The sequence below is a fragment of the Diplodia seriata genome (genome assembly GCF_021436955.1).
Source record: "Diplodia seriata strain FDS-637 chromosome Unknown scaffold_11, whole genome shotgun sequence".
Lineage (NCBI taxonomy): Eukaryota > Fungi > Ascomycota > Dothideomycetes > Botryosphaeriales > Botryosphaeriaceae > Diplodia > Diplodia seriata.
This window is the reverse complement of record NW_027117318.1, coordinates 784,568-896,334: the sequence shown is the minus strand read 5'-3', so window position 1 is coordinate 896,334 and position 111,767 is coordinate 784,568. Positions and strand designations below refer to the sequence as shown.

The 111,767-nt window shown below is 58.0% G+C and overlaps 26 protein-coding genes and 1 non-coding gene across 27 annotated transcripts; 19 read left to right on the top strand and 8 right to left on the bottom strand.

Moving 5' to 3' along the window:
* Positions 1-1,707: 1,707 nt before the first annotated feature.
* Positions 1,708-4,901, top strand: SLS55_009986 (uncharacterized protein; the record flags this gene model as incomplete). The annotated part of the gene is made up of 3 exons (XM_066781379.1): positions 1,708-2,148; positions 2,203-2,807; positions 2,861-4,901. 3 exons carry the CDS (start codon positions 1,708-1,710, stop codon positions 4,899-4,901), a joined length of 3,087 nt encoding a protein of 1,028 aa, XP_066628381.1.
* Positions 4,902-7,782: 2,881 nt separating this feature from the next.
* On the top strand, positions 7,783-8,777 carry SLS55_009985 (uncharacterized protein; the record flags this gene model as incomplete). The annotated part of the gene is made up of 2 exons (XM_066781378.1): positions 7,783-8,020; positions 8,074-8,777. The coding sequence occupies 2 exons, from the start codon at positions 7,783-7,785 to the stop codon at positions 8,775-8,777; spliced, it is 942 nt and encodes a 313-aa protein (XP_066628380.1).
* A 1,260-nt stretch (positions 8,778-10,037) lies between these two features.
* SLS55_009984 (uncharacterized protein) lies at positions 10,038-12,242 on the bottom strand (the record flags this gene model as incomplete). The annotated part of the gene is made up of 1 exon (XM_066781377.1): positions 10,038-12,242. One exon carries the CDS (start codon positions 12,240-12,242, stop codon positions 10,038-10,040), a length of 2,205 nt encoding a protein of 734 aa, XP_066628379.1.
* A 541-nt stretch (positions 12,243-12,783) lies between these two features.
* Positions 12,784-14,178, top strand: SLS55_009983 (uncharacterized protein; the record flags this gene model as incomplete). Its single annotated transcript, XM_066781376.1, has 2 exons — positions 12,784-13,345; positions 13,421-14,178. The coding sequence occupies 2 exons, from the start codon at positions 12,784-12,786 to the stop codon at positions 14,176-14,178; spliced, it is 1,320 nt and encodes a 439-aa protein (XP_066628378.1).
* A 2,308-nt stretch (positions 14,179-16,486) lies between these two features.
* Positions 16,487-18,299, bottom strand: SLS55_009982 (uncharacterized protein; the record flags this gene model as incomplete). Its single annotated transcript, XM_066781375.1, has 2 exons — positions 16,487-17,502; positions 18,296-18,299. 2 exons carry the CDS (start codon positions 18,297-18,299, stop codon positions 16,487-16,489), a joined length of 1,020 nt encoding a protein of 339 aa, XP_066628377.1.
* A 732-nt stretch (positions 18,300-19,031) lies between these two features.
* SLS55_009981 (uncharacterized protein) lies at positions 19,032-21,489 on the bottom strand (the record flags this gene model as incomplete). The annotated part of the gene is made up of 2 exons (XM_066781374.1): positions 19,032-21,110; positions 21,166-21,489. 2 exons carry the CDS (start codon positions 21,487-21,489, stop codon positions 19,032-19,034), a joined length of 2,403 nt encoding a protein of 800 aa, XP_066628376.1.
* Positions 21,490-22,530: 1,041 nt separating this feature from the next.
* On the bottom strand, positions 22,531-24,058 carry SLS55_009980 (uncharacterized protein; the record flags this gene model as incomplete). The annotated part of the gene is made up of 2 exons (XM_066781373.1): positions 22,531-23,898; positions 23,957-24,058. The coding sequence occupies 2 exons, from the start codon at positions 24,056-24,058 to the stop codon at positions 22,531-22,533; spliced, it is 1,470 nt and encodes a 489-aa protein (XP_066628375.1).
* Positions 24,059-25,863: 1,805 nt separating this feature from the next.
* Positions 25,864-27,915, bottom strand: SLS55_009979 (uncharacterized protein; the record flags this gene model as incomplete). Its single annotated transcript, XM_066781372.1, has 3 exons — positions 25,864-27,684; positions 27,736-27,833; positions 27,888-27,915. The coding sequence occupies 3 exons, from the start codon at positions 27,913-27,915 to the stop codon at positions 25,864-25,866; spliced, it is 1,947 nt and encodes a 648-aa protein (XP_066628374.1).
* Positions 27,916-29,982: 2,067 nt separating this feature from the next.
* On the top strand, positions 29,983-30,781 carry SLS55_009978 (uncharacterized protein; the record flags this gene model as incomplete). The annotated part of the gene is made up of 2 exons (XM_066781371.1): positions 29,983-30,285; positions 30,356-30,781. The coding sequence occupies 2 exons, from the start codon at positions 29,983-29,985 to the stop codon at positions 30,779-30,781; spliced, it is 729 nt and encodes a 242-aa protein (XP_066628373.1).
* A 1,997-nt stretch (positions 30,782-32,778) lies between these two features.
* On the top strand, positions 32,779-33,891 carry SLS55_009977 (uncharacterized protein; the record flags this gene model as incomplete). The annotated part of the gene is given in 2 exon segments (XM_066781370.1): positions 32,779-32,787; positions 32,800-33,891. 2 exon segments carry the CDS (start codon positions 32,779-32,781, stop codon positions 33,889-33,891), a joined length of 1,101 nt encoding a protein of 366 aa, XP_066628372.1.
* Positions 33,892-36,777: 2,886 nt separating this feature from the next.
* On the top strand, positions 36,778-38,734 carry SLS55_009976 (uncharacterized protein; the record flags this gene model as incomplete). Its single annotated transcript, XM_066781369.1, has 2 exons — positions 36,778-37,405; positions 37,467-38,734. The coding sequence occupies 2 exons, from the start codon at positions 36,778-36,780 to the stop codon at positions 38,732-38,734; spliced, it is 1,896 nt and encodes a 631-aa protein (XP_066628371.1).
* A 1,820-nt stretch (positions 38,735-40,554) lies between these two features.
* Positions 40,555-42,058, top strand: SLS55_009975 (uncharacterized protein; the record flags this gene model as incomplete). The annotated part of the gene is made up of 2 exons (XM_066781368.1): positions 40,555-41,140; positions 41,202-42,058. The coding sequence occupies 2 exons, from the start codon at positions 40,555-40,557 to the stop codon at positions 42,056-42,058; spliced, it is 1,443 nt and encodes a 480-aa protein (XP_066628370.1).
* A 1,523-nt stretch (positions 42,059-43,581) lies between these two features.
* Positions 43,582-45,466, top strand: SLS55_009974 (uncharacterized protein; the record flags this gene model as incomplete). Its single annotated transcript, XM_066781367.1, has 2 exons — positions 43,582-44,996; positions 45,175-45,466. 2 exons carry the CDS (start codon positions 43,582-43,584, stop codon positions 45,464-45,466), a joined length of 1,707 nt encoding a protein of 568 aa, XP_066628369.1.
* Positions 45,467-46,173: 707 nt separating this feature from the next.
* On the top strand, positions 46,174-49,350 carry SLS55_009973 (uncharacterized protein; the record flags this gene model as incomplete). Its single annotated transcript, XM_066781366.1, has 2 exons — positions 46,174-46,179; positions 46,786-49,350. 2 exons carry the CDS (start codon positions 46,174-46,176, stop codon positions 49,348-49,350), a joined length of 2,571 nt encoding a protein of 856 aa, XP_066628368.1.
* Positions 49,351-50,334: 984 nt separating this feature from the next.
* Positions 50,335-53,869, top strand: SLS55_009972 (uncharacterized protein; the record flags this gene model as incomplete). The annotated part of the gene is made up of 3 exons (XM_066781365.1): positions 50,335-50,342; positions 50,401-50,407; positions 50,483-53,869. The coding sequence occupies 3 exons, from the start codon at positions 50,335-50,337 to the stop codon at positions 53,867-53,869; spliced, it is 3,402 nt and encodes a 1,133-aa protein (XP_066628367.1).
* Positions 53,870-56,481: 2,612 nt separating this feature from the next.
* Positions 56,482-58,258, top strand: SLS55_009971 (uncharacterized protein; the record flags this gene model as incomplete). Its single annotated transcript, XM_066781364.1, has 2 exons — positions 56,482-56,527; positions 56,580-58,258. The coding sequence occupies 2 exons, from the start codon at positions 56,482-56,484 to the stop codon at positions 58,256-58,258; spliced, it is 1,725 nt and encodes a 574-aa protein (XP_066628366.1).
* A 4,722-nt stretch (positions 58,259-62,980) lies between these two features.
* SLS55_009970 (uncharacterized protein) lies at positions 62,981-64,963 on the top strand (the record flags this gene model as incomplete). The annotated part of the gene is made up of 5 exons (XM_066781363.1): positions 62,981-63,004; positions 63,051-63,394; positions 63,458-63,706; positions 63,778-64,758; positions 64,834-64,963. 5 exons carry the CDS (start codon positions 62,981-62,983, stop codon positions 64,961-64,963), a joined length of 1,728 nt encoding a protein of 575 aa, XP_066628365.1.
* A 2,528-nt stretch (positions 64,964-67,491) lies between these two features.
* SLS55_009969 (uncharacterized protein) lies at positions 67,492-68,139 on the top strand (the record flags this gene model as incomplete). Its single annotated transcript, XM_066781362.1, has 1 exon — positions 67,492-68,139. One exon carries the CDS (start codon positions 67,492-67,494, stop codon positions 68,137-68,139), a length of 648 nt encoding a protein of 215 aa, XP_066628364.1.
* Positions 68,140-70,108: 1,969 nt separating this feature from the next.
* rmt3 (Ribosomal protein arginine N-methyltransferase rmt3) lies at positions 70,109-71,974 on the top strand (the record flags this gene model as incomplete). The annotated part of the gene is made up of 4 exons (XM_066781361.1): positions 70,109-70,316; positions 70,469-70,879; positions 70,930-71,487; positions 71,541-71,974. 4 exons carry the CDS (start codon positions 70,109-70,111, stop codon positions 71,972-71,974), a joined length of 1,611 nt encoding a protein of 536 aa, XP_066628363.1.
* Positions 71,975-72,413: 439 nt separating this feature from the next.
* RAV1 (regulator of (H+)-ATPase in vacuolar membrane) lies at positions 72,414-76,891 on the top strand (the record flags this gene model as incomplete). The annotated part of the gene is made up of 5 exons (XM_066781360.1): positions 72,414-72,494; positions 72,551-72,739; positions 72,798-75,125; positions 75,177-75,632; positions 75,686-76,891. The coding sequence occupies 5 exons, from the start codon at positions 72,414-72,416 to the stop codon at positions 76,889-76,891; spliced, it is 4,260 nt and encodes a 1,419-aa protein (XP_066628362.1).
* Positions 76,892-82,168: 5,277 nt separating this feature from the next.
* Positions 82,169-83,630, top strand: SLS55_009966 (uncharacterized protein; the record flags this gene model as incomplete). The annotated part of the gene is made up of 7 exons (XM_066781359.1): positions 82,169-82,318; positions 82,368-82,484; positions 82,531-82,721; positions 82,777-82,890; positions 82,959-83,039; positions 83,091-83,158; positions 83,215-83,630. 7 exons carry the CDS (start codon positions 82,169-82,171, stop codon positions 83,628-83,630), a joined length of 1,137 nt encoding a protein of 378 aa, XP_066628361.1.
* Positions 83,631-90,759: 7,129 nt separating this feature from the next.
* Positions 90,760-92,857, top strand: SLS55_009965 (uncharacterized protein; the record flags this gene model as incomplete). Its single annotated transcript, XM_066781358.1, has 4 exons — positions 90,760-90,936; positions 91,286-92,010; positions 92,121-92,406; positions 92,462-92,857. The coding sequence occupies 4 exons, from the start codon at positions 90,760-90,762 to the stop codon at positions 92,855-92,857; spliced, it is 1,584 nt and encodes a 527-aa protein (XP_066628360.1).
* A 286-nt stretch (positions 92,858-93,143) lies between these two features.
* Positions 93,144-94,472, bottom strand: SLS55_009964 (uncharacterized protein; the record flags this gene model as incomplete). Its single annotated transcript, XM_066781357.1, has 4 exons — positions 93,144-93,385; positions 93,522-93,555; positions 93,862-94,204; positions 94,285-94,472. 4 exons carry the CDS (start codon positions 94,470-94,472, stop codon positions 93,144-93,146), a joined length of 807 nt encoding a protein of 268 aa, XP_066628359.1.
* A 471-nt stretch (positions 94,473-94,943) lies between these two features.
* On the top strand, positions 94,944-96,337 carry SLS55_009963 (uncharacterized protein; the record flags this gene model as incomplete). The annotated part of the gene is made up of 2 exons (XM_066781356.1): positions 94,944-95,021; positions 95,105-96,337. The coding sequence occupies 2 exons, from the start codon at positions 94,944-94,946 to the stop codon at positions 96,335-96,337; spliced, it is 1,311 nt and encodes a 436-aa protein (XP_066628358.1).
* A 2,955-nt stretch (positions 96,338-99,292) lies between these two features.
* Positions 99,293-99,375, bottom strand: SLS55_009962. Its single transcript has one exon. It is a non-coding gene; the product is annotated as a tRNA-Gln (tRNA).
* A 2,070-nt stretch (positions 99,376-101,445) lies between these two features.
* SLS55_009961 (uncharacterized protein) lies at positions 101,446-103,247 on the bottom strand (the record flags this gene model as incomplete). The annotated part of the gene is made up of 4 exons (XM_066781355.1): positions 101,446-102,470; positions 102,533-102,554; positions 102,627-102,974; positions 103,023-103,247. 4 exons carry the CDS (start codon positions 103,245-103,247, stop codon positions 101,446-101,448), a joined length of 1,620 nt encoding a protein of 539 aa, XP_066628357.1.
* A 1,628-nt stretch (positions 103,248-104,875) lies between these two features.
* On the top strand, positions 104,876-105,460 carry SLS55_009960 (uncharacterized protein; the record flags this gene model as incomplete). The annotated part of the gene is made up of 2 exons (XM_066781354.1): positions 104,876-105,152; positions 105,210-105,460. 2 exons carry the CDS (start codon positions 104,876-104,878, stop codon positions 105,458-105,460), a joined length of 528 nt encoding a protein of 175 aa, XP_066628356.1.
* Between the last annotated feature and the right edge of the window lie 6,307 nt (positions 105,461-111,767).

The following is a 111,767-nucleotide window of genomic DNA, read 5'->3' as shown; positions in this document are numbered from 1 at the left end:
ACAGCCGTCGATGGAGGCGGCGGACATGGTATGTAGGCCTGGGCCACGCGGCTCTTTGAGGGGGATGTTCTACGCTACGTCTGGTCCTGACGGGCTAACGGCGCGGACGTGTGGGGTGCAGCGCGCCCATGCGTTCGAGGGAAGAGGGTGATGAGCTCCGGCGGAGAGTGTTAGCTCGACAAGGGCGCCTTGTCGGCCTGTTCGTTCTCTTTAGCGTGTCTCAGGTTGGAAGTTGGTTTGTTTGTTTATGCATCGAGATTGTGGATGGGATGGTTCCCTTCATGTTCGCAGACATGGCAGAGCTTGCGCCGGCTCGACTGTTGGCTGTTCGTCGCATGTGAAGACAGATGGGGGGATCTGCTCCTGCATCGATCATTTGACGCAATACCTGGTGGTGAGAATCAGTGATGGAGGGCAGAGGGGATCGTGGAGAACGGTTCACCAGCCATCACAGTCGCCGTCTCCTGACTCGACAGCGACGTTCATGTCAGCCCTGTGCCGGCAGTCGATGATGCTGTGCTGTAGGCGGGTGCGTGCGCTAATGCCACGTCAAGTTCGCTCCCCACTCGGTCGCGCATACCCCACATCAGAGTGGAATCAGCAGCCAACGTTGAGGCAGCTCGCGGTGCTCTAGCCCGTTCTTCGATTACGTAGGAGGAGCGCCAAGCAGCCGTGCTTCTAGAAGGCAGGCTGGGCGGCTGGGGAGATCTGGCGCGAACGTGTAGTGGCACAAGTGGGATGATGGACGTTCGGGTGGAGACAGGCCGAGGGCGCAACGATCAGCAGGCGGGAAGCACGATACGATCTGCGTTCTAACGTCCAGATGGAACATTCGCTGCAGAGTTTGCGCGTCGGCGCTCACCGCAGGTTGCACGCATGAAGCGGCACGGCGCTCGAGTTCACGCAGGCACCCGGCGCGCATGCGGCATTGGGCTGCAGAGGATGACGAAAGGGCGGCAATCGATAAAGCGGACTGGCCAGCGGGCGGCGGCCCTGCATTTGACGGGAAATGAGACGGCCAGGAGGTCGAAATAGAGGCGCCAGGGGTTCGTCCTCGCGTGAGCAGGTGAATAACGGCGCCCGGACGTGTCAAGCGCAGCGAGACGCCCTCACCGCTCCGTCACGCTGGGCTGCTAGCCCGCGGCTAGGCAGCGCAGGGCAAAAGCACAACAGAGGCGCCGCTGGCTCGCAGCCCGCGCGCGAAAAGTCATCGCGCGCTGGACCAATCAGCGCTGTGGGGGGCAGCGCGCATGCCTGGCGGCGATCCCGGCTGCGTCTACCGCCAGAGCGACTCCTGAACCACCAGGTGATAAGCTACCGCGAGCTCCCTGCTGCCCTCCACCACGGTTTGCCCGTGTCTCTCCCCGCCATCGGTCCTAGCAGCTGCCATAGCCTTAGGCCCTGACCCGCCATTGACCCTCGTGCGCCGCCGCCAGAGCTGCCCTCCCCGATCCCCGACCTCTCGCGTCTGGCACACCTCCGCCCCACTCGCTCTGTCTGAAACAGCGTCCGACGCACTGCTCTCGCCGCGTCGTCTTATGCCTGTCGCGCGCCAAACCGAGGCCGCCTCCCGCCCGCCCGCCGCCGCCCAGAGCGCCTAACTTGATCACGATCCCCGTCCCCGACATCATCTTCCACCCAGCCTGCTGCACGCCTCACCAACACTGCACGCCGTGGTCGCCTACGGCTGGACTCACTACCCTCACCATGGCGCTCGACGAAGCTACCTCGCCGACCGCCGACTCTCCCGTCACCGACTTCCAGAACTCGCGCAAGCACGATGGCAGCAAGCCCCTGCCCACCGACTCCATGGTCACCGTGCCCCTGTCGCCCACCGACGGCGAGAGCCCGCCCGTCCCCAGCCTGGACGCCGCCCTCGCCTCCAAGCCTGAGATCACCGTCAACAAGACGCGCGACAGCAAGGCCCCCAGCTTGAACGAAGTCATGGAGAAGGTGTCCGAGGACGAGAAGAAATCCGCAAATGATACCCCGGAGGACGGCGCAGTGAAGACGCCTGGGAGCAGGCCCTCTACCATCGGCCGTCGCTCCCGCAGGAGCAGCTCCGGCTCCGCTGATTCGGAAAAGGTCGATTGGGAGCAGCTTGACAAGAAAGAAGAGCAGATTGAGCAGGATTCACGCTCCGACGAGGTTGGCTTCTCTCCCACCTGCCCCGGCACGCATCGATGCTAACCTCAGGCGCAGAGCACCGCACTCCTCCTCGCCAGGCTCGAGCAGGAAAACCAAGCCATCGCCACCGACCCCAAGTCGGCTGCCTCGAAAGCCCGCTCGCGGAGCCAGTCGCGGCCACCGTCGATGAACCAGCTGAAGAAGCTGGTCGAGGACCAGAACAACTCCGAGAGCGTTCGCTTTTCCCTCCTCCCCTCGCCGCCGCCCATGACGGAGCTCGAGTTCTGGGCCGCCCTTGTGCGCGACTACACGGGCACCGCCCAGCGCCTGCCCACCTTGACCTCGAACAAGATCCGCGCCGGTATCCCCGCCCCTCTGCGTGGCGTGACGTGGGTCAGCATGGCTGGCGCGCGCGACCGCGGCATCGAGGAGCAGTATGAGCGCCTGTGCAACGAGACCAGCCCCTACGAGAACATGATCGGCAAGGACATCGGCAGGAGCTTCCCCGGCGTCGAGATGTTCAGGGACCCCGAGGGCGAAGGCCAGAAGATGCTTGGCCGCGTTCTCAAGTGCTTCAGTCTGTACGACGACAAGATCGGATACTGCCAGGGTCTCGGCTTCCTCGTGGGTCCCCTGCTCATGCAGATGGGGGACAAGGAGGCCTTCTGCGTGCTGGTTCGGTAAGTACACCATTGTTCGCAGCATATGGATGCAGCGTACTGACTGCGCACAGCCTCATGGAAGACTACGACCTCCGCTCCTGCTTCTTGCCCGATCTCTCCGGCCTGCACCTCCGCATCTACCAGTTCCGCCGCTTGATGATGCAGCACATCCCCGAACTCTACGCCCACCTCGAGACCATGAACATCGAAGCCGCGTACCTCTCGCAATGGTTCCTGTCGTTCTTCGCCGTGACGTGCCCTCTCCCGATGCTGTTCCGCATCTACGACGTCATTTTCGCCGAGGGGGCCTCGGAGACCATCATGCGTGTTGCGCTCGCCATCATGCGCAAGAACGAGTCGCGTCTGCTGGCCTTCACCGAGTTTGAGGATGTCATCCAGCTGCTTTTGTCGCGCTCCCTCTGGGATCCCTACGGCTGCAACCAGCAGTCGGCCGACGACCTTGTCAACGACTTCTGCAGCTTCACCAGCGTCGTCACGCGCGAGCACCTCCAAGCCCTCGAGTCCAGCTTCAGGGCCGAATCCAGCGACGAGACGGTCTCCAGGGGCTTCTTCCCCGAAGTGCAGAACGCGGCGCAGCGGTTCCTTGGCCGCATCTGGGGCCCCGACAAGAGGAACACGACGGCGACGCTCAGCCCGCCTGCGGACAAGCCGTCGAGGCCGGTCAGCTTCATGAAGCGCACCGCTTCCAAGCAGAGCATCGCTTCGACGCTCAACTCGGTCGAGGCCGCGTCGGACAGCACAGGTAGAAGCCACAACAGCACGGCCACGGCCATGACCGAGCTCACTAATCGTGAATCGACAGCCGACGCCATGTCGGTCAAGTCCATGAAGACAGGCAACGTGAGGAATACGATGATGTCGCACCACGACCGTGATCTGCACAGCCAAATCGAGGACCTCCTGACCGCCCTGAGCGAGATGCAGCGCGAGCACGCCAACCTGGCCGCCCAGCTGCAGAAGGAGCGCGAGGACCGCCGGGAAGACCACCGCGTCGTCCGCGGCCTCGTCGAGCGGGTCAAGCAGGACAAGGGCATCACCACGACGACCAAAGCGCAGCGCCGCCGCACCTCGCCGCTCAACAGCATCGACGACCTCAAGAACAAGCGCATGTCGACGCCGCCTTCGTTGACGTCGAATGAAGACTTCCAGGGCCTCGTCGAGAAGATCGAAACCCGCTTCCCGGCCAAGGCGCAGCACAGCCGCAACTCGTCCGTCTTCGAGACCAAGCAATACCTCCGCGAATCGCTCGCGCGTTCCAAGGAGCAGCTCCACCTCGAGACGACGCGGTCGCAGTCGCTATCCCGGCAGCTCCTGGACGCCGAAACCGAGACGTCATCGCTCCGCAACCAGCTGGATGAAACCCGCCAACGCCTGCAGGCGTCGATGATCGAAAAGCAGCGCTTCGAGCGGCACATCCAGGAGCTCAAGCTGGAGAACCAGAAGGCGCGCAAGGCGTCGACGTGGTCGGGGTCGGAATCGGACGTGCCCAGCCTCACGCGGTCCGACACGGCCGACTCGATATCGTCGTCCAACTCGAACAAGGGGCTGCGCGAGTTCAAGCTCGGGCGCAGCAACACGATGCGCACGCCGCAGAAGACGCGCAACAGCTTCGGCCGCATCGCGCCCACGCCGTGCAACACGTCGGCGTCGGCGCCCGTGCCGTCGCAGCGCAGCTCGACCCCCCATACCACGTCGGCCTCGCCCATGTTCGCCAAGCGCAGCTCGTCGCTGAGCGCCCACGCCGCCCTCACCTCGTCGCCCCAGCCCGACCCCGCCAGCGACGACGCCCTGCTGCTCGAGCTCGTCAACGCCAAGACGGCCGAGGCCGTCGCCCGCCAGGAGCTCGAGGAGCTGCGCGCCCGCTTCGAGAGCATGCGCAAGATGCTGGGCGTCGCCACGCCGAGCGCGTCGAGCGGTACTTCCAGCGGCCTCACGCCGCAGAAGTCGGCCACCTCCGACGGCGGCTTCTTCACCTCGTCGTCCAAGCCGCCCGGCAGCTCGCACAGCACGGCGAGCACCAATGGCGGCGGCGGCGGCTTCTGGGGCTGGGGAAAGAGGAGTGTGAGTACGACGGCCGCTGAGGCCAAGTAAAAAAAGGGGTGGGTGTACACGCCGAAATTATACATACAAACGTGAAACAACGACGACGGAAAAAACAAAGGCGCCAGCTCGTCTTTTACGAAAAAAGAAGAAGGGGATTGTACACTACTGCTACTACTTTGCATCATGCGGCACACATACACACACACACACACCCACGACGATTCGATCGAGATATAATCGAGGCTATATGGCTTGTTGCTCCGGCTGGGCAAGGACCGACCGGACCACACACGTTACATACATATACATACCACGACACGTAAAGGACACAGCTGAGTGGTTTGTTGATGATGACTGTTTTTTTCTTCCTGTTTCTCTTGCTATCGTCTCGTTTTCTATGGCGGCGGCGGCTTTTTAGCACTGTTTTCTTGTCATGAAGCGTTGCAACATTTTGCATTGCGACACACACAATGTCTTTTGACTTCGAGGAAAGGGTTGCTTTTTACTAGGTGTTATGGTAACATTCTGGGAAGGTGTTTGCTACTGCTGCTGCTCCCCTTTTCCGCTTCGGATGGGACAGGAGAGAGATGTTTTTTTTTTTCCGTTTTCCCTTTTTTTCCTTTTTCGTTTCAAGACCAATTAACCAGCATCGAGCTACTGCTGCGCATGGCGGATATGAGATATGGAAAGGGGGGGAGGGATATAGAAGGGGGAAGTGGCGAAGTGGGTGCTAGCTTTTGCAAGGAGCTAGCTGTCAGCCAGTTCGGCTATGAAATGGTGGTGGTTGCTGGGTTTCTTATGCACCGAAAGCTGGCTTGACGTGGCTGGACGGATGATGGAGCAGAGAGGAAAAAGGAGAAGAAGAAGAAGAAGAAGAAGGAGTGCTGAAATGGAGGGTCGTCGTTGCTGGTGGCTGACTGGATGAAGCAAGCAAGCAAGCAAGCATGGCAGCTGGCAGTTAATTATCGGAGATACCAAAATTCGAGATGTGAATGGCTTTTTCTCTTTCTACTCTTCAATTTGTTGGAGCTTAGGGTACTGCACTGCGCTGTGATCTTGAGGGCTGTTGATGGGCGTAGTGGGGAATTGGTAGAGAGAGCATGTGTGATTAGTTACTGAGCCTTGCCGTGTGATGTCTGAGATGGTCCTTAAGCGTGCGCCGGACGGCTGAAGCTTATGAAAGACGCTTTCCGCTTGGAGCTGCTAGCGATGGTTACGAACGTTATCAACGAGAGCCCGAGGCAGCCGAAGCATGGAGACTGGAAGAGCCCTCAGGGAGTCCTGCGAAAACCGTTGCTCTTGTCACCGCGCGTAGAAGTCCAACTTCATCGCTTCCGCATCACAGCAAGATAGCGCAGTCTTAGACCAGCAAGCAGCCACCGTTGTTTCCAGCTTCGTTCCCCATCTTCCATGTCAAAAGGTCTGTAGAAACAGCTTCGGCGGCCACATGATCCACGGCTTCATGGGCAGCGGCCAGTCGAAAAAATGCACCAGGGCGGGCCTCGTCCAGCGCCTTGTCCGTGTCCCAGTACTCGTCCTCGCTGCCCAGGTACACATGGTTTTGTCGTCGGCGCGGAACTCGCCCGACAGCAGGGCGAAAGCCGCGGTAGGGGCAGCACGAGGGCGGCGTCGGGGTAAGTAGCGCTCGTTCAGCAGCCCCATGTCGAAGCGGCGGCGGCGCATTCCCTCGGACGTGAAGGCGGGAGGAAACTCGCGCGTGGTTCGCGACGTCCTCGAAGGCGCTTGGTTGATGTCGCACCGGTGCAAATGGGCTCTTGACGTCACCGATGAGCGGGGAGAGAAGAGGCGCGACGCGATGGGACGCGGGGAGACGCGCCGAGTCGCGTTAAACTTTTGCTTTTTCGCGTGGCGCAAGGCTGAGTCGGTGGGGAAGCGGGCGGGAGAGAGCTGAACCACTGGCGGAGGATCAGCCTCGCGTCTGATTCACGACCCTCTTGTTCAAACATCACTTCTCCACACACACACACACTCTCTCTTTCTTCCCTTCAGCAGTGCTTCCCGAGAACACGAGGCAATCCCCAGCGGATGACGACGACAATTCTCCAAAACAAGCCCGTTGCAGTCGACACCTTTCAGCCTCGTCTGACCGAATCGCCTTATACCCCGCGCGCGCGTGCGCTGGCAGACGGTTAGACGGCGGAGCGGCTCCACAGCGTAAGGTGTGGCGCCATTCGTTCTCCGATCCATAGCTCGCGAATGCGACGTAGGCTTTGGTATGCCTCTGGCGCAGTGCGTGCATTGAGCTCAGCTGCACGTGGCTGCGAGTTGAGGGACCATTTGGTGCCGTGATTGGCAAGGCTAAGCGCCGACGCTTCGCGTTGCCACGCAAATGCGCTGAAACTACTTTTTGAATTTCAGCTGTTCCCTGCATGTAGGCGGCACTACCCGCTCATGCGCGGGCAGATCTTCGGTGCGTATAAAGACTGACTGTGGCTCCTTGATGTCTACACAATGTGAGAGCACCTCCTACTTTGCTCGTTCAGCTCGGCGATCCGAAATATAAAAGGTAAGGCATCTCAGACGGAATTTGGTACTTGCCTTTCAGTACATCATGGAGGCTCACATTTCATACAGGGGTGGTGCTGCCAGCCTTCAACAAGGAGCAAGTCACAACGCGCTTCGTCTTCTACCCTCGGTAAGACTCCAGTTTCTTTGCCATTACACAACATGCTCATTACATTCAGCCCTCGCGAAACCGGCACCTCACTGCGGCGCGATCACACTCAGTTCCGCGCAAACCCAAGAAGTTCGCTTGTCCGTACAGACAGAGATACCCGACTTACGCAACGCGAGTTCCATCCTGTCTTCATGCCTTCTCATCTGTCGCTCGTGTGAAGTATTGCGAATGTTCCTTTGGCACTCTCTTCTATCACTAACACCTGGTAGGGAGCATCTCTTTAGATCTCATATGGAGCTCTATACGTGCTTGAGATGCCACACCGCCTTCAAGACTCAGGCCTTCTATGAGGAGCATGCCAGGTCCCCGGAACAATGCGGTCAAGTTCAGCAACGCGTCATCGAAACCTTCGGTCAAGACGTCGAGAAAGGGTTGAAGAAACGGTCCACTAGGGGGACATCCGAAGAGAACAAGTGGGCGGAAGTATATCAGGTCATCTTCCCTGATGAAGAGGATGTGCCATCGCCTTGTACGTTCTCCCCTTGATACCATGTCTTACGTCATGCTGCCACTCACTCGTAGCCTTTTGCAAAGACCACGATGAAGTACCTCTGGCAGAGTTCCGCGCTTACACCCATGAAAATTCTCGACGGGTACTGTTGGAGGAGCTTCGCGCCGCCAGTACTGAGAGTTCTCTTCTCTCCGGTGTCCCGGAACCCCTGAAAGAAGAGATGGTGCGCATCTTTTGCCAATGCAACGACAAGATGATTCAGCGTTTCCAGCAAAGCCAGCAGCTTGAAGCATCTTTGGACGAGACGGCTGTGCCTCAGCCACGGACGGTCGATGATTCAACCAACGCTTCCTCTGTCAACACTCCGAATACCAACAGCAGCATTGACAGCACTGAGGCGCAATTTTGGGCTTCCTTGGTGGACGGGAATGTTGGACCTACTCTTCCACCGATTAAAGAACCCATGGACCCTTCCCAGAATGCACTGAGTGGTGCCAACAACAATCAGCTCGATGTGCCTATCAGCGACGCTACCTGGACGGACTTCAATGTCGGCCTTCAGCAACCTTCTACCCAGGGCTGGGAAGCTGGCTGGGGATCTACTGGACCCACAACTTGGAACTTCACTCAGCCAGAAGGCGCGCCGCAGATGCAATACCAACCATCTGTCAACGATACTACGGTTTACGGACAGAATTGGGATCAACAACCATGGCCCCCCACTGCTGATGCCCAGATGTTTTCCGGAAATATGTACCAGGGGCCTCTTCCATGAATCCCAACGCGATCGACTCAACTTAAGGTCTCATTTGAATACATTTGGTCGGGCGTCTTGGTATAATTTCTGGGAATGAAAAGAGAAGGGATTGCTTTTGGCCGGCGTTTCACCGTATCTGTTTTCGAGGCGCCTCGTGTGGCCTGATGCCGCGGGCGGTGACATATATATCCCTGACAAGAGCGTAACAAAAGATTCGAAGCTCCACACGGTTAGGCAAAGAGCGTAATCTAGATGAATGGATGATCTCCTTCATAAATATTTCGTCATCGACAAGTGTTAACGAGATGAGAGAAGGTAGTTCACATACAAAGCGAGAAGCTGCTGAACAACGACGAAGAGGTGCGGGGGTTGTACCACCCCAGCTCTTTGTTGAGCTCGAAGTCTGTCCAATCTAACAAAAGTTGTTGATGCTCTGAAGTAGCGATTTTATGCGCATACACGATATCCACTTCATTCTGCTCACTGACCATTTTGCAAGCACCCCTAACGTAGAGCCGCGTGCCACTCTTTGAATCTTTCACTCACTGTCAATCGCCCTTTCATCCCCACAGCGCGGAAACCCGTACCAGCCAACCGCTATGTGGGCTTATGACGTCCTTCACAATACATGCTGATGGCGAGGAGACTAATTGGACGGTATTTTTAGCGTCGTAATAGATGCAGTCGATCAATTGGCCCAGACCGACCACACAGACGAGCCGTCGCATGAGGACCCGCGTCTGGACCACATTGGCATTACTCAGCTCGCTTAGCCTCCCGATTCAAAGCTTCTTCGAACGTGTCGATTAAGCTTAACTCTTCGCCAAAGGAGTATTGGCGCCGCCGACGAAGACATACCCCAGAATTAATCGGCGTAGAAGAGCGGGCTTACGTTATTCGTTTCGCGCACGACTAGAAGACCTCGCTACGGAAACAGAAGCCTCCTGTCGGTGATTTAATTTAGTTCACAGCGCAGTCGGCCACAGCTCACGGCGGCGAATTCTTTGGCACTTCACGAAGGCGTATGCGGGGTCACTAGAAACAATGGGTTTAGTGGCAAAGCCTTTCTTGAATTTTATATCCTAGCCTCTCGTGATTCAGCAGGCCTATGTGCCATTAATAGAATCCTCATAGTCGCATGCAAGCTATCCTACGATACCTGCGACCCGGGAAGCTTGTGAATGAACCGCGCCCATTTAATTAGAATCGTTCTCTGACTTTATACCCTTCCAGCAGGAAGTTTCAGAGTTCGTACCACGATGAGCCACATGTAGTAGCTTAGTTGATGCCCAAAGTTTCTGCCATGGCAATCAGGTCGTCCACCGTTCTCTTGGACCTCTGCCAGAGACCATGGTGACGAGCGCCGTTCATGACGATCTCTCCGTGCCACAGCTCGTTGAACTGTTCCACGATCTCTGTCCACGTCATGGCCCTGAATCTCGTCGTTGCAACAGCCTCCTCGAAAGACTGCCTATCATCTCCGACACCAGCGAACATGTTAGCGACCCCTTCTGGATTCTTGCGAATCATGGAGATGAGAAGGCGCTCAACCGGAGACAGGCCGCCGCCATTCGGGAGGATGACATCGACGTCCTCAGGCAGCGGCATGCGCATCACCTCCCCCAACGATCTAGCTTCGACTGCGGAATAGCGGTCGTCAAACTCCACACCCATCGTGCAGAGGGTGTCCGAAATCCAACGGTTGAACTCGCGAATGGTCCTACCATCGCTCCAGTCAATTTTCTCCCTCGCGTCGGCGTCAAGCAAGATCGGGTGAATGATCTTCTTGACACGGCTGGCGCCGAGTAGCATCTTCGGGATACCGCCGATCTTGGTGAGATTTCTGACCGCGGTGATGAGGTCCTTGCGGTTGAGAGTCGGGAGAATATCCGGATGGCAAACCTCTTGCAGCCACACCTTCTGGGCAATCCGATCCACGGCATCCGCGTACGCCGCGCCGCCGTTGCCCTCCCTCAGCTCCTCGCCGCCATCATCATCGTGATCTTCCTCATCTCGGCCAACAACATCCCACTCGTCTCCATCCAATCCCTCCAGACCGATGTCATTCCTCTCCTTGGCCTTGCCCCTCGCAACCAGGTACGCCGAATGCCCCTGCTCCCTCATCTTCGCCAAATACTCACGAGGCATGTCGTCGACAAAGTACAGCACCAGTCCAGCCATCTGGTCCTGCACCGCCGTCTCACCCGCCTCCACCGTCCCACCATCAACACCGGCGCCACCCTGGCCACCCCCATTGCACACGCGCACCTGCTGCCACCTCTCGCCCCTTACGAAGATCGGCGGCGGATGCAGCAGCGCGAAGCCGTCCCTGCCGCACACCTCGTGCGCGTGCAGCATGGGGCCGCGCAGCGCGGCGACGGCGCTCTCCTGCGCGGCGAAGAAGTCGTCGTTGGCGTTGTGGTTGCGGCGGTCGCGTTGGCGGAAGGCGTGCTCGTCGCGCAGGACGGCGGCGGCGAGGGCGCGCAGGCGCGCGCGCTCGGCCGCGTGCCACGCGTCGGCGACCTCGACGCTGCGGTCGGGAAAGGCGAAGGTGAAGAGGTCGCTGGCGAGGGCGGCGACGTTGTCGTCGTACTGCGGGGAGGCGGCGGGAGTACTGGTCGTCGTCGGCAGGGGCAGCGTGATGGCGGCCAGGTCGGACTTGTTGGCGAGGCGCGGCGTCCACGGGCCGCCGGCGTTGCCGCTGGGGAGGAGGGTGAGGTCGGCCGGGGCGGGGAGGGCGGCGAGGTCGGCGAAGTGGTCCGCGTGTGCGAGGGTTGCGGCGCGGAGCGCGGCCAGGGCGGCGCCGGGGTCTTGCGCGTTGTAGAGCAGCTTGAAGTCCTTCGAGTTCGTGGCGACGGCGGAGGGGGTGCGGGCTTTGAGCGAGGCGAAAAACTCGTCTTTGATGCGCACGAGGTCTTCGGCCGTGATCTTGCCGTGCGGGTCGTTGTCGTCGTCGTCAGGCTCGTTGGCGGCGCTGGCGTCGGGGCTTGACTTGTCAGATGTAGGGTCAGCCTTCTTGGTGTCGCTGAAGTCCGCGCAACGCTTTTTGGACGAGTCAGTGATGTCGTTGGAGTCAGCGCGGTCCTTGTGAGACGTATTGTCATCGTCGCCAGCGCTGGCGGTATGCTTTTCGGATGACTCCATATCGCTGCTAGGGTTAGCGCCGTCCTTGTCAGACGTGAGGTTGTTGTCACCGCCGGCGCTTGCACCGTGCTCTTCGAACCAATGTAGAATGTCGCTGAGGACGGCGCTGTATCTGCGAGACCAAATGCTGTTGTCACCACTGACGCGGGCGCAGCGCTTGTTGGGCGACTTCATACTGCCGCTGGGGGTTGCGTTGTTCTCGTCAGACGTGAGGTTGTTGTCACCACAAGCGCTGGCGCAGCGCTCGTTGGACGACTCCATGGCGTCGCTAGGGTTGTCGGCGCAGTGCTTGCCAGAGTTCATACCGTCGCTGGCTTCGGCACCGTGAATTTCAGACATAGTGTTAGCTATGCTTGAGGTTGGGCGCGGTGCGAGGTAGAAAGCGTGTGCGTGGTGTTGAAAAGATGGTGAGGGAGGACGGGCGGTAGGAGATCTTGTAGGTAGGAAATTGGAAAATTTGGAAGAGCGCGAAATGGGAGTGACCGATACGGAAGGCAGTACACCTACTGCGACGCGTCTAGCTCGCATCTGGGGACACTAGCGAGAACTGGGTTTGATGGCAAGGTGAGGAGCAGTGGCCTCGCTGGAGCCCAGGTGAGCTTCACTTCCGGTTGTCCTGACTTCGACATGCCGCTCATTCACCGCAGTAGCTGACGCGTTTCAGAGCTTGCAACCGCAGCTGAGACCTTCATAGCGCACAGGCGCAGGCGTTGCGTTGAAGTGTTTCCCTCCGCGTTCTCCTCCAGACCTGGGCCACACCACACACGCGCTGGTTTTTTTGCGTCACCCCACCGCACCCAAAGCGTTTCCAGCGAAGAGCCATACAAGCCTTTCTTTGATCAACGCTATCGCGACCATCTTCACCTGCTAAACCAGCACAATGTCGAGCCAGAGCGCCAACGCGACTGACGCGACCACTCCGGCCAGCCCAACCAACGCGGCCAGCCCGACCCACGCAACCAACCCAGACTCGGAGCGCCAGCTGCAAAACAGCAACTTCGACTTCCAGACCCTCTACGACGTCATGGATCTCCAGCCAGAAGACCGAGCCGTCTTCGACACGTTCCGCGAGGTACTGTACGACAAGCTCCTCCGAGCATCCAACGGCGATGAAAGCCCTTCCAACACCTCGTCCGCCCGCCTCGCGAACCCATCTTCCGTTGAAAACGTCTACGATGACATCAGCTTCACGAACGGCGCCATCTCATACGAGTTCGAGGACATGACGAACGAGAACGAGAACGAGAACGAGAACCAGCCCAGCCAGGTCGACGACGGGAACGACGGCAACGACGACAACGAGCCGCCCCTCCCGCCCGCCCACGACTCCAGCGACGCGCCGCCGCCGAACAGCTGGGCCAACGTCAAGCCGGGCCCATCATACGGCACCCTGCACTTCCCAGGCCACGCCCACTACACGCCCAACGAGATCCCCATCACGGGTAAGCCTTTCCCACCCGCCCTTTCCACCACTCCCTCCCTCCCTCCTCCACCCGCTAACCATCTCCTCCCGACAGGCTCCCACGGCTTCATGCTCCTCCACCGGCGCCCGCGCTTCCACCCGCGCGGCCAGCACCTCCGCTCCCGCGACGGCCAACCGCTCGACCAAAGCGCGATGCTGACCCTCCACTACATCGACAACAGCGAGCTGCGCATCCAGACGCACACCTACACCAAGCCCCGCAGCGCCGCGGACCTCGACTTCAGCGCCGCCAGCACCGCGAACCGCCTGGAGTCGTGGGTGCGCCGCTTCCTGGCCGACCACGGCGTCGTCAGCACGCAGCGCAACAAGCAGGGGGCGGCGGCGCCGATTGTGCCGTACCTGCCCGAAGAGAGGGCGTGGATTAAGCGGTTGTTTGAGTTGCAGCCCGCGACGCCGTTGAGTGAGTTGTGTCGTAGGTTTAATGCGTATTGGGCGGGCAGGATCGTGCCGGGGGTGGGCGGGGAGGGTGGCGCCAGGCCGCGGCCGGCGAGGACGAATGGCGCGTTGATGAATGAGGTTTATCGGAGTGGGCTCAAGAGGAAGATGGAGTATCAGTTGGGGAAGGGCGGGGAGGGGGGGAAGAAGAAGAAGACGGAGGCGAAGACGAAGGGGAAGGCGAAGGCAAGGGGTCGTGGTGGTCGGTGGGAGAGGGAGGCGGAGAGTGAGGAGGTTGAGCGGGAGGGGGACGGGCAGAAAGAGGATGGGCAGCAGAAGGGAGACGAGCAGCATGACGTTGAGGATGCGGAAGGTGACAGACTGGATGACTACATGAGCTGCTCGTTCGAGCTTTAGGCTCCTAGAGTAGCAAAGGGGCTTGATGAAGGTGCAGTGATAGAGTAGGATTGGGATTGCTGGACGTCGAGATTGGCTTGCTCCGTGGCTCACTGGGATCTTTTTTCACGGCTCCGATGTACACACAGTGGCTCATAGCTTTACGCTTCCTGATTTCAGGAAGGCTTACGAAAAAGACAGGTAGACTGGGCATTGTTTTTAGACTACAAGATCCACACCGAAGCTGTTGAAGCTCAGGGAATGCAAGGATTTCAACATTGCCCAAAGCTGTTGCACAACGGGCGGAATACTTTGTGAAGGCAATCGTAGATACCGCAATCTTTCTATCCTTCAACTCCCGTGTCCCGGTCGAGCAGATAGGTAAGCAAGGCTCCAATCGGGACCCTCGCTCGAGCTGCACACGTTTTGTGATGGCAAGGACTCCTCCGACGCTCGCGCGGAGTGCTCGGCCATGTTCTTCTGGGTCTGGGTCGACATGGTCCAAAACTGCCATACTCTTCAGACGGACCTCGGCCCCAATGTCGAAGGTTGGAATGGACGTCTTCAAGTCACTGCGACCACTCGCTCTCTCGCTTAATCCTTCGTCCAGCAACACGCTTATAAACTTCGCGCCGTAGACTACGAGTATTAAAAACTTATAACCCGCGATACTACGCCTGGGGCCGCCCTTGAACGGCCAAAGCCAGAAGGGGTGCGAAGATAGCAGCACGCATGTTTACGGCGGGCGCGAGGCGCGCTTGGGCGCGTGAAAGGCGCTCGTCGAGGCGGTCGAAGCGGGAAAGGTGAGAAGCATCGGCGGGCGAGAGGGCCGGGTGTGCGTGGGCGGCGTTGTGGCGCAGGTTGAAGGTTATTTGCATACTAACTACGTCATCGGTATCAGTCCATGTTCAGTTGACTGCAAGTTCGCAATATCAAAAACGAAGTCATCTACGTCGCCCACCCAGGTATTTGATCAACACCAAGCATCTTAAGCAATTCTCTTGCTTAGGTCCGCGAATTCTCCATATGTCAGGACTACTTTGCCGAGCTACCTAGCACTTCTCCTCCGGTGCCAATGTTCTTTGGTGCCCAGCCGAGCTTTCTATGACCTCAGATTAAGGATTTTACTTTATTGTTAGGTCGCAATTCTGTTTTTTGCGGTTAAAAACCACTAAAACGACTCGCCCGTAGCGACGATTCGGTAGTTTTACCGCAAAAAGAGCACGGTCTCTAGAAACGGGTACGAGAACCACGGTTTGGAAGACGGCTTATGCAATGTACCATCATTCTTGCGGGTAAGACCGTAAGAACGGTACCTTCTACCAACATTACTGGTAAATAAGAAAATATCTAAGGCTCATCAGTACTCCAGTGCTGGCTTTCAAGCACCGCACACCTCCACCCAGGCTGGGCAAGCTTCGCACCACTCAAATAGTCACACCACACACGATTCGGGCAAGGCATTTTGGGGTAGCGAGTCCTGCTCTGCTCATCATTTTTCGGCTACAAAGAGAAAGAATTGCAAGAAAGGGTATCAAACGCACGCTGCCAGTCATAAAGATTCATTTGTGAGAAAACCAATCGATGCAAATCAAGCAGAGTCTGTGATTATCGACGCTGTCCATCAAAAACGCTCCCTCAAGCACCGATCCCATCCTGAGGGCCAAACAAAGAGAATCAAAGACAAAAAACAAAAAACTTTTGGCAAAAGAAGCAATCCGAATGACGAGAAAAGAACAAAGGAACGCTGATCAAGCAAAAGAAACAATGCTGTCCCGGAGACCAAAGGCCAGTGGCGAAGTCCCGAGGTGATGCTGAAAACTTCTGCAGACTGCGCCGGCCATGCCGCTGTGTTGTGCGAAGGAAACAGTCCCAGAATGAAGAGTGAAGAGCAGCGAAGGTGTAGAGAGAAGAAACTCAGCTCCGGAGGCAAGACGTGCAAGGCGAAGTCTCGGAGCGCTGCTGGCCTTCGAACTGAAGGTGCCGCGGTTGCTGTGCGAAGGGAACGATCCAGGACGAAACTGAGAGATTGGGACAGGAAACAAGAGAGCTGCGCCTCCAGAGATCCAAGGTCCATGACGAAGTGTCGAAGTGCTGCTGGCCTTCAGCTGAAGGTGCCGCGGTCGCTGTGCGAAGGAAACGAGCTGGAAATGGAGCTGAGAGATTCGGGAAAGGAAACAAGAGAACTGCACGTCCAGAGACCAAAAGCTGTGGCGAAGTCTCGAACTGCTGCTGGCCTTCAGTCGAAGGTGCCGCTGTGCTGTGCGAAGGAAGAAGCCCAGGATGAAGAGCAAGTCGGAGGACAAACGGAGAAGACAGAGCCGGATCTCTACCTCCTGCCCCTCAAGCTGTCGGGGTAGAGCTTGCTGCGGTAGATCTCGCTCTCCAGGGAATGCGAGGTCCTCGTCGGCCTCGTGCGGCCCGCCTGCCTGTTGCCGGGCTCGACGACGGTGCCGGCCCAGCGGGCGTTGAACGCGTTCGCCTGCTCCTCGCGCGACGGCACCGCGGTGCCGTTGTTGGTGAGGTCCGACTCCAGCCGGCGGCCGTAGTCCCGCAGCCACTGCCGCTCGCCCGGCGTGAAGTGGGTGACGTCGGGACGAAGCGACGCCGCGCCGTGGCGCTTCAGCACCTGGCACGTCCACCGGTTGAGCTTGGCGATGTCGGCGGCGGCGTTCCAGTCGATGGCCGGGGCGGCGCCAGCACCGCCACGCGGACCACGGGGGGTGTACCGGAGGAATTGCGTCACGCCCGGCTGCGTGTTGTTCGTGAAGGACATGGTGAGGTGGGCGGACTGGTCCGTCCCACGGACGAAGTGGTGCTGCGGGTGCAGCAGGCGGAACCCGTTGGCGCCGACAACGGGGTCGTTGCGGCTGCGCAGCGCGTTGGCTGCCGGCGTGGGCGGAGCCGCGGCGGCGGGAGCGGGCGCAGGGAGTGCGGCGGGAGCGGCGGGAGGGGCGGGAACGGCCGGGGCGGCGGGGACAGCGGGGACAGCAGGGGCGGCGGGGGCTGCGGGAGCAGCGGGAGCGGCGGAGGAGGGGAGGGGAATGGTGGTGGAGGCGGCGCTGGCCTCCAGGCGGCGAGCGGCGATCCGCTTGCTGGCCCTGACGGGCCCGATGGGGGCCCCCTCAGCCTTGCGCTTGCGCTTGGGCGGGGGCGGCTGCTGCGCCAGCGCAGCAGGCTTGTCGTCGTCGTCGTCGTCGTCGTTGGCGGGAAGGGGAGGGAGCCCGCGCATCGCCCGCCAGTCCGCCTCTGCCTCCTCTTCGGTGGCCGCGGTCAGGCCGTCCAGCGGCTGACCGCGGCGCCTCGGTGCCGCCTTCTTGCCCTTCTTGGTCACCCGACCAGGGCCTGTGAGGAGAGTCAGTTTGTACTTCTTGAGGATGCTGGAAGGAGAGAAAACTTACCACCAGGGCGCCTGGCCGGGGCAGGCCTCGGTGCCCGCGGGCGAGCAGACGGCGCGGCGCGGCGGCGGGGAGGCGGGGAGGGGAGGCTGAGGAGGGGCACAGCGCCCGCGCTGCGCAGAGCTCTGTGGCTCGACATGATTGTGGTTGTTGGTTGTTGGTGGTTGGTGGTGGGGGATGGTGGGGGTGCGGAAGAGATGGAAGGGTGCTGCTGGGGAGGAAAGGAAGAGGAGCGGAAGCAAGATCGGCTTGAGGTTTTGGACACTGGGGCATGCTATTGTGGGCGAACGCTATTGTGACAAAGCTATTGTCACAATGCTATTGTCTTCGGCGAAGCGTTTCAGGCTTTGTTTCAGGCTTTGTTTCGTGTCTTTGTTGCCTGGCCTCACTTGGGAGTCGAGGTAGCGGGCGGGAGAAGTTTTGCAAACTTCACCGCGACCGGGCATTGTCACCAGAAGTGAGGTCAGCACACCGGTTTTCGGCACACCGCCAAAGCTGCCGGAGACCTGACACCTCTCACATCAACATTACGCTGGTTTCTCTCCAATCACGTTAGCTGTCCGTTTCGAGAGTTGAACTTATCAGAGCCCTGAGCGGGAACCGAGTCGGGCGTCGATACTCCGGAAAGAGACAGGAGTAGTGCGGCAAGTACTTATCCATGACAATTTCGACAGCCTTTCATTCAGACTTACCATCCGCATGTCTTTGCTTGGAACTGGCCGCCTTGTATACTTATATACCCATAGTAGGCGCCGTCTGCCGACAAGTCCCACCAAGAACACCATGTTCGATCTATGTGAGCAAGTCGAAGCAATTTTTCAGACGTAGAAGTGAGTCCATAGAACCTTCAGGTATGGGCATCAAACGTATGGACAAACACACGCCTGAAGCTCGCTTTATACGTCGGCAGTTCGAGAAAATCCAGGATGTAGATTAAATTCCAATCTGCAAAACGCATCCCAGACTTCGGATTCCACGACCTATGTAATACGCCATCTGAAGGAAGGTCGTAGAAAGTGCCAACCGAGGGAATACCTAAAATACACAAAGCAAGAAGAAATGAAAGAAGCAATCAAGAATCTACCACATCTTCGCCATGTCTGCTGAGCCTCCCAGATCCCATGCAGCAAATGAATTGTCCCCTATGCTAAGTGTGCCAGGCCTCCCAGATCCCATGCACCTCCGCATTTTTACCGAACCAGTACCTCTCAGATATGCCGAGCCTCCCAGATCCCGAACACATCCGCCATGAGCGTCAGGCCTCCCAGATCCTATCCGCTTCCGGTACCATCAATATGCTGGACCTCCCAGATTCCAGTCTCCGCCGACGTGCCGAGCCTCCCAGATCTCAGTCACGCCCGCCTTCATGAACGCCAGGCCTCCCAGATCCCGTGCGGTCTCGATATCAGTGTAGTAGGGTTCGTCATGAGCATGAAGCGCCGCATCTCTCTTCCGCAGCAGGCAGCCCCGCCCCATTCACCCTCTCTTCGTCTTCCTCCTGCCCGCTCCCGTCCCCCTCCTCCTCTCCCTATCCCTCTGTTCCCTCTTCTCCCTCTTCTTCTTCCTCTCCTCCTCATCCTCCTCCGCCTTCCTCGCCGCAAATTCCCTCAACGCCGTCAACCTTGGCATCAAACCACGCTCCTCAACCACTTCCCTCACCTCCTCCGCGCTCCTCACCGGCCGCGGTCCCGCCTTGACGCGCCTCACGCCCTTGCCGTCCCTCGCGGCGATCTCGAGTGTCAGCTCCCTTCCCTCGATCTGCGCGTTGAACAGCGCCGCGATGTCGGCGTCGGAGGGTAGGGAGTCGAGGTCGTCCATCCAATCGTCGATGGGGCAGAAGGATTCGTCTGAGGACCGCAGCATTTCGAGTTCGGGCTCGAGCCAGGTGCGGGGGTTGTTGTTGGTGTTGGTGGTGGTGCTTGCGGCGCTGGTCGGGGTGGAAGGATCGGCGGGAGCGCGAGCGGGAACGGGAGCGGGAGTGGCGCTCGAGGTGCGGCGTGGGGCCGCGGCGGCGAGGGCTGGCGCGCACGCGGAGAAGGGCGACTCTGTGACGGCGCCGTCGTGGGTGACGTCACCTGCGGCGCCTTGGGCGGACGGATCTGCGTCATCGGCGGCGGCGGAGTGGTGGTGCGTGTTTGCGCCGGCGCTGCTGCGACGGGTGGACGAGCGGGTGCTGCGGCGCTCGGAGGGCGCGATCGATGGGGCAGGCGCCTCGTCGCCGCTGAACGGGCTAGCGGGGCCAGAAACGGCCGGAGCCGCGATGGGCGCGGAAGTGATCGCGGCGGGGGTTTCCGCCGCCTGGGTGGTGGACTGGGTGTTGACAGGGACTTGACTGCCAGTGGCCTCGCTGGCCTGGGACTCGGGCGCATCGCGGCGGAAACGCTGCTTCGCAGGTTCCTCGGGGCTCTCGCCGACGGCCTGCTCGGCCTTGCGCTTCGTGGAGCGGGTGGTGCGCTGGGTTGGCGGCGCCGCAGTCGGGGACGGTGCAGCCGGCTGTTCCGCGACGCTGCTGGGCTCCGCGGTCTCTGATGCCGTGGGAGAAGTCGGTTCCGAAGAAGGAAAGCTCATCATACTGTCCTGCGAGCAGTCGGAGCCCGCATCGCTCTCTGACGCGCGGCGCTGGGCTTCGGAGGCTTCGACGGCGGCCCTGATGGCGGGATCCACCCCCTCCCAGCATTGATCCAGCGCCTCAGCCTGAGTAAGCTGGCTTTGGCATCCCTCCTCGACGCGTCTCTCCTCACGTATCTTGCGTTTCTTCTCTTCCTTCTTCGCACGTCTCTCCGCGATCTTCTGTTCCATGACGCGGAGAGCCTTGGCTTCGCGGATGGCTGACTCAACTGTTCCGCTGCGAGCCGCCCTGCGGACCTGGACCACCCTCAGGGGTTGGATCTTGTGGTATACCTTGGCGTTCTTCGGCCTGTTTCTAGGTCCTATGAATGGAGCAAATGTGTCGACTAGGACGCCCTCGGTCTGGGTTAGCGGCTCGGTGCTGGGTGCTGTGCTGGCCTCTTCCAGGAATTGGGTTTGAGTAGGCTCTGTGCTGATCTGCTGCTCAGCGGACGTGCCAGCAGGCTCTTCCACAGCTTGCTGTTGAACTTGGGTGCCGGCGGGCTTAGTGCTAGCCTCGGGCTTGGGGGCAAGAGCCTTGCTCTGCTCTGGTTGTTGGTCGCACTCGACCTTCATCTTCTTCGAAATGGGGCTAGGCTTGGAGGCCTCTGAGTTGTCCTCAACGGCCTCTTCGGCCGTCCGTTTGTGAGCAGGGTGGAGGGAAGCTCCAATGGCGCTAGACGCCTCAGTGGCTTGAGGGATCGGACGCTGGGGGTGGGCGGAAAGTGCCTGAGCGATCTGACTCGCAGTCCTGCGCCTGGGCTGGGCGATCTTCCTCACAGGCTGACTATCGGTGGCTGTGACTGCAGGAGTGCTTGAAAGAGGAGTATCGGATGCAGTCGGGGCGTCGGTCATCTTGGTGTCGAGGTCCTTTGCCGACCTAGTGTGGGCAGAATGCTCGAAGGGCACAGTGTGCTCGTGCTTTGCGCGTTTCTTCTGGATGCGGAGCTATTGGTACACGTCAGTACTCTTCCTCAGCAGCTTTGCGGGTCAGAGAACTTACCTTCTTCTCATGCCACCTGATTTTGCGGACTATCGTAGCCTCGGAACCACCGCCCTTTTTGGGGAGCTTGCGGTCCAAGTGACGTGTCTTCCAGGGGCCTCTCGTCGGTGCATGAGAGTCGTACTTCTCACGAAGGGCTTTCTTCGAAGACCAGTCCACCACCAATTTCTCCCCTCTAGAGTTCTTGCGGGTGAGTTTCAGCGCGAGAGCGCCCTGGGTGCTTTCCTTCAGGTACGTAGCTGCTTCCTCCTTGGATAGGTCGGGTGGATGGAAACTAAGCCTGTTGGAGGAGCCCGCGAGCTCGCCCTTTTCAACGACGCTCATGGTGATCTTGACTTCAGTGCTGTCAGTAAGTGGTGGCTGCAGACTGGGGGAACGCTCAGTTGAGGACCTACTTGTAGTCGCGTTTACGAAAGAGGGATTGATGCAAGATGGGTTGGTGTTCGTAGAGTGAATACAGGAATTCCCGGAAGTTGCGGGCAAAAGGTTGATGTCGCGACCGGGTTGATCCAGCGAGAAGAGTGACAGGTGGAAGCGTTGTTTCGGAGTTGCGAAGTGGAGGGGAGCGTATGTACGGCGAGGGCGCGGCGGAGGAAAAGCGGGTCCGCTGCACCGCGTCTGAACAGCGACCCAGACGCGTCTAACACTGCGCCAGGACCGCTGGAAGAGCCGGCCAATGAGGTTGTAGACACTTTCAATGACATCATTTTCGCGCTGACTGCGAGAGGGCGACTGGTCCGGGCGTAACCTTTGCGCCCTCGTCCCCGACATCGTTCCGATGCAGAATCGAATCGTATATTGTATATAGGCCGCAGACACGCTTCCAGCTCACGATTATGAGAGGAGCAGCACTACTGAGCTATGAAGAGGCTATACAGCACCTATATTATCCAGAACATTGTGCCAAAAGGAAATGGTATGAACAAAGGCCGGGCTCAGTAGCTTGATCAAACGGGCAGTACGAAAAGATGGCTCCTTCACAGCTTCCACTTGCTTGATGATCGGCATATGCAGAGACATTGTCATTGTTTGAGACTATAAAATGCCGGCGTCCATGGACCTTTGCTTTCCTGTTGCTCATCCGTGGAGCTAAGAGCTGGCTGCATGCGGTATGAGGGATGGACCACACAGTTCAGCGAGAGAGGCAAAGGAACATGGTAAAATCAATTCAAGCTATCAGCGTTTATATAAGTACAACAAGCACCGGATGATAATACAATGGGAGAAGGCACCCCCAGGCCAAGACAGCCAAAGAAGGCCAACGCCTCCAACACGCAATCGACCCAAGCCACGCAGATTCGCGTGCTTCGAAGAACGTGATGATGCCCGCACTTACCCAAGCGCCGGGCAGGCCCTCGCCGCCGCCTACATCTCATCAGCACCCCATCCCTCCGCCTCAAAGCCCTCCGCCTCATTAGTCTCCCCCTCAGCATCTTCCTCCTCCCCAACGCCTTCTCCATCACCCTCATCGTCCCCCTCCCCCGCGCCGCCCTCACCCCTTCCCTCCGCCTCCATCCCCCTCCTCACCCTCCTCCGATGACTATCATTATCCAACGTAATCCCCTCCCACAACCCATACCTCCTCACCACCGTCTCCACCGCCCTCTCGCTCCTCGGCGCGCGCGGCCGCGACAGCACCGGCCCCTTCTTCGTGCCGTGCCCCCCCAGCACCTGCTTCCCCACCCAGAACTCGTTGAACTCTCGAACCAGCTGCCGGTTCGACGGGCGTGGGCGGACGTGCTTGTAGCGGGTGGCTTGGTCGCGGAGCCACTGCTTCTCCTGCTCGCTCCATGGGGTTGCGGTGGAGGGGGGCGGGACGTGTGGGGGCGGGGCGGGGAGGAGGGGGTTGCTGAGGTGTTTGGTGGGGGGGAAGGGTGCGGGCGTTGTCGTCGTGGGCCCGGTGGGCGGGGGGAGAGGGGTGGTGGTGGTGGCGTTGGGGGCGCTGGGGTTGTTGTTGCGCTCCGCCGCGAAGGAGGTGGTGGTGTTCATGGTCGAGAAATCGCGCTTCCGCGGGTTCGTAGGGGCCGGGAAGACCGGGTGCGGCATCGTGGGCGGCGGCGGCGCTTGGTGGTGGTCGAAGGCGGCGGGGGGCGCCATCGGCTGGTGCTGCCAGCCCGACAATACCGCACGAAGGTTGTTCAGGTGATCGGCCGTAATGGCCAGCGACGTGTTCAGGGTGGCGGGAGGCGGGACGTGGCCAGGCGGGGCGGCCGCTGGGATGAGATCGCCCTTGAGGGCGACGTGGAGATGGTTGAGGCAGTCCGATGTCGTGGAAAGGGACTTGTTGAGCTCATTTGTAGCGAGCTCGAGGTTCGTCATCTTCAGGCCCGTGTCATTGATGGCGTTAACGGCCGCAGCGATCAGACCTGGGTCGATCGCCACGGCCCGACCCGGATACTGCTGGGTGTAATCAGGATGGTGCTGCTGCTGCGGCTGTGAGTCGGCGCCATTGCCAGGGAGCATTGGCTGGTTGTGATAGGGGCTGGTATAGCCCATGTATGGCGTTGGCGTCGATAATCCCACGACATCAGGCTGCCTTGGCGGATTCGCACGGGTCAATTCTGAAAGGAGCGGGAATTGCGGCTGGGACATTTCCAAGATCGTCTTCCCCTCATATCCTTCAAATCCTTCCTCGGACCCAGAGTCCGAGGAAGGTTCTGGAGCAGGGTCGAGATCTTCTGCGGGCTCTTCTAAAGGGAAAAAGCCGAAGGTAGACGGAGGGGGGTTGATGTCCTATTCGGGTTTGTATTAATGAGCTTTAGCCTATGATGTGCCGCGGTGGACGATTTACCTGGGGACCCCTGCACTGGGAGGGCGGCATTCTAAGATCGTGATGTTTCCTCATACCGTCCTCTCCGCTGTTGCTACGTGGGTTGTATGGGTTGAGACGCATGGTTGTCAGCTGATGAAGAAGACAATATTGGTCAATGCTATCTCGCGCGGTCGACTTCGGGTGCGTTGTGGAATGTGCGTACGCGTAGGTGAAAAGGGTAGTAGGCGGAGCAGAGGTGGTACGCGCCGAGCGGAGCTGGTACGCGCGGGGCGCCGCCAGATCTTGGACGCGTCAAGTCGCGACTGTGCCTTCCTCTTTAGGTGGTCCGGAGATTTTGCGCGGTGCTGGCAGAGATGCCTGAGAACAGTCAACTGTTGTGTACGCGCGACGCGACAGATCCTGCTCGGAACCACCCAACTTGAGCGCGCCCAGAACAAGGCGGGATACCTTGATCGTATGTACACTCTCTGGAATTGATAAAGGGCCTCGCAATAATAGAGATGCTTGTTTAGAGGGGCGCTGACGTCCACCCACTCACCCGCATCGCGCGGGGCGGAGCCTGGGCATGTCTCCCGTCATGTCAACTATCAGGCTCTGGTATTGCTTTGGCTCTGACTGAATATCTGAGGGACTTATTGGGATATTCTATAGCGCTTATTCGCAAGTCCTCGTTAATGTATTCGCCCCTGCTCAGAAGGCGGAACATAACCATATGCCTTTTTCCACCTGGCGCGCATCGCTGCTGTTTTCTCACACATGTTTGACGTGCTGCCCGTACCCTTAGGAATATTCTGGAATATGTTAGCCCGCGTTGCCACGGCCCAACGGTTGCGGTCGACCATTTCCCCAGTCAGCAGTCGTGATAGGCTGGCTGGTGCCAGCAGCGAATCAATAACGGATTTCGCAACCGAGCTTGTATAAACGGCCAGGCGAAGCCAGCCTGGATAAATATCCTTTCTTTAGTTCTTTATCTCCAGCGACATCTTTGACTCTTTAAACTGCTTTCTAGGAAGGTTTGACATCTCAACAATTCCATTACAGCACTGCATAATCATTCAACCCAAGAACGAGGTGCGAGAAACCATGGACACGGAATCCTCATGACATGCTTCCGTTGGAATACTTGATGAACTAACGAGCAATTTAGACCAATCTGAACATTGTTCGACGATCTGGTATTCACTTTTTAGGGATTTTGTAGGTAGAAAGTTTGTGCCAACTCATTGCATTTGTGGCTTGCGTTGGGCCTCCCTGATCCCAATTGTCGCTCAAGTTGTTCTATCTGACTCTGGTCTCTCTGGAAATTCAATGCAGCAGTAGAATAAAGAACACCAAGAAAATAAAGCTCGCAGTGAAAAATCCAAGAAATGCTGCTGCATAACAAACAAAGGAAACAACGGCATGCTCAAGCTGCTTTGTGCGGTAGGCCTCCCTGATCCCATCCGCTACAAACAGATTTGGCTGTGATAGAAAATCGACTTCAAAAGAGCAGTCCCGAAAACTCCATACAATGTCGCTATCAAACAAAGAAAGGAAAAAAACATACTCCAGCTGATTCTTGCGGCGAGCCTCCCAGATCCCGACCGCTATCCACAGCCTTGCTCATCAATCTGATCGTAAACTGTCATCTGCCTGCCAGTCAAAAGCGGAAAGATCATCAGGAAACACAAACTCAATCAAGCAACTCTCAGTGAAAACGCCAAACAATGCCGCTGTAAAATCAGACAAAAGAAAAAAACATCATACTCCGGCGCGCGCTTTCTGTGTGAAGGGCCTCCCAGATCCCTCCAAGTCACGGTCGATCTCCTCTCTCAGGCGTAACAGAATATTCAGAGTCGCGGTAGCCATCGGCCGTCCTCTGTCTCTCGGACGGTTCGGTCTTCAGGCCGTCATCGCGCTCTTTCCAGCAGAGGTCGTCCGAGCCTCTACTTCTTCACCCACTCGATCCCCTGTCGCGCCATTGCGGTGTAAATGGCCTCAGTGCCCCTGTCCTTCCGGGGCGGCATCTCAACCTCCACGCCCTTGTCCAGACGCGTCAGCACCTTGCCGCGGAACTGGTCGTTGAAGGCCTTGGAGAGTTCCGGCCTGGCGAATCCGTGCGGGTGGCTCGCAACATAGTTCCGCAGCCAATCGAACTCTTCCTGAGTCCACTTGTTGTCGGCCATGTTGGGCCGCAGCCGGGCGGTCTGGCAGCTCCGGCGCAGCCACTGCGACAGCCAGCTGTTGAGGCGCGCGATGTCGGCCCTGCTGTTCCAGTCGATGTCGCGCGCCGTCCGGCCCTTCTCGCCCGCCCAGGTGTGCGTGCGGGCGACGCGGACACCGTTCTCCAGGATGGTGTAGTGCTGGGTGAGGTGCTGCACTTGGTTCTGGCCGACGACAAAGACGTGCTGGGGGCCGCTCAGCTGGAAGCCGTTGGCGCCGACGACGGGGTCGTTGCGGTCGCGGAGCTGGGTGGCGGGCGCTGCGGTGCTGGTGCTGGGGGCAGTGGGGTTGGTTGCGGTGGAGGGAGCGGTGATGGCGGCTGCGGACGAGGTGGCGGCAGGCTGGGTTGCGCCCTTCCGAGCTCTGGTCGCGGTCTTCTTTGCGACCGTCTTCGACTTCTTCGCCGCAGTCGATGTGGTGGCAGGCTTTTTGCTGCCAGAGGTAGAGCCGGCGGGTCCCTCGGATGGACCAGCATTGCCGCTCGCGGCAGCAAGCTTGCGGGTGGCGGCGCGAGTGCGCTTCGCAGGCTGAGACGCTTCGATGACGTCCTCGTCATCGTTTGAGGAGCGCTTGCGCTTCTTTGCAGGCGCAGTGTCGTCAGAAGTGGGAGTGTGGACCGACTCACCAGGACCAGCGCGGGCGCTGCTCTGCTGGGGACGTCTTTCAGCGATGAAAGCCTCTATCGCAGCGCTAGAGGGCAGAGCAGCGGCGCTCTCACCAACCCGCTGCTGGGTGCCCTGGGCTCGGGCTGCAGGCTGCGTGGTTGTGGCAGCGGCATCACCGGGGGCAGCACGACGCGCCCGTTTGGCAACAGGCTGCTCACCATCCAGGTCGGCGTCGACCGCCCTCCTCTTCACGGTGATCTTCGGACGGTCAGTCTGAAGACCAGTGAAGTGCAGGAAGATTTTGTCATTGGGACGACCTGCACTGGCGGGAGCGGCGCTGTCATCAACTTCCGGAGCAGGTCGAGGCGCCGTGGGTTGCTGGTGGCGGGCAGGCGCGGTGTTTCTGGGAGCCGCCTTCCTGGGAGCCGCCTTCTTGGGTGCAGCGGCCTTCTTTGGTGCAGCCGGCTTCTTGGGTGCAGCGGCCTTCTTTGGGGCAGCCGCCTTCTTCGGTGCAGGCGCCGTCTTTGGTGCAACCGCCTTCTTTGGTGCAGCCTTCCTGAGTTTCCTGTTGGTGGCAGCGTCCCAGACGGCGGCGGGCTGGTAGGCGGGGAGGTGATATGTGTCCTCCTTCGTGGTGCCAACCAGGAACAGAAGTGGATCCGTACGACCGCGCACCAAGGTCGTGGCCCACGGAGGATTCGCCTCTCCCAACCTGGGCAGGTCTTCGTTGTAGGGGTCTGGGAAAGACTTTGGTTCCCAGATGCTCAGCTTGTCGAGCGTGAGTCCTCCCACGAAGGTGCGCCTCGTATAGCTGTCGCGCAGGCGGACCTGCCGTCTGTCGGGCCACAGGAAGGTTGGCATTGGGTTCTCTTTGTAGAGGACAGCGTGCTCGTTCATCATTGTTCGGACGGGGCAATCTTTCACCAAGGTGTTTTCGGCCTAATGAAGGGTCAGCATTGGTCGTGGCATGGCTTGGATTGGGATGCGTACCGTGATGCGCCCTTGAGCGACCTTCATCTTAGTTTCTGTGTAGAGGGCCTCAATGCTGGCCAAGAACTCTGCTTCCTCCCTCTTCTTTTCCCGAATGACTGGAGGGCTGTTAGCACTGCGGTTCAGCTGGTACGGTGCGAGAGCAAACTTACATTCGGCCTCGCGACGAGCGAAAGTCATCGGGCGAGGGGCGGGAGCGGGAGCGGGAGCGGGTGCGGGTGCGACAGGGCAAGCGGCAGCAGCGGCAGCAGCGGCGGCGCCACGGGGACGAAGGTCGTGGTAGTAAGGCATTTTGTCGTATGGATACGGAAAATGCTGCGAAGAACGGAGTGGGTAAATTGAAAGTTGTTCGGCGGAAGCGTTGCGAAGTGTTTGGAACTTGGCAAGACAAGGCACTCGAAGAACGGTGGACAGTCGGTGTTGGATGAAGAAGGGAGGGTGGCAGTGGAGGGGGCGTTTTGTAGGGGACGGCAGCCGCTGATGGAGACGCGTCTGCGCGTGTTTACAGCCGCTGCGGGTGGGGCGGCCTCGAGTGTTACCGCTGCGACGCCTGTGCGGGCGGCGGCTGACCTGCATGACGGTTGGCGGGGGTCGCCCGTACATTCACTCGCGGTGAGTGCGGATCACACCTCCCGTAGGGGGTGTTTCACTGGTCCGGGTAACTCTCTGGGCTCAAGGGAAATCATCACCCCGTCACTTCCGTCTATGTATACACCATGCAAGGCCTGTGTAGTATATAGTGAAAGCCACGAAAGGCAATAAGGGCGGTAGCCCCATTATGGAAGTCGCAACAGAGCTAAGATCTTAAACGAAGATAGACAGCTATAGCTATGCAATCGAGAGGGCCAGGCGTCCTCCAGAACAAAGAAAAGATTGATTCGTTGAACAGCTTCTTATAGGCATGGCTGCTGTGAGCTCGTGTGGATTGCTCAAAGGCAGCAAACAAGAAACAACAAAGCTTTGCGGTAGAAGCATGTCTTAAGAAGCTATCAATCTATGATAGCCTCCGCCTCAGAACGTTTGAAACCCGAAAGGTCCCAACGTGACAATGTAAGGCGGAGGGAAAATTCACATAGCAAAGCAGATATCTCCAATCTTGTCCGAGGACGCCGTTGTCTCATCAGCGAAGCCGAAGCCATAATGATTGATTACACTGAAGCGGTTCGTCGCAATTCTACACGCTATGGAGTACGTTTCAAGACGCACCTGTGGCTCGCTTCATTCATTTCATTCTGCTTTTTGCAATTCCCATGCGTTGCATTGTCTGATCAACATAGGTCAAGCAGCGCATTCCCTGTTGAGTAGAGCTTTTCAATCCCATGAAAAGCAACGCTGTTATGGAGAAAATCAGCTAAAGGCTCACCATTTGCATGGATTGGACGAATTCGTACGCTACGAAGCCTTGATGCGTCCAATTATCCATCTATGTTCGTCTGTTCCTTCGCCCATCTATTCTGCATTTGGTGCTTTTGTGTCTTCGTGAAGATTGCTCACTCGGTCGACGGTATCTGAAGATTCTGGAGGCTACTCCGCCGCACGCTGCAAAAAGACCACTACAGCCCCCAAGGGTGCTCGCGGTGATGGGGCACGCTGCCCAAATGGATGCTGTCCTTGGTAAAGGTGCGAGGTATCAGATTATTACGGCCGATCACAGATGAAGCTCCCAGTTCCAGCAAGAATAAGGCAGAGAAGCCAGCGTCAAAGAATCTTACGTCCAGCGAAGAGATTTTTTCGATCCAGACGCGTGCTTAGGCTCTTTTTGCATGAGGTGCTCGCCGTAGGTGGCGAAGATGCCGGGATTCCTGGCGGCTTTGGGAGCGAGCGCACGATAGGAACGGACGGCGGTCACATTTTCGGCCGCCCGCACATCAGAAGCTTGCGTACTCCACGGTGATATCTCCAGAGGAATCGGCTGCGGGTAGGCGCGTGGCTTTGGGCCGGCGGGAGTGATGAGGGCATTCTTCATCGCGAAGTAACAGTGGCGGATGCAGCCGCCCAAGCTCGCTCATCGCAGCCGGTCGCGGGACGAACTGTTTCCAAGAAGGTTACGCCTCGTCACGGACGCGTCATGCACGAATTGCGAGTGACGGAACTGTCACGCGCAGCGATCCTGTCCTGCGTCCGCACCGCGACGGAGAGGTCCGTCCACTAACCCCAGAGCCTCCTGTCTACCAGCCTCTCTGCCCAACCGCATACCCGCTTCACCGCAGGTCTCCCCAACCCGGACCACAGTCGCAAAGGGACAGCATGAATCCTCCCCGCCTTGATGTTCAAACCTGCCGAGCCTACCTCTACACCTGCGCCAACAGCCTGCTGGCCAACATCGCAACGGCCGACCACCCAACGCTCGCCACGATTCCCGAGACCGCGAAGCTCGAACAGTTCACGCGGGACATAGTCGGCCTGTCCGAATCTCAGATCCGGCCGGGGATGACGCAACGCGTCCATAACAATGAGGAGTTCCACCGCGCGAGCATCCGCACGTACGTCAAGAACGTCCTGCACCAGTCCTGCGAGCATCTGCACCGGCCCGCCACCCCGGAAAACAAGGTAAAGCACCGCAACTCCCACCCTTTGCCATCTTGAATGATTTGTTTGATGATACCTTGCTTTTCCACAGCGCATCGTGGAGTTCATCTGGAAGGAGTGCCTCTCGTACATACAGGCGGAAGACACGGCCGAGGAGGAGCAGCGCCGCACGCAGCAGGCTGAGCAGGAGGAGCACGACAGGCGGCAGGCCCAGCAGGAGGCTTTCGAGGTGAAACGCACCTGGCGCAGCGTCGAGCTCAACTTCCTCGCCCACCTCTTCGCCGACAACCCCGACCTCGACTTCGCCGCCGCGGCGCGCATGGTCAACCGCCACTACCGCGGCCAGATGGTCGACGGCGTCGCCTTTACTGAGCGGACGGCGGACGCGGTCAGCTACCAGGTCTCCCACAAGAACATCATGGCCGTCGCGAAACAGATCAGGGAGAAGCGCCAGGGACAGGATGACAAGGCGGCGGGAGAGGGCGAAGCGGCGAACCCCAACTTGCGTTCGGCTTGAGCGGTGCGGGTGAGGCGGCGTTTGCTGCGCCTGCAAGCGATTTGGATACCGCTTGCCGCGAGCTGCGTCACCTTGCACTCCGACATCTTTGCTACCTTCATCTGAATCTCCATACTTGCTACTTTTGGCTACACACTACACGTTCTGCTCTGGTAGGGCTTTGGTGAAAGATCTGGGGTCTCTGCGCCGTGATCCTGCTGCCTTCGCCAATCCGCTGATGCAGACCAAAGACGGAGACAGCTGTGATGGCGATAATGTAGCGGATGACGCCGTGATACGAAATTCTCTGCAAATGGGTTCGCTCGACACGCGCGACCCGCACGCCATGGCGCGGGCGCTGCGCGACTAGTCGCCCGCCGCCGTCGCCAGCCTCGCCCGCAACTCGCGGTTCTACGAGTGTAGTTGTTATGTAGCAAATGTCACCTATCATGGCACGTCCTTTGCAAGTACGCGTGAGGTTCCCAAAGCGCCCGTAGCTCCTCAGTGAGCGCGATGGACAGTCGTATCATGAGAAACAGATCGCTAGCCAGCCGCCGGACTCACTGCCAGGATGAGGTTGAGGATCCGAACGGAAGATGGCCGAGCACGTCGAACGCGCAAGCCGCCCACAGTGAGCAGCGGTCCGCTATTGCCCAGCAGCTGCGCAAGCAAAACAGAACGCGCTCAGCCCGCATAAAGCAGAGCAGGCGTGCCGCGGCCGCGAGAGTCCTGTCCAGCTGCGCAAGCAGAACAGACCGCGCTCAACCCGCATGTAGCAGAGCAGGCGTGACGCGGACGTGAGAGTCCTGTCCAGCGGCGCAAGCAGAACAGACCGCGCTCAACCCGCATGTAGCAGAGCAGGCGTGCCACAGCCGCGAGAGTCCTGTCCAGCAGCGCATGTTTCCCACTGAGACTGCGACCGGCGGCTGTCAGCTGGCGTGGCTCACGGCGGCGAAGCGGACACGACACGGCACGCGCTGAGAGGAGGCTTTCCCACACACCAAGAACACGATCGCGACGGCACTCAGAGGCAGATTGATTTAAAAGAGATCGGGGAATGGCGACGAAGCTGAAGGGACACGGCACCAGCTGAGAGGAGGCTTTCCCACACACCAAAACACGATCGAGACGTCACTCAGAGGCAGATTAAATTAAAAAGAGAACGGGAAATTTTCTTCCTTGAAGCCCGGCTCAAGGCCAGGCAAACAACGAAAAAAAAAAGTTTTGTCGCAGCAACAGAAGACAGTGCAATATCTGTGCCACTGGTCACCAAGGAAAGCTCCCTGGGCCTCGGGGGGTTTTTGGCCTCCTTGAGAGGCAGCTAAAAGAAGGTTACCATTGTCTTTATCGTAAAGGGGGAGGGGAGGGGAGGGGGATGAAGAGAAAAGAAAAGGAGAGGGTGGGCAGGAGGGCTTTTATACCCCACCGGCCGAAGTAAAGTGGGGCCGATCAACTGCCAAGGCCGAGGGACGTTGCCAGGGAGACTCTGCGAGGTAGGGCCCCCGTGCCAAGGCAGCGCTTTAGGCAGTCGCACTGTCTCAGGCGGAGAAGACATTTTCCTGAGGCTGGTGAGGCGGTTGCCCGGATCTGTGGACCTGACATGCGGTGGGAGCTCGCCAGGGTGAGACTCACGGTCAGCGTTCGCGCAGGTGTGTTGCCCGCCCCGATCCGGAGTTGCTACAATATGGACACGCGGTTGCTTCTCAGACGAAGCTCTCATGGCTCTTGGAATGATCCATGTTCGGAGCGTGCTAAGGTGCTTCATCGTTCAGTTACTGGGTAGGTGTAAATTGAACCCTAGGGCTCCTCATCATGGTGATCTTCGTGATCATTGGGCGTAGCAATGATTATGCGACTGAGAGGTCTACCTGCAGCACAGCGACGGGCAGCAAGTCTGCTGGCTATAGTATTTTGAGTACCCTCGGGCAGCGCAACCCCTGCGTCACAGCACTGCTATAAAGCCAGCAGCCGCCGCTCTACCTCAAGCAAAACACCAGACTCTCCCACCAACCGCAATCATGAGCGCCGTAATGGCGCAGAACGATGTCGACACTTGTGTCGTCATGATGCTGAACCGGGCCTTCGCGCTGGCCATCCACCACCTCAACGGCGAGCAGCAGCATCTCGCTCTGATGCTGCACAGCAGCGCGCTGGACCACTACATGAACTCCTTCACCATCCAATCCAGCATCGCCGCCTACATGCGCAGCAGCACGGACGACATCACCACCAGCACCGCCACCGCCATCACCATGCTCCTCCACGCCATCACCACCTCCCCCACCCGCATCGGCGGCCCCGCCAACTATCCCCCCGGCTCCCCGGCCCTCGCCTGCATCGCCGTGATGCTCGCCGACGCCCGCACGCAAGCCGCCTACCAGAACACCACGGGCCTCCCCTCCCCCAACACCAGCGCCTTCGGCAACGTCGTGCCGACGCCCTTCTACACCGTCCCCTTCACGGCGGGCGGCCGCTACCTGCACGGCCCCGACACCGCCACCAACAACGCCGCCACCACCGGCGCCGCCTTCGACCAAGCCCCCCGCCTCTCCAACACTTTCTTCTGGCACCGCGCCAGCGCCCGCGCCCTCCCCTTCCCCTACGCGTCGGCGCCCGCGAGCGACGACTTCTGGAGCACGCCGGGCACGACGGCGGCCCTCAACATCCAGTGGGGCTACTGGCTCGCGCGGCTCGGCTACGCCGATCCCGCCGAGCACCTGGGGCCGTGGGGCGCCGAGGAAAGGGCGTACGTGGCGGCGCTGATGGCGAGGGAGCGCGACGTGCACGACGTGGATGTCGTGGCGGCGCTGAATGCGGATATGGCGGGGAGGGAGTCGACGGTGACCTGGCAGGGGGTCAGGGTCGTTGTGGGGTTTAGGCCCAGGGGCGTGTTTGGGCTGAGGAGGCTGATTAGGCAGCAGAGGGTCGCGGTGTGGAGGGTGGAGGGGTGGGAGAGGGAGTGGGTGGAGGATGAGAGGGTTAGGAAGGAGAGGGAGGAGGAGGAGAGGAGGGAGGAGGAGGAGAGGAGGGAGGGGGAGATGAGGAGTGCCGGAGTGGTTGTGGTAGGGGAGGGGTGGGGAGGCGCGGTATGCCTTCGTTGGGGCTTGGAAAGCTTTGGTTTGGTTTGGTAGTTGAAAATTGGGCCTGATACGGCTGGAGTAGACCATTGTACGATAGAAAGGAAATTTCATGAGATCCCTGAGCATTTTTCGCCTGCATTGAACTGCTTCGTGAATATTCTCAACAAGAATGCCGGAATTACTCAAGATGGCTAACTCAGTACTCGCGTATCTAACGAGCGATAGAGCCTGTCATTAACATCTGTAAATGCTGCTCTTTGCTACGATTTTACTTCTCTTCGTCATCAGCTCATCAACACCAAGCTTTCTATATACACCATCTCCCATCCCTTGTGAATTCATACTGTTACTTAACCAAATACAAGCTGAGCTTGTAAAAAGAACCAGAAGCGCAATCTTTGATATACAACACCCAGCATTCTGCAGATATTCGTTATCATGTTAACAACACTATGTTTTCTGCACACACCCTAATTTGCTTCACCCAAATCCACTCTTCTGACCTGCCAGATATCCGCTGAGTTGCATCATGTAGTAGGCTGCGCTATTCCTCACACACGACACCTAACATGCGTTCGGCGTAGCAGTTTAAAACCCAGTACTTGCCAGTCGCAATTGCGCAACCACCATTGTACCGAAGCTGTACATGCGTAGATAGCACTTGCGAATTGAGAGATGCACACTGAACAGATGTATATCGCCTCCATGGACCAAGAAGCAGACATTTGCTGACTTGGTCCAACGAGCCCAGATGCAAGTCGCGAAAAAATTGCAACAGGCCCAAGTAAAAACAGCGCCTATCGGTAATAAGTAGAGGAGATATCTGGTATCTACCATGAACGAACAAACTACCATAAGAAGCGCGTAGACATACGAACAGCACTCTCCAAACCAACAACTCATTCATCACGACAGCAAACCCTCGCAGCAACAGCCGGCTGAACGACAACTACCCGCACAACCATCGCATCAAGCCCCGAACACCCCAAAGACACGCGAAACCAACCAAGCGAAGCCACCGAGCCAGCACAAGAGATTTTTCTCCAAATGCATACACCATACCACAATACCAACACCTCACAGTCGCATCCACGCACCGAGTGACGTCTGGGATTTTTCCGGAGAACAGCCGTTTTCCCCTGCTCTCTCTGGCATCGCGCGCGCTCGAAGCGAGCCCCCGCATCCCTGTCGCCCCGAGCCCCGGTTCGCTGGGCCCCACCCGCACCCCTCGCCCCGCGATCGGCGCAACCTTGCGGGAACGTCAGGTCGTCGGTTGTGGGGGCGCGAAATGGTGCCGGAGCACCCGCGGGATTGACGGGGCTTTGGGGTGATTGGGCGGAGGGCTGTCTGAGTCGAAGTAGGGACGTGTGATGGATTTGGGGATTTGGAGGGCGGGCGCTGAGTGAGTGCCTGGGTAGAGCGACGGTGGTTGGGATGGTGGATGGATGCAGCGTTTTTTTGGGCATGGAGGCGGCGTGGTAAGGAGATGGCAGGCTTAGTTCTGGCCTTCAAAAAAATATTTGCTGGCGAGTGCCTGTTTCGTGCGTTTCATTGCGACCGTATTGCTCAGATTTCTGCGGGTTTCCGCTTAGAGGGAACCGTGCAATTTTCCCTCGCTCTGCAACTGCTTGGGGCCAGCGAAGCGGTCAGTCTATGTCAAGATCCAGTCATACACCTTTTGCCAACGCTGTCAGTATCTGACGGGCGAAACTCTGCTGCTGGCTGCTTTACTCTCCCACGGCGAGAATGAAGCCCATTGGCGGCGATCGCAGGGGTAGGTCGCAGTCTGCAACCAATAACTACCGCTCACGCCATGGAAAAAGTTTTGTCGATATATCATCATTTGAGAGTCTTCAAAGTGGGTTGTGGGACATGGGTTGCAAATCGTAGCTCAGTGATCCAAACTGACGGTCGCACACGCGGCGTCAGTTTGGATTCTTTTCCAAAAGTGTGGAGCGGTGCTTAGGACTACGTCCCCAATTTCACCGTGTTCCAAATGATATCCAAACAAACCGATGAAGCCCTCTCGCCCAACGGTCCATTGGATCCGAAGGCAAGGCGCGACACTCAGCTCAGTGCCTGGGCGTTGAACAATCGAGCGGGAACGAGCGGTGTCGATTTCGTTCTACTATGCTGAATACCGAACTCCGATCTTGTGTGGAGGAATTCAGGCAGTTCATAGCCTCCGCAGAAATCCACCCACGAAACGACGGTGGTAAGATCAGAGCAAAGCCAAGTGTTCACTGAAAGACTGCAAAAACACGGGATATTGGACAAGCGGTTTATCGAGCTCTTGGTTGCAAACAAGCAAACTACCTCGGAGCGGAAAATAACATTGCGGTGATTGCTGCCTCCGCTGACTCCGGGATGCGTTGTCGCATAGTGGACAAAGCGAATGATTCCTGTCTCTCAATCTTGGCAGCTTTCTTGATGAGTGGCCGGGGACTAAACTTGGACCATGTTGGATAAGACCAGTTGCAAGAAGTCGACTAAAAGGATCCTGACATCTCGGCGTCGGGGTTGAAACGCCGTTCCGGGGTTGTGAAGCTGTTCGCGCCTCCAATTACCATGAAGAAGGTCCTATCGACGGCGCAAAGATACGCGGGTACAAGCTGAACATGGTACAAAGAAGGCCAAGAGGTCTTATGAAGAAATATTGTTGACGTTAACACCGGGCGAAGTCACTTGCTGTGTTCATTGCGCAGGATCAATGAAGGCTAGCGGCCTGTAGCAAGGAAGCACTGCGCACCCTGGAGGACACTGTTCGAAATGTTGCCTCGGGCGCAATAACAGTCTCTTGCGTTGCTATCCTACACAAAAAATCTTCCGACAGTCACGCACTTCCACCACAAAACAACAAAACACCTCCCGCACCCGCGCCGCGTCCGCACCCGCATTTGCAACGAGAAAATCCACAATCTCCACCGCCACAACAAGATGCCGGGTTTTACTGGCTTCAGCTCGGATGATTTGCCAATGAGCCCGGTTCAGGTCACGCAAGGCGACGACGAGGACTCCATCGAGCTCGGCAGCGAAGATTCAAACACGGACGATAGCGTCTCGGTCAACGACAACTCTGAAGAGGAAACCTCCTCCCTTCAAGGAGGATCCGATGGTGGTGTACCCATCGTTCCAGATGAGGAAACCACCGGCGAGAGTCAAGGTAGCGACATCAGCGATAACTTGGGGGACAGCCTGGAAGATGACGATCCCGAGGCACCCACCTACGGCGGAATCATTCTAGACAATGATCGCGGCTTCATCCACCCAGACGGGCGCGAAGAAGCTTGGTACCAACAGCCCATGTCAACACAAACTTCAGAGCGAGGCTGGACCACCATCAACTCCGGTCCGCGCAGCCTGCCCGCTTCATACGTCGACTACGAAAGAACGGAGGATGAGCACGACGACCCTGTTCCTGTCAGAGGCTATGAATTCGACATCGCCGCAGAAACCACCAAGGAAGAGATTGAGGAACTCGTGTCCGTAGAGCAGACTTGCACCTGCACGTCCTCGCCAACCTCGCGCATCGCTAGTGAGATCCCGTACTTCAACCACGAGAAAGGTAAGCTCCACTGCCTGGACACCCATGAGTCGTACGTATCTAATGATGATTTTGCACACAGGCTGGTGGATTGACCCGGGAGCCAAATACCCGCAGCGCACGACAGAGTACTTCGACCGTCACCCGACGCGCATCAATGACGATAAGAAACGCAAGCACAATGGCATCGAGGACAACAGCGGCGGCAGTGGTGGGCTTATTTTTGTTCAGGATGCGAGCCCAGACGCAGTCCCGGCCCTCAAGCAGAGCATCGAAGCCACAGTGCCACGCTGCGACCAGCACTTTCCCATCACCGGTGTCTTCGACGAGGACTGGAAGTTTCTCTGCGGCTCACGCTACATCAAGCAGCGTGTTAGTATTGTCACCGCACCCGACGATTCCTCCTCCGACGACGCAGACACGGCCTATGATGGCGCTGACAAGGATGACGAGCCCATGAGCCACTCTCCGCCCTTCCACGACTTCGACACCGACGCCGACGCCACGGATCGTCCTGGCGCCGACGACCCTGATAGCTGGGAAACAGAAGACGAGGACCCCTCCACGTACACCTACACCCAGTACGTCGACCAAGCATACCAGCTGCGCCTGATCGAAGACGACGCGCCCGCCGGCTGCCGCCGCATGAACATCCACTCGCCGCCCGCCGACTGGGCGGACCGCCACTCCATCATGAAGCTCAACCGCTGGCTCTCCAGCTTCCGCTGTCGCAGCGAAAAGCGCCAGGGTCGTGTCGTGTCTGCTTCCGCTACTGCTATTGCTGCCGACGCCAGTGACACCACTCAAGCCGACACTCCCGAAAAGAAGACGAAGAAGAAGAAGCAGAGCAAGACCGAGAACAAGAACAATACAGACACAACGATGACCGCCCCCGCCGGCCCTCCCACGAACAAGACCGGCCCAGCCACAGTCCTCGCCAGGGAGGCCTTCGCCGCCACTCACTCGCCCTCCAACACCACCCCGACCCCCACCCCCCTGATCGGCCCCACCACCATCCCCGGCGCCATCTCCACCATCAACCCGGTTCCCCGTTCCTCTCCCCGCCTCCGTCCCCGCTCCCCCACGCCCCCTAGAGTACCGATCCCGCGCCTCCCGTGGACGCGTCCGGAGCTCGACATGGTGCGCGACGGCATGGTGCGGCAGCTGCGCGCAGACGGGCAATACCGCCACAAGCCGCTGCTGCGGGACTTGAACACGCGGTGGCCGGCGAGGCCGCGCACCGCGGCGGCGCTGGCGATGGCGATGCAGAGGCATGGGTTGGCGGGGGAGGCGAGGCGTGTTGTGGATGGGGAAGGGGAGGAGGAGGAGGGTGGGAGTGGTGGAGAGTGAGGGATTGGGCTGGTTGGGTGTGAGGCTCACTAGGGTACCAAGGAATTCGTATCTGCCAGTAATGTTGGTAGATAGTACAAATTATACGGTTTTACCTATAAGGATAATGGTACATTGCATTAGCCGTTTTTAGAACCGTAATTCTCGTACGCGTTTCTAGCGCCTGTGCTCTTTTTACAGCGAAACAATTAATATACCACCAAATCATATGGTTTCACCACAAAAAGCAGAATTGCGACTCAACAACATAGTAAAATCCATATTCTAAGGTTACAGAAAGCTCGGCCAGGCACTAAAGGATAATGGCACCGGAGGAGGAACGCTAGTTTGCCCGGCAGGTTGATCCTAACATATGGTAGATCCGCAGATTTGGGCATAAGAGTCGTTTAAGACGCATGGTGTTAATCAAATACATGGGTGGGCGACAGAGAATAGTTCGTTTTTTCGTAGGCAATTACTACTAATATACGAAAGGTTCTCCCAACAAGGAAACCCAGCATTCCAACGCAACGAGATTGGTTCCAATTTAGTATGACGAATGGCAGAGCATGAAGAAGTATGCCCTCACGCCTTCTCATGAGGCTGGCGGCGGGTTTGGTTTGCGCGGTCGGTCGGTCGTGCTTGATGGATGGATGGGGCTTGGGGGTTGTATGATAGGCGTGGTGAAAGCGGGATATCTCTGTGATGGCGGAGTAAGCTGCTGCTCTCGGTCGTTTGGGGGCAAAATTCGGTAGAGCTGCCATAGAAGCGGTGGGAGGCAGAACGGGAGGAAACACGATAGCTGTGACAGAGAAAAAGGATATATGGCTTACAAGGCTCCCTTTGATGCTATATGCGAAACGGAAATGAGAGAGGCTTCCCAGAATGCTCTGTGACCGGTCGTTGTTTGCTTTGAGCACCGGCGTGCGTTGTGTGATTCTGCCGCAAACATGCAGAGCCGCCGCCTATATCGGAAGTGAAGCTCGAAGAATTCTCCGCCGCTGGAAATTCAGAAACAGTGCCAAGTTGCTTTCGCTGCTCTGCATGTGACTACCGCCCAAGGTGAGGGAGGCAGAGCCTGAGCGCGGGAGAAAGGCGCATGGACCATATCACTGACGCATCGCATGCGCAACGCCAGGCTCTACCGCCGCAGAGGTCCTCTGGAAGCCGGAAGATTTTTTTCGCAATCGATAAGCGGGAAGCGCGGCGCTGGTGGGCGTCCATGGCTCAAGTGACATCATCGCAGAGTACGCTTCCATGAGGCCGCAGTCGGGCGCGCGAGTCTCATACATCGCGCGCCGAGTAGACGAAGCTCTGCGCCCCTCCAGAGGAAGGGAACGTGGTCATTCAGATATATACATCCAGAGTTCTCGGTGCCTTGCTCGGAAAGCAAAAGGTGCGCGGTCCCGCCGTCCGTCAGGCAGTGCGCGCAGCTCAGCGACACGGCGCGGCGACGCAACGCCCGCTAACCCTCAGCCTGCCCCAGCCAGACGCACCTTTCCCGCGCTCGCCGGCCCGGACCCACTCCGAGGCGCGCTTGGCAAAGGGTCTCTCGGGGCGGCATGTCTGCAAAACTCCCGTCCCTCCACGCCGACCGTCCGCCTCTCCCCTACACCGACAAACTTTGCCCATTGCCAACCGCGATTGCAACTCCCACCCAACGCCTTTGCTCTTCGCCTTCGCCAACCTCAGGATTTCCTCGTATGAGCCACTATTCGTCCCTCTCTGCTCTGCCTCAACTGACACTTCCCTCTCCTCACCCAGGTCTTGCACGCGTATCCAAAATCATCGCACTTCCGACTTCACCCACTACCGCAACATTCCTTGTACCTTTAGCAGAGATGGCGCCCACTCAGAGCCCATCGGCAAAGAAGCCTTTGACCTCCACTGACAAGCGCACCAAGGCTGCCCGTCGCAGCATGCGTCCGGCCAGCCTGAGTCCTGGCTGCACGACTCCTCGCATGGTCCCGCAGCACGGATTCGTTCTCAACAGCCCTTGCGCCCTCCCCCAGTCATCTCAAACCGTCATTGGCATTGATTCCGACGGAGACCTCACTCAGATGAGCAGCTCGTCTTCCGACGACGATGACGTCCGCTCACCCTTCTTCCCTCACCCTGAGGGCATGACCGCTGACAACCTCACCTCAAACGCCGCCGATGGCGATGCCATGGAGGAAGATTCCGAGGTCGAGCAGGGCGACGACATGGATTTCGAGGTCACCCAGGCCAATGTTCACTGGGACAACAAGCTCAACTGTCCGGCTCGCCCCATTTCGGCACCCTGCAGTGAGACGGTCAACCCGGGTCTCCAGGGCCCTCGCTCAAAGTGCATCTGCGGTGAGCTTAGGGGCGGCAAGCGTGTCCCCATGCGTCACGCAAAGAAGTGGCACTACAAGGGCCCCAAGTTCACCTTCGACGAGAAGTCCGGTAAGCCGTCTTCACCTGCCCGATGAGCTTTCACTAGCTAACAGCCATCTCTCACTTCCAGGTGCCTACGTTGCGAAGAGCGCCCCGGCTCTGTCCACGCCTTTCCACACGTTCGAGCTGAACGGCAAGACCGTCTGCCAGCCCATCTCCGTGTCCAAGCAGGACTACGCCATGGGCAAGCGCGGCAGCAACCTCTCCGCCGAGCGCACCGTCCCGAAGTGCGCCCACTTCCCCGTCACCGGCCTCACTTCCTACAACGTGCCCTTCGTCAAGGGCCGCGTCAGCAAACGCGCCCCCAACGCGCAATGCTTCTTCACCCGCGTCCAGGACCAGGCCCGCCTCCTCTGCCTGATCGAGAACGAGTCGCGTCCCGACGGCAGCGTCCGCCGCCGCATGAACATCCACGCTCCGCCCGCCAGCTGGGAGGACCCGGCCGCCATCTCTCACCTCAACCGCTGGCGCGCCCAGTTCCGCCAGCGCAAGCTCAACGTCACTTCGCGTGAGGCCCGCAAGAAGTGGTCTCCCGACGCCCTGAACTACCTCGTCGAGCGCCTCGCCCGCGACCCGACTACCTACCGCTCCGAGCTCGCCCGTGACGTCTCCAGGCGCTTCAACTACTACCGCAGCGAGCACGCCGTCTCGTGTGCCATCGATAACCACAAGTTGCGTCCCCGTGCCCTGGAGCTCCGTGCTCACTGGGAGGCCGAGCACATGTACGACAAGTTTGGCGAGACCGAGCAGGACATCCCCATGGATGACTCCGATTGTGACACCGACGCTGAAGACGAGGAGATGAGCGAAGACGATGCCGACGTCAAGATGGAGGAGTCGGATGAGAGTGAGGATGAGGTCCACAATGCGGCCCACCTGGTCCAGCCCGGTTCCCCCGATATCCCCATGACTGACTGGTCGATTTGAGTGCTTCACTCCAGCACCACCTGTGTCGACACCTATCGTCGACATTTTTCCACGACTACAATGAATGCTACGACAATGAGGTTCTTTGTTCCCTTTGTTCCCTTTATGGTGGGATGCGGACAGCCAGCAGCAGCTCGTTGCCGCATCGCCACCAGTTTCCCTCCAGCTCGCTTCCTTCCAGCACTCCAGCGGATCGTCCCATGGAGGCTTGCTCTGGCAGCCAGCCGCCTCTGGCCCCTTGTCGGAAAATGAGAGCCACCAGTTGAACTCACCTCGAGAAAATTTTTCCATGTTTGAATTTCCTACCTCGTTCAGCTTTTTTTTCTCGACGCAACGGCGACAAGCCATCGGGCCAGCACACATTCCGACCTTCGTCGCCCAGAATTTCCTACTTAGAAATTTGTCCGGACACAACTCTGGATACGCACAGCGCTTTGGTCATGGCAACAGGCAGACTTGGGTTCTCCGGATCTCACACTGGTCGGCTTTGAGTACAGTCCAGCGCACAGCGTTTCTTATTCCTTTCCTTCTGGTTCTTGCTGCCTTCATCGACGTGCTGTTGGCACATGGCTTGCAAGATTCGTGGCTCTTGCCGCCTCTGACCGCTTTTCAGCAATGGTTTGACTGTGATCTCTCTCTTATTTCTTATCTCCTTATTCTTTTCTGGTATCTCGCCCTTGGCAACGCATTGGGCACACTGATTGAGCTTTCTGGGAATCTTTTGTACTTTTTCCTTTTTTTTTCCTGGTTTGAAATCAGGAAGACCGATGGGGTTGGGTTTTCGCATGAGCATGGCTCATCAGACATGGCATGAGCCCATTGACACTTGCTTTTGCTTGCGGAGAGGACTTCAGATGTAGATCAAAAAACTGAACTTGCTAATATTATGGTTATCTTCCTACTGGCAGCTGAGTGGTCGTTTGTTTCGCTGGTTCCCGTTGAAGTGATGAGTGTGCCTTGGTACGCTTCAGTGATCCCTTCACCAATCTGTCGGCTCGCCTGGTCGCATCGACTGTGAAATTATGTCCTCTACCCGCTCAAGGAGGAAGGATGACTTGCTGCTAAGCGGATTGAGCGCATGAACGGGGATTTCGCAGCACATATCCATGCGACTAGTCCCGCATCAGTCGCTGCTTCAAACTGACCAGCAGCTTGCTGGAGACACTCGGCGGTGCTCGCCATTGCTTGGGATCAGTCGGGCAGGCTCGTCGCGCTGTTGGTGCAGCCCAGCGCGGATGCCGCTTCAGTGACCCATATCCCACCCTCCCAGCTCCGGGCAACCCACGCAAAAGATCTGACTCCCATCCGCACCGCTCGCCCGCTCGCCAGCTCATCCACACACACACGCGCACCTCTTCGCCACCCTTCCCTCCCAGATCTTCCAGCTCCGCAGCAGCCGACACGCCAAACAAACAACAACAACAAAGGCTCGTCTCCCAACGACGCGCGTCGCACCGCGTAGAAGCAGAGCAACAAAAGCAACACCGCCCCACTCACCCGCTCACAACGCATATCCCGCAACAATGGCCCGCCAGAGCAAGAAGCACCGCAACCGCAACCGCCACTCCTCGTCGAGCACGCTCTCCTCCCTCTCGCCCGTTCCGCATCATGAAGAGCCGCAAACCCGCCATGATGGTGGCGGCGCCAGCAGCGACGTGATCAACAATAACAACAACAACAGTAACCCGCCCCCGCCGCCCCGCTTCGGCACCGCCGCCACCGTCTCCGACGCCACGCCCGCTCAAGGCCACCGCTTCTCCACGCTGCGCGTCACGTCGATGTCCACCATCACCGGCGCTGAAGACAAAGATAATGCCAAGCCGACCATGGAGACGGAGGGACATACTGCAGAGGTTGACGAGAGCAAGAGCGAGAGAGACAAGCGCGAGAGGAACGAGCGTGCGGCGCGCAGGCGCTCCAGGAGGAGCGACGCGCCGAGTCCGACGGACGAGGTCTACTTCACACCGTTTGCTCCAGTTGTCGTGAGGAGGGCCATTGTTGGTGGTAGCGATGCTGCCGCCGCCGTCGCTGCAATGCCCATTCGCACGAAGCGCCGCCGTGATGTCTACGACAATGACAACGACAGCAACAACGGCGACACAAAGCCCGACGTGGACGATGACGACGAGCTGGACGACCAGGATGTGGTCGCGGGCGAAGAGACGCCAGCGCCCAAGCGGGCTAGGCGTGGCGCCGGTAAGGCTGAGGCCATGTCTGCGACTACGGCGACGGCTCGCGCGCTAGCGGGCGCCACCGGCCCCTTTGTTGCTCGTGCCTCGTCGCCGTCGGACAGTAGTGGCAGCAGCGATGCCACAGTCTCGGCCGTGGTCTCTGATTGCGAGGAGGCCGAAGCTTGTAAGGATGATCGGCGCCGTTCGATCACCGTCGATGTCGCCGCTACTGATCAGCAGGAAGAAGAAGGCCAGGTGATCACGTCGGCTAGTGCTTCTGGTGCCCAGTTCGACTATACCGCTGCGTCGTATCAGCCGCCGCTGCTTGGTGACAACTACTTCAGTGGACTGCTCGCACTGAACGAACGCCTCGTCAACGACCGCGTCAGGAACAGCGAAGGCTCTAGTCCTCCTTCTTCGGCTTCGACGATCTCTACCAGGCGCTCCGAACACATCAGCCCGCAGTCCGACGACAACTACTTCAGTGGACTGCTCCGACTAAACGAACGCCTCGCCAACGACCGCGCCAGGAACAGCGCCGACAACAACAGCAACGAGCTACCTGTCGTCAACGCCGCCGCCGCTGCCAACGGAAACAGCGCGCCCCGCCGTCTCCCACCCCTCGGCACAATCTCCACGCGGCCCTACGCAGCCTTCGACGACCTCCCGCCCCAGCTGCAATCCCGCAGCTCTTCCACACTCAGCTCGTCGTCTCCCTCACTGCCGCCGTCGGAGCCCAACAACAGCGACGACAACAACAACGTCCCGTTCAACACCAATCCCTCCGTGCAGCCCGCCATCCCAGCGTCTCTCCCCGCGCCGCCCACGCCGCCTTATCCCGCCCCCTCCCGCAACGCCAACCCTCCCCACAAACACCGGCGGCAGCATGCCACCTCCCCCCTCTCCCCACCCCGCCGCATCCCAGGCGGCGCTGCCCACCTCCAGCGACGACCGCCTCACATCGACGAAGAAGCAGCGCAACAGCAACAAAGCCAAGGACCTCGAGATCCTGTACGAGGGCCGCGGCACCCGTCGCGTCTCGGAAGGAGGTGTCGGCGCACAGGGACACGGGCTGGAGTTCGGCAAGCCGCCGACGCCGCGCAAGTCCAAGGCCAGGACTCGGATCGCTACGTCGATGCCGGCGGCGTTGATGAGTAAGGTGGCGACGTCGATGCAAGGCGGCAGCGATGGCAAGAAGAGTGGTGGTGGTGGTGGTGGTGGGGAGGTGGATAAGTAGGTGGGATGGATGCATGGGGATGATCGAATGGTGCGGTGCGGTGCGATTGCGGATCGTGGTGCGTTTCCTTTGAGGGTATTTTTCTTTGGGCGGGGTCTTGGGGTAATGTCTAATTGGGAGGACGGACGGGGGTTGGTGGCTTTCTTTTTCTCTCTTCTACATTTTCCGGATTGCCGGGCTTGCGTGGCTTCGTTTTCTTTATGGTGGGGGCTTTCATGAAGTATTGTTTAACGGAATATCCATAGCGTGTGCGGTTTCTCAGGAATTGGCAGGAGGGCAAATCAAACCGGATAGCTCGTCTGTAGAATTTCTATAGGCTTATTGCAATGGAAGCGTTCAGTTCTAAACAAGGGAGACATGTGGACGCCTTTTCAGTATGACTACTACACCGTGAACATAGTGGAGACAATGATGATCGCTACCAGTTGTTGCCTTCTGTTCTATTTAAGTTGTTGACCTTTCTACCTACGTAGTCTCTCTTGATTTCCTGCGTTAAGCCTAAGAAATTTATTCTTCGGTGGTCAACGGAGTAAGCAGATTTGTAAGACGTATGAAACGAAGAGCCTTCATGTTTATTGAAGATCATGATGTGTAGTCAATTTCTCCTGCTTGCAATAAAACCTCAGCTCCTTAACTTGTACATATCACGCCCGCAGTTGCCTTTCGTGCCTCTCCTGCACTTCAGATTGTCGTGAAGCGGCTCTGCAATGCGGGTATCTTCTTGAATGGAGGCCCGCTCCTTATATCCTGTCTACTCTGAAGCAGACTCCACGGAATTCTGGGCAGCTGTGGTATGATATAAACTCCGCAGCGAGTTGCCTGATGACTTCGCTCAGGACGACCCGAGCAATCTCAGCACCCAGTTCGCGCCCCCGTTTTGGCGCTGGAAGTGGGTGACCGCAAATTCAAAGTGAACGCTTCATGCACGGGCCCGACGCTCCGAGTCTGCAGCTACGTAGTGGCCGCAGCTCTTCCGCTCTACTTCCTCCCCCGCCGTTCTCCGCCGTTCCCAATCCGCCACACTCCTGCAACCGCACTTTGCGCACACGCAGCACGCCTTGCCGCGAACACGCTGTGCGCTGCAGTAACAATCTGCTGAGTCTTCCGGACCTGCTCGCTTCGGCTTTCCTCAACCCGACACCGACACTTCTCGCTGTAAGCTTCCACCCGAGACCAAACAAACCCAAATCATTCGTGCTTACCGCCCCATTCCAGTTCGTTCCCTCTTTACCTTGAACATGTCAGCAAGCTCCAGCGGCAACTCTCCCGCCCCTGAAGGCGCCCCCACACCGCCCAGTAGGTCCATTCACTCCATCCAGCGGCGTGACCTGACACCGATGCCCGCAGCTCAAGTCGCCGCTCAACCTTCTGCTGCGCGGATCACAGCAAACAAGTCGTACTCGCCGCTGCATACCTTGGACTACTCGAACAATGAAATTGAGCACAACACTACTAGTCCGGAGCCCTTCAAGCAGCGAGGACCCCCGTCAGTCTATACGTACAGGCCCGATGGATACCGTCCTACGGAAGAGTCGCACAGCGAAGACGTGCAAATGGCCGATATGCCGGTCACCGATAGCGGACGTGATGAGCTTCCTGTTCCACAGCGCAAGGACAACGCCCCGAGTAAGACGGATGTCAAGGAGGGCAAGGATGCTGCAACGATAAGCACCGGGCAGCCTATGGATACCGCCAGACATTTTGCATCTACTGGCGAAGTTTCGCGTCCACCCAACCGCCCGCAAGCCTTCGCTGGGCGCCAGACCGATCATGCAGAGCTTCCATCCGAGCCGCATCAGGGCGTCAACACATTGACCGCCGCTTCATCAACCGTGTTGCCCGCGAACAATCTGCAAGCTACCGGCAGTGGCGCGTCGATGCAGCAGCTCACCGCAGCAGACCTGGAGGCTGCCACGATTTTGATGTCCATGTCCAGATCCGGCGAATCCGTTCAGCAACAGCAGCAGACCCAAACTGTCAATCCACATGCTGAGGCTGCCGCTGCGGCGCCGGCGGTCGTGCACAAAGCACCTGCGAACTCTGAAGTCGTGAGCTCGATCCAGCAGGAAGGCGAGCCGCCCATGACAGACTTGGAGGCTGCTGCCACTTTGATCTCCCTTTCCAGGTCTAGTGCCACTAAGGCGACAGTAAACAGTCAACCCCCGGTACAGCAGCAATGTGCGGGAGATACGAAGCTGAGCGAGCACACCGCGTCCCATCAAGCTGCGTCAGACACCCAACTGACTACCACTGACCAATATCAGCTTCAGGCCCAACACCCTACCGGTGCTACGGTCGCACCTGGTATCAAGCACAAGATGGATGGTCGTGACCCCCTCTCTTTCTACAAGAATGGGAAACGTGCTCGCTTTTCAGAGATTCTTGAGGATTACCAGGCCAAGCATGCACTCAGAAAGGCCTGGGAACGCACCGCTGCGCAGTCTCAAGACGCGGAGTACAGGGAACTACTTGATACTTCTAATCTGATTTTCAAGCGCGGTAGTCAAAACAACAGATGGCTGGAGCTTAATACTCCCCTTCGAAGGGGCGAAGTCGCCAAGCAGCTGAACAAGCCCGAGGAGCGCAGTGTCTCGACTGAAGCCAACAACTTGGAGACCGCCAATAAGCCCAAGGAAACCCAGCCCGAGATTTCCTCTGCTTTGACCAAAGTGGTTGACACCATGTCCATCGACACCGAGTCCGCCATCGAGTGCAGCGATGACCAGCTCTCCGACGGCCCACTTCAAGACACCGAGTCCACCATCGAGTGCAGCGATGACCAATTCTCTGACGGCCCACTTGAAGCCATTAATACCGAGCCCGCCACCAACAGCAGCGACACCCAGCCCCAAATAGAATCTGAAGCGCAGGACGACCCCACCGATGACCCCTCTACCACTGCCACGCCAGCAGCCCGCCGCTCCCATCGCAACCGCAACAAGGCCCTGTCCACCACCACCAGCCACAACAACAGCCCCGAAGCGGCCCGGGACGCCGAACCCACCGCTCCCCCTCCCCCTCCTCCCCCTCCTCCTCGGGAAACCCGCTCCCCCGCCTCCAAAATCGCCACCGGCCCCATCCCCGCGCACATCCAATCCGCCCACGCCGACCTCCTCTCGCTGCGGCGCGCGGGCCACTACCCGTCTCCCCCCGCCGCCGACGCCGTGCGGCGCCGCTCCGACACGGGCTGGGTCGTCGGCAGCAAGAGCCACACAGTCCTGCTGCACGCGGAGCCGCACTACACAACGCTCTCCGGACCTCCCGACCAACACCCGCCCCACCCCGAGATCTACTACGTCAACGACAGCACCACCCCACCGGGGGCCTTCATCCTGCGCGAGCGCTACACGCGCCGCGGCGGGGCCGTGCGCCGCGCCACCCCCGTCGATTTCGCGTCGACCGCCGACGTGCGCGACGTCAACAAGTGGGTGGCGTCGAAGCTGGCGCGGTGGGGGTGCGCGCGGGCGCGGCCGGTGGAGGAGAGAGGGCGCGGGCGGAGGTACGCGGACGAGGAGGTGGCGTTTCTGCGGGGGGAGGCGGGGCGGTGGAAGGGGGAGTGGAAGCGCGAGACGGGGGACAACGGGCTGCCGCCGAGGAGGGCGATGGCGGCGGATGTAGCGAGAGAGTTGAATAGACGGTTTGAGGGGAGGGCGTTGAGGTTGTCGTTTGGCGGCGTGAGGGAGGAGGGGGAGGCGGTGAGGCCGAGGAGGGAGGCGTCGGGGGTTGATGCTGTGATGGAGAGGAGGGGGATTTTGAGGGAGTTGGGGTTTCCGTCGATGAAGGGGTCGAGGAAGGGGAGGGGGGAGGGGGAGGGGGATGGGGATTGGGTTGGTGATGGTGCGGATGCGGACGCGGGGGAAGGGGAGGGTGATGAGGAGCTGTGAGGAGATTGAGTTCAACCTGCTGGACGTGAGGACAATGCGCTTACCATGGCGGTTCTGACAAGACTGGAGCGGACAGAGAGAGAAAGGTCACAAAAAGGGAGTTTCATCACAGATTGACAAAAAGGAAGGATGGGTCACCCGAAAGTACGTGGGAAACGGTGTTGTCTTGGAGTCTTGTTTAACTGTTGGTCGCATTTTGCGGCTCCTTGCACTGCCACATTAGGCATAGAATGACATTTGCTCTTCTTTTCTTTTACAGTCTTATTAGCTTTACGGCGACGTAGTGTAGTAGGGTGGCATCGATCCACTTCTACATCTGACGAGCTCTTGTAAGCATCGAGGGTTTTCAGTAGCCTCTCTTTCGAGATGGATTCTGGCCGCCAGATTATCTACCGGCAAACAATACATTATTTGAATTCAATTTTAACCATTTTGCAACTTGTTCAACGTGCTCCTCTGTGTGGAAAAAATTCCTTTTGCATCAGACCACTGTTGTTACTTCCCATGCTATAACACAAAATGACTTTGCTACTTCCTACGAAGGCGCCTACGAAAGATTCTTCCGCCATACCATTTTCAATACACTTCCCGTTGCGAAGGAGGATCGTGTGGATGGTGTTAAACTTGTAGGTAAGTGTTTTTCCTCTCTGTGGATAAAGCCACGGTAGCTGGATGGAGGGAAATGGTTCGAGAGGCGGACCTTAAGGTTCAGTCGGTCACCGGGTGTTTTCCCCCCATTCACACATCTTCTGAAAAATGGTGGTCGAAACACATCCGTTGTCCACGGATGGCGATGAGGGCAATCACTCTGTGGGCTACCCATAAGACCTCGTCCACCTACCAAGCTCCATCTTTCTTCATCATCCCCCCTCACCTTCGTCGAACCTGGGAAGCTCGACTTTCTAACTGTGCCCAAGTTGGCCGACAACTCCCGTAAAGACACATACGACTTGACAGCGAAGTGCACTGTGCACATCCACCATTATGTCAGAGTACAATCCTGAAGAGACGGACGTCTCAGTCCAGCTACTCAGACAAGTCCACGGCAAGAATTCTCGTAAGTACATCGCGAAAGCCTTTCAAGGAAACTTACTAACATCGTGTAGGTCTCATCAACTCCCTTCTACGCCAGACCGAGCCGAAGCTCCCTGTGGCCATGCCCGATGGCAACGAACAGTCCGTCGAAACCCTTTTCGAGAACTTCAAGAACGAGTGGGAATACGAGAAGGAGGGCAACCCTGGTGTCTTCGACGCAACCACTGCGCCCAAGGCTAAGACCGCAAAAGACCGCGAGTTGGACGCCGATCTCAAGGCGATGAACCTGATGCCGGCCAAGGCATACAAGAAGGTTCAGAAGAAGCAGCCGAAGACCAAAAAGACCCCAAAAGCTCCATCCACCACCATTCCGCCGGCCATCCAGGCCCCCAGCAACCGCGTCCCGACTCGGAAGAGCCCCCGTCTGCAAAAGCAGTCCATCAAGCCCACCACCACCAAGAGCGCCGCAAGCGGAACCCTATCGAAGACCACCATCCCCGACAGCGACGACGACTCCGACTCCTCCTCCACCTCCTCCCTAACCTCCCTCAGCTCCTCCGCCATCTCGGCCCTCCGCCCGACTCCCCCTCCCTCCCCAACCGGCCACCAGCCCGCCGCCACCGCTACCGGCCTCCCGCCGTACCCACCCATCCGCGGACCGCCCATCGCATACCCCACCACCCACACCCGCGGCGCCCGCGGCACCCTCGCCGACGGCCGCACCTTCCACCCGCGCCCCTCTTCCGACCGCGCCATCCACCCACCCCCTCCCCCCGCCCTCGCCGACATCCAGACCGACATCCTCGACCGTGCGCTCTTGCGCCACCCGCGCTGGCCGACGACGAACGCTCGCGGCAAACCCGACGCCGTGCAGTACGCGAACATCGCCGGCCTGGTGGCGAGCATCAAGGACGCGGTGGTGCGCGGCGACGCGTTTGAGGAAAGGGTAAGGGAGGAGACGGCGTGGCGGGACCCCGAGACGGGGGCGGATGAGAGGAGTGGGAGGCATGTGGAGGAGGATGTGGTGGAGGCGTGGGGGGAGAGGTGGGGGGAGGCGGCGGAGAGGTTTTTTGGACGGAAGGGCGACAAGGCGAAGAGGAGGGAGGGGTATAGTGAGAGGGCGAGGAAGGGGTGGGAGACGAAGAGGAGAAATGCTGAGGAGGCGGAGAGGAAGAAGAACGAGAAGCTTGAGAAAGAGAAGCTTGAGAAGGAGAAGCTTGAGAAGGAGACGCTTGAGAAGGAGAAGCGTGAGAAAGAGAAGCGTGAGAAGGACAAGCGTGAGAAGGAGAAGCGTGAGAAGGAGAAGCGTGAGAAGGAAAAGCGTGAGAAGGAGAAGCGTGAGAAGCTTAAGAAGGAGAAGTTCGAGAAAGTCGAGGCGACGGCATCGAAGGGCAAGAGAACGCACGCCGAAGAGATGACCAGTGCTGACAAGCCGAAGCGCGGGTTCGGAAAGGGATCGCAGAGTACTGTTGCGGACAAGCCAAAGCATGCGATGAGGCCGAGGACGAAGAGTGCTGTCAAAGCGATGGAGGCAAGGATGACTCGGGCGACGGAGTTCATGTTCGACGCAGGGATGAAGAATGAGGATGCGATCCTCAATGACGATGCGAAGGAAGAGCACGACAAGTCTAAGATTAAGGATCGTCAGCCTACGGGGGTGCAAACGAAGAGGAAGCGGGAGGATATCTCGCCTGGTCCGTTGCCCCAGACTCCCATCAAAACTCACGCGCAAGCTGCAACCCGGAGTGCTACGAAGCCCACGCCTGCAATGTCTGCGGTTTCAATCAGCGATGAGGACACCGTCGATGAGGAAACTGTCGATGAGGACGCCGTCGATGAGGACTCCAGCTACGAGGGCGACACCAAAGTTGCCATTCCGAGTGCAAGGTTGAAGATCACGTGCGGACCGGCGCGACCTCGTGCGAATGTCACCACGCGCGTCCATGCGAGGACCAGCCCTGCTCCATCCAAGCGCAAGGTTTCTTTCTCTCACATCAGCGATGGGGAGAGGGCCGGTGTGAAGAAGACTCGAGTTTCGCCCAGGAAGCTTCGGTCATCGACACCTCCCACCATGCCTGCGTCCCAGTCGAAGCGTCGCCGTACGCGTGACATGTCAAGCTCGTCGGATGAAGTCACTCCTCCTCCCAGTCAGCGTCGCAGACTTGTGTCGATGAAGGAACTAAAGGCGTTGCGCCAGATGCGTGAGAGCTCGAGCTCATCGGAGGAAGGCGCTCCCTCTCCCCAGCCACGTCGTAGGTTGGTGTCGATGAAGGACCTTAGGCTGCAAGATGCTGCCAAATCAACCTCCGACAATTCCTTCCAGGCCGAACACTCTGTGGAGCAGCCTAAGGGCCTCCCTGCGGCTTCCAGCGGTGATCACAACTCTCAACCCTCTCCCATCACAGATCTCGAGCTCAATGACTCGGCCAACTCCGCTCACAAGACAGACCCGCTGGTCGAGACCGCGCCTGCCACCCAGGTCTTACAGTCACAGGCCGAGCCCTCCAACCCGGCCCCATGCCCTTCTACAAGTCGAAGTGAGGCTCCGGCCTATCATAATCGCCCGGATGCACATGACGCTGCCGACTGGCGCTCCAGATCACCCGTCACCGGCGAAGAGCACGCACGCCAGGTCGCCGCCCGCGAGATCCTCGTTCGCACCATAGAAAAGCTCTCTTCGACCGACGCCAGCGGCTCGCGCACTGCCGCGGTGACCAACGACTCGTCTTCCGTACGTCTGCACCAGAGCGCTTATATAACGATCGAAGAAGACGCTTACAAGGTCACAGAAGGTCACAGCGGCGAACATGGCGCCACAACCACGGCGCCCTCACCGGCGGGCCTCACCACGCCCTCGCCCAGCGAGCCGCGCGGTTCCGCTGTCGCGACCAGATCTGGCGTGGACACGGCCTCGGGCGCCGCCGTCAAGGATTCGGGCTTCACAAGTAAACCGGAGCCGAGCACCGGCGACAGCAGCGGCGAGCAATCCAACAGCGCCGCCATCAACTACGCAGAGGGCGCCGCCGATAGCAAGGCTAGTAACATCATCGTCCAGCACGCGGAGGGCGCAACCATTAACGAGCCCAGTGACACCGTCAACAACTCGGAGAGCCCAGCCAGTAGCAGGCCCAGTGACACCATCGACAACGCGGCAGACGCAGGCTATGCAGACGGGTTTGGTAACTCCCTCTCCGGCGAGCAGACAGGCAGTGATGAGCCCGATAACTCCATCATCAAGGCGGGAGTTGAGTACGCCAGCCAGCAGTGCGTCATCGACACCTTCGTGGTTCGAGTCGTGGACCCAGCAACTGCAGGAGAGCTTCAACATCCCACCAGCACTGTCGACGCCCATGACAGAAACACCGGAATCGGCCACCGCCAGGCAGTCGTTGGCGAGTCTGCAAACCCCAACAACAGCGCCGACGCCACCCCAGATCGAGCAGAGGACTCGGGGGCTGCAGGCATCGACCTCGCTACAGAGTAGCGGACCTCCCGATTCAGTTGTCCAGGCGGGCCCGTCTAGGACCATCATGGCCAAGAGGAACTGGAGGGTTGCGAAATTTAAGAATCTCCAAGAGTCGTTGCGGAAGAAACTTACGGAGAAGCCGGGCGAGGAGAAAGAAGAGCCGAAGATCCTCATCAAGATTCAAAAGTACATTATCAAGAAAGAGCCCGGCATCAAGCAGGAGCCGGACACGGAGGAGGACAGGCTCCCGAGCGAGGAACCCGAGCAGGAACAAGTGACGCGAAAGCTTAACAAAGGCAAGGAGCGGCAGAGGGACGATGCTCTCGCAGTTGATGACGAGGATGGCAACGAGCTCCTTCTTACCCCAACAAACTTCGTGAACTTCGAACGAGAACGCAGTCGCCTCGCAGCATCAGATACCAGGGATGTCCACAACGTCTGGACGTGGGGCGAAGAGCAGGGGGTTGCGGACCTGATGAACCAGGGCTTACACAGCGCACAGGAGGTGATGGAGCGGTACAACAGTATCTGGGCTGGTAGGCGCATCGGCCTGATCACGCTCGACGACGAGGCGTGGATTACGCTCAGACGTAGGGAGTTCCCTGAAATCCTTGCGATGATGGAGCAGTTGAGGGAGGATCGTGAGGCGCAATTGGCTGCCGAACATGGCATCGAATTCGAGATGGACTGAGCATGGAGTGTTCAGATGATAGCATTTACCCGGTACAGCTTTCCTTTTCCCCCTTCAGCATACAGTGGCAGTCATTGCTTCGGAGCGCAGTCACATAACTTTTCTGGATGAGCTGGTTTTTGGCTTTTTTTTCTACTTTTCTTCAGACTTCTGCCATCTTTGCAGATAAAAGGGCCAGGGGATATGGAAGAAAAGTTTGAGAGAGCTACAGGAAAACATAGATCTGCGCCACGGCGTTCCAGGACGTTAACAAAATATGATGAACTTAGAACACTTCCTATCTCTTTGCTTGTTTTGGGAGAACCGTGAACCTACAAACTTTGAAGTCTAGTGACCGGTCGCAAATAATGGACTGCTACAGCTGGCAAGGAAGCTTGCACGGAAAAGCTTCAACGTGAAATCGTTTTTGGTAATCTGATGAAGCGCCAACCCTCTCCATTACCGCCGCCATCGAAGCAGGCTACCTATATGGCGCGCCCACAGCGCGTGGATCTTAAAAGGCGTAATTGACGACGGTCTGACTACACAGAACAAAGCGCTGATAGACGAGACGACGAAATATAATGCAGCGCACTTCTTCTACTTAAGCGTCAAGCGGGGCCACAATAGGGTCTCGTGGGGTCCAATGGGCAATCTTTTATCAGACAATGCCTCGCACTTTAATTTAGTGGAGAACGACATTCAAGAAACCAGAGTTGAGGTCTTGACAGACCGAACATTGGAAGGAATGTCAATTGTTTGACTTTTTGTAGTGAGCAAGTATAGAAGTTAAAGCGTCAGTATATCGTCCCACGAGACCGCTCAACTCCGACTCCGGCCTGCACGCCTCTCCAAACGTGCCCCCATCTCGCGCGCCCGCGGCAGCACCACCGATTGCGCGAACTCGGCCACCGTGTCCGCCATCAGCGCCTCCGTGGCGGTCGCGGACGAGGCTGAAATGGTGGCCATTGCCGCCCCCCTCCTCGCTGCCGCCACTGATGAGGTGCTCCGGCAAGGTACCTCGCGTCGCCGGACACGCGAGGAGTATGAGAGATATGGGGACTCCGCCTCTCGGTCGCCAGGAGAGGCGGCCCGGGCCCTTCGGTGAAGAGATGTTTGATCGGAACACGAGCGAGCGATCAGCCGTATAGGCGTCGCCCTCGGAAGCCAGGTTTTCCGCGCTGCCGCCGGCAGCTGCCGGTGCGAAGCCTCGTAGTCGTAGGCGCACTCGACGTCGTGGGCGCGACAGGCGTCGCAGATGGAGTGCCCCGAACGCTGTGCTGCGCGCTTGAATGAAACCATATGCTTCTATATAGGTGGCGCGAGGTATGATGACCATGCGAATGAGTTTCAAAGATTCTCTGTCAATGAAAATATTGTAGAGGACGTCGCTGTTGGCGGCGGAGTGTAGAGCTAGCACTCGGAAAGCTGACGCTTGAGCAGGAAGCTGAAAAAAGACATATATCTGGTTGGTAAGCAATGGAAAAGTTGTGCGGGTTTTCAACAGTCGCAAAACGCTGGATAGAAGGGTGAGAGGAAGCGCGTCGTGCGGATGTAGCGCTCTCTGTGCCTTCAGCTCCGCAGAAAGCGTGATCCATGACAGAGAAGCAATCGGCTTGCCGTGAAGGACACGCATTGGCCAGTGCTTTACCCGCCGTGCCTTTTTTTCACATCCAGTGGTGACGCCAATTGCCCTGCAGCTTTCGCAGTCGCGTGCAAGTCTGTTGGCCCAAGCGCCGTTGGGCGGGTGTAGGCCGACACAACTACTGGCTTCTCCCTCTTTCTTCCTTCACCACCGACGCTCCACCTCCAGAGTCGCGCGCTCCGTTCCTCTTCGCCCGTCGCATACTCAGCTGTCGCACAACAACTCTCATATTTCGCCAGCTGCGCCACGCGGCGCCCTCGTCTGCATTCCAATTCCCTGCTTCCAGCCAGACACTGCGTCACCACCACTGCTACCATGTCGACCAACTCCGCGAACATGTTCGACATGGATCTGCAGAACTGTAGGTTCCTTTTGACCTCTATCCTAAACAATGTAGCTAATCAATGTCGCAGTGTTCCTTGGTGAGCTCCTTCCCGGTCAAACCCATGACACTGGCATCGTGGAGCAAGGCCCGAAGATCAAAGCTATCATGGACGAGCTCGAGCAGCAATATATTCGTGTTCGTGATGACCTCCAACGCGGTTGCTTTACCGTTTCCGCCATGTGGGACGCCGACCGTAAACTCCCCATCGTCTACCAAGACGACAAGCGTTCGGATACACTTACGACCCTCATGGTCTACCACGCGTCGCAAAATGCCAACCGCAACCTTTCTTTCTTCATCCCTGGCAGCAGCGGCAGGATTCGGCCCTGCGACTCGGCCTGTACAACCCTGTTCGTTGGACTCTACAAGCACATTTACAGTCTCAGCTCTTCTGGCAGCGTTGTACCCACGCCAAACGAGCCCGCAAATGCAGAGGAGGAACGCGTCCTCGACATGATCATCACATCTTGCCAACGTGTTGGCTTTCTGCCTGCGCACCCCTGCCCGGCGCAAGTGAAGGATGTGAAGACGGAGAGCCTGTACCTTCTTCGCAGGACCGAGGCAGAGATGTTCACCGGCCAGCTGATCATGGCGCGAGTCATGGTTCACCATCAGCCGGATATCACAGTGCACAAGGACGACCACGATGAGGACCCAGGCGCTGCTAGCGGAGGACATGGAGGAAACACCTTCACGCAACGCGGTCAGCCTACTGCCGACGCCTACTCCTCCCCCGAGTCGAGCGACGACGACGGCGACAACGACGATAACGACGATGACGACGACAACAGCTCCATCGCCACCGACGACTACGACGCGGACGTCGACATCGACACGAAGAACACCCCCTTCTCCCTGTCCAGCCGCCGCCGCAGCCGCCGCCTCGCCCCATCGCGCTCCGCCACGCCCCAGTCCAAGGCCGCAACCACGACCGCCACCGCCACAACGATCCCATCATCCTCCAGCCCCTCCGCCGCCTCCACCTCCCCCGCATCCAGCCCTCCGCGGGACGTCGACAACGGGCCCCCCATAACCGGCCCCAACGGCTTCCGCACGCTCGGCCCACTGCCTCGCTTCACCGCGTCGGGCGTCGACCAATCCCACAACCTCGTGTTCCGCTACTACAAGAACGGCACCAACGACATCCCGCTGTACCACGAGCAGCACTACTTCCCGCGCGGCCCGCTCAAGCACGGCATCGACTGGGCGTCGGAGGCGCACATGGCGACGCTGAACCGGTGGGCGGCGCAGCTGGCGCTGCGGCTGGGCAAGCCGCGCAGCCGCGGCGACATGAAGGAGCGCGAGTGGGTGGCGGAGGAGACGGCGTTCCTAAGGGAGTTGGCGGAGAGGTTTGCGGCAAGGGAGGACGGGGGGGTGGTGAGGCGGAAGGAGTTGTATCGGTTGTTCAATGAGAGGTTTGGAGACAAGGAGGTCGAGGTTACCGGGAGGGATGGGGTTAAGAGGGTTATGAAGAGGTTCTGGCGGAGTGATCAGGCGCTGACGGGGCATGTGGATCGGACGGGCGCGTTTGCGGCGTTGAAGGGGAAGTGGGGAAGGGTGAAGAAGGGTGGGGATGATGTTGTGGAGGGCGCTGGTGCTGATGATGATGATGGTGTTGACGATGGTGTTGACCAGGATGGCAGTGGCGATGGCGTGGCTGTCGATGATGAGGCTCTTGCTGAAGACGACGTTATGCTCGGCATGTAAACTTATGGTTGGGTCACTAAGAAAGGGCTTTCGGCGAGCTTGGTGGTTTGGCATGGGTGGTTTACAAGCAGCTTGGCCCAAACGATTCTGGAAGGCAATTGGTCTTCTTGCAGTTTTCCTTTGTCTAGTTTCTTAGGCTGCCCGAGAACATGAGCAAAAACTCCTTGCTGCTTAGCAGCTGGTCGAGCAGTTTGCAGCATGTAGGAGTCATATAGACTTATTATCAATTCACTTTTGTTATAAGCGCGGCAGAGGACGGATAGAGCATCTCAGTTATCTTTCTTACTCTATCCGTTGTGCTTGTTCTGCTCGTTGTGGTGGTCATTCTGCGCGGAAGCACATGGAGCCAGACACGTACATAGATCCTCTTTCTAAACAATTCCAGACGCGGTGAGATCGATTTACTGTATGTGGTCTGCTCATAGCTCTCTTCTGTCCTGCCGCCCTGATCCCGTCCATGAGCATAACGCTGCCGATTCAAGCTCGTTGCGAATTGCTGGTAGAATGTACCGTTATTACAAGATCGCGAAACACTTCCCTGACTTCAACGGAGGAGCCCTATCAACTCGGGTGCTATCTGCGCAAGCGAACTAAGGTAAGCTTGCAGAAAATCTATACCTGCAGGGGGGGCCAATGGCATTGTTCAGAAACGAGGACTACGAATGCCCCGAGGAACCCTGATCAGAGTGCGATTGCTATACTGCTTTGTTCTTCAACGACTGCTACTCCCAGGCCAGCTGTTTCTCTGGTGCATTCTCGAAACAGCTGGCTTTGTACGCAGGACGCTACTCGGCCCTCCATGATCTTCGAGCGCGCACGAAGTCTATCTTGAGTGTTCCGCATAGCGAGTTTGCGGCCATTTGCTCCATTCACTTCCCTCCACTCTTTCTCGCGTAGCTCCAGTAGAGCTTCCAACCCCGTGCCATGGAATTTATTATGCGTGCCAGAAAGATCCATCACGACAATGCGCAGGTGAGCACTCTGACACTGAACAATGACCAATCCAGTGCCAGCCAGCGTGTTCACCACCCGCTACTCGCCCTGCCGGCCGCTGGCACTTGGAAGATGCCGGCCCAGTCAATTTCTTCTGCCCGGATCCTACATAAACCACCGTGCTCCCAACCCCAGCTCCCTTCTCATTTCCTTCTCCAGCTCTCTTAGCCTATTTGGCTTCGATCAAGTGCAGTGGTCCTCCTTTTGGCTTAACCGTCAGGACGTGTCTACGCGACACATTACTCATGACTAAACTGATTTTTGGAACACGAACCCGGGGGCGGCTGGGGTCTCCCTATTCTCCCGCATGTTCACAGTGTCGCCCGTATTGCACTGTCTCGGGCTGACGCGAACCAGCATGCTTGTTTTGGTTGCCATTCTCTTTCGTTGAGCTTCCTCGCCTTGGGCGGGGGCTTGAGGAAGGAGAGAGGGAAGCTGGCTGAATGTGACGGACGAGAAGAGGCTCACCTATTTGGCCGCTAAGAAAGGCGTGGAGTCGCGCTGCGACGCGCCGCCGCGTCAACTCCGCATGGGGCCAGGCCGCGCCTGCCTTTCTTACCTGCTCTTTCCCAATCTGTCACCGTCCCGCACGGCCTATCCTTCCCGCTCACTCCCGCTTCGCCGGGCTCCAGCAGCTTCCCAATCCGGACCCGTTGCCCTGCCACCCACCCAGCCAGACGGCATGTGCACACTCACCTGGTCCAAGCTTCTGCTGCCCTTAAATATGGCCCTTCTGCTCTGCTCTGCTCCTCTTCTTCTTTTCTTCTTCATATAAAGTAAACAGAACAGTTACTACCTCAAATTTTTGGAAAGAGGAGCCCGCATTGCACCGCGCGGAGACTCCTCGCCCTTACTTTTCGTTGAGCAGCTTGCCTTTGCGCAGGCTCTTGAGGAAGAGTTGGTTGAAGCAAGTGTCGGCGCGCAAGCTCTTAAGGTTTGTTAATTTAATCTAGTGTCGGTGACCTGTTTGCGCTGTCTGGACTTAGGCTCTACGCCTGCGCCCGCTGCCGTCGCTGTTGTCTTCGTCCCTGTTGTCGTCGTTGTCGCCGCCGCTGCCGCGACCGCTGCCGCAGTCGCGCTCGCCCTCACTCTCGCTCCGTACGATGCTCATGCCAGCGCTGTGGCACTGGCGCATACGGCACGGTCCACGAGAGTTCGCGTCCGAACGGGAGCAGGAGGCAGCCGTCCGCGCGCGTGCGCCTCAACACTTACAAGTTCGCGAAGATCTTGGTCTTTTCCTCTCCCGCTTCTTCCTCCAGAGCTGATCGTGCCATGCAGAAGAGCCCTCCAGAGCCGCCCTCTGCCCGGCTTCTCGTCCCTCTGTAGCCGCCGGAGCCCCAGGACCCTCGTCGCCCGCCCACACGATAGCACACGGCATGGCTGTCCATCGCGCGGAATTTTCACCGGCTCCTGTCAACAAGCGATGAAGGCGTCCCGCTTTCCAACGCCTTCAAGTCTCAGATAGCCTTCTTCCGATCTTGCGTTTTCCTCTCGAGCTTATGGGCAGGCGCAGGAAGCTACCCACGCCATGCCACAGCCGCCAGCCTCTGCTTTTGCAGTCACTCTGCCACACCTCCACCTCTATTGTCCAACTGGGCTTCCACACGCGGAATTGGGAGACTGGCGGTTGCGAAAGCTGGCGATGGCCTGTAGGTTGCTGTAGTCTTCAGCGAGTAGATAACGGCTAGACAGTTGCACACAACCGGCTGCGGATGATGACCTTGCTGCACACACAACGTGAATTGGCCCGTCTTTTGCCACCTGCATATCTGCGGTACCCCATGCTGCGCGCCATTCCGTCGTCCGTAAGCGTTAGGAGACGATAAGAGATGAATGGTCTTCCATATATGCACATGTCCAGACCCTTCTTGCAGCTCTCTTCCCCATATATACAAGCGATGCGAGATTTGAAATTTGTATTGGGGTGTCGAACATCTGTCGCTAAGGTGGATAGTTCCTTGCTTCTGGACCAGGCCTGTGGAGACATCTTCAACCTTACTAAACTATGCATGCACCGCTATTCGGACAGCATTTATCCGCTTGTCTTCTACTGGTTGTGCAGCTTCGGTATAGCAGCCGATTGGTTATGGTAGGTAAAACGCCGATCCAGATAGCGCTTGAAGTCTCGAGATGTCGATAACCGATGAACCGAGAATTACCAAGGGTATGCAGCGGCAGTACCCGAGGTTTACAGAACCCAGCATATCTTCCTCTGACTCTTTCGCGCAGCCCAATGGTGTGGCGCTCTGCCGATTCAGACTAGCTAGAATTCAAATTGATCGAACGACGTTAGCCTCTGCAAGGAACATGAAGAGTCGTTGGGGAGCAACATACTTACGTCTGTGCAAGTCTGTGCGCTTTAGACTTGCATTGAAGCAGCAGAGCGTTGGTTTTTCCCTAGAGTGAGCGGGTTCTATGGCTCTCAGTATGGCCATGCTCGGGCTTCTGAATATCACATCGAGTTCCGCAAAATAGAGGTGGGAGCGGAAAGTGGGCAGTGGCAGCGGTGTGATTGGCGTACACAAGAGCGCACGGATTCCGAGAGCGGGCATACTCCGCACCTTGGCCCCCCGCACACCAGCGACCCCACAGAACCCTTCCCCAGATCGCCGGCATGGCATCACACAGCGGCATTTCTTTGGCTGGCCTGTCGGCTGGCTGACCGGATCCCACGCAATAGGCCCAACCCGGGCAGAACGCAACACTGACGTGCGCTGGCCGTTTACCAGCGACACCGTCGATGGTTTCAGCTGACGATGCTCTTGTAGCTGTACGCCACCGTTGGAGACAGTGCCAATGGTCGGCATCACGGCCAGGACAATTGCCGGGCTTACAGCCTGGGCCAACAGGTACCGAAACGGCCGCGCAAGTCGCACGCTAAGTGCCACATTAGTGGCGGTAAAGCTCCGCCACCAAAGTCTTGTCCATCGCAGCTACCGCAGCCTAAAGTTCGCGCACAGTGCTGGCGCATGGCTGCCGTGTGCCAACTGCCGACAGCCGCTGCGAAGCTTTGCCCAGCCGTCGAGTAAGTAATCCCCCAAACGTTAGGCGCTGATCAGGCCCACCACTGTGTACCTCGCAGTGCTCCACAAAGATAACCCCTCCGCCATTCATTGCGCCGGGCCGCTCGTGGCTGGCCGCCCCGATACACACGCCTTCCCGCCTACGTCCTGTCGTGCCGCGCGCATCTGCCATCGGCCGGCGCCCTTCCACATTCTGATCCTTGCCCGGCCAGCCCCTCGAGCCACACTCCAATCACGCGGGGCCCCGGATTTCTCCATCGTCTTCGCCAAAACCGGCCGTGTTCTGGTGTCATGGATCTTCCGCTTAGCGGCAATACCCCAGGACATGGTGCGGCCGGCTGCATATATATATCAAGGTCCGTTGCTCCCTCCATACACGTCGACCGCCCCGGAAGCTGGGTGTTGACACGTTTCCTTGCCCTGCTGTGCGTAACACTCGTCCCTTACTTTGTCCTCGCCAGGCGCACGCTTCTCCACGAGGCAGGAACGTTCAGAGCATCGATTCGCCTTTCTGGACGCCACATTTTGAAGGAAACTGCAGAAAAGCCTCGGTCGCAAAGCGCATGTCTCGGTTTCTCTGAGCCCAATTGGCAAGCTACTCAAACCACTACGAGCGCGCCAAGTCAGCTCTGTCATCGGCATTTTTTTCGATACCACAAGCCCTTCCCCAAGGTGTTGAAGCCTGGGAAGCCCCAATCTACCCACTATGGAGATGAACTACACAGACAAGGTACGACAACTTTCTCCGCTCAAAATTTTGGCTAACAGCCTTCCAGGACCTTCACGAGATCGAAGATGAGCTCCGCGTCGAGATCCTGCCAGGCACGGAGATCATGCGAGATGTCGGTTCACACCACTTCGTCAAGTCGGGCGACACCACACACCGCGTGCTAGTGCCGCAGCCGACGGACGATAAACACGACCCTCTCAACTGGTCCAGGTGGTGGAAAGGCTCGGCCATCACCGTCACAACATACATCACCTTCGTCCAGGGCTTCGGGCCGCTCGCGCTCGCGCCGCAGTTCGAATACTACATGGAGGACTTCCATTGCAGCTTGGCCGACGCAATCCAATTCACCGGCGTCTGCATTCTCGTCTTGGGGTTCAGCAACTTCGTCTGGTGAGTCTCTCGTTGGCGGTACTCGGAGTCGAACAAAAGCGCTGACAAGAACACGCGGTGCAGGGTTCCCATCAGCTCCTCCTTCGGCCGCCGCCCGGTGCTCTTCTTCTCCACGCTCATCTGCTTCGCCTCGGCCATCTGGCGGGCCGAGGCCAAGAGCTACAGCAGCTTCATGGGCGCCGCCGTCGTCAACGGCATCGGCGCGGGCCCGGCCGAGACGATGCAGCCCGCCATCATCGCCGACATCTTCTTCCTGCACGACCGCGGCAAGTGGAACACCATGTACTGGGTCGCGTACATGGGGTCGCTGATGTGAGCTGACCTGCCCCCTTCCTCCTCCCCAGCCAAACATTTCAAGCTGACATCCCATCCCCTCCTCTCAGGGTTGGCCCCATCATTTCCGGCTCGATGGCGCTCCACGCGGGCTGGCGCAGCTTCTGGTGGCTCAACGCCGGCCTCCTCGGGCTCGGCTGCGTCTTGGTGGCCTTCCTGTACCCGGAGACCAAGTACCCGCGGCCGCACGAGCACGACCTGCACGCGCACACCACCAAGGCGGTGTCGCTCTCGCCCGCGCCGTCGACCGAAGAAAAGACCAACGCCACCGCCATCGAGTTCGCCGACGGCCCCGGCCACGCCAACAACGCCATCGAGCAAATCCCCACGCACAACACCACCACCGCCGGCGGCGGCCGCGACCTCGAAGCCACGCCGACCGCGCAACGCGACCCATGGCTCACCCGCGGCAGCCCATCCAAAACGCAATGGGGGCTGTACCAAGCGAACGCACACCCCTGGCGCAGCATCTTACTCGATCTATGGATACCGTGGAAACTCTTCGCGTTCCCGATCGTCGAGTTCGCGTCCTTCGTCGTGTCGTGGTCGTGCTCGTCCTTCCTGACCATCAACCTGACGCAAGCCCAAAACTTCGCCGCGGCCCCCTACGCCTTCTCGTCCGAGGTCGTCGGCTTCATGAACTTCGCCATCCTGGTCGGCGCCTTCGTCGGGCTCGCCACCGCCGGCCCGTTGAGCGACTGGGTCGCCGCCCGCCTGACCGCCCGCAACGGCGGCATCCGCGAGCCCGAGATGCGGTTGCCGGCGATGATTCCGTACGTGATCATTATGATTATTGGGAATATCTGCGTCGCTGTTGGATATGATGAGAAGTGGCATTGGGCGCCCATCGTCGTCGTGGGCTATGCGTGCGCCGGCATCCAGGTCGCGGCGCTGCCGGCGATTGCGAGCACCTATGCCGTGGACAGCTACAAGCCGGTGGCGGGCAGCTTGTTCGTGAGCATCACCGTCAACAAGAATGTGTGGGGGTATGGGTTCAGCAAGTTTATTACGCCGTGGAGCGAGGAGGCTGGGTAAGTTTTGTTTTTTTTTTCTTTGATCGGAGTCCCGTGAGTGAGCGCTTTTTCTTACTGACGCGTTTTGGATAGGTTCATCCCGCCGATTATGACGAATATGGCTCTCGTCACGCTTTTCTCGGCTTGTGGTATCATCTTTTACTTTTATGGAAAGACGGTGCGGAGGTGGAGCAAGAACAGCAATGTGCATAAGATGGAGTAGGCGATGGTCATGAAGATATGTTAATGAGGTATGAGTGTACGAATCGGGGTGCTGTTTACTCGCAACACCTTGGAGATTCCGGGAAGATATTCTTGTAGCTTGAGTAGTCACCAATATACAAACGCATTGAGCCAGTCTATCAGCTCGATTGGCAACTTGAATACAACCATCAACCCTAGCTCCTTCGACTGCCTTAGGTCCAGCTTTAATCTACCACATGGCGAAATTATTCGTAGCGATATCGTGGTTCATGTTGTAGCTTCGTGCTATTGCCTACAGCGCCTTGCGAGGTGAATAAAAAAAGGAAATGTCTCGTTTAATGGGGAAGATTGGGTCCACCTCACAGGTTATAGTTAGCGAACTAAGCCATAATAGTAGTAAAGGAGCTCGTGGAGGAGTACGGAGCCAAGTATCCGAAAAAAGCATCGAGCCCGCAGGAGGTTCGCCCGACACGACAGCAGAGAAGGTGCGTAGAGGTGGATGTGCCATCAGGCGAGGAAATACTATTAAAAAAAAAAAAAAAAAAGGCAGAGAGCATACCGCACAGATCGCCGAAGCGGGACGAACCGCGACGGTACTCGACAACGACGCTCTGGAGAGGACGTGCCGCTAACCGTTATGGGAAGTCCAACACAAGACCCAGCCTGAAGTGTGTATCCAGTCAACGATCGCTTGGATGAGAGATTGGCGAAAAGAACTTAGCGAGGAGGAGTACGAAGAACTGACTGTCCGACCGGTTGCTGGGCAATTGAGCGAGATCGGCTTTCGGCTGACCCAGCAGTGTGTAAGTCCTCCATCTTCGTGCAGTCCGTGTCCCAAGCCGCACGGGATCCCGCTTTCTCAGTAGACTAGGGCGTTCATAGAAAGGCGCCGTGAGCGGAGAGCTCCCAATTAGCTTCTCACAGGGCTGCCCACCTTCAGGACATCGCAGTCCGTCCCTGTAGCCCAATCGTCTATACCGAACGCAACCACAGTGTTCCGAGCGATCAATCGAGCAGCGATGTAGCAAGAGCCCGCCGCGCATGACAGGGCGCCATGAGTGGAGTCTGAATAACCCAGTCGACCCATGGGAGCAGCGATATAGTTGCAAGAGTTCGCGTGTGGGGCTGTCAGACCGCATAATCCTCACGGTTTGTCGGCCGCATGGAGGGTACTGTGGGCGAGGAGATGTAGGTAGTACGCGTAGGCCGCCGTCGCTGTCAAGCTGGAAGCTATACCCGCGCTTCCGCGAATACTTTCCACACCGCAAAGCAGGCGAGTTGGGCGCCGGCTGGTGTCGGACTACGGGCGCGAACTGAAGCGACGACAACGGCGAAGACGACAAGCACACGGCCATGGGAGCTTTTCTCAGCCTGAGCTTCTGGGGTAAGCATATTCCTCCCCCCAGTGCAGAGCTTTATGGGTGCACAATTGCGGTTTGCGCGCGGCAACGGAGAGTGAGATGGCGATTCGCAGCGCAGATGTATCCAAGTGGAGCACGCAGAGTGTGGCCCATCCCTCGGCGCTTGGTCGTCCAGTCGTCTTCGTCACATAAGCGGAGCTGGTGGAAATTCTTCGCAATAGACGTTGTTGCTGCATATTATTTGAGGCAGGCGAGCGGTCGGACTCTACTGACAAACTGGCGGTTGCGCATGGAAGCCGTAGCAATGCCGTGGAGGACGGCGCGGCTCTGAAGGGCTCTTTTGAGGGGGATAGTCAACTAGTCAAGCGAGAGGGATGTGAGAGAGATGAAGATTCGTGGAGGCGAGGACAATGGGAATTCAGTGAATGTCTGGTATCCAGCTCTGACCTTTCGCGTTCGCTGACGTTCCAAAGGACCAGCAGAGGCTCGCCTACCTCGTCGGAGTCGCCGTCAGAGCTTTATACGTCGTGAGTAGTGTAGAGTGTTGGAATATTCGCCTTGAAATGTGCGTTCGCGGCATTAGTTGTTCGCAGGAGAGCTCTGGGCTGAGAGGAGAGCGACAGCGCAGACGGGATGGAAGAAACGCCTGGAACTGCTCTGCAGCGCAATACTGGGGCTCTTCAACGGAGTGGTACTAAGGTAAAGGGAGCAGAGGGTGGCAATGGTGCTGAAGCCAGCTCGGATGACCGATTGAAGAGGGGCGGTTTTGTAATGAAGACTGAGGAAATTGAACGACTTGCCGTGTTGTTAAACCTCGAATAGGGCTCCTTGAAAGCGAATTGCCTTGAATTCGGCTATTTTCCGCAAAGATACGCTCTCATCGCGCGAGTGCGATGCAGGTGATGGGGATGTATGTCATGCGACAAGAAAATTGTAGGTCACAGCGTGGAGAAGCATCTTCACGCCATCAATTGCAGCAAATGGTGCGTCGGGTGGTCACATACCTGTTTGTACGTCCGGTGAAAGCCATGTGGGTCGCAACTGCAATTCTGGTGAGGTGCCTGCCCGATATGCTCGTCTCTCACCTTTGACCTCCCGCCGCCTTCGCCACACCAACACCAACGCCCCGACTCCAAATCTTTCCTTTCTTTGCCCTCGCTGATTCGCCACCGCACTGCAAGCAAGCATGTCGCGAAACCTGAAGCGCTCGCGCAATCGGGAAGCAAAAACCAACGAGCGCGGAACGGAGAGCATGCGCGACTTCACACGCACCGTTACAGCCCGCCTCTCTACCCTCATCCAAACCGACTACGATACTCGCCACGGCTCGGCGGTGAACCCGATCGTACTTGACGACAGCGATGATGAGGTAGAAAACAACAAGAATGGCGCGAACAGCAGCAACCAGCCCGACAAAGCTGCAGCGCGTAACGCCCGCCTGGTCGACGCAATTGAGATCGACTCACCTCCTCCGCCCAATACCGGTCCTGCAACGCGCGACCGGGATAACGAGGATGCGATGGATGATGAGAAGGCGCCAATCGACCACAACTTGTCGCCGGTGCCGCGCCGCGCCGAGTACCAGGGCGACCCGCACTGGCCCTGCCTGACGTCCAACTGGCGCAATGTGTCGCTGACGCCAAACAGCGTGCTGCCGGTGTCGGTACGCGCGCCGCCAGGCCCGACGGAGGCGCACTTCGTTTACGCCGATGAACGGGAGGAGTACCTCAGGCGCTGCCCGCCGCACGCAGACTTCAGCATGGTAAGTCTCCTCTTCCTCTTCCTCTTCCTATTCATCAGCTGGTCCGCCTTGGACTATCCTCACCTCGAGTAACCCGCTAACGCTATACCCACCCACAGATCGTCTTCATGCCCACCAACGCCGACGGCTCCACACCCAGCACCACCAACAACGGCGGCGACGAACGCGGAACCACCCCTCTGAGCACCACCGCCACCGCGGGCGGCAGCAACACCAGCGTCGCCAACATGTCCACCCTGGAATCTCCATCCAGCACCACCAGCGTCGCCGCAATCTACGGCGGCTCGCCCACACCCACACCCACACCCACCACCCCGCCTCCCACCCCCCCTCCCGCCGCCCTGCCCCTCCTCACCCCCTCAGAAGCCGACCACATGCGCAACCTCTTCATCGCCAAAGGCCACGCACTCCGCGGCCACCGTCACAACGACAACAGCCACGGACCCGGCTCCACCACATCCACCACCACCACGCCGTCATCCACCGCCTCCTCACCACCTGACCAGCAGTCCGCCAACAACCAACTCCCCCACCTCGACCCCGACGACGACTCGCGCCGGACGCACTACGCGCAGTGCGAGGTGTGCCGCGGCATCCGCCGGCGCGCGGTGCCGGACGGGCACGCGTACTGGCGGGAGCTGGGCGAGGCGGCGGAGAAGGCGGCGGAGAGGGCGGAGAAGGCGGCGGCAAGTGGAGCGCAGACGAGGTCGATTAGGGAGGCGTTTGAGGAGAATCGGAGGGTTTTGAGGAGGAGGAATGGGAACGGGAATGGGGGGAGGGGAGGAGGAGGGAGGGGTGGAAGGGGTGGATTGAGGGGTGGTTGAGGGAGGCGGGGGAGACTTGTGGGTCGGTCTTTGCGTGATGGACGGACGGACAGACATGGTTGCGCAGGCGAAAGAACAGAGTAGGGGGAAGGGGGAAATGGGATTTGCTATGGGCGGACTGTGGGATGGATGTAGCTTAGGCTTGCTTGATTGATGGGTAGAGATGGCTTTGGCTTCGAGCGGGGGTGGGATATTCAGGGAAAGGTAATCTGGGCTCACACGTGGACGGTGGATAATCAGCGTAGCGGATAGTATTTCCTCTTCCTTAATGCGTGTAATCGGCAGGCCTCCTTTCATGAGGCCACAGCGGGTTGTTTCCTTCATTCAGATTGATCACAATCACCGTAGATGCTATCAGGTGGTTTTTGAGGGATTACTCTGCTTCACCATCATCGTAGTCGCCTTTAGGTGCTTCGTGATTAATATATCTGCTTCACCATCAGCGTTGTAAGTACCTAGCGGTGGCTTGGAAGACAAACTTTGCTCTTGGGTGTGGGTTAAGGTAGTCCTTCGTGCACTCTATTCCGAAATTGTAACATAAGGTTGATTCCCATAGGTAATCTCCAAAATCAAAATCCCTTTTGTGGAGGCGGCCTGGCTTGGATCAGCGTTGCGTCATCGGACTTCGTCGCTTGAGGACGTACCGGCGTCGGCGGGAGCCACAGGCAGGGCGAGGATGCCCGGGGCGAGGACGAACAGGATGGTCATCGTGGTGGAGAGCTTCATGTTGTTGCGCGTGGATTGGAGATTGTTGTAGATTGGAGCGATTTAAGGTGATGAAGGGACAGGCACGGTCCAGAGGCTTGCATTTCGTTTTATCTCAACCACTTACTCCGGCGACAACAAGGGCGAGGTTTGATGTCGCAAGCCCAGTACTAATGGATGTTGAGTCGACATCACAACACAATGCAAGTGATTTCTGGAGCCATGGTAGGTAGCAGCCGACGGGATTGGCACGTTTTCCCAGGAGCTGTGACGTGTCAGTATCGATTGTCGGGTGCGACTCTGGGTCTCAGTAAAAGTGTCTGGCGGGATGGACGGATGAGGTTGTGGTTGAGAGGCGACCGACACTAGTACCTAGGCAAGATGGGCGCACGGGCCGCCCAGCGATTTTCGCTTGCAAGCCTTGCAGATGCACATTTTCTTTTCTTGGTGCCGCGCCTCGCCCTGCCCCGCTCAACCTCTCTCCGAGGCTGGATTCCAGGGAAAGAAAAAAAATGTCGCACTCGTCAGCCTCTTCGGACACGGCCTCGGACCCGCTGGACATGCGCGGCGAGGAGGATTGGGAGGATGCCGAGCCCGACGTCGAGGAGATCCGCGTCGTCGGCCTGTTCGACGACCACGTCTTTCCGGATGTCAAGCAGATGATCGAGGATTGCAAGAAAAGGTACAGCTTCGATTTTGTTGGCGTCCAGAAAACCCTGGGTGTGTACTTCTCCTTCTCCCTGCGCTTTTCGGCGCCACTGTCTCTCTACTTCCACGCCCTCGATCCAAGTCACGTGCTTTCCAATTCAACATTGTCCATTTCTCCACGCATTGCAAAAGCCATCTCCCACTAGTGCTAACCGCTACCCAAGGCCTTGACTTTCTCTCGAGCATCAAGCTGGTGAACTATATCCGCAGCGAAGTTAAAGCCGGAAACAAGAACCCTGCCGTGTCTGACGCGTCCAAATTCGCCGACGACAAGTACCTGCAGCCTGTGCTCGATGATGACGCCGTGCTTTTTTCTCTGGACGAGCTGTCCGACGACTCCGAGGGAGAGCAGTTGTCCGACGAGGGCAAAAGGGTCAAGGAGCTGGAGGAGCAGCTCCAGCAATTGGCGAGCCAGTTCAATGAGTACAGAGAAACCGTGTCGAAAACGCTCGAGGACCGGTGGAACGAGCAGGATGCGTCCAAATCGGGCGAGGCGGGCCCGTCCGGATCGTCCAAAGCTCCCGAGGGCAAGTGGGGCATTGATACCGGATACTTCGATTCCTACTCCTACAATGGTAAGCTGCGCCGAGTCGTCGGACGGGGCCCATTCGCTGATGCCCCCCAGACATCCACGAGACGATGCTCAAGGACACGATCCGCACTGATGCATACAGGGACTTTGTGTACGACAACAAGCACATCTTCGCGGGCAAGACGGTGCTGGACGTCGGCTGCGGCACGGGCATCCTGTCCATGTTCTGCGCAAAGGCCGGGGCGGCGCACGTCATCGCCGTCGACAACAGCGAGATGATCGAAAAGGCCGTGGTCAACTGCCACGCCAACGGCTTCTCGACCGACAAGATCACCTGCCTGCGCGGCAAGATCGAGGAGGTGACGCTGCCCGTCGACAAGGTCGACATCATCATCTCCGAGTGGATGGGCTACTGCCTGCTCTTCGAGGCCATGTTCGACAGCGTCATGTGGGCCCGCGACCGCTACCTGAAGCCCGACGGCCTGATGGTGCCCAGCCACTGCACGCTGCACATGGCCCCCTTCTCCGACGACGACTTTATCGCCGACAGCATTGACTTCTGGCACGATGTGTACGGCTTCGACATGAGCGCCATGATGGAGAAGATCCGCGACGACGTCAGGGTCAGGAGCCTGAAGACGGACAAGCTGAGTAAGTGCGCAGATGCTCAGACTGGCGTATCCGTCTGCTAACACATCTGCCAGTCGCCCCGTCGTCTCAGTTCTTGCAGCTCCCGCTGCACACCATCACGACCGAGGAGCTGGAGTTCGTCAAGAGCTTCTCGGTCGAGGTGGACAAGGACGCCAGCGCGCTGGACGGCTGGTGCATCTGGTTCGACACCTTCTTCCTGCCGTCGCGCGACGCGGTGCTGCCGGCGGACGCGCGGGCGGAGACGTGGAAGGGCCCGGGCAACGCCTTCACGACGGGCCCCGGCGGCAAGCCTACGCACTGGGAGTCCGGGCTGCTGCTCGTCGAGCGCACGGGCAAGGAAGCGGAGCTGAAGAAGGGACAGACGATTGCAGGCAGTGTTACGTACAAGAAGGCGGGCAAGAACACGCGCGACCTGTCCATCGAGGTCGAGTGGGCGGTCGAGGGCGCGGCGGACGGCAAGCGGAAGCAGGCGTGGAAGCTCGAGTAGACAGCAGCATGCATCGAGAATAGAGCTTAAGACTGCGAGGGAGGTGGACTGGTGGCAGCGATTGGCTGCCGGGCAGGGCTCGGAATGCAAGATAATCGCAGCCGAATGACCCTGTGCAGCATGCATGCGGCGCCCGTAAGCGGTGCAAATGCGGAGGACTGCGGAGGTGTGGGATGGTGCAGCCACCAGCAGTGAGAGACCGGGGTGTCGTCATCGCACGGGCCTGCCGTTTCGCGGCGCGTGTCGCAGTCACCCCATGACAGCTGGCCAAGCACCAAAAACTCCAACAAGCTCCCCCCATCGTGTGCTCTCGAGATATCGCCCGCCCGCCCCGCCCACCGCGCGCCCAGCTCTGCCCGCACGCCCAGAGCTCCCCTCACCTCCGCCTTCGGACCATGACGACGCAGCTGTAGAGCTCGCAGCTCCAGCATCCCGTTCCATGCGCGCCATCCTCCCCGGCCGGCCCAACGCAGAGCTCGCTGCTGTGACCACCGGGCTCTCGGAGGGAAGGCAGCTGATCGTGCGCACCACCAACCGCCCCCAAGCCAATGCCCCACGCTGACGTCCCTGCTGCAGGCCTACATCTCCGGCAATGCCCTCGTCATCCTCGACGGCCCGCGACACATTATCCAGACCACCTACACCGAAGATGAAGGGAACCTGGTGGCCGTGGTGCTGGACGAGCCGTCGGGCAAGATAGCGGCCGCGTCCAAGACGGCTGTGTACGTCTACAAGCCGCACGGCCTGGACATTGGCCAGCCCAAGGTGCGTGGACATGCTCCCCTCTGCGCCGCCGCGGATGTCTGACAATGGGAATCCGCAGTGGACCCAACAACACACATTGACCCTCGACGACCCGCACGATGAGATCCGGACCCTTTCGTGGGGCATGGCCGAGGAGCTGCTCGTTGGGAGCTCGGCCCTGACGCTGTTCTCCACGCACAATCACGAAGCCGAACGCCTCTTCACCACGCCGCTTGCGTCGCCCGCCAAGTTTGCCCACTTCTCCTACGACGCCACCTTCATCGCCTCGACCTCGCCATACGACCGTCTCGTCAAGGTGTGGCACCGCCTGAGCTTCGGCAGCGTTGAGGAGCGCTTCGACGTGGCCTATCTGCCGCACCCGACGACGGTGACGGGCCTGCACTGGCGACGGCCGCGCCACCGCGAGCAGCTGATTGAGAACGTGCTGTACACCATCTGCGCCGACAACAAGGTACGCGTGTGGGTGGGCGGCGAGCACCGCGCCCCCGACATCTTCCAGCTGTGGGCCGAGGTCGACCTGCAGGAGTCCATCAAGCCACGCGCCCTCGACCCGGCCTCGCGCTCCGCCCGCCGCTACGCCTTCTTCATCGACAGCGCCGACTTCGCCGTCGCGACCGAACGCGCCGTGCAGCAGGCCGCCGACAGCCCCGAGGAGAGCCATGCGCTGCAGCACCTGATCGACGTCGCCAACCGCACGCCCGAGGTGTGCGTGGTGCTGGACGAGAAGGGCAACATGTCGGCGTGGGGCCTGGAGAGCGTCGACACCAAAGTCAAGAAGTCGAGCAACATCTTCAACATCGCCCACGTCGAGGGGCTGCGCCTGCATTTTGCAAAGGACGTGCCGCCGGCCGAGGACAACGTGCAGTTTCACAGCTTCTGCGGCGACGCCCACGGCAGCTCGTTCACGCTGCTCATGCATCACTTCGACGGCAGGATAGAGTGGATGCAGGGCAAGATCGACCTGCTGTTCGACCCTTCGCCGACGAAGCTGACGAGGTTGGAGCGCGACACCATTCTAACCGGCCACACGGCGCCCATCAAGAAGGCAGTCCGCACGGCAAGTGGGCGGGCGTTGATCTCTCGAACCGACAAGAACGCGGGTGTTGTGTGGAGGCAGGAGGACTCGAAGCATTCCGGCCCTGTGCTCGCTCGTCACAGCACCGTCCAGGTGGACGAACATATACATCGGACGGCTCTCCTTTCTGAAGGTGATTTCATCGTGTTTTTGCACCACGAAAGCATTTCATTGTGGGACGCCCGCACGCCAACTGCGAAAGAGGTGGCCCGATGCAGCTACCAGCTGCAGGGCAAGCCGCTCTGCCTGCTCCTCATCCCGGAAGTGGAAACGGATACTGGCTGCGTTCATCTCGCCACCATTTCGTCCGACATGAAGGGCATTGGCTGGGAGGTCAGGATACCGCCCAGACTATCACAGGCGATACCCCGCCTACATCGCCGGACATCATCCATCAACATCGAAGGCAAGATTTCCATCACGGAAATGAGCAAGTTCGACCTGGGCGATGACGGAGACCTTGCTTATGTCATTCCCGTCGATCCTGCCGGCACGCGGGCTGTCATCTCGGGCTTTTTGGACACATTCGCCCGTGATGTCGCAATCTCGTACACCACGTCGGGCGTCATCAAGTCTTGGACCGCCAGAGTGAGCGCAAATCGGAAGAAGATCGAGTGGCTGCTCACCTCAACGGTAAATACCGGCGTGGAGAACCCGACGCTGTGTAGTGGCACGTCAATCCGCAAAGCAGCGCTGGTCGACGCTGAGAAGACGGGTCTCACCATCTGGAGCACCAGAAGCGCGCAGTTGGAGCATGAGGAGCGCTTCGAGTCCCACGACATCATCCAAGACATAGATTGGTCGTCCTCGCCAGACAACCAGTCCATCCTCGCCGTGGGCTTTCCTCACAGGGTGGTCATCTATGCACAGCTGCGCTACAACTACCTCGACCACGGACCGTCTTGGGCGGCGATCCGAGAGGTCCGCATTCGCGAGTTCACGCCCCATCCGATCGGCGATTCCGTCTGGCTTGGTAGCGGTAACTTGGTCATCGGCGCCGGAAACCAACTCTTTGTCCAAGACGAGCATGTCGAGGTCGACGACGGCGTCCTCCCGGATCTGCGCCTCGTCGAGCACAGGGAAGCGCACCGAAAGAAGGCGGTGGACCTATTCACTCTCGTGAGTAGACTCAACGGCCCGCTGCCGGTATATCATCCGCAAATGCTCGCCCAGTGCGTGCTGCTGGGGAAGCTGCCGCTCGTGCAGCGCATCCTTATCAATCTCTTCAAGACGCTCAAGTTCTACACCGAGGGCGATCCGTTCGATACTCTACTCGGATTGTCGCCGGAGGATTTCTTTGACGACCAGGCGGTGAGTAGTGATGGAAGAAATTGTCAGACCGTATCGCTAACGAGGTCGCAGGCTACTATGAACGGTTCTACTCGGAAGGAGATGCAGTCGTCGTATGCAGATTTCACGGACGAGGACGACGAACCAGCTAGCGTGACGGAAGAAGTTGCCGCACGCTTGAACGAGCTTCTCCAGAAGAAATCGGTACCACAGCTGTCCAACCGCGAACAGTTCCATCTCGCAGACATTGTCGAGTGCGTCGGCACCGTTGAGAAGCACCGACGAAGCGTCGATGACAATGCTTGTCGTTTCTTGCTCTTCTTCAGGCAACACTATCTCCGCGACAAGGGTGGCATGCGCAGTGAGGATAAGGCTCAGTTATCCTGGCGCGAGATCACTTGGGCGTTTCACAGCGGCAGCCAGGACATTCTGTTGGATCTGGTCAGCAGGCATTTCCAGGGACGCATGCTGTGGAAGCAGGCAAAGGAGGCGGGTATTTTCATGTGGATGACGGACATCAACGCGGTGGTAAGTCACGACGGTTCTGCGCCCAGGCAAGCAGGGAGCTGACAATGCTACAGCGCGCCCAGTTCGAAGTCATCGCCCGGAACGAGTACACCAAGACGGAGGAAAAGAACCCCACCGACTGCAGCCTGTACTACCTCGCGCTACGCAAGAAAGCCGTGCTCGTCGGCCTGTGGCGCATGGCGACGTGGAGCCGCGAGCAGCCCACGACGCACCGCTTCCTCCAAAACAACTTCGCCGAACCGCGCTGGCGCACCGCCGCGCTCAAGAACGCGTACGCCCTCATGGGTAAGCGCCGCTTCGAGTACGCCGCGGCCTTCTTCCTGCTCGCCGACCACCTCCAGGACGCGGTCGCGGTGCTGTCCAACCAGATGAACGACACGCAGCTCGCCATCGCCGTCGCGCGCGTCTACGAGGGTGACGATGGCCCCGTGCTGCGCAAGTTCCTGACCGAACGCGTCCTGCCGCGCGCCGTGGCCGACGGCAACCGGTGGATGGCGACGTGGGCCTTCTGGTCGCTCGGCAAGCGCGACGTGGCCGTCGGCGCGCTCGTCACGCCGCTGTCCTCCCTCGTCGTCTCGCCGTCGCCCGGATCTCCCCGCCCCTCGCCTCCTTCCCTGCAGAGCCGCCTCTTCCTCACCGACGACCCCGCCCTCGTCGTCCTCTACCGCCAGCTGCGCGACCGCTCGCTGCAGACGCTCCGCGGCGCCCTCGCCGTCGCGCCCCGCGCCGAGTGGGAGTTCCTCGTCCACACCGCCCGTCTGTACGAGCGCATGGGCTGCGATGTCCTCGCGCTGGATTTGGTACGTGGATGGGAGTTTTTGAGGCAGGCGATTGCGCCGTTGCCCCCGGCGAGGTTGCCGGTGCATTCTTCTGCGAATGCGAATGCGAAGGTGGGGTGGAGGAATTATGGTTCCGGCCCGCCTAGTCCGGTCGCGACGTACGACATCGATCCGAGGAAGTTGTTGCGCAGGAGGAGTAGTTTGGTCGTGGCGGATTTGCCGGTTAGGTCGTCGGCTTTGGATGGGTTTGGCGGGGATGGAAGGGGCGATGGGGGTGTTGTTGAGGAGGAGGAGGAGGATGAGGGAGATGGAGGGGGGGAGAGGAGGAATGGGGTCAATGGGGATGCTGCGGCGGCGGCGGTGGAGAAGGACAAGGAGAAGGCAAAGGAGAAGGAGAAGGAAAAGGAAAAGAAGAAGCCGCCGCCGACGCAGTTTCATGAGCCGGATGCTAATAGTTTGTTGGATTCGTTTGGGTTCTGAGGGAGATTGGTGGTGGTTGGTTGTGGTTGATGCAGCGGTTCTTCTTTCTTTGCTTTTGGAAGCTCTCTTTTTTTGTAGATTACCCCCTTATGGCATTGGGATATGGCGTCGACCTCTTTTTTGTATCTTTGCGTCTCTCTGGGAGACGACATTTCGTGGGAGGAATGGCGGCGATGGCTTCTTGGGAGAGGAGGTGTGAAAAATGAAAATGGATGTTGTTGTTGTTGCTGTAGTTGCTTGCAGTTGGTTCGTTGTTTGGGTTTTGTGACTTGTGGGCTTACTTTTGCTGCTGTGGGAGAGAGTTTGTGTGAGATGCTGCGGTGGTAGTTGTTCTTATTTCTTCGTGTCTTTCTTTTTTTTTTCCCCTCATCTTCCTGTTGGTTGTGGAAGGGAACAGTAAAGACGGCTCTGTGGTAATGCATATACTGTGGTATATATCTCACCCGTGGTCAGTGGTCAGAGACCAGTGAACGTGCAGCGTTACCGTCGACCAGAAACCGCTTTGCGGAATTGTTGCAATCCTGACCACCCCAACTAACTCTACGAGGCTGGAAGTTGGAGCCGCAGGCCTCCATTAAGGCTAGCTGACGCGACCAAAAGAATACAGGTCATGGCAGTGTATTACAAGCAGAGCTGAAACAACAGGCGGGCTCTCTTACACTGGAATGGGTGGTGTTACCCGGATCAGCTGTCAAGAGCATCATTCGCTTTATGCAGCACACCGTACCACGGACAACGCCCTTGTTAGTCTTGTGTGGCTAGCTGAATGTGTTGGAGACGCAAGAACCGAACCGTGCTTCGACGTCTGTGACGTGATGTTGTCTATGAATATGGTGGGACAACACCCTCAGCTGAGCCGTAGTGTCACGCCGGAGACCTGATCCATACCATCCTCTCTTATCAGCCGCGACTCGGGGTTCTCTTCCCTCCCTAAGTTTTTCAATTGTCGCCAGAATGGCCAATGGTCGCCGATCTGACGAGCTTGCTTCGGAATCAAGCTACGCAATCCTTCAAGACAAATTGGAAGGATGAGAAGGTTGTGTGGTGACTGTGATGTCCCTTAGCTTTGGATATTCGGGTTCGTTTGTTCTTCTTCCGCGCTTGCTGACGAGTGGGTTCTTTGTAGGTCTCCACCCGAGTTTATGGATTACAAATGCAACTATAATGGGGCACGGGATTTTCAGCAGAGACAGCGTAATGGATCAGCCATAGCAGCCATGGCCAGAGGATTAGCGTTATTGCGTCGAGCTAAGGCTGTCATCAGCCGCGTGGACCGGGGAGGCTTCGGGTAAGGATGGCTTGTAAAGGTGAAGAGGCTGGGTAAGCTGTCTGGTCATTTGTCAGGTCTAGTCCAATGAAGAAAAGCTGGATTGTCCTTTTGCCAGACTTCATGGAGGGCGTGAAACGAATTTCCGGTTGAGAAGTGGGATGCGGTCTGCGTCTGGCTAATCCTTGGAAAATTCGAAGAGATTGATGGGCTTTACGGAAGGCGTAGGTAGTGAGAGTATGAGACTAATGAGCTGGTTCGGTCATACGTCCTGGTGTTAATATGTTTGACAGGGACGCTGGGAAAAGAAAAAAAATGTCAGGCCTGTTTGACATCGAACATGTTGCGGCCACGGTTTTTTTTGGACAGCGTTTCTGGCTGGGTCTTGGTATTCTTGACTTGAGACCGGTGGCTTCCCCAACGAATTAAAAAAACGTGAGAAGAAAAAAAAGGACCGTCTCAGCACGATGCAACCCGTATTCTCATGCGCGCAATGGTCTTTGTTTCGTTTCTCTCCTCGGCCCGCGTTATGTCGTCGATCAGTTGAACAGTCGTCCGCGCAGAGGCCGCTTTGCTCCCAGATAGGCATCCGAAAGGTTGTATCGTATGAGAGCAGGGATTAACTCCATTTGGTAGGATGCGTCTTCGCTGGGTTATCGCTGCTAAGTTAGTGTGCGTCGGCCGACATGCCGGATTTGAAGAGCGATGAGACAAGTCCGACGAAGGATTCCCTGGAGATGGCGAGCAATGTCGAGTTTCGAAGATGATGAGTGAACAGAAGATGGTCGATGGACCGGGGTCATGCCACTTTTTGTTTGCATCGAGGGGGGAAAGCAGGGTCATGCCTAGATTGGGTAGCGCCGGACGTAACAAGGCGTTGATAGGCCCGACGATCCCGACGGACCGCACTGACGAGGGGAAGAGCTGCTGAGTTACGGTCAACATGGTTGGACAACGGTTCGCTGGCCTTGTTGATGCTTTTTCTTGGCCTTGGGGGAGGTGCTTTTATTGAAAGTGCTGCTGAGATTCAGGGGTGGGGATCTGAATGTACTGTGACGGTGGGCGAGGGTTGACCGCTCATGTTCAGAACCGGTAGCGGTCTAATCACTGGCGAACATCACCTTCTACAAAAATTCGTTTCGATCATGGAAATCAAGAGAGCGAGCATCAGGCGTGGGGGAAGACTGGAGATGTTTCCACCTGGACGCGGATGTGTTTACGCAACATGCTGAGCGTTCCTTGACCACGCACGTCGGACCATATGCAGACCCGATCGTCAACGTCCTTTGCACAATTGGTCCCCCCGCGCAGGCACGGTGATCAGGAGAAGGCATCTCGCTACAGGCGACATAAAGCGTATTGCATGGCTTACGCGATGCATCTTCATTAGACCGGGCAGGGTTCGGGAAGCGAGATGGAGGCTTCCATGGCTAGTGCTCCCGTTGATCGAGCCTAGGCCTTGGGACGGTCTTTGGTAGCATGCTGACGTGCGCTGTCACGTACCGAGATAGTGTGAAGTCGACTATAGACCATAGCGCGGCCAAGTGTCTCCACAGGCTGCGGCTACAGTTTCAGGGTCCCTTGGCTGCTATATGCAGGATTCCGCTAGCTATGCATGAAGGCGGCGAGGATGTTGAGCTTGTAGACGCAGCTTGGCAGGCTTGGGCGCAGCAAGCAGCAAGCCAAGACACAGATCACGGATGATGGGCGAGATGATGGACGGATGTGTTCCTAGGGCGTCGCCCCGGCACAGCGGATCCTCGCGAAGTGCAGCAGAAAATGTGTACTGCGTATCCGTAGGCGTTTGCTCTTGCTTCAGCGGGCTTCCCGATACCGCGGCTTCTGTGCTCCGGGCTCGCACATCGCATCAGTGGAGTCGGGGATGCGGTCGAGAAAGCCGGATTGTCGAGCTCTGGGCGGACCGGCGTCTTTACTCTGTGCGGAGAGGCCTCAGATCCACCCGAGCGGAGCCTTGCGGCACGGAGAGTTCGGTGGCGTGGTGCCTTTCGACCTGGTGTGCGGCGCAGGGCTGAAGGGCCGGAGCAGAGCCAGGAATTGGGAAGGGCTGCGGGCCAAGCCGTATTGCATGTCTCAGCTGGTGCACCAGGCCCAGGCCGCGATGCAAAAACGAGGGCCTGACGGGTCGAGGGCGGCACGAAGCTGCGCGGTGCGGGGTGATGGCTGCGGACGACTACACAGCACGACGGCGCGAGTGCAGATGGTCGGGACGCAGAGGTGACGGCGGGAGTACGTGATGATCGACAATTATTTCCGACGCGCGGGCGAGCGAGATGCGGCGCGGACTCGCTTGTGGCGCGGCGCCTTCCTTCGCGACTCGACCGCGACCTCGACATCGCCATGGCTCCAGCCGGCCATCGCCATCTCCATCTCCACGACCGTCCCGTCTCCCGCTACGCACCCCGGATCGCGCTCCGGATGGGCGATGAGCATCTCTACTGCAGGCCGCCGGCGTCTTAGCCTCATGTTCGTCGGGCCAGCCGTCCGCCACAAGGGTGGGGTTCCCAGATGGCAGCGCAATTCTAAACAAAAGGCCCGTCTTCCTTCCTTCGCAGTCTGCGCCGCAGCGGGTAAGCGTCAGCACGCCGTCCATTCTCGGATCGCTTCCGCCCCACAGCTGTGACGCTGGCCTCCAGCGCCTTTTGTTGTCTGCCGGCTGCCGGCCGCCGCATCACTCCTAGGGGACGGGAACGCCGATCACTGGGCACCGCTGCTCGAAAAGCAGCTGGATCCGCCGGCACTGCTGTGAGGGTGTGAGGGTGTGAGGGTGCGTGGCCCAGCGAGGAGCCAGCTCGACCGCTACATCCACCGCCAGCTCGCGCACCTGCAGAGCGCTGCAGAGGCACAGCACGCCGCGCAGGGCCACCGTTGCGGTCGAGATCTCAAGCGGTTCCACAAGTCTGGGCGGCGGCGTTGCGACCAATTGGCTCGCCCTGCTGGTCCTCGCCGTTTTCGGACCGAGCGCCAGACGGCCAGCACGCATCAGGCAAAGAGAACATGCTCCGCCGCTGTCATCAACCCTGTGGCGCCCGTCGGAATAAGGCTCCCCGACGCAGGTACGCCGTCTCTCCAGACGTCACGTCCCGCGCGCCGGGTTCTGGGCTTAGCCGGCGTGCTCCTCTCAGGAGGCCTCTATTCCTGTCCCTTATGCTCTGGCAAATGTCCGGTCATTGGCCTGGCTTGGCCTCGGCACACGACCATCGTCTTGCCTCGCCGGGGTTCCGCGGCCACTCAGGCCCGGGCGATCGCCCTGGAATTGCCTGAAAGCGCCAGAGCACCAGCGGTGATCACAGGCTGCCGGCGGACAGGGTGTGCACGCAGCACCCTGCCGTCCCGCCCTACCGGTGTCGTTACAGACCCTCTTACGAATCCACCTGCCGCCCAGGACCCGCCTGCCTGTGCCAATGCCACTATGCGCAGGGCGAGATCCCCCAATTTCATGCCGCCCGTCCTCCACGCCAAGAGGCAGCTGTTAGCCGGCGACACGGGTCCCACGGATGAGCCATTTCGCCCTCTGTTCCGGCACGCTGGCACACGCCTTCTAGATCCTGCCGGGCCTGGCGCTACCTCAAAGTCCTCATCAGATCCTGCCGCCGAGCACTTCCTCATTCTGCATCCGCCGGGGGATCAGGACCTCACCGACAGTAGCGCTCCCAGGCCCTGGCCCTGTATACAAGTCTGAGCGTCCCAGCCCTGGTCCCGGCCCATCAGGCATTTGCTCTTTCTCCCGCTCGCTTCGGGCGCAGCTCGAGGCCCACCCCCAGGTCTTTCATACTTGGAGCCCTCGTTCCCACCCTTCTCTAACATCCCGCCCGCCCCTCGTCTCGCCTGGTGACTGCTTAAACCCACCGGTTCCCTGTTCCCCAGCTTTGGATCCCTCGACCCGCCACGCCACCCGCCTTTTGACTTTTCGACAACACCACCGGACCGTCGGCCTGACGCCTTAGCAACATCCTCTCGGTGGTCCGTCGGCGACCACCTCCTCCTTCACCATGACGTTGTTTATGGACAATTCGCCGCATGTGGCCGGCTCCATCATCAGCATCACCATTCTTGCCTTCACCATCTTCGGCCTACGAGTGTACACGAGGTTAAAGGTGGCGGCCTGGGGCATAGATGATTGGTGTATGACGGTAGCCATGGTACGCCTGCCCCTAAGCTTCTGCGCGCGCCGGACGCTAATCCTGCTAGCCGCCTTTCGCTGTCCTGTCGGCGGCCTGTATTCTGGCATCCTTCAATGGGGTCGGCGTGCACGTGGAGCGGTTCAAAGACCCTGCGCTTGCGAAGTACCAGGAGATTGGCCTGAAGGTAAGGATTCCAAGCTGCACGGCGGTGCGCGTGCTGACGGTTGTAGTGGTTCTTCCTGTTTGAGGTCTTCTACTGCGTTGCCATCATCCCCATCAAGCTTAGCATTGCCTTCCAGTTGATTCGCATTGCGGCGGGGAGGAAGTTCTTCGTGTACAGCCAGTACGTGGTGGCAGCCATGTTCACGACCATGAACCTCATCGCGGCGCTGTACATCATCTTCCAGTGCACTCCGGTCTCGTAAGTCTTGGCTCCCGGGTGGCGGCAAGGGATTGGCACTGACGGCAGAGTTCAGGTATGCGTGGAACACGCAGCAGGAGGGCAAGTGCAACGACGCCAAGATCCTGACGGACATTTACTATGCCACGACTGCGGTCAACATTGCGACAGACTGGTTCTGCGCGGCCATGTACGTCTCTTTAAAGATTGCGGTGGCATCCTTTGCGACTCATGGACGCGGCTAACGAGTCATATTAGGCCTATCCCGCTACTTTGGAACGTAAAGCTTAACCGCAACGCCAAGATCTCCGTCGGATGCATTTTGAGCCTGGGCATCTTGTAAGTCAGCATGTGCGCGATTGCGTCTTCGCTGCTAACCTTGTTGATCAGCGCCTCGCTCTCGGCGTGCATCCGTTTGAAGTACACGGTCAACCTGCAGAACTCCAACGACTATCTTTGTATGCCAACCCCTTTCTGCTCCCCCCTCGAAGCAGAGCTGACCAGAGCCTCGCAGACGCCATCTCCGACATTCTCATCTGGGGCTACGCCGAGAACGGCATTGGAGTCATTGTCGGGTGCATTGGCACGCTGCGGCCGCTGTTCCGCAAGGTGCTGCACCTGGGCTCCAGCAACGACGGCTCAACCCCCATGAAGTACGGCGGGGCCTCATCAAAGGGAAACTTCCCCAGCAATGCACGCCGCACGTACGACAAGTTCGACTCGCAGTACGAACTCGAGGAGGGCATGGCCGGGGCGTCGTCGTCTGGCAGCGACAAGTACGCGCCGCAGGCCCACGAGACGGAGATCCGCGCCGGCATGGCCCGCAGCGGCAGCCTGCGCAGCGACAGCGACAGCCAGAAGCAGATCCTCGAGGACAGCCAGGGCAACGGCATCATGGTGCACAGCCAGGTGCAGATTTCCAGGGACTAAGAAGCAACGCAAAAAACACATGCATATATCGGCGCTGGGTAGGGGCAATCCTTTTCCAACGAATGGCAAGAACACGGGCGTATCTGGGCGCGTTGTTTGTGTACAATGGCAGGCCTTACGATTCCTCTTTCTTTCTCTTTTTCTCTTTCGCTTGCGAGTCTTCGATTTCCGCACAAGATACCATGACGTAGGTCCCTTCTTTTCCAATTCTGCTATTAATATTAAACAAATAGACTTCTTCTTGCACAATGATAGACCACACACACTGCTCCCTCCTTTCGCACCCAGTGGCAAGCTCGAATGGCTCCCCCCTACGAGTCAGAACATTCCGTGAATCACATTGCCAAGGCCTCGCATAATATCTAGGCGTTCGTGCCCTATAGCGAAACGCAATAAGTATGCCTAGCAGCGGCCCCGTTTCACCGCTTTGGCGCCTCTCCACACCTCCCGGGCCTTATATCGAACCATTTTGGCTTTTTCTCCTATAGGCCGACCTACACTATAGCGCATCGCCGGCTATAGGCCGACCCGAGCCGCATGCCGAGAGAGAAGAGAAAAAAATCGAAAAGACTTGAGATGCGATGTGCATGAAACAGGGCCACGACAGTTCCACCGCGAACGCGCGCCCGTGACGCCCGACGAACGAACGACGGACACGCCGCGACGCCGCTTCCGCGGGGGGCTCATGCTGCGCTCGACAATCCCATCCATCCCACTTTTTCTTCTCGAATCCTTCCCCAAATCGGGGGGTGTTTCACCTCGTAAACGGGATCGTCAGCGAGAGCCAGGTTCCCACGCGCGCATCATCGGGGAGGGGAGGGGGAGAGTGGGAAGCCTTGCGCCCCCTCCCTCCGTGCTCCTCCCTCCCCTTTTGCCTACATCACCAAATCTCGATCTCCCCACCCCACCCGACCGGGCCCTTCGTACCTCGGTCGAGTCGGTCGGTGTTTAGTGATGACCGTTCGGAGAAAAAAAATTGACAGGGGGGAGATGGAAGAAGAGACAAGGGTGACAGGCGATCAATCTTCCCTTTTTTTTTTCTTCTCTCGCGCAATCGTTGCGATCATATTCCTCATCATCATCCATCATTCATCATTCATCATCATCACTCGCATTCGCTTAAAAAACAGTTTACAGGTTTTTGATGAGGCCGATGCTGCCGCACATACCCTCAGCTACCGCGAAAGCGAGATCCGGATCGACAAAAAGACGTTACACACATACAACAAAGCGCAGTACGCGTTGCGCGTGGGGACCGTGTGACGACGAAAAAAACTCACAGACGTGACAGCAACGGCGGCGGCCCGAACGGGGGGCCCGTGAGCTGTCAAAGTTTCTCGCTTGCATAAGGAATGCAATTCCTCCCGAAAAACTCACATGCTCCTTCTTCCTCCCTCTCGCTTGTCGTTGCCTCCGACGTTCATCCTTCCACGACGACGACGACGATGATGATGATGATGAGAGGAGCAACAAGCTTGTTTTTCGTTCTCGCCACACTGGCGGGCAGATCCTCTGTGGCGGCAGCCCCCCCGACCAAATAGGGATCGATACGGTGAGGCCTGTGCAGGCCGTCTTGTCTTCTTCTTCGCCCTTCTTCTTTTGTCGCTTTGCGTGTTTGTGTTCTCGCCTTTGGTCAGTCGCCGAGGTGTTGATGTCGATGATGTAACAAAAGGCCTTTTGCATCACACGCGCACGCGCGCGTACGCGTTCCAGTCGATCAGTTTCGCTTACTTGAACTCGCTCGCTCTCTCGTTCGGTTTGTCAAGCTCAGGCAGGAGACGTCTTCGTTTCTGCTGTCACGGATGAACAAGAGTGGATTAATTTTGTTGTTGTTGTTGACTGCGGTAACTATATGTTTGCTTGCTCTCTTCTGCCCCCTTCCCCCGTTCCGGCCTCCAACACGTCGGGATTACATGACGCACTCGGGTCGAGCGACTTCAGCATCATCAAGACAAACGCATATGGCCGGACCGTGCATCGCGAGAGATTCGAAACCTCCGCCTCGGTTCCTCGCCCTGGTTGATTCGTTCCTTCACTTCTTTGTCGGTTGACGTCGTCGCTTCTCGGAGCAGCTGCTCTGTCTCGTTGCAGTGCAGCTGGGCGACCACCTGCCAGGCGTTGTTGAGAAGTGATGCCCGGGTCGTCTTGTGGAACCAGATGGTGATTGATAGGAAAAGAGCGAGATGCACGACGAGGTTGATGACGACAATGGTGAAGCCGGTGTGGTGCATTGGTATTTGACAGGGGATCATTGATGTGGTTGTCACGTTCGCGTAGCTGTCGAATGTCGGAAGCCAGTCGTAGTATATCATACGCGCGACGGTGGTTGTGAGTGCCTGCCATGCCAATGCGGGGTTGTTCGTTTCCAAGATGGTGTCCCGGAATATTGCGCTAAGGATTGGGTTGAGGTTTGTGTGAGCCACGTCAGTGGAGTAAGAATGGAGTGGTCTGGTGGGGATTCCAGAGCAGTATCCGCATAGAGCAGATATTTCAGAGTGATCTACCACATCACTGATCATCACAAGCGTTCTCCACATCATTGTATTAACGAAATCGAAGGTCTCATTCGTGGTGGAATTTCCGTTAAGGGCTCTGACCCGACTCGATTGGTCTTCCAAATCGAAGCTTAAATTGTCGGCAGTGTTCGGATACCAAAGTAGACATTGCATACCTTATAATGATTAGTTAACAGTTTCGAGGAGTGGGCTTGCTCTACGGATAAGCGTACTGCTACATATTGGAACGTGGTAATCTGGAGACCATGATTCGGACCTGTCATGTCGAAATTGTCGTAGTTTATTGATGTCCAATTCTAAGACCGCACGTTCGGTTTCATGCTCCGTTCGTACCCCGAGTTGGGATCTGATTGCAGTTGTATCGAAAGCTTGCCGCTTGGGGTCCCAGGCGAGTGATGGCTCGGAACCATTGAAACGCCGCGAAGCAGAGACTGGCATTTCCTGCAAGTGCTTCGTTCGACTACTGAGTCCATTATCGTACCTGGCCGCGTGAGTTAATGGTCTCTCCAAAAGATGCCCTATTGTGAACTTACCAGGCATCGTAGCACATAGTCATGCTGAGTTCAGCAGTTCCATTGTCCCCTGACTGCGAAGCAGATGCCATGAAATCTACCCACACCCCGGAATCATTCATGGTGGAACCGCTGAAATTGTAGTGTGGGACGCCATTTGATAAGCCGGAATTACTCTTGAAACGCAATATCAATGAAATATGACCCATCTCAACCGGCCATGTCTGATTGCTGTGGTTGTTGGATGCCATCCAGGTTCTGTACGTGAGGTCGGAAAGATCCGGAAATATTCTCTCCGCGTAGGAATAGTCGTCAACCGAACCGTTGGACATGTGATCTAAGCTGTTAATTAGACCTCCGGCTACCTGTCCAACGGAACATATCTTGAACGTTGGATCCGTGAGCCACCATACGTTATCAAGCATACATTGAAAAGAAAGCCCAATACTGGTTTGGTCCAATCGTAAGATCTCTTTAATCTCGTCGGTGAGCTCTGTTGGCTGAGCGTACCCTTCAAAGTAAGATAATCTGCCAGCATACCCGCTCTCGATTCCCTGGAAGATGAAAGTTTCATTAGTAAGCATCGGCCGGACACAGACAACCCGCGCATCGAATACTGCTGCGGTGCCTTCGAACCTGCTGATCTTGGACCTGTCCAATTGCGAGTTTATTGGCAGGAATGCGCGGATGTTTGGCCCTGTATCGGCGATAGAGGAGATTCGTGCGCGGGGTTCTGCGCTGTATTCCGCGAATGTAGGAAAGTTTTGCGGTGAAGTGGTCCAGTAGCCACTATTCCATTCCATCGTCATCCCAGAGCCATCGATATGACCTTCCATACTTGCACCGACGGCCTCGAGACTTTGGCGAGGGAATCCTTGTACCAAGCCGCTTCGGACATCCCATAGAAGTAGGGTTGATGTGAACTGGGATATCAAGGTGCTAAGTGCAAGAAGCGCTACCAAAAGAGGAATTGCGCCACACTTCGACCAAGATATGTTTTCCCAGAACACAAGGAGGGAATTCACGGGGCCAGTATTCACATGTCGAGCAATGGAAATAGCTGGTGCCTTAGCCAAAAGAACCCCTCCGTCCTGTCTGGTTTCGAGCTGAATGGCGGCGAGCATCGCCACGGCGGTACTGGCCTGAGTAGCAACTGCCAGTCGGATGGCAAGAGTACAGAGGGTTACAGCCTGCCCGACCCAGCCGTCGATCATCACTCTCGTCCAGAGGTTGTTGCGATTGTCCTCGAACCATAGAAACGACAGTGCCGAGAGCGCTCCGAGTAAGAGGATGGAAGCACCGATATTGCAGAACAGCAGGTATTTTCCAAGGCGCCGGAAAAATGGGATCCTTCCAGGGCCTTTCTGAGGTGACGCGAAAGAGGACACGGTTGATGGTTCATCTGGAAGGCTTGAGGCTTGAAGGGACTCATCATGTGAGTTTGATCGTGAAAAGGGCGGCATCTCGCGGGTCAAACCGCCACGATTGTGTTGCGAAGGTAGGTAAACGAGTGCGTAGCTTGACTCTGAAGCAAGTTCGTCGGATCGATGGTCGTTGGCCATTTTTCAACAGTCGAGAAGCCGGGGTGGGGAAGAATTCAAAATGAGGCAGTGACTGCTAAGAATTGAGCGAAAAGCGGCTGATGATGGAAGATGTTATTGGTCAGGCATCCAACGTGGCACTACAGCTCAGCTCAGGGGTTGTCCTACAACATGCAGGAAAACAGCGACGTCATAGTTTGACGTGTAGGCACCCACTTGCCCTTGCTTCCTTAGACCTAAGAGTTTGATGAAGGGAGATAACCGGCTGAGAGTATTGAGTGACACGGCCAACAAAGCCGGCAGTTGTCTTCAGCCCGCACCAGAACGTATGATCAGTACGGCAGCTGATATGGGCGTAGTCAGTAACCCTGGTATTCTGCCTGATGCGAACGATGCCCTGATTAGCTGAATCATGTAACACTTTCCATTCCTGTGCCCGAAAGCCTGCTCGCTCCTGAAACCTGTTGTTTAACCAACAGCCCTGACTTGCATCACGTTGTTCGCCTCAGCGCTCCTCAAAATAGATCAGTGACTCGGCTCTCCAGCCGCACAGGACTTGTTCTATTGACTGCAATAGTCTCATCTGCGGTTGCCCGGTAGTAATGGTGTTGCTGTATTGGCCCGTCCGTAGCATCGTACGTGCACACATGGTGAACTCATCAAGTGTTGACCACATGCGGACCAGAAGTATCAATTGGTTCCCCGCCCGGCCGACGTACATCTCATATGCCCCATCGCACCATACCGACAACAATCGGATCGCCGCTGTACCTCGCGACGAAAGCCATGGCGAAGGAGGCCGGGATGGAGGCGACATTTACGAGGCAGACCCGCCCAGCACGGCGCTGTAGGATGATGATAACATGGCGATCATGGCAGCGCCGATCGTCGTCACGCTCGGCATCAGCGTCGTGTAGATAATGCTCCCGGGCGCGGGGCTGGCGATGATGCAAGGGGCGATGGAGGGTGTTGCCGGGGCAGGTGTGCTTTTTGCGGAAACTGTACAGGTGGGGGCGGAGGTGGTTTCATAGGCAGCGCTGTACGAGCGGTGTTTGTTGTCCATCACGATACAGGTATTGCCGAAGTCGTCGATGATGATTACTTGACCGTCGGCAACGTGGATCGGCGAGCGGTGGAAGTGCGCCTTCAACGTGAAGGAGACGGCGAGGAAAATATCGACGTTGTCGGTGATGGTCACAATGAGAGTGAAACTGTTGATAACGATGCTTGGAGCCATTAGTATAGACTGTACTCCGCCTCATCAATGCACATAAATCATCTTGGTCACTATAAAGAGGAGTGACTGGAACCTTGTGGGCGCATGTGCTGAACAATGAGAAAGAGAAGAAGTGTACGGACTTAGTAACTTTACAGGTTAGACTATAGAAGACTCTTGCAACTACACGGCTAATCAAGTCACCATTGGCTGCGGCACTGATGCACAAGGCTACCAGCGCCACGGCAGGCTGCCGTGGCTAAGGGAAACATAAGGTGGTAGCTGCAAGCGAAAGTAATCGACAATAGTAGAGGACGGAAGTGTCACGATTAATATGACTGTTTTTATCAAGTATTCTTCGGATGCGTAGAGGTCGATAAATACGATTATTGTTCGGCCGAGAGCCAATAGCGGCCAATGACATGAACCCTATAGGCCAGTAAGATTTAGTTGATTCTAGATGACAATGACCAAGAGATTTACCGAACCAGTAGCATGACAAAATGACATCAGCCTTCTTGTAGAAGAAAAAGAAATGGGAGGCTGCGGTCCTGGTCTTATCAGCTGGTAGGGTGGGTCCAGTCGCGGGTACCGCGGTACACTCGCATCAACAGTGGCGATGACCAGTCTGGCGGAATGGCCAAGGTGTCTCCGGTCTTTAGCGTCATCAAGTCGGGAAGCTCGTCGGAAACGGATGGTGATAATCGGCGATGGGGAGCATTTCCGGGTGGCAGCCGGGGTTGCCGCGCATCAGAGTTGGAAGCATGGGTCGAAGTGGTGGCCGCACTAGCATATCAACACCAGGGGGCTCTCACGCCCCGCTCATCTCTCGGACGCCGCGTTTGAAGGATGCGTCGGCGCGAATAGACCAGCGAATCGAGGTAGACAAGGCAGTGGCGCTTTTCAGCTGGTGAATTCCTGGCGGCTACCCCGCAGCGATGGCAGCCAGCGGCCGTGCACGTGTCCTGAGGCCATGGGCGATCGCCTCCACTTGCCGGACGGCATTGGTTAAGAGAGCAGCGCGGGATGCGCGGTAGGCGACGGCAGTCGTCACTGCTGCCTTGAGTCTCGCGAGCTCACGCGTTGGCATTGTGACATGGGCGACAAGGGGGCCACAGGGCAGCCAATGGGAGGCCGCCCATTTGTGCCGCCCAAGCGTAAGCGCCTCTCTCGCGCCTGCAACTGGTGCCGCAACCAGAAGGTCCGCTGTGATGAATCTCTCCCCTCCTGCAACAACTGTCGCCTCCGCAACCTCCACTGCCTGACCACTGAGCCAAAAACCGGCAAAGCCCTCTCCTCCGCCGACCGCAAGCACTCTGCAAAGCACGCCAAAAACAACCCACCATGTCGCTCGGATCCGGATTCGCCGTATTCCTCAACCACTGCAAGTTCCGCCACGAGTCTGCTGGCCCTGCCACCTCCCACCTCGGAGCCCTTCAGACCGCCCAGTACGACTCTCGAATCCGCGAGCAACGCTCCCCTTCCCGTGACGTGGACCAGCTCTGCGACGCCAGGGACGACGTTCGCAACCCCTCGGGCATCCAGCCACGGAGGCCCTCTTCAGTCTCCTCCGAAGCCTCCCATTAGACCTGCAGCTGCTGGCGATCAAATTCGACGGGGACCTGCCCATCTGACGCCGCAAAGCTCCGACTATGCACTCAACTACGGCGATGAGCCCGTGAGACGCAAGTTCCTCGGCGCCAGCAGCTCGCAAGTTCTCGTCCAGTGGCTCGACCTTTCCTTTTCTCGACGTGGACCCTGGCCCAACATTTCTCACTTTTTTCGTTATGGCATTTCGACTGCCGAAGAGTTCTCCCCAACCCTTTGCATCTCCCCCAAGCCCCTGCCCCGTCACTCAGAATGCGCCAAGTACCTCTCTGTTTACAAGCTCCGCATCCACCCTCTGTTTCCCGTGCTGGACCTCTCCGACTTCGCTTCTACCTTCACAAGGCTCTCCGGTAAAGATGCTCGAAGCGTTAGTGCTTCAGATCTACCCTCCCTTGCTTGCTGTCACGCCGTGACCAGCATCGGAATGGACGCAATCTCTGGCAAGCCATCGGAAACGGCCACTGAATACCTTAGCGGCGCCTACTCCATGTACGCCCACATTGTGGCCATGCCGTACCAGCGGTCCATTCAAGCGTTGCTACTTCTGGCACTTGCTCTCAGGACTCGTCATAAAGAGGGAGTCGCCTGGCACGTGATCGGTCACGCTATTCGCATGGCCCAGTCTCTTGGCCTGCACCGCCACCAGGGCTCGCAGGAAGACACCATCCCTGACATGGGACTTGACCGCAACATCTGGTGGTCGCTGTTCTGTCTCGAAAAGATGATGGCTCTTCAAACCGGACGCCCTTCAGCAATTCATGATGAGGACTGCGATCAGACAACTCCACCGACAGCTGCCACTTGCTCGTTCTTGCACCATCTGGTTGGTCTCGCTCAAGTACAAAGTGCCATCGCGCGGAGCATGACCACTCAATCCAGCCGGCGAAGAGGAATGTATGAGTTTCTTCACGACACTGTGCAACTAGACCATCAACTTGTCGAGTGGGAGCAGAAGCTGCCAAACAATCTCCGGCCCGGCTCTGCTCTGTATTGCACACCAGAAGACCAACCCTTTGCGAGTTTCTTCTCGGTCTCATATCACGAAGCGTGAGTATGGCCTCAGAGCATATTTCTGCACATTCACTCAACGCATGCAGTCTCATCACTCTTCACCGGACAGCTCTGATACTCGACCCGCATGTCTTTCGCGAGCAGATCAAACGTCACGTTCCTGAAATCCAGGAATCATACCGGCTAAGCAGGGCTGAAGATATTTGCGTTGCCTCTGCCCGTACCATTGTTCAGGTGCTCAACGAACTCAAGGGCTCATGCGGAGACTTTGTACACCCCATCACTGCCTCTTCTCCATTGCTGGCTACATTCGTCCTTACCATTTCCATACTCAAGCATCCCGGTCGCTGGGACGTTCGAAGCGATCTGGCCGTGAGTTATTTTTTGCCCTCTCCCTTCACGATTCAGTGGCTAATGACGCTATCAGCTGCTTCTGAACATCGCGAGTCTCACGGAAGGTATCTTTCAATCTAACGGCCAAGATCCAGCCTTCAACAAAATGTTTGCGCTCATGCGAGATGCTGCTTCCAAACATACTGAGCACGCAAATCCGCTCCCAGAGGCATCTCACATAGGCGGACAGTCGCAAGCAAACAGAACAGACGGTTCGGATAGTGCACGCAGAGTGGATTTGTCCGAGCTGCCTACCAACGACGAGTCATCCTACTCTCTCCAGCCAAGCGATGCTTTCGACCTTTCAAGCGAAGACCCCTGGGAGCGACTCCTTTCCGGCAATCTGGACTTCGAGGGAGGGCCTTGGAACTTTGACCTCGAGAATTTCTTGGGACTACCGAATTTTGAAGAAGGGGCATTGTGGCTATGAGGGAGGTCCACATTTTTATCTTTGTTTTCCTTATGATATCCACCTTTCTTTATAATCGTTGTAATATCACTCCAATAGCTGCGTCCTTTATCACTTGCATAGCGGAATTTGGCTTTCTCCCCTGTCTCGAACGATTGTTGCTAGCGTTGCAGATTTTGGCCAGGGACACGAATTGATTGAGCTACAATTTCCAAATCCACTCCAAACGACGTTCAACGAGCGTGTTTCCTTTTCGTCATTCGCCTTCAACGAGCGTTCAGCACTAACCAAAGCCACACGACTCCTCTCACGCCCCCACCACCACTTCAAGCTGAGCCGTTTGCGTCTGCGGAATGTCGACTGTGGCAGCGCTCGGGACGTCAGCTGTCTCCTGGATGTACGGGATCCCGGTGAGCCTGAAGGTGCGCTCGTCCAGGACCGGCTCATCGACAGGCCTGAACCTGTTGTGCGGGTCATCCACGCCGTCACGCTTCGCGACGTTGCTGCCAACGTGTTTGGCGTTGGGCCAGTGAGTAGTACCGACGCGCTCTGTGCTCGACCGTCAGTGATAATTCCCAGAAACACGCGCCGCCGACCAGGAAGGGACCCCTCAGTCATGGCACCGAGCAAAACAGCGAAGAGCCAGAGAAATGCACAAGCAGAGGCAGGGAAGTCCAAAACTCACTCTCAAACGCGCCCCTCTTCCTCCTCAGATCCTCCTGCGTCGCCTCCGCCACCGGCATATAGCACGTGTAAACCGCAAACCGCGGCTTCGCCTTCTCCCCCTCCCCCTCCTCATCCGCCGCCGGACTGAGGTTATAATGCGGCGTGCGACTATCCCACACCAACAAGTCCCCGGGCTCCGCACACAACTTGACCCACTCGCACCCCCTCTCCCTTAACCACCCCATCCCCCTCTCCGTAACCCCATACCACTCGCTCGTCCACGCCGCGATCCGCTCGTCCCCCGCCTCCCGCATCGCCGCGTGATACTCATCGCTCAACCGGTGCGCGCCCCTGCACACGATCAGCCCGCCGTCGCGCGCGCCGTTGGGCAGCAGGTTCACGAGGCCCTGCAGGCACCGGAAGCCCGGGCGCTCGGGGTCTTGGTCTTGGTGCGGCCACGGCGCATTGGAAGGGATGTCGCTGCGGTTGGGGAAAGATGCGTTGAGCGCGTCGAAGGAGACGAGCAGGTCGGGCGTGTCGTAGACGAGGGCGAAGGGCGCGGAGACGCCGGGCTCGCTGCGGATGCGCCAGGTGAAGCGCTCGTGCGTCGCGGCGTAGTGCAGGATCATGCCTTTTTCGGTGATGTGGGGGAGGTGGCGGTGGTGGATGGTGGTGGGGTCGTGGCGGTTGAAGCCGAGGTTGCTGTGTTTTTGTTGGAGGAGTGAGTGGTGAGTTGACGGAAGTTGGGAGGGGAATGAGGGGGGATGGGGACGACTACTGACAAGCCTTCGAGCCAGGTGTACATGTCGTCGGCGTACTGGTCGGCGCGCTCGCGCGGGATGGCGCCTTTGATGATGGCGTAGCCGTCGCGCGAGAGGTCGTCGCGGAAGTCGCCGTAGGTCTTGTCCGCCTCGGAGCAGAGCAGGCGGTTGGGGCCGGAGGGCTGGGCTTGGAGGGGCTGGGCGGACATGCTTGCAGTAAGGCACTGTGTTGTTGCAAATGCTGGTTGGGAGAAGTGGGAGTTGGAGTTGATGTTAAGTGGAGACGGGAGCTCTCAAGCCCATTTTAAGCTCGATGACCTGATCGCAGATCCAGGGAGGATTCCAACTGCACACGCATGGCTGCCAGGACCTCTGGATGCGGTCTCCGATCCGGTCAGCGCAGAATGAATGCGTCCGGGAAAGTGGGCGGCTGGTGGTAGATCCTCCGCAGTTGTCCGCCTTTCCGACTTAGCGCAGCCTTTCCGAGCCGGGACTGCGGGGGCGGATATGCGTCCTCTTTCCGACCCCACAACTCCCCGTGGGGTCATCTATGGAGCTGCATGAGGCCAGTCAATGATAAGTGGAGTTACTGGCGTGTTGGAAGTTCAGCAGTAAAAAGTCTGATGGTTGACTTCTCCCAAAGGTTCGAAGTCGAAGCCACCACTCTCAACAAGCTCGCCATGCCTTCTCCAATGGATGAGATCAAAAGACCCTTCCGTATCATCATAGTCGGCGGTGGAATTGCCGGACTGAGCGCCGTAAGCCAACCACACACACACACTTTTCCCCCCTCCCCCCCCCCCCCCCCCCTCTCCCTCTCTCTGACCCAAAACTCCCACAGGCCATCGCCCTCCGCGGCCCCAACCGCACCATCACCATCCTCGAGCAATCCAGCTTCCTGCGCGAAGTCGGCGCCGCCATCTCGCTGCAGCCCAACGCATCCAAGATCCTCGAGCAGCGCTGGGGCGTCGACGACGCCACCTCGCCCGCGCCGTGCCCGCGCATCGTCGACCGCGGCTTCCGCATCTACTCGACGGCGGCGGGCGGCCAAATGGTCGGCGAGGTGCCGCTGACCAAGGGCAAAGCAGACTACGGCGCGGACCGCGTCATCTACCACCGCCGCGACCTGCACGCGCTGCTGCTGCACGCCGCCACCGCGGCGCCACCGGCGCGGCCGCACACCCCCGCGGCGCTCCGCCTGCGCGCGCGCGTCGTGGAGTGCGATGCTGAGGCGGGGAGTGTCACGCTCGCTGGCGGTGGTGATGGGCAAGGGACTACCACGACGACCCTCACCGCCGACCTCATCGTCGCCGCCGACGGCATCCACAGCGCCCTCCGCGCCACCGTCCTCGACGACGCGGCCGCAATGGCCGTGGCCGTCCCCACCGGCCTCGCCGCGTACCGCTTCACGATCCCCATCGCCCGCCTGCGCGCCGCCTGCCCCGCCTTCGCCGCGCGCATCGACCCGGCCGCGCCGTACACCAGCATGGTCGTGGGCGACGGGCGGGACGACGTGCGGCGGTTGGTCATGGGGCCGTGTCGGACGGATGCCGGGGATCGGGATAAGGGGGAGTATGCCGTCGTGGGGTTGGTGCCGGATGATGATCATCATCATCGTTCGCTGACGAAGGGGGAGAAGGAGGGGGAGGGGAGGGAGTTGACGACGTCGTGGAATAGCGAGGGCTCGATTGAGGCGTTGAAGGAGGCGTATCGCGATTTCCCGGAATGGGTGACGGGCATGTTTGGGGCGGTGGAGGGGTCGGTGGGGCTGTGGCAGTTGAGGGATTTGGAGCCGTTGGGGAGGTGGAGGAGGGGGAGGGTCGTGTTGGTGGGCGATGCGGCGCATGCCATGTTGCCGACGCAGGGGCAAGGGGCGAGTCAGAGCGTGGAAGACGCTGAGGCGTTGGGGGCGGTGTTTGAGGATGTGGAGGGCTGGGTTGACGGCGAGGAGGTGGAGAGGAGGCTGGATGAGATGGTGGCGTGTAGGTATGAGAGGGCGACGCTGATACAGGCGTATAGTCGGCAGGCGGCGAGACCGGCGACGAATGGAATGGATGGGAAGGTTACGTTGTAAGTGTTCTGTCTCTTAGCTTTGAGTGGTCGAGGTTGGTTTCTGTGTTTGCTGACGAATGGGGGTTTCAGGACGCCAGCCGAGTTTATGGACTACAACTGCAACTACAACGGGACGCGGGATTTCCAGCAGAAGCAGCGTAATGGTTCAACCATGGCAATAGCCTAGACGAAGCCCTGCCAATTATGTTTAAGTACAACCTGAAAGGCTGCCCGAAAACCATCCTGGCCGGCTCACCGGTCATTATTGCACTGCCTGGTGTCATCCATGCGGGTCGTCGCGCCCTGATTGGCTGCGGCTGAGAAGAATGTGTAGCTGAATGAGCTTTGATTGGTACAGACACATTGCAATATGTCCGCCTCACGGTGGAATGACGCAAGTGCGAAATATTGCACGACAAGGCTTAAGAGAAGTGTTACACGGATTCGCAAAACTGCGCATGTGCGAAATCCCTCCAGATAGCCAGCCGTCTACATAAGAAACTCAACCCGTCGAATGACCCACATGAACTCCCCCCAACCGCTCGCGGAAGGCCAGCACCTCTGCTTTCTGCGCAAGAATACCGCAAACCAAGGATGATTCGACAAGAGAAAAAGAGTTACAAGATTCGCCTGTCCAGTCGACATCTTGTACAAAGAATCACGATCGGCAGAAAAAAGCTAAAACAACAGCCACCCAAAGAAAAGGATTCGTTTGTCCTTTTTTCCGAAAATCCCTACGTGGCCGACAGCCGGACTTTACGTCTTGCGTCTTCCCTGGATTTTACACAGTGTCTCGCCTTAAGTAAGTGACTGCTGATTTTTTGTCTGAGGTCGATTATTGACATAATGGTAGGGAGCATCTGTACAGGCAACACAAGATACCTCAGCATTACTGCCATAGGTGTTGTTCGGTTTTCCCCGAGGAAGATTCTCTTCGGCAACATCAGAGAGCTCCACAAGGCTGCCAAATTGGTGAACAGCAGGAAAAGAAGGGGCTAATTACAGCTGAGCAAGAGAAAGAGCTTCGAAGCAAAAAGAGATCAAGACGATACCATTCAGAAGACGAAAAGTGGAAAGACGTTTTCCGGATAATCTTTCCTGAAGAATCGGTCGTACCATCTCCATGTAAGCTCACACCCTTTTTCCGAGAAGCTTCTAAAGTATGCTTAACCAGGAATGCAGATATTGAGGTCGAGGCCTCGGGCCGATTTACCAAATTCCAGCAGTTCAGTGAACATAACGTCAACCGCATCCTGAACAAGCGACTCAAGCGAGCAGCCGAGGAAGATGAACAGTTTCAAGACGAGAAACTTCAGAGGAAAATGTTGAAAGTCTTCCGTGAGGTGCAAAGCGAGGTATTCGACCGCTTTGAGCATTACCAGAGCGAAGACAGGTCCGGATCAGATGGCGAATCACCAAAGGTTCCGGGCACTTCCCGTGTAGCGACACCTACTTCACACCAGCACACACCCGATCAGAACAACATTCCTTTGGCAACAAGTCCTTGCGATCCAGGTCAACGAATAGCTTCACGAACTACAGCAAGTCCGAGACTCGAGGAACCAAACGTCCCTCATCGTGATTCGGAAAAGGAGGCTACGCCACCAGAGTTGCATCCCTTCGAAGCTTTGCCTCAAGGTTCTCACATGCCTCAAACATGGACAGAAGAGCATAGTGAGCCACTACAGGCTACGATGACAGTGGTTCAAGATTCAGATCAAACCTTTGCTCAAAACTTGGAGGAGCCGCTGGGTTTCGATGCTGAATTTGCGGGCATTTTCAATGAGCTCTCAGGGTGCAACAGCGAGTTGTTTCAGCTTCCTGATGACTTTGATCCACTTTCCAACTTTTCTTTCGACGTCAATTGGTCTCCCTCTTTCAATCCAGATTGCGGGAATGAATGAAGGCAACAAAGTCCGAACAACGCCACAATGTTTTCACGAGTCTCTTTGTATTTCGTAGCTTGGTATTCATTGGCATATTGACTGTCCTCACTTCGCATTTCTTCGACCGGTGTCAAGATCTCGGCGCATCGTGCAACGTGCATACAGCAGGAGTAATCTCGGCGTGATACGGTCGCTTACAGTGATAGCTACCTTTTGTCCCCAATTCAGGGAGAACTCTCTAACTGAAACATGGAAGGATGGAGCCCCGCCTTCTAGACCGTGGGGAAGAACACACCAAGCTTTTCCACCGCGTAACTCAAACTTCCTCGTTTGGCGAGGCAGCACTGCCGACTGCTGTTTGCCCAACCGCCCTAACAGCCGAGTTGGAAATTATGACAGAAAGTAAGTCCGTTCCACCACCCCGGTCAACTCCGGTCAACAGTTTTGACGATATTGACATTGTGAGAATCCCGTGTATATTTGGATCTTTCCTTGACGCTGTTAGTACCGTGTACCTCGCCTCTGCTTACATTGCGCAGCTACAAAGCACATCAGTCTTCCCTTCGGCGAAATTTTGAATGCACGGGAGCGCAAGGGAAGTGAAGGATGGTGGTTGGCGACATCTCGGCCGGACTTTCCGTTCGTTCGGCCTTCAAGTTGCGGACGCCCGGACAGGAAAAATTTGTTGCCCAAGCCCCACATCGGACCAAACACTACCTACACAAAATTTGAACGTCAGAATAATAACCTTGGGCATCGACGGTGTGTTCTGTGGCCTGCGTTAAGCTTTCTGTGTCGAAAAGTGCTGCGTTCATGCCTGCAGCCTTCTTGTTGCGCGTGAACCAGGATGGCCTGCTTCGTAATTCGGGTATTCGCGGCACCCTCCGCCGTTAGCTTTTCAAACGGCTTTTACTTTGTAGCAGCCAAGTGCAAAAGAGAAGGACCCACACGGGATAGGTAGCTCATACCTGGGATTATCTATGAAGCCCAAAAAAAAAGTTCGAATTTTTTTTTTTTGAAAAAGACGATGGCACAACCACATACACGTACAGGCTGCTGCAACTTGACAAAAAGAGAACTCATTGAGGAGAAGGTCCTACCCGGGATCGAACCGGGGTTGCAGGAATGTTCTGATAATCAGAATCCTGAGTGCTAGCCACTACACTATAGAACCTATTAGGATATTGCTTGTTATCGCTTGTTGTTGAAGAATTTTTTCGCCTATGATCATTATAGCCAAATTACTAATTGGACGGCCATCAACACCCTCTCCTATCCCATGCATCATCACTCTCCTTCAGCATGCACCGCGAGCCCCGCCCGCTCATCCCCCGCCTACTCGCCGTCCCACCAGTCTATGCATATCTTCGACCTACCCCACATTCCCGCAGGGCCCCTCTGTTCTCACCTCCACCACTCGGCCCCTTCAGCAGCGCTATGTACTCGGCGTAGAGTCTACTCCCTGCCTTGACGAGCGCCCCCTGACTTGCCTCTCCAAGCAACGATGTGATGGGGAAACCGGCCATGTCGTTGACGAGCGTCTTTAAGGACCCGTGTGGCTGCAGCATTGTGGAGCATTCGCCCTGGGTGAAATCGACGCTGTCCACCTGTCTGAGCGTCACTGACTCGACAATAGGAGCGATATTGACGGTACAGAGACCAGGGGCGACGGTGGTCAGAAATCCAGCCGCAAAGAATGCAATGCCACCGAGCACGTGCTGGAAATGTCTTGTTCCGGGATGAGATCAGAATGCCATGGGGAAGTGGCTTGCCCACAACGTTGGATCCGATTGTTGACTCTGCGATGGCATTTGCAGTTTTTAGGTGTTAAACGGGGGCAGATATCGCCGAGGTGTCATCGATGGTGGGATAGAGAGTAGCAACGGAAAGCGTGATGGATGCTGACAGATACCTCGGAACTGTACGAAAGTCCGGCGATGCAAAGAGGGAGAGCACTCCAGACAAGGTTTCCACAAGGACAGTTGAGAGCCGTTTGACCTGGAGCCGGTTCTGTCTGAATGAAATCGGAGTAAAAACGGAATCATTTGCTGGGATCATGAAGAAAGTGCAGAGCAGTGGTTCGCCAGTCGTCGACGCTTACTTTTGCCAACAGCTTACATCCATGAGTAGACCCAACCCTGTATCGTTATTGGTGACGGAGAGAACCAAGAAGGAATTTGGTACTGGGTCGGTCAGAACATAGTCTTCCCTCCGTTTCCCCGTTTTCGTGCGAAGGAAACTATCATGGTTTACCACCCGCAAATTTTCCATGGAAAATCTGTAAGCTGACCTGATTTCCTCGAAATGTAAGTGCTAAGGAGATACGACGGCCCGCACGGCAATGTTATGTGGTCTGAAACCCGGTAGGAGTCGCCAGAGGGAGGATAAGCGTCGGATAAAATAGGCGGCCGACGCAAGTCCGCCATGGTTATCAGTATTTTCTGGTCCGCAAGCCCACGCGGAGTTACGTGATTGGTTTGGTCGTTGCACGTGTAGATTTGGATGTTGCCTTAATAATGGTTTTGCGTGGCATTTCGCCGATACATGAAAATGTGCCCCGCTGTTCCAACCATGGTTGCTTCGTTGGTTTTGCAGTCTGGTGCCGCGGTGCTGACAATAAAAGACTCCGCCAAAATTTTGTTGTTGTTGAGAATGTCGCAGTAAAGGTCCGGCTTGAAGCCAGACACTTCTGTCGAGTAAATGCTGGGTACAGAGATCAAACTCCGGGAATATGAACCCTGCAGGAAGCATTATACATATCCTATGCCTAAAAAATGTAGCTATAAATACATTGCTATGATGTCAAACTACTAGCGCGTACGATAAGTGCGGACCCTGCCTAGGCGCTAATGTAAGGAGAGGACGCCACCAATAGTTAAAAACGGCACCCCGCCTTCCGTCCTGAACAATGGAAACGGTAGTAGGAAGCTGACGTTCCTTAGTCAATCAGCTAGGCCTGGTTTGAATTCATTCCATCGCCTTAATTTGCTCAAAAATGTACCTCTACTAGCTATAAGCTCGGTGAAGGGATTAGGACAACGGCTAATGGATGCCCAACAAAATTAATCAATTATGAAGGTTTCTCAGAACAATTCCCACGTCACTTTACGGTGGGGCATCTTGGAGATCTGAATGGTTGTGATCATGACAACGATAAAGATGCAAATGGTTACTGCGGTGTTGTATGCAACAAAACATTAAAATATTATACCGAATTACGTCTGATGTCCCCACCATCTAAGATCTATTGCTTGATATCCACCCCAATGCTCGTCAAATACCCACACCGCCCCTTGGTCGCGGCATCCACATTCTCCATGCGCGTAAAATTCGTCTCGTACACCAACCGATTGAAGCCCGTGTCGACGCTATACTGCCACTCCTCCCACCTGGGCGTTCCGGGCAGCCTATACCAATTCGGGTCGTAGCACTTGATGAAGCTCGTCCAATACGCCTGGATGATGGGCACCATGCCGGAGTTGACGCCGCCGGGGTAGTAGCTGGCGGGGGCGGCGCCGTTGACGTTCTCGGGGCCCCAGATGGCGTTGACCTCGACGGTGTGGGGCACGCCGAGGCCCTGGGCGACCTGGGCCGGGTCCTGCACGTTCCACAGGTAGTTCCACGACGGACTGCCGGCGCGGGCGTACTGCGAGGCGACGTAGAAGCCGGGGCAGGTGTAGCGCATGTCGCCGTACGCGTTGCTGACCTGGCGCCAGTACAGCCCCGCGCCGGCGAAGACGGGCGTCCCCTCGACCGGGTACAGGGCGTTGATGCGGCCGAGCTGGTCCGGCGTCAGGGCGGGGAACTGGTCCTTCAGGAACGTGTCCGACTCGCCGAGGGTGGACGTGTTGGTGGGGGTGAAGGTGGTGCCCTCGTTGGCGTCGTCGCCCCAGATGGTCGGCACGCGGATGAAGCGGCCCCCGGCGAAGAGGCGGTACGTGTAGTCCGGCACCAGGTCGTTGTCGATGGTGGTGCTGTACATGTACAGCGGCGGGTTCTGGGCGCCCGGCAGCGGCGTGTTGAAGTTCTCGGCCTGCAGCAGGGCGACGGGCAGGCTGCGCAGGCAGGCGAGCGTGTCGATGGAGCTGGCGCAGCCGGTCCGGATCACCAGGTTGTCGTACATGAACTGGCTTTCCTTGGACGTTAGAACGGTGCCGAACGACTGGCTCTCGGCCGCGGCGGCGTGAAACAGGCCATCGTCTCGGCCGCCGTAGGCGGTCAGCAAGAGGGTGATGGAGGCTGCTCCGGCACTGCTACCGCCAAGGACGACTACCGGAACTCTGTTAGCGATTCACATGCCGAAGAGATCCGGCCAGTGCGGGAGGCCTTACCGTGATCCGGATCGCCGCCAAACTATAGGCAAAGTGTGTTAGAAATGATCTATTTGGGCCTCGCAGTGTATTGGATTGAGCAAAAGGCACGTACCTGGGTAATGTACTTCTGGACCCATTGGAGCGCTTTGATCTGGTCTTTCAAGCCGTTGTTCAGGCTGCCCCCCTTGGCCACTTCATCTCCAGCAAGGAAGCCGTAGGGTCCGACTCGGTAGTTGAAAGTCACGACGACAATGTCCCCGCCGGCGGCCTGGATCAGTCCTTTGCCGTTATAGTTTGGGTTGGTGTTTGCGTTCAAGCCGCCACCTTGGATATAAAAGTAGACGGGCAGCTTGGAGTACTCGGTTGCATTGCTCGGGGCGTAGACGTCCAGGAACAGGCAGTCCTCTGACGTCGTGGTCACCGAGGGCGAAGCGCCGGTAGCGATGCAGAGCGGGCCATGCTAAGCATCTGTTAAGCACGATGCAGTGGAGTGGAGTCGCGATCATACCTGATTGGCGATGGTCACACCGACTCCGGCCAAGGGATCCTGAGGCGCGGCGAAGCGAAGATCTCCAATGGGAGGGGCTGCGTAGCGGAGGCCCAGCCACTCGGTGATGCCATCCGTGTACTGCGTGCCCTGATAGGCGGCGTAGTCCAGGGAAACAGCTGGATCGACGGCAAGGACTGCGGCCAGGTGGAAGAGACACAGGGACAAGGCGCACAGCAAAGCCATCTGGCTCGGAATGGTGATACAGAATCGCATTAGGGGACTCGACACGGGTGCGGGAGTACACAGGGCCATTTATACAGGAACGCGCGGCGGCAGGAATGCGGGCATATTGCAGCCGGGCAAACATCTCAGGCACCCCCTTGCGGTCTGACACGGTTGGGAGGATGCAATCCGTGGGCGCAAGTGAGGGGAACGTGACATGGCTCGGCAGGCCGACTTAAGCTCAACATCCTTAGGTACGACGCTGCGCCCGAACCGGCTATGGCTTGGAGGATTGTGCGGAGACGGCGGCGGCGTTGCGGGGCAGACGGTCCCTAGACGATCCCCCGCGCTGCAGCCTCGCCCGGCGGGGGGCACATGCAGTCATCACGCGCACGGCGGCGGCGCTGCATCATGTATTGGCAGCCGGACTGGGAGCAGCCGCCGGTGCAGGGTGGGTGTTGTGTGTTGTGGGCGAATGCGAGCCAGCCGAAGGCTTCCAGGGACCGTGGGGACCGTGGAAGGCGCGCGAACCTTATCTTGCGGGGCGGCATCGGCTTTCTGCTTCTCAGGAACACCGCTCGGCAGCCAGCGGGCCAGGGCTCAGCGCGCGCTGTCACGTGGGCGAGCGCGCATCGTTCCAGTGTTATGGCGGGGGCGGTCGACGTCTGAAACTTCTGCCCAAGAGCTGCTCATTATCTGCGGCCTACCGCGCTGGCGGAACCTCCAAGATGACGGAGCTTCTCGTGCCACCTGGCCGCCCACCGCCCTGCCCTAAACTGCCCTGCTGCGCCCAGCACGAAGACCGGTTCCAGGCTCCAGGCTCCAGGCCCAGGCTGCAGTCACGTTGCCGCTGAAACATGAGCAAGATTCACCGTCACAGAGGCAGCCCTTACGCACTACCGCGGGCGCGGCTCAACGTGAGACGACCAGCTTGCAGGCGCGTCACGTCACAACGTCGCGCAGTGTGGAGAGGCCGGAGAGCCCCTTCCCAGCCGGGCAGTTTCCCCTTTCTCCTGCGTTATCTCATCGCAAACCTTCCGCCGCAGCGGTTCAGTATTCATAGAACGGCCCCTCCGCCCAATAGGCGCCGCATCAGCCTCCTCCCCGCGCCGCCATTGGCCTGCACCGCGGCTCTAGTGACCGTTGAGCACGCAACGGCAGTCACACCTAGTCGCATCCGAGCGCGACGAACCCTCTGCTGACGGGCGAATGCGAACACGGGCCCGGGGTGGTAAGGCTGTTCTTGGTCCACCGTGGCAGTGTGACAAGCGCGGTCCTGGCGCTCGGGCGTGCCTCGTGCGCTCGAGCTACACAGGCTACACATGGGCCCCCCCTGGCACCTGACAGCACACGCAGAGCTGACACACAAGGCCAAGGCTGCCACTAATCACCGTGCTCACCGTGCTTCCCTGCCCGAGCGGCCTTGCGAGCTGTCGGGCAGTGGGCAGGCATGGCTACCCGCAGCTGACGGCTGGCGCGAGGCCCCGGCGCAAGAAGCTACATCCGCTGTGTTCCTGCCTCCGCCACAGCGCCTGCCAACCACCAGCTATCTATAATACACACCCGCCCCGCCCTCTTGCACCCATCGCACCATCACCATCACCAACACCCACCACCACCACCCCCACAATCGCACACCCACCACCGCAATGGCTTACTACCAAGCCCACCTGCTGCTGCTGGCAGGCTACTCGCAATTCTTCGTCTCCGGCCTGGTGCTTCCCCAGCCCGCCTTCGACGCCGAGGACGACGAGATGACGCCCGAGGAGCAAGAGGACCTGGAGACATTCATGGACGAGGACGAGTCGCCCGAGGCCGAGCCCATCATTGTCGACGAGCCCTGCCCCCAATTCGCCGCCGCCGAGGACGAGGATGATTTCGATGTCGAGGCCGCCGAGCCTCTTACCCCGGTCAGCCCGGTGCCTGGTACGTGTCGAAGCCACAGCCGCCGTTTGCGGGCCACATTCGCTGACTTCCCAACAGAGCAAAGGCGCCGCAAGAGGCTCTCAGCCGTAACAGAGTCGCACGTCCGCACCATGTCGCGCTGGTTGCTCGATTCAGCAAGCTCCCTGGGGGATCGCCAGCAGCAGCAGTCGTCCGACTCCGAGTCCGTCCAGTCGCCGCGCGAGGACCACGAGACCAAGCGCTTCTGCGTCGCCCGTCGCAGCAGGCCTCGCTTGCCCGCCATCCAGACGTCCTTCACCTTCATGCCCCCGAGGCTGTCGGTGTCATGAATGCATCACTCGTTTCCCGAAGGCATCATCACCGCCTCTCGCATTCGCCTCGTATAGCCCTACGATCTACTCAATTGTGGAGCCCTCCTCTCGGCAACCCAGTCACCCTTTCTTCGACAACAGGTAAGTCGTGCTCCGTGCGCTCCCCTCCCTGTGCTCATCCGCCCCATGCGCAAATTGGCTAACGGACTTGTCTATAGGCATTGACTCGCTAGACCAGAGCTTCTTCCATCAGGCGCCCCATCGAACCACAGACAATTGGCTCATGGTTCGTGGGTCGCAGCTGGCGTGATCAACCCTACCGTGTTGGTCAGGCATCTTTGCTGCTGCGCGCCGGAGATCCCATCATGGGGTTCGCGCAAAGCCGGGACCGACGACTTCGGGTCCCGGCACCCATTTTGCTGCTGGACCCTGGCCTGTCTCCCACCGACCAGTATCTCCTTAGCATCGCCTTGCTATTCCATCATCGAATAGGACCGATGTACTCCCTCTGCGGTGGCCTCGGACTTGGATCGGGGACGTCATCGTGGTTCGCACGTATCCGTTTCACCATTGCTCCAAGGTCCAGCACCAAGAGGGAAGGAAAGAAAGAAAAAAAGAACTATCTTACTCCTCCGCGGGCACTAGCTGCCTCGCATGGCACTCGCCATCTGGCATCTCATCTTGTCACTCGGTCTTTCCTTTGGGACTACTCTCCTTTCTCTTATATCATATCTCTCTCTCCTTGGACGGCAAAACACCGCGACGGATCTCCTTGTGTTGACATTTCCTTTGTATGACTGTTTACTTATTAGAATCTTTTACTGGCGTTAACATCGGTCTCTCTCTTTCTCTCGTCACAAAATCAAAAATTTCATTCTCTCTAGTACTGAATCGGGCTAAGGCGTTCCACTAAAAGACAAGGGACATGGGCACACGGCGTTTGGAAAGACGGGGGGCAAAATTAGACTTGTTTCTTGTGCCTGGTTGCACGAAATCTCATAGACGATCAATCGCGTGGCCTTTTTTCAGTGGAGAAACAAGAGGCAATCAAAACAAAATGCATTTTTTTTTCAACCCGAATCTATCCGCACTCTGCCGGTCTACCCGGTGATCCTGACTGCTTGTGTACTCTACTACTACCCTATCCAATCTTTCGCTTGGGACCTTGCTTGACCATAGCGCTCGTTGTTCCGTCCCTTGCATGACAGACAGACAGCCCGTGATCTCCCTCGTGATGCAAGACTCGACCCTTCCTACTCCAGCAAAATGCCGCCCCAAAAAAGAAAAGAAACAGCCCGCTGTCTCTCATATCCCAGCCAGCCCGCAGATAAAATGCAAAGGAAATTGCATTACTCGCCGTCGCAATGCAAAAAAAAGGGAATAGGCAGGGCAAGGAAAAAGAAAAGAAGGAAAAGGAAATTTGGAGAGAGCGCGATCGGACGGGGGAAAAAGCAGAAGCAGATGATGCATGCAATGCAGCCTCATGGTTGTTGTTTCCGATCTTCTCCAGCAAAAGCAAAGCAAAGCAAACAACAACAGTAGCAATTGCTCCGCCATAAGCCCGATATCTCCATCATCGCCTTATTCTCTTTCGCCAAGCTATTGCTTTTTTTCGTGGTCATGTGTCCATTTTCCCCACAAGAGGGCAGGCAAGCAGTGGCAGTGCTCGTTCGTCTCGGGGATGGGGCCAAGAGGAAAAAAAAACTAACTTTGTCCTTATCAACAACCGGGTCAAGCCGAGCGAGATGCGCGCGCGCGCACGCGCGTTTCGTTACCCAGACGAAACCGCAGCAGCAAGCAAGCAAGCAGGCAGCCGGCCCAGCCCAGCTGAAAGCAGCAACCCCACTAGTACCACGAACCCCGGCAACGCGTGGTGATTGGTCGCACGTCCCAGATTACACACGTGTTGTGGCGCTGCTGCTACTGCTGCGGCTGGCGATCATCACGCTGCTGCTGGTACCGCTACGAGGTAACGACGTCTGGCCGGCGCTGAAGCAGCGCGAGCAAGAGCAGATGGTGCTGCGACCGGTGCCGGTGCCGGAGCCGGAGCCGGAGCCGGAGCTAGGCGGGGGTTGGTGTTGCTGGTGGGCGTTGTTGCCGTTGTTGCGCGCGAAGCTCGGGTCCGTGGTGGTGATGTCGGAGCGAAGGCTGGTCAGGACTTTACCTGCACGTCATAACATGTCCGCATTAGCGCCGCGTCCGTACAGTGGTCAGACAATTTTTTGTTGTCGTCGTCGTTGCTGTCAATGCTGCGACGGAAAAAGAAAAGGAATAGCGAGGTATGACGTTGTGATGGGGGCATGCAGGCATTGATGGGAGAGTATGGGGATGGTGGTGGCTCGTGTGCGTGTGTGCGCCGACGTCCGCTCCCTGCTCTCAGCTTCTTCGTCTCCCCCCCTTCCTCCTTCTCCGCCGCTTTTCCGCTCCGCTGCCAGTGTGCGGGCAGTACGTCGCCGCCTCACTTCTTAGACCGGCCCTCGCGCCATCTCTCCCAATCTGCCCAAGTTTCTTTTTTTCTTTTTTTCCCCAATTCCAATCTCTTGGAACGACGATGATCCCTTTCCGCCGTCATCACTCGGTCTCGCTTCGCCCCCTCGCCCCCAGGTCCACCGCAACAACCGAGAATAGATCTCGCACTTAACCGGCCGAGCTCCGGTCAAAATTGCGCCCTGCACATCCATCCCCACATCACGGCCGGTACCTGCGTCGAGCAGACCCACCGCCTCGGCGACCCCATGGCCCCCACCGCATAGGCTTCTCAGCTCTTCCTCGAAACAACGACACACGACCACGTCACCACCACCGCTATCCCCAATGCGGTCTCATCCCACGAGATGAGCTTTTGGAGAGAGCGACACACACACGCACACGTGCACGCACGCACAGCATTGCAGTGCCCGAGAGAAAGAAAGACGAAAGCGAAGAAGGGGGCGACAAGGGTAGGTAGGGTAACGGATAGGCAAAGAAGAATAGGAAAGCCATGAAAGACTACTAGTACTCACGGAAATTCCCCGCGCCGCCAATCCCGTGGCTGACGTAGCGATACACCCTGCGCCTCCTCTTCCCGCTCCTCCCTGCTCCATCGTTCTCCTTGTCTTCCTCACTTCCTCCCCTCGCCTTCATCTTGCCCTTGGCAGCTGCCATCGGTGTCGTCGTCGTCGCCGTGTTCGACGACCGCACCTTGGGCAATGGAACGAGCGGGATCGCATCGTCGTCGTTGTCGTCGTCGAAGCCGAGGAAGACGTTGTCGAACGAGTCGCCGTCGGCGTCGCGCTCGCCCGTCGCCATCATCGTGTGGTGCGGAGCGGATGAGGTGCCGTTGCCGTTGTTGTCCGAGCTCTTCGTCGTCATGAGGCGGCGGGGCGCGCGACCGGCGTCGGGGCCGTGGTTGCGGCCGGAGAGCAGGTGGCGGGGCAGCGTGCCGTTGTTTCGCGGACCATCGCTGGTGGCGGTGGGGCGCGGGTTCACGAGCGAGAGCATGGTTTCGCCGTTACGGACGGAAAGCGATTGTTGGTGGTGGTGGTGGTGGTGGTGGTGGAGTAAGGCGTTCAGGGCTGAGGTGTTGGCGGTCTATGCGTGTCGTGCGCGCGTCCCTTGCTTCAATATGGACGGACGGGTTTACGCGAGGGCAGCCGCCTTGTCTTGCTTGCTGTTTTGGTGGTGTGTGTGGGTAAGACTTGGGCGAAGCTCGGCGATGGAGGTGGTGGGCGGCCGGAATGCGGTGGTGGTTTCGCGATGGATGGCGGTTGTGGAGCTGTCGAGGAAAAACAAGTTTGCAATGACGAGAGGGAGGAAAGGTGGATGTAAGGCAGGCGACACGAGGAGGAAGGAGCTGGTGAAGGTGACTGCTTGGTCTTTCCCGATGTGGCCGGTGGGCGAGTGTGGGGGGCCCCAATATGGAGGAAACGCCCACGCCGGAGACAAGGAGATTAGGCAGGTCAGGAATCCGCGACAGTAGTCTGCGACAATGAGCACAATTGACAGCTCAGCAGGCGCGAGAATCGGCGCGACTGCACACACGGAGATGGGGGAGTGCTTGAAGGCAAGCAGCATGACGCGCCGGACGGCCAATGGGCTGGCGTGCGTGAGGTACCTACGCGTGGGAATGGCATGCAGGCAGTCGTCATGGTGTAGACGGCAACTGACCGGAGGATCTGCGTCGCCGTTTCAAGGCGGGCGGGAGGGAAGCGGCGCCCCACGTCCGCCGCTGTGTCTCCGGCGGCATCATTGGCTCGTCGTGCGTGGGTGCGCCGTGACACGATGCAATGCCAGTATCGTTGAGCAGCGCTGCTACCTACCCGGCGAAGCTGCAGCTCCATTCTCGTCCACGTAACCGTCGCAAAGCTCTCGAAAGCAGGCCGGCTGCGACAGCGGAGCACGGCTGCCCGACGATAATTACTCGACTTTAGCCTATCTCCCACGTCGACGCGGCGATGAGTACACAGAGTCGGTAATCTGAGATAGGCGATCTGCAGGGATCGACCGACCCGCCCGCAACCTCCTCACTGGCCACACGATGAAACGAGAGGTCGAATCGGGCATCCTTCTAGAAGGAATTTTCGAAGGCCTTGGCGGGCTAGCTTGCTCCATCGGGCTGTCTGTGCCATCGTCTTTTCAGACCCTCGGACTCTACCAAACGCCACGCCAGCCCTACGACATTGTCGCCTTGACGACGGGGCATCATTTGATCCCCGACCGTCACCGCCTGTTCGTGGATGGTGTTGGGCAACGGCGCACGGCAGCCGACTATCTGCTATCGCCCTAGCCTTCAGTGCTAGCCCACTGCACCGTCGGGCGCTACCGGCTACCATGGCGCGTCGAACGGCGGCGCTACCGGCAGGTACGCTACCGTCTCTTAGCAACAGTCACCGCTCAGAAGCTTATAGGTGTAGTGCACAGAGCCTCATCAGTCCACCCTCAGCCTAACGATCCGCAGGGTCCAGCGCTGAGCCGACGGCGCTTTTTCGAGACGCTTCGACCATGCATTCCATTTGCCTTCCACCGCGCTTCGAGAAGAACGAGGAAAAAAAAGAAGCGACAGGTAATTTCCGACTCGTCCCGTGCCCGAGTGTCCCCGCGATGGAATGCCGGTGGAACAGGCTGAGTGGGCCCACTTCTCTGCCACACTTCTGTCCGCGGAGCTTGCTACGATGCGATAGCAATGCGCATGATGCAATGCCCATGTTCGCGTCTCCGCCTGCGACGCGCGAACACTTGCGTAACGTCACGACTCTCTTGCCAACGACGCGAAGCAGCGAACCTGTGCGCTGGCTCCTTCCCATGGACCAAACTCTCAACAGAAAAAAAGCGAATAGTGCTCAGTACACATCATGACGCGTGCAGGCGGGAAGAAAAAAAAAACAAGGGCATCATTCTTACGGTAGCCCAACGTCATGAGTTACCAGGGGCAGCCTCGCAAGGCGAACAGCAAGGACACACCGGCGGTGACGACAGGCCGACCGCAAGTGCCCGGCGCGAAGGAATGCTGGAGGCGAGGCGATGCAAAACGGCGTCGCGCCGGCTAGGTAGCGAAGAGCCGGTCAGAGCGCAGCCAAGGTCGCCGCCGTCGATCCCTCATTTTTCTCTCCTCGTAGCCTGCCGCCTGGTCCGAGAAGACCCTGTAAAAAGTACGAGGTTACGGGGCACGACAACGGGCGTACCAGCTGGTACCGGCGCATGCATGCTGCTGGTTCAACAATGCTGGCAGAATTTCCCGGAAGGGGGGCTGGCTGTCTATTCTCGAGCTGAGGAGCGTGCGAGCGTGCGTGCGAGCGTGCGCGTGTGCAGGGAGATTTGGGGCTCTGCGGCGCTGGCTGCCGCTGTGGTGAAACATGACAGAGGCTGCCGTGGTGTGTGGGCTCAGGGCTGCTGCTCAGCCACCGCCAAGCCGCCCCTCTCCCCCGTCATCAGCTAGTCAGGCACCCTCAGCACGGACGGCAAAAAGGTGATGACAGCCATGGTCTGCCCCGGACAGGGGAAAAAGAAACGAGAGAAGGAAAAAGGAAGAAAAGGCTGCCTGGGGTATCCGTCCACGCGCCAGGCACCAAACAACTTTGCGATTGCAGCCCGTGCACCCTCTCCCCCATGGAACCTAGTGACTGCTCGGCATCACCGAACCCCCCGGCTAAAATGTCCCGAGATTTGCGGCATCGGCCAGTAGCCTGTTCAGCTGCGTACTAGCGCGCCTTTACTTTTTTGCTTTCTTTCTTTTTTCCAAATACCTGGCTTCGACGCGTGGGAAAGGAAAGAAAGGATCGATCGAGCCGCCCGACCCCAGTTGATCTACGGATTGATTGATTGCTTGGTCAATGCAGGAACCCACTTT